This window comes from Anser brachyrhynchus (assembly GCF_964034855.1).
Source record: "Anser brachyrhynchus genome assembly, chromosome: Z".
Taxonomy (NCBI): Eukaryota; Metazoa; Chordata; class Aves; order Anseriformes; family Anatidae; genus Anser; species Anser brachyrhynchus.
In genome coordinates, this window is record NC_137697.1 from 50020628 (window position 1) to 50164806 (window position 144179).

The window sequence follows — 144179 nt, forward strand, 5'->3', positions numbered from 1 at the left end:
ATTGTTGTACATCTGGAATGTCCTGAAAGAGGAGTATGTTTAAAACGGTCCTGTCAAAGTATTAAAAGTTAGAAAAAGTTACTCCTCCAGTTAATAAAACATGGTTTTTGAGTAACAGAGTCAGCCAGCTGTGTACACTCTTTTGATGTGTCATTCAAAAGGAAAAAAAAAAAAGAAGTTTCCTATTAACTAGTATATTGCTCAATATCCATTTTTTTTCCATTTTTCATCCTACATAATAATATTGCTTCAAAATGATTTTCTGCTCTTGGGACTTGTTGGTTCCTGCCAATAAATTAAGATTCTTCCCTCCTCAGTGGGCATAAAGAAAGAATCCAAGACTCTTAAAGTCCATGCCACTATCATCTTAGGCAGAGATCTCAGATTGCTGTGGAGGGAGGCTGCTTTCTTTTCTTTCCTCTGGAAAATTCATGTACAGTAGACAAGAAGGGGGGGCGGGGAGGAACACAGCAATGTCTGTTTTTCTTCCTTCAGAAATAAAATTCCATCACAATTTTCTCAAATTCTGCACTACTCCTGTTCCTTTTCAAGCTGTGATTTCTGTAGGTAGGCTCTAAAGGCAGCTTGGCTCCCCCTGTGCTAGGCATCTGTACTGTACAGCCGTCCCACATCCTCTCGCTAGCAGTGGTGTGCATAGTTCTGCATCAGAATTGTTATTGCTGACTATTTCCCTAGCAGTAGTGTGAACAGTTTTGCAGCAGGATTATTACTGCTGACCTGTTTCCTTGCTTTTTTTTTTTTTTTTTTTTATATATATGAGACGTGACGTAGTTGTGTGCCCAGTTCCACAAGGGACAAAAATGTTTTTTTCCCAGCCTGTTTCTCTTCCAGTTGAACTATTTGGCTCTTTTATGTGAAAATATACAAAGTTTAAAATAAATTGTAATAATGCTACAAATTACTTCTGATACTACTGGGTTGATTTAAATTACAGCTCTGCCAGGTGTCCATTCTTCTGGCAGAAGCTTCTGGGAAGCAGAATTAGAAAGAAATTAGCTCAAATTAGTTGTCCAGTGTCTTAGCACCTTTCTGTCTTCATCATCTGCTAAAATAACATGCCGGTTATTATGAGCCCTTGCCTGATGCAGCCATATGCTGCTGACTTTGCTCCAGGAGCAGCACCTTCTGGCAGAGGAATTATGTTCACAGTCAGAAAGGGGAAAGGAAAGATCTTGAATCTCAGTAGGCATTTGTTGCAGTGCAAGTAAGTCAAATCTCTTTGAAAAGGCAGATAAAGTCTGACTGGCAGACTATTATCACATACCATTTTTTGTCCATACTAGACAGAACCTGGTCAATCTACTAATTTTTGCTTATCTTTATGTTTTTACAGCTTTGTAACATCTTGTTGGCTGCAACAGAGTTTTGAAGCACATTGAATCCAGAGTAATAGTTGTGTGCAACTTTTTTTTTTTTTCTGCTTGGAAGGTTCTTGCTACCCTTGAATAAACAGAATAAATGAACTTCAACACTGCCAAGAGGACACACAGATGCTGTGAAGGAGTCTGAGAGTAAAAAGGCACCAGTGTCTAAACTGCCCTTTTTGTCTTTCATTGCTAACAGTCTGTAGGTTTCTGACAACAATTTTTACATCTTCAGTAAAGAAAATATAGAGCCTTTTCGCAGAACTCAAAATCCAGAGTACCATAAAACCTTTCTGTGGTTTGTCTCCATTTAGGTTTACATATATCTTAGTACCAGTACTACATCAAATATTCGTGGTAGCTTTGGCGTGACCTGAAGAATATTTCTATCCACCAAATAAAAATGAAAACCAAAAAAAGACATCAGTGCTTTTAGATACAGAAATTAAAACATCCATGGAAAAGAACGTTACCAATTTACACATGGGGTATTTTCAACCTAGACAAATATGTTACAGTTTGAAGTCAAACACCTTCTTCAAGGTTACTGGTAGCCATGTAGGGCCAAGCTCATTTGATCATCCCATGAAGAAGTGGTAACTTGATCACTGTAGATCTGACTCAGTGCTAAGCTCAGTATTTCCTTCTTTTCTTTGTAGAACCTCAGTTCTTGCCCGGCTTTCCTGACTTCCTCCAGTTCCCTAAGAGCCACTTGCAGCTCTTGGGAAATAATTCCTGGAGATTCTTGCTCCTTCATAATCCAGTCCAGGGCCATGTGACTTCTCATCTTTTCATCTAAGGAATACTGGGAATAGTAGGAAATTACTTCCTATTATTCAGGAAAGTAACAACAGTTATGGAAGTTAGTTACAATTTTTTATTTTTTTTTCCCAACAGTTTCCTCAAGAACAATTCAGCTGGGCAAAAATTACACAGCAATCCTTTTGTAACATTCTATACATCTTTAATAAGCTGATCACTACAAGGGAATAAAATGTCCATCAAATGTTGAATTACTTTATAAGAGGCTTAAAATGCTAAGATGGAACTAAATTTGCCTATGATTTTTCTTGAAGAGAGGTGACTTTTTAAATGTTAAAAGTAATTTTCTTCCCTTTGGAAAACTCCGAATGCATATTTTTCTGTAGATTGTAGTACAGTACAAAACTTAATTTCAGAAGTTAAAAAATATCTTGAAATTTTTCAATCTAATGCATTTACAAATGTTTTCCCAAAAATGGAAGTCAAACCATGCTGGGGTAACAGTTTTTCTCCAGTCAATTTTCCACCTGTTTCTTGATAGATAAAACTGAAAATAGTCCAGGGCTTCTTGCAGTGATAACAAGGGACAAATACAGAACATGTAAATGTATTTTAAAATTTAGCTTTGTCTGAAGTCCCGCTTATATCAAAATAAAGTAAAAATACATTAATTCAGAACTTCAGAAAGTATATAGATTTACATATTTTAACCTCAGGTAGTTGCCCACTCACACAGCCAACTTTTAGATGTTAGTTATGTCATACCTGCCGGGAGCACTTTGTTTCACGTAGCGCTTTAAGGCTTCCGTTCCAATGTAGAAGCTGAAAGACAATCATCAGCTCCTGCAAAATGGAAGCATACTGATTACAGATTGAAATTTTTGAAAAACACACCTTTTTGCTTAAGAGAAAAAAGAAATAGAGCAGATTCGGTGTTTAAAAGTGATGACATAAAGGAATAATATTAATCCAAATCCCATTAGAAGAATTAGAAAATGAAAGGCTTATAGCCAGGGAGCTGACAGCTAGTATTTCTTCTTTTGATGCAAGTAGAGTACTAAAAATCATGGAATCATAGAGTCATTCAGGTTGGAAAAGACCTCCAAGATCACCTAGTCCAAGCTTTAACCTCGTACTGACAAGTCCACCACTAAACCATGCTACTAAGTTTTAGGCTATCCTCCCAGGCTTGTGGAGGAATCAAACAGGCAGTGCAGCTCAGCACTGAAAAAGCCAAATTTGGTGGTGGGGGTGAGGGATGTAAATACTTAAAACTGAGGGATTTATCTCCCAGGTAGTTAAATCTTTGTGGGGGTCTAGATCTCCTACGTCTGAGCAGGCTGTTACATTTTCACATATATGCAGGATGTGCCGTCAATTAAAAAATGTGACCGCCAAGTGGGTGGCATTTTACATGCAAAGGAATGTTTTGCCTGAGGATTGCCTGAGGATCCTGAATCAAAAAGGGAGACACCTGCTCTTTCCACATTGGAAGCTTTAAACAACTGTGTACATTCAGGGGCCTGCTGTGAAACATGCAAGGTTTCCAGGAATGCAATTACTTGCAGGCACGCACGATGGCCACCCGTAATCATATTCTAAGCAATATAGGTTTAAGAGTGATCTGCAAAGAAGCTCTTACTTGCTTTTAGGTGACCACTACAACCTTGCCTGTGGTCATAGTGCTGTGGTATTTAGAGCTTTAAATTACTTACTTTCTAACCTTCATTGTGATGGAGTGTCATCTGGAAAATTACTGAGGGTGCACTTGATCCAGATCATTGATAAAGGTATTGAAGAGAACTGACACCAATACTGAACCCTGGGGGACACCAATAGTGACTGGCCTCCAAATGGATTTAACTCCATTCACCATGAGTCACTCAAAGCTTCTTGTCTTACTTGTCAAAGTGGTGAGGAACAGACACTAAATTTTAATTAGGATAATTTTGGATTTGGATTTATAAACATATTTTCTTTCACAAAACTCTCTTCTTGTAGGCCACAACATATTACTCCTTTAAATGTGGTTGCATTTTGAGTGTGTTCTTTCTCAAAGCCCGATTTTTTAAAGTCATTTCTCAAATTCCTGTTGGCTTCCACCCCTGCATGAAGTGCATCTTGGGAACAGGAGAAGGGGTAAGACTGGACATCAGAAGGATGTAACTTAAGCCACAGCGACTCTCCTGAAAGTTTACTATTTCCAGTGCAGTATCATTATTTATGATATTAAATAAATAGGGCAGCTTTTCCCTTGATGACATTTTTCACTCTGGGTTAGATATGCCACAATGAGATGTTACTTGTAACTCAGCTTGAATGCATAGGCTTCTGCAAAAATGCAGTTCAAAATGGGCATGCTCTAGGAATATTCATACTGTTTTCCCAAATTTGCTCCCCCTCTCCACTCATTTGAAATTTGTGTGTGGCTGTGTCTTTCTTGCAGCAGTAAGGTGAAGCAGAATGGCCCCCCCATAACATAGCACCTATTTCCAGTTACCTTGTGTTATTTGTTAACCTCAGGCAAAACTTTACAGTATACTGCAGGCTGTTTAAGGTTTATATGACTTCACCCCAATTCATATTTCATCAAATGGAGGAAAAGCAAACATAGAAATATGTACCTACATTGGTACCTATATGAAATAATTGTTTGTGGATGGAGGTTTTACGTACGGTTTGGTTAATTTAGAAAGCTGCAAAAAAGCAACTGGAGATTTTGTTATTGTCCTGATATTTGATATTGATATTTTGATATTGTCTTGATAGTCTTTTCTGAAGTGTTTTTTTTCAGTTCTGAAAGGTTTTTTCAATTTGGTGTAAAATTTTGAAAAGGTTCTGACAGAGGATCAGAAGTGGTCAACATTCCATTGAAATGACCAGAATTACAAGAATATTTGCCCTTAGATGTTACATTAGGCACTGTGTGACAATTCATTCACCCATATTCACAGAATCACAAAATCGTCTAGGTTGGAAGAGACCTCCAAGATCACCCAGTCCAACCTCTGACCTAACACTAACAAGTCCTCCACTAAACCATATCACTAAGCTCAACATCTAAACGTCTCTTAAAGACCTCCAGGGATGGTGACTCAACCACTTCCTACAATATTTCTAGGTTCTCTTTCAAATTCCAGTGCAGGAAGTCAGGTGCTCTCTCACTAGGATGCACCAGTCCAGTATACATCCAGTATAAGTTTAGCGTCCACCGTATTTTCTCAAATTACATATATTTATCTTCATATTTTTCATCAGGATGTGGAATAAAAGAGCGCATTTTATCGTTCTTTTAGATATTAGTAATGAAATTAAGTTGCTTCATTCAGCTGTGAATGATGCAGAAGCCGCACTGTTATCCTGATACCTGAAATTCCAGCATTGTCTTTCCAATGTTTGACTCTAGCATGTAATGATAGGCTCCAATACTAGTACTGGGGTCATCAGCATCCTTTAGGTTACCCTTAGGGAAGAAACAAGAGAATGTGATTAGAATGCAAGTGGTTGCTTTTTGATGTGATGCATATTTTAAAGTTATTAACATGTTTTGTTACTGCAATCCTGAGTCATTTTTAATGCCCTTCCATTCCTTTCCCCAGCAAACTGTTTGGGAGTCTGTTTTTGTAAAACATAGTTACCTTGGATGTTATTGCTTTCACCAACGTTTTGTGTACCATCTGATTACTGTGAAATGACCCTGGCAACTGGTAAACTCTGGTTTCTTTCTCCTTAAACACTGACGAATTTAGCATTAGAGATTTCAGTGCCTTCACATGTTCCTGGGTCTTCCCAGAGTGACAGAAAATCAGAGTGCTAAAGTGCCTAATGACCCGTTGGTCACCGGTAGGAGGAAAGAAGTTGTGGGATTAACCAGAAATGCTTTAATGTTTACTTTGCAGTAAGCATTTAGCACTCCAGAGGCTTCCCTAGCTAGCCTCCAATGCAGCTCCTACTGACCCTTAAATATTTTTTCCGCTGATATATTTATAGTTTATCTGATGTGCCCTTCCTCGTGGGTGTGATTTTCACACTACCTGCTCAAGAGTTCTTTCATTTCTGTCTAGCCAGGCTGCCACTCGTCTGATTATTTCTACTCCCCAAAAAAAGAATGGCATTATTGTAAAGAAGACATATAATTTTGGGAGAAAAAAGGCCATTAGGAAGCTTTAATTTCTCTACAAAAAGAAAAATTGTATAGGTGAAGTAACTGGTCATCCTGAAGCTCCTACAAAGGCTTATACTAGGTGTAAAGACAAAAGGAAATACGAGACTGGGGAAGGAAAAGATGCAGAAAAGAAAGGGAAAAAATCTGCTATTGTTCTGTCCAGACTTGTTTTTCCCTCCTCAGTCAAAAAGATAAAATACTCTCTTGCTTTGACAGCCTTAACATAAATTGACTGTAATGGGACTATAATGAGGGACTAGATTTTTGAAGCAGTTCTTGGTTTTTCTTATAAACCAAAGCAGCATCCCTCCTGAGCACTTCTGAAATAAACTGACAGTGATTGGTGGCTCAGCCGTATATAATATTCTTACATTAATACCCTGCTGCCCTTTAACTGATCTTTGAAGTCCCAGTGCTCTATTGATAGGAGAGGCATCTCCTGGCTCCAGGATTTACTAATCTCTGTGGTACTGTTGCTCATCCATCTAAAGCCTTAAGTATAACTGTTTGAGGCGAGTCAACAAAATGCCCCTTCAATTAAACCAGTTCTGTCTAGATTCAGGCATCTAAGAAATTCTTAGTACCCAAATAGTACCCAAATGCTAATACCCAAATGCTGACTGTGTAGGTTTCGTATCTCATAATGTATGTCTATAGAATGAGTACATTTAATAAAGTATATCTATGACCATACTGATGAAGCATGATGACATGGTCCATAGTCTTACATTTAATTTTTCAATATAATTCAAAAGCTATATGAATTAGCCAGGTAGAGCAAGGGGCTGAGTTTCACTTAAATTCATTCTCTTCCCTCTCTTTTGTAGGGGAAAACCTAGAAAAAGGAATGAGATAATTTTGGACAGATTCCTTTGCATAACCCCAGGTGTTCAATGGCAACTTAAGAAAGTTAAACAGATTTCTACCCAATATGGTTCCACTGAACTGCAAGTAAATTTATGGCTTTTGGATGCTGTAGCGTTAACACACCACTTCTGCAATATTTATGCTGGCTTTTAAATATCCCTAAGGAAATCCAAGCAGAACTCTGTGAAGCATATAACCTTTTACCTCGAAAATTTCCATAAAAAATGATAAATTACTTGAATCAAAACTCCCTTTAAATTGCATACGCAAATAAATCATGCTCTACTTTTCCTAACTTTTATGGATTTTTGTCCCTCTAAAATGTATAAAATTCACAATACTGGGAAAGAAAAACATTCTTTCATCTGTAAAACAGATACAGACCAGACCTCCTTACACTCATCTGTTTCTACATCGTTCCCCAAATACATCTCATGAGGGACTACAACACTTTCTGCTCAGAAGGTGAACACTACAATCATGTCACAAAATACAATAGTGATGCTTCTAAAATTTTAAATATCTCTTCCACACTTACTATCAGAAATATCTTCTGCAAACATATGAGAAAATCAGTTAATCTTTCCTTAATCTATGATACATGCCTTTTAGCAAATCAATATTTTCATTTTAAAAGATTTCTAATACCCTCAGATGATACTTGCTACATTGTAGTGTTCTAAACTGTGAATATTTTTTTTTTTCAACTGTAAATATTTTATCTAGGTATACCAGAGAAAACAAATCATGAGCAGACTTTAAGGACTAACACAGCTTTTCAAAAATGATGTTTTAATACGACTACATTAAACACAAAATTGACTTGGACAATCTTTACTACCACAAAGGTGAAAAAAATCACTAAAACCTTATTTGTTGGCTGGTGAAAAATCCACTAGTTTTGGAGAATAATAATCATGTATATTTCATTCATTAACACTGTTCTCATGTGCTATCTGTTGATCATTGGTAGAGAAAAGATAGTAGGGTATGTGAAGCTTTGATTTGATGATCTACAAGATCATACATACGTTCACTTGCTTTTTCTCTCCTGGTTAATTTTATTATTCTTTTTGTACTTACACTGGTTGAGGAAACAGCCTCCCAAACACTTTCTATGATGAATTCCTTTGTGATCCTGCGACAGGGAAGTTCATTGAAGAGAGAGTTGATGAGTGCCACTTTCGCAGCATCTCGCCTTGCTTCTGCTCTGCTTAAGCAGCTCTGAAAAAGCACATAAATAATTTTGCAGGTCTCAGGTGAAGTCTGTATTTCCCATTGCATTTATGTGTGGTTTTTGTCTTTCAGTACCAGAAAGATAAATTAGATTTAAAAAAAAAAAAAAAATGATTTCTATGACTTATTAATTGATTTTCTCACAAAATCTGACTTCTGAAAACCAACACTTCAAGCAGGAAAGAGCTTTACCATAAATTTTCATAAAGTTTGTTGGCTTGAGTAAATATTAATTTATTTTATCAAAATTCTGTAATTTTTGTAAGCTTTTAATTGAATTTTTAAATAGTTACTGAAATAGTTACTGCATCAATTTACTGCTTATCAAACTTTCTACCAACAGCCATGTTGGGAGTGAATTAAATTTCAAAAAAATATTCCAGTGAAAATGCATCTTAAATTTTTTTGTTTGTTTGTTTTTTCTTCAGAACAAGAGTCTGCTTTGCCATCTGTAAAGTAGAGTGACATTGAATTTCTTGGTGATTCTGTGCTTTGCTTCTTTTAAACCAAATATCCTATGTGAGGAATTTTGAGGAGGTCTGACCACTGGAAAGGGACAACTTTGTAACAAAGTTGTCACCCACTGTTCACTCCACCTTGCTGCAGAGCTCCTTAAACTAGCAGCTGCTTGTGTTACCAGCTGCTGGTAGCTGCTGTCCTTGCACAGCTTACAGGGGGCTACTCACTAATTTAGTCTAATCTTCAGAAGTTCCAGCTCACGTTAAATTTCTTTGGTTTTGTAATATGGTATGAAAAATTCTTAGTTCTTTCAACAAGCAAACAATGTGCTCATAATTTTATTAAGGCTGGGATTTTTTCACTTAGGAGGTATGGGAAATTCTTAAACATGAACTCTGTGGGGTGACCTGGACGAAGTGTCACACTGCTAGTTTTGTGGTCTAAGGTCAGAAGACTTCCCCACTTTATCTTGCCCAACCTCTTGCACTACATATGTCATCAGGACTCTTCCACACACCCTACATCAAGCCCAAGACTTTAATTATGTCACAGCTTTTACAAGACTAAATAGTGTCCATGGACAGCTAAAAGTAAAAATCAAGGTACCAACAATGCCTGAGTCTCAGCAACTACAGGGAATTAAATCCATATGAAACTGCACCCCGGGCTTTCAGGCAGGCTTAAAAATGCCTTCAAAGATTTATGTTAAACTGACCAAAGGGTAAAACCTTTCTGGAATCTCAAATCTGGTAAACAGTATGGACCTGAACAAGCAAGTAAGGCACTCAAGATGGAGAGCAGAGTGCAGATGCTCTGTGCTGTTTTAAGTTACTGCTCTGTCCTGGCTGGTGACATAGTACCAGACAGGGCCCTTCTCTGATGATGCAATGAAAAGCAGTCACTCTCAAAATCTGATTTGTCCATTCTTCCAGCTGCTGCCTCTCCACCCCACCAGTTGCATGTATACACAATAATTCATTTGGGAATGGGCTGAGAAAAATATTATATTTTACTGTAATAATAATAATTATAACAACAATTTCCTAGTATTTCAAAACAACTAATTGACATTTGATTTCAATTGTCTTAATATAGAAATGAAGTATTATGGATATAATTAAGTCAATGTATGACTGTGTTCCTCTACTATATTATGAATGGAGTGAAAGAACAGGGGAAATCAGAACCTGCCATGGTTATCAAGACCAAAGCTGTCTTTGTAAAGATGTCCTGATTACATTTTTGTTAGACACGAAGGAAGGCAATCTTTTAAAAATACCTAAATGTATTTCAGATGGCAAGAAACACTGATAAACACCTTTACAATTCGAGTGTTTAACTTTCTTCATGGCTGGCAAGCTGTGCTGGACTTGGAGATTTTATCTTACTTTAATTAATACATCAACTAGTTATCCATTTTCATTTGCAATGCTTGAAATGATAAACTGCATACTCTTTTTTTTTTTTATTACTAGTATTATTTATTTATTCCTCCAGGCCTTAACATATTCAGTAGCTAAAACTTTTTATTTAATTCTGCTGGATTGCTTCTATCCACTTTAATAAGAGGTGTGAATACACTGTATTGCCTTACTACTGGGAGGCTTCTAATTATGATGTAATCGTTGGTTTCCATCAAACAAACTGCTAATTGTATTATATGCAGTGAAAATGGAAGCATAATACTCTGAAACAAGTAATGGTAAAGTTTAAAATGCTTGTTGTATTTTATGGTAAAATATATTTTTCTTCATTTTAAAGAAAACCACTTTACCATCCCATTTAAAATAATATTTTTTACAAGTTTATTCACAAAAATTTGTTTTCTAGAAGAAAATTGAGTTTTATTTATTTTATTTATTTTATTTTATTTTATTTTATTTTATTTTATTTTATTTTATTTTATTTTATTTTATTTTATTTTATTTTATTTTATTTTATTTTATTTTATTTTATTTTATTTTATTTTATTTTATTTTATATTAATTTTATTCCTATCATGCTGTCTCAGAAGCTGCTGTCTCCTTGAATTTGCAAAATATCTAATGCTTTTATAGCTGTTTAAAGATGCCCAGGTCAAGTCTTTCATCACTGTGTATTTTTCTTTCATTATCCTTAAAGATTCTCTTGCAGGTTGCACATGACTCTGTTTTCCAAAAATCTGAGAACAGAACATGGACTTATGTGATTTCAATAATAAATGTTATAATATAAACCAAGCCAAAGAATTTGGATTTAAACCATCTTTGTGCAGATGAAAACTAGTAAAATGACAGATAAAAGAATACTATTCACTTTTAAGTAAGACCAGAAAAGCAGTCTGCATATATTTATAGGCAAATGGTAAGTCTTGAGAGATCAAGAGATTTACAAATCTGTAAGAAGTGAAACAAAACAAAACAAAACAAACAAACAAAAAAAACACCTTAAGATTTACTAAATTTAATGGGAGATATAAGAACTAAACCAAAAATGGAGATTATATTTTAAAGCGATGACACATGACTTTTCTCCGTGATTTTTTTTTCTTTTAATTTATATATTATTTTCTCAGTCCTAAAAGGATGAAACTGATTAGAGCTCATTTTTGCTGGGGAATAAAATGGTAAAATCTTAACATATTTTCTCAGAGGGCAAAGATTTCAATGACTCTTTGGCTCAGTTTTACAAAGAAGCCTTGCACTATCCAAAGCTGAAGCTTTGGTGGAAAATGCAGCGAAGATCTCACAGCCAGCCATACCAATGATCTAGCTCTTCAGGAGCTTCAGCCTCCAGAAAAGATAGGGTAGGGGACATTTCTTCTGTGACGTTATGCTATAACACATACTGAAATATTGGTAGTCATGCCCACTCTTAACATGCTGTTTTTTAGGACTTTTGATATTTTAACTGAAAAGGGATAAAGAAGCCTTAGCCTCGGTCCCCACAGGGAAAAGATGACGTTGACTGGGCTAATATGGCTGGCAATGAGCAAGACCCAATGAAGCAGGTACATGACAGTACTTCTGAAAAGCAGAAAACGAGGAAAGTAACATTCAGTTTAAAGATGATAGTTTTGTTCTCAGTAGGTGAGTATATTCAAAAAGCATGAATGTTTCATTGTAACCCATTCCTACTTGGATAATTGCTATCTGTCTTAAACAGCAAGTTTACCTCCCATATGCCATGGTGCTGTAAGCATTAATGCTACTGGCCAAACCCTGCGTATGTAAAATGCACTTCTGCTGGTCAATTACCCCCTGCAATGTGAGCACATGCAAAGTGCACAAGTCAGCTCTGGCTTCGTCTAATCCCATGACAGCTCCATGCAGACTGCTGCTGCACTGCTGGGGCACTGTGATAAAACCTGCCTCCTGCTGCCAGTCACAGCAAGACCTGAAATCACCCTAGAGGATCACAGTCAAAGCCAGGTACCTCCTGGCTGTCTCCTCCCCTTCTGCTGGATGCTTGACAGGACTTGAAACACTGAAGCATCATCCCTGTAACCAGTGAAACTAGTTTTGGGACTGCTCAGTCTGGAGAAGAGGAGGCTCAGTGGGGAGGTGGTCTGAGGGTGTAAAGAAGACAGAGCCAGGCTCTTGTCAGTGGTGCCCAGCACCAGGACAAGAGGTAATGGTCACAGTCTGGAACACAAGCACTTCTCAACTGCGCAGGTTTCCAAGTACTGGCATAGGTTTCCCAGACAGGTACAGAGATATTCAAAAGTTGCCTGGACATGGTCCTGGGCAACCTGCTCTTGGTGGGCCTTCTTGAGCAGAAGTTGGATCAGATGGTCCCTTCCAACCTCAACCATTCTGTGATGCAAAGAAGAGGAAAAGGCCTGTAAAGGGAGGTTAAAAAACTGACATTGGACAATAAAGTGTGGGGAGCAATCACTTAGACCAAAACATTGGGCGTAATGTTTCAGACCCAGAAGACTTCCCCTGACCTCTGTGAAGTTTTCTACCTCTGCTTCAATAGTCTTTCTAGTGATTCCTTTGTTTCTAGGGGCTGGCTATCCAGCTGTGTCCACCTGGATGAATAAAAGGAGTCCCACTTGTCCTTAATGGCAAAAAGGAAGTCCCTCCTGCCCTGCTGCTATCTTCCCTAACCCTGACATCCAGGACAGGAACTGCTGCAGCTCCCAAATATTACGTCAGCCATCTTGGACAGCTTGGTAGTTGAGGCAGCTGAAAGCCCACACAAGTATTTGCTGGCACTGTTACGGCAGCAGTGAGGGAAGAATTCATGGCCTCTTTACCTAATCCCCAATATGAGCCAGCGACTTTAGGAAAACTAACATTTTCCTTGTCCATTTGTAGTGCTGTGGTTTCAGAGTTTAGACACTAGCCTTACCTTGGCTTGTGCCTCATGTAATTCTTTTGGACAGCAAGTTGTAACAAACATCAAATTTATATTGCTGCACAGTGAGCGAGCCTAATTGGTCCTTGCTGACTGCAGGCAATACTGGTAACAAACACTATGCTATTTACGCTGTTTCCTCATGCCCCATATTTGCTGTCTTATTTATACACATGTGAAAAAAATATTGAAACATCTACTGAATTATTCAAACCTTTAAGATCAGGGAGACAGTACTTGTTGATTTTAAATGGCTGATTTTTGGCCCTTGTTAAATCCCTTAACAAGAATTGAACTGAGACCTTAACTAGTGACATCACACAGGCTGCACGAAAAGGTGTTTTTATTTTATTTTATTTTATTTTATTTTATTTTATTTTATTTTATTTTATTTTATTTTATTTTATTTTATATTTTATTTTATTTTATTTTTAGTCATAACTTTATGAGGGTAAATTTCAGAAAAAAACTTGTAGCCTGGAGCTGGGGAGGGAAGTAGAGCACTGGAGCTTTATGGATTTACTTGGCTTCTTCATTGCCCTTCTTTTTTTTAATGTCCTTTATCACCATTGCACTCTCTTTTTCTACCTAGAGATGTTCCCATCTTTCACCCTGCTTCATGGTAAAGAGTCAGCCAGAGTATGTGTGGATGAAGGCTGGGTATAGAAGTAAATATTCTGTCCTTTGTAGGAAGATATGGTTCTTCTGGTTTTTGGTTGGTTGTTGTTGTGGTGGTGGTCTTTTAAACTGTTAATTCGGCTATATATCACTTGGGAGTGCTAGTAACATATAACTAACGTCCTTCAGATTGTTAAAGTGCAAAAAAATCATAGAGTACATCAATTCAGGGGGAAAAAAAAATGGTGTTCCTTTTTTCGTATGTCTCCAGATGGAAATGACCAGCATTAAAGTAACTTTACTAGACAGTAGACAGTATTTTAAACAGACCCCTTGTTAAAGCTAAGATCTGCTCAGGCTTTACAAGGAAGGTGTTAGGAATGTTTGAATTAAATATGAAGTCATAATTTATTTAAATTAAGATTATATAATAATATTCAGGCCAGATCACAAACCATGTACTATTCATACAATAAAGACTTTGTTTACTTATAACTCCTTTGAGTTATTTAATTTTATAATTCCAGTTTATTGAGACTTAAAAAGGTTCTAAATTCATTGGCTATTATATAGCTCTTATATTGGCTATATATAGAGTTCATGTCTGTCTTCACACCAGCACTTGCAAAGTGTTCTAGCTCAAATACTAGTTACCAGCCATTTTCACTAGCTGTGCAGCACTTTCTGGGTGTCAATATTTTAATGAGCTTGCAGAAGAATAACGTTTTCCCTATTTTGCAATTCATGTGGTATTTTCAAACCAAAGACAATAATAGATGCATAAAGCTTAAACTTTCACTGATTTTCTACCACAACATTATTCTAAATTTCTGAAGTTAGCAGTTCTTTCATTTTTAAATTCATAAGTGTCTCCATTCTTTTTGACTCTCAACTCTTTTAGAAGTGTCCAACACTTTGCTGATGATAATTTAGATAATTTTTACATTAATAGAAAAGCTAATGGAGCTCTTGTCCTGTAGTCCTTGCTTCACTGAAAAGTAGAGAAAGGATCATCTCTTGTGTGTGGTCATTTGTGGAATAAGACTACTTTACTTTGGTGGTGGGTTAGTCCATTACAGAACTGAAGCTGTGGACCAAGTCGGGGGGACCCAGGAAAGACAAAAGACAATCCTTGGGTGTTATGGGTTCTTAGTAAATGAATAGGTCTTATTTTAAGAGTATGGGGATCTTAGGAAAAGCAATTTTTTTTTGTTTTGTTGTGGTGTTTTTTTTTGTACTGATGAAGGCATAGGAAGCCATGTTCCAGACTCGTATTCTAGTTTCTTTGCAAACTATTTATGTTGTGGCAAAAGTGGATACGAAAATTTAAAAATTTAAAATAATGCAGAGGCATGCATAATGTATCTTGTTGAAGAGTTAGTATTTGAGAAGATAATACAGCCTTGTATTTTCTTTAAAAGATAGATAAATAAAAGGTGACTTTCTTACCCTCCTGGTTGTGAAGCTGAAAAATGTGACACTGTCACAGAGACTTTTGTTTTACTCTGTGGGAAGCTCAAAACAATCTTCAACTTAAAGAATGATGTGTTGTCCCAGATATCTGTCTGGGATGTTTATTCTACATCTCCTACACTGTATTTAGCTATGACCAGTTTCTTCACAAGTTGTTGATGAAGAGTTGAAAGTACCACCATGAATGTCACCAATGACCATTACATACATTTTGAAGCTTGTGTACTTTTTACTTTTAGTGAAAGTAGTGTTTGTAGTACTACTTTAAACTTGTAGTACTACTTTAAACTTGTAGTACTTTTGATAGTATTAATATTGTTGTGAGCAAAATCTATGGATGTAATTGAGGGAATATTCACTAGGTAATGACCTTCTATTTAATCAATTAAACTTCCACTAAAGTGGAAAAAAAAAGGATGAGATTTTAGTTGCATACACCTGTGTGTATTCAAGTCCTCCAGATTCAAGAAGTGCTAATGCACTCAGAATCTTGTAATTTTTATTTTTTGCTCTCAGCTATATTTCCTAGTCTAATAAAAGATATAATCTTTCATTATAAAGCTTATTTTGATTAATAGTAGCAGAGAAATGCCAGCAAGTACATAAGAAAACAATAATTTGATATTTGAATCATCAGTTCAGGGAATGTTTAGTGCTTCTATCCTTGGTGAGCTACAAACCCATTGTTCAAAAGAATTCATTGCTGTAGATGATCTCACTTGCAAAGATGAAAGCTAGGCTTGACTTTCAAACCCTTTTCACTGCATTTATAAAGTCAAAATATTCGACATATTTCCCTTTGGTATTAAAAACAAAAACATATGCTAAAACCATGAGCAGTTTGATGCCTGAGTTCAGCAAGAGGGGAGCCAGAGGCCGATTAGATGGGCCTTAAGTTGGTCCCTTTGTCATAAGTGAAAATTATTGCAGTTTTCAGAGTTAGTCATGGTATATGATTCCTGATATTAAGTACCCAGAACAAAAACGGGAGAGTAAATCTTTAAAATATCTAAGCATATGAACAATTTTGACTGTGAAGTACCACGAAGTATATAATGTAATACATATCTGCTTGTCTTTAGGCAAGATAAGCATTCGGGATAAGGATTCAGAACATTATTATTATAAGGATTATTTAATAAAAGACTTAAGCAGGGACATTTGTATTTTGTCCTGTGTTGTGTTGCTTACCATTATTTAGTGATGTCGTAAATATAACTACAATATTTTTTAAGTGATCTGGACACTGAAATCCTTTATATCTCTAAATTAAGATATTGGCAATTTATTACTAAATTGTTCTAAACCTATTCAGTACATGTCTTTGTTGAGACATTTTCAATGAGACCCCTCTGTATGTTCCTAATATATATATATATATTTTTTTTTTCCTGAAAGCATTAATAGGACCAGTCTCTTAATGTCTGTCTGCAATAGCTTAGCATGGAAACTGCACTGTCAAGCCGGCTTGCCTCGGCTTCTGTGTCAGTCAGATGCTTCTGAACTGTATTCCTGGCTGAATGTAACAGTGCAGCTATATAAGAGAAATACCTGATTCAGCATTTTGTAATGCACAGTGAATATGTGTTTGTTTTTTTTTTTTTTTAAGAAAAAAGAAAGAAAAAGAAAAAAGGAGGGAGCTGGTCTTGATAAAATATTGGCAAAATATGTATAAAGTCAATGACACACAAGGCAGCATAAGATTTTAGCAAAGAGAAAAATTGTAAAAAAAATGCTGTTTTCCTTTCTTACATCACAGTTTAAAGACTATAACGGCAATTATCTTGCTTTGGCGTCATCACATATTCCTGAAATGTTTGGTATTCAGGAAGTTCTAGGAGCAACTCTGTGAACTGTGCTTCCAACAGTTTCATAGTGAGGGCTGAATCATTAGGAAAAATAGGCCTGGAATGTTCAGAAGAGTCCATGAAGAGGCTATTATTTTCCTAGTGAAAAAGGGGAGCTTTGAAGTAGTTTACTAAAATTGTAACTGATGTTCTGGGAAGAATTCTAATTCTGTGTCAAATATTTGGTAGTTGAAGATTATTCTTCAACTGCTATTCTGAGACCTTCTGTGCAGGCCTAATTCCTGCATAGTAAGTAGGTGTTTCATAGTGTCAATACTGATGGAGTGAAAGTTTAAGCTATTGTTATCTACTGAAAGGAAGATAGAGGGTGGAGTGCTTTACAAGACAACCTTCCTCCTCCTGGAGACTGAAGGCGTCAAATTTAGCTTCAATTGTTATTTCACTGAAAGTGAAATTTGATCTGTATCTGGTTAGTTTTTCTCCCTGTTCTGTATATTTTAGCACAGCTTTAGCATGGATCGGATGCTGCATATTACATTATGGTGAGAAATATCTTCCCATTTAATTAAAAAACACACACAAAAAAAAAAAAAAAAAGCTATTTCTCTACCATAAAAGATTTTACTATTTTCTGAAGGAAAGAAACTACACACACTTTGGTCTTAGATTCAACTGACAGAAATGCTTGAGTTACTCATAATGTTTCCCTTTGCTGTAGATATGACTGGAAACCAGAGACAAGACTGGTAAAATCATTCCATACTCAATTTATTCCTAGAACTGTGTGTTGTTTTCCTTCTGGTACCTTGTCTCTCAAATCGGTGAGGGCTGGGACAGAAAGAGATTGGAGAAGTCAAGTGTGGAATTCATTGTTACAGAAGTAGTTGCCCTGTATCTTTTATAGCAAAACAATTTTCATAAATAAATATATAAATAAATAGATAAAATTCCCCCGGCAAAGATTGGAAGCTGACACTTACCTGAAAGTTACCAAAGCAACTTCCTCCCGGCAAGGTAACATAGCTCACAAATGGTGGGCCCAGGGAGCTCAGTGATTCATACACAATGATGCCTTCACTTGGGAATACGGCCTTCTGCTTCTGTTTGCTTTCCCAGAATTCCTGCAATATTGCTACGACATTCACTGTCAAAGACATAAAAATGCTGAATGTAGGATGCACTACAAGTCCTTGATCTTAGTGTTTTCTGTGTTACACAAGAAATGCAGACATATGAGCTTGATGCATTTATACACCATTATCGATAATAAAATGTCTGTGATTGTCTCTGCTGGTGTGAAAATATGATTTTGTTGCAGTTTTGGACTTTCTGGGATTACAGGCTACTGTAGAACATAAATTGCAGGTCAGCAACATTGTACTATTAAGTCAATATGTTGGAACTTTAATATCACAGCAGCCATTGAGCTGCTCACTTTCAAACAAGAGAAAATGTTATACTCAAATTTCTCTTTATCCATTCTCAAAAAAAACCCCACATGGTCATGCAAGGAAAGTAGCTGACTTTTAATGCAAAACTTTATGAAGTAGCTGGGAAAAGGTGTTGTATATTGTGATGATAATAGTTGCAGGCTAATGTGAAAATAGCAATGTGAAAACCAGAAATCCAGTTGACATGACTTATTGAGCCAGGGCTTCAAAGTTTTACACTCTGTGGTGGAGTTTTCTCAACACTTTTTGGTTTGGACTCAAAAAGAATTTAGGTGTAGTTTATCTAGACTCCTTTTACAAAGCCATTTGTAGCTTAGAGATAAGTTACTTTTCTAGGAAATGACTACAGAAGGAAGAGCACTATACATATTTTCATTTTACCTTTGTCAAAGCTACCAGTCTTTCTTTAGATCTTGCCATAGAAACCAGTCTATTGTCCTGGTTTTGGCTAGGATAGAGTTATTTTTCCTCCTAGTAGCTGGTATGGTGCTGTGTTTGGGATTTAGGATGAGAATAATGTTGATACCACACTGATGTTTTAATTGTTGCAGAGCAGTGCTTACCCTAAGCCAAGGACTTTTCAGCTTCTCACACTGTCCTGCCCGTGAGCAGGCTGGGGGTGCAGCAGGAGCTGGGAGGGGACAGGACCAGGACAGCCGACCCAAACTGGCCAAAGGGATGGTCCCATGCCATGTGGTGTCATGCTGAGCAATTAATATGGGGATGCTGGACGGGGTGGGGGGACAGGCTGCTTGGGGATAGGCTGGGCATTGATCAGCAGGTGGTGAGCAATTGCATTGTGCATCACTTGTTTTGTATACATTAGTTGTATTAGTGCTGTTGTCATCATCATTATTATTTTCCTTTTTTTTTTTTTTTCTGTCCAAATAAACTGTCTTTATCTCAACCTACAGGCTTTTTTTTTTTTTTTTTCTGATTCTCTCCCCCATCCCACAGAGGGAGGGAGGAGGGTGAGCAAATGGCTGCATGGTGCTTAGCTGTCTGATAGGTTAAACCACAACACTATGCAAAAAAAAAGAAAAAACAAAACAAAACAAAAACACCAAACAGCTGTGTATGATGTTCATCATTTCTCACTTGAAAATTTAAATTCAGAAGGTAAGAACTATATTTCTTACTTTGGACCTTCCAGTGGAGTATGGAAGCCCTAGGCAACAGTATGTTACTACTTCAGAGTACTGATACTGGTTCAGTATCATGATGCTATCAAGTATTAGTTCATACAGGAATCACTGGCAGAGATAATTTTCCTCGTATAATTTTCTCCTTTCTTCATCTCATCTGAGCTTGTTAGTTGTGGAATAATGGAAAAGTGAATAATTTTGAGACAGTGTCACCCTGGTGGTAGCTCACGTGCAATCTATGGACAAGGCATTGCTCTGTTTGCTGCAGGGTGAGCAATGTGAGCTCCAATATTGTCATCGCCTGTTTCCTTACTTCTGGCAGCCGCACAACAGCTTTTCTTGGCACAACAGCTTTTCTTGGCGTTTAGCCATGACAAGGGCAGACGAACAGAGTGTGGTCATCACCAGTTCCCTTCTTGCTGTGCTCAAGCCATGAGGAAGTGCAGGCAGCGTGGTCTGAGCTCTGGGGAGGCGAGGCAGGGTGGTTGGAGCACACTGCTGTCTGCCACTGGATGGTGTCACAGATGCAGCAGCAGTGTTGGCCCCTACCAGTTCTGGCATTTTGAGCGGTTAAAACTGCAGAACTCTCATGGCATTGGAATATTGTTTCGCCATAAAGAAGAAAGCTACCTGAATAAAAGTATTTGTAACAGGAAACACGTTGGGATAACCACTGTCACGGTGCAGCTGTGAGAAAAACTGAAATATAGAGGAACTCTTAACCACAGAGGAACTCTTAACCACAAAAACTGACTTCTGCTTTTCTAAACGATGATGAATGTGGGAGAAAAACTGGTCTACTAGTCAGGGAAACTGCTACCAGTACAGACTCTAAATGGTAATCCACCTTCAGAAACTGGTCTCTGGCTGAGTACCTCACTGATGTAAACATCTGAGTGTTTTTTTTATGAGACCTTCTGCTCCACAGAGCATGCACACACATATTGGGTAACAACCTAATTTTAAACCCATTGAGTGAAAACTGATATTTGAATATAAAATTAATGAATGTAAAATTTCCAAGTTTAAACATGACAATTCAGTAGACGCTGTTACTTCAGTAAGGGAACAGTATTGGTGACATTCAGTCCTTTACTGGTATTGAAGTAGATAGCAACAGAATGTATCAGCTTTAAGAATACCCCTGGTTTAGGATGTTTCCATAAAGTGCTTTGGTTTTTGAAACAACTGTTGTCCAAGAGTGCAGACTTTAAAAACAATAATGCAAAGTCCACAGGAATAACAAATTTGGTGGTCTAGGTAACCCACAGTACTCTTTCTGGTCTCATCATTCAACCTGTATGCTACAACTTTTGGTAAAATGATTAAAAAATAAATTTTAATAAAGCTTGATTTCTCCCACATCATGATGAGATTGATTATTCTGTAGATAATAAACTGCTGAGTCTTTTAAGAAGATGTACACTGCAATTGGCAAAGCTGCACAGGGAAATCCCAAGCATTATTGATCAATTTTTGTCCAGTCCAAGTCCCTAGATTTTAACATCCTATGCCCCTCATTGATGGAGGGGGGAACTACCCATAAATATCATGCATGCTTTTGCTTACCGAGAGGAAATTATACTGGTATAGTGGTCTATAAAAGAAACAGGTATTTAAACTGTTTAGTACCAATGGTAGCAAGACGTGACCTTCTAAATTGCTGTGTGTCTGACCCTTGCTTCTCTTTTGTTGTTAGTTTTACAGAAATTAAGAGTTCACAGTGTAAAATTTCTGTTTTAATTTCCATTTTTGTTCATGAGTCCTTTCGATGGTAATTCAGCATTTGGACAGCCTGCATCTCTCACTTGGCTGAAAGTTTCCACTCTGAAAACTACTACTCAAAAGACTTTTTTAGTGCTATAGAGAGCTATCTCCTTTCACTGCAGTACACCAGCAAAAATACATTTCCCTCCTTTTGCTGAAATCCTCAAACACGCTTTGAGCTGTCTCAAATTTTACAGATAAAGCAATATTTTACCAGAGGACTACTAAGCAGTGAGTAGCTGCTACAGATTAAATTAATACGACTAACACCGAAACAGTAGCTGAGCAGCATCATTTTTATTCTGGTTAGAATTTCTGTCAAAAGAAAACTATGTGTCTATCCAACATTGCAGTTGGATATCTCTGTAATTAAGTAATTAAAGGTGCCTGGGTTTGTACTGAATTGGATAAACATAAAACCTGGCTTAGCTGTGAGAATGGTAGCAGGAAATACTTGCTGATATATATGTAGTAGCAGCATCAAATTATCACTGCAGTTTTTGCTGTGATTTTTTCAACCCTAGCCAAAGCTAGCACCTCAAAACAATGATGAACATGAAGATGCATTAGGTTAAACTACAAAATGCAGACACGACATCAAAGTCTCAAACTTTTTTTTTTCCAAGAGTTCTTTATGTTTTGATTTAATTAATTTTATTTTATTCAACTGTTTAGCTTGAATCAGTATGTTTATCATCATGAAATTAAAACAGCATATCAATTTCAAATATATAATTAAAACAATTTCAGCTAAACTAGTAAAAATTCTGCGCGTGTGTGAGTATGTAGTTTTCTACTAAAAAAAATCTGATTTTATTTAAGCCTGACAACCACTAATTTGTGTTTTTTTTTTCGTTATATGTCACATAGATTTGTAGTTGTTTAGGAAGATGTGAAAAATGTATACATATGTTCAGATGCACAATCAAATATACTAAGTTACTATTCTAAGATAGTACCATGATTACTAATGTTATATTAAGATCTCTCAATATTCATTTTTCCTGTAATAACATGCATTGTTTGCCTTCATTTCTAAACATTCCAGGCAGAATGTTGTTCAATCTCTATGCTGTATATCAGTATTTTGCATCCAGCTGGCTTTAAGTCTAAAAATGCAGTATGGAAAACAATGAGAATTTTCAGAAATACAAAAATGAAACAGCAAGATTTGCTTTTATCTGAGAAGTTTAATGCAGCAGAATACTGTAATTTACATCTCATTTTGAAAGGCCATTCTCTCATTCTTGTAATTGACTTTTGTATTTTGAAAGATGCCTATGAAGTGGTTGAGTTTTTAAGATAATGCTTACAGTATTTGTATGCACTGACAAACAATTTTCTTCAGGATTAAATCATCCATACTTTCAAACAATTTATTTTGTACACTGTCAGTTGCTGAATTAGTTAACAGTATTGATTTTATTGTAGGCAATGCCAAGACCCCATTCAGACAATATTTTATCCACTTTATACCCCAGATCTTTCTCAATTAGAGTTTCATAGTAGTACGTGCATCACCAAGTTCAAGAGCAAAAATTCCATATAACCTCCTTTAGTACTCTCCCATCTGTGAATATTAAGGGTCCCACAATAGTCTATTTGATGCTGGCTGTAATGCCTAGTTAAGAGGTGAGAAGGTGATTTTTTCTTCTCTACTCTGCTTTTTACTCAGCCGGAAAAGCCTCTTGCCCAGGGGCTGAGCATTGTACCAGGTGAAGCTGTCCTAGAGTGCAAATCCTGGTAGACTGCTTGAAGTTTTCCTAGACTCCAAGGACTTCTTATTTTTTACTTTTTTTTTTTTCCAAATTTTTGAATGTGGGACAGGCTTTAAGTTCTGTGGAACAACAAATATGTGGGTTATTCTGTTGCATTTACCCTAAATGAACCCTGAGCTCTTTACAGAGTTCAGAAATACAGTTTGATGTGAACCGTGTTTGGAAGAGGATTAAATGATAACGCATATTATAACACAGCATTGTTTTCCAGACAATTTCTCAACTTTCAGTAGCAACTGTCTTCCCTCTGCTCAAGGAATTCTGTGGGTCAAATTAAATATCATTCTAAGTGGGAAACAGAACTCTCCAACTTGGATTATGTTAGTAAGTTTGCACTACACTGATGCCAGAAAAAAAAAAAAATAGCTCCAGGTTTCTGTGAATTACTGCTAAAAATACTGGCTAGCCATTCACCTCAACCAAGGCAAACAAACAATGCCGTAAACAGGAGGCTGGCCAACTGGGAGGGGGGAATTTTGGCCAAGACTGCAAGGGCTAATGGGAGTGGGAGCCAAGTGACTCTGCCACTGAAGTGGAATGGAGTCATATACTTGACAACGTCTCACTGCCGAGAGAGTGGAGTATAAAGAACACACACAAGATAACCACCTACTTTGTCATTTTAAAACTTAAAACAGCTGTTTCTAAAAGTCCTTTTAACTGCCTTTGTGGATTTAATTTAATACGTGAATGCAGAGGAAAAATACAAGCTTTTTGAATGAAAGAAATATGTAATATGAAATCTATTAAAGAAGATTCTTCAGTGAGAGGCTAGTAAAGCTGCCTTACATGTCTTAAATCAAGCCGTGGCACATAATCAGTAAAACTATATCGTTTAAACAAAGTTCATAAGTTACAAGTGCACTCTTCCCCAGCTGTAGCCTATTATGGCTTGTAACTTAATGCATACATCTTAGGGAAGCTGTTAAATTGGGCTCAGGCTAGCAAAGAGATACTGTTTAAACCTCTAGAAAAAAAGGACAGCAATTGGAGTGGGATCCAGCTGTTTTGAGGGAAGGTTTTATTGCTTCTCTTTTGATTCATTTTGCATATTTTTAAACATATAAATAATAGCTTTAGGAAGAAGAGGTACAAATGTGAGTAGGCAATATCAATTAATTTTCCCATGATCTTATTATGCATTTATCATACATATTTTGTTATATATTAGCATGTTAGCAGTGATTTCATTAGGATATTCTGGTCCGTATGCTATAATTTCTGTTCTCCATGTATATGTACAAAAATAAAAAGCCCCAAATCCCTACTAAACCAGAATGAAATTAGGCATATTGTTAAATATATATAAAAACATTAACAAATATCACATACTGGGACACCAACAATATGCTGAGAGGACTTTGGGGGCCTTCTTCCTTCTCCATAATGGACTTGGGTGCTAGATGAGTGAGCTGATCTAACAGCAGATTGCTAGATGATCTTGTCTAAAACCCTTAAAAGGCACAAAAAGTAGCAAGATGTTATTTCAGGAAAAGAAGATCTGATTGTGGGGTGAGACTCCATTTGTGAGAAGCAACATCTTTAATTGGTAATGAATCCCTTAAATCCAGCACTGAATGGCGGTTCCTAGACTTCAAGGATTTGGAAAAAGAAAAAAATAAAATTAAATAAATGAACTGGATGGCCTCCTGAGCCATTCTGAACGTGTTACCAAGTAAAGGAAGAAAGAAGGTGTTGGAAGTAAGCAGCTCAGAGAATGGTGTAGGTTTTGTGACATTGGTATGTTCATAGTCACAGCAGATTTAGATGCAGCTAGGGAAAGGAAGGGTAGCGGCTGGGAGGGTTTCACTGACACCACCATTGGACTGAGGCAAAAAGTCAATCCCTGCAGTGTTATGAATTGAGTAAGTAGGTTATCACTTGGAACAGAATAAGTAGGCGTACTAAAATCAGGTGTTTTCAAATTGACAGTCTGAAGACAACTGTTAATCATTGCTGAGCAGCTTAGCTTGGTCGACATTCTTATTTAGCATTACATGGGAAAAATGATAAAAATTTTGACCAATTTATAATTATTTATTGCTATTTTCAGATATTGAAATTATACCAATCTCTTGTGATAATCAGAAGTATAACTGACTTGCACAGGAACAGTATAATAATAATAACAGTAATCTAGAAAGGAAAAGACTGTTGGATAAAACTTTTAATCTTGTAATACTTCTCCAAGGCAACTGACTTACTCTGGCTATGCTGCACTTCAATTTAAAAGCTTGCATCAGAGAGCTAACATGGTACCCACTGACAAATCTATTTCAAAGTTAAATGAAGATAAGTGAGCTGGGCTGATTCTACTAAAAATTATGGACAGATCCCCATAAGTTAACATCCTTTCTTATTAAAACATCTACAGTCTAACCTGTCCGTCTATTGCTGACCTGAAACCTCTGCTGGTAAAACGTGCAAAGGAAACAATTTGTTGCTGCCAGTAAAAAGAAATGGAGAGACAGTGCTGTTCAGCTGATGCAAAATCACTTTGCTAAATGTTCACAAACCAACCAAGTAGCAATCCAGCTAGGAACCATGAATTCAAGTCAGGGGTTAAAAAGACTTTCTGGAAGTACTTAGCTTTTTCCCAAGTTGTATCGTAACTTCTACCTGATACCAGAATATTTTTTGATGTGAAAAAAAAGCCATAATAAGGTCAGCATATGAGTTAGACCAGTGCTGGGGTTAATTAGGGACTGCATGGTAGAAGGCATTATCTTTAGGATTTCTGTTACCTGGGATGGGAGCTACATAAAGAGCACAGTTCAGGGAAATGCACAAAAAAGCAAACACAACTCTTGCAGTAGCACGAGTTGAGCATTGGGTTCCTTCTTCTGGCCTCCTCCTCCTTCATGTCTTTGCCTGTCTCATTCTTGCTGGAGCTGCCAGCCCCTCTGCAGCCTGTTGCTCGCTGTCCCCCATGGGTGGGCTGGTGACAGGCCTGCACCCCAGGGCCTTGGCCAGACCCCTGCTCTCCGCCATTGGCTCCGCGGCCCTGCCCACTGCGTGGTTGTGCAGGGACACGAGGGCCCCTGCAGCCACCGTGCTCCTTCACAGCAGCCCAGAGACACTGCGAGGGCACGGTTCCTCCCTGCAGACAGGCAGTTATCAGGGAAAGGAATTTCACACCTGAGGATTGTCTCCACTCAACACGTGCTAATTGAGATTTTTCCAAAACCAGCAATGTGGTTAACTCACATCCTCTTACAGAAGGTCCCTTGTGCTGGTAAACCACAAGATCTTGTCAAAAATCATGGACTACAGCTCTTCAAAGAGAGATGAATAATTTGTTAAATTGAGGTAATTTTTTTTTTTTTAATCTAGTGCCAGTTGGAAGTTTCAGTGTGAACATGACCAGTTCAAACACTCGGGCTCAGTGCAGACAGTAAGAACAAAATTTTAATAGGCAAGGCAACTGCCTACTCACCTCTCTGTTTTATAGATTGACAGGATAACCTAGGAAAGATGATCAAATTTTTTCAATTTCTCTCTCTCTCTTTTTTTTTTTTTTCTCCCAAAGATTGCCTGTCACTATAAGGATGAAGCATTCTAATGGCATGGAGGACTTGGGAGAAACAAACTGTCCCTGCTGTCTTGTTGCCAAGGCACACAGCCATGGTCTTTCGTCTTTCCCAAATCCCATCATCTCTGCCTCTGCTGGGGAGATGCTAGCCCAGAAGGAGCACTGCTGCAGCAGGCACAGCACCACTCACTGTGTTTGCTCCTGCAAGCTGCATCCAGGAGGACAGGGACTTTTGAACCTCCTGTCTCTCCCTGCTGCTGCTGAAGAAAGCCCTCTGTGGAGGCATTCCCAACAGAACAAAACATTGGGCCAGAGCAAGCAAAGACCCCTTGGCTGGAATGGGAACAAAAAGTGTATGTGGTGCTGAGCAGTGACAAGCAGACTTGCTCTGACATCTTGCCCTAGCAAAATTCAGTCCTATTGACATACTGAGTCAGACCACATTGTGAAAAAGGTAGATGCTGCTGCAGCAAAGTAGATCCTGAATGGCTTTCATTCTTATTTTGTTCTTTCCAATAAGGTCTAAAAGTAATGTGTTTGTAAGAGATGTGGACGTGGTCCCATGGGGAAACATGAGCCTTTATCTTCTTTCCAGTCTAATACTTGCTTGCTTCCTTTAAATCTGATTAAAAGTCAGAGATGGTCACCATCTAAATCTAAAGATGGCTTTTTGCTGAAGATAAAAAGAATGCATGTAAATTCTCATCTGACTTCTAGACAAAGCACTATGAATGTCTGTCACCAGTCAGAATTGGTGGCACATACTCACAGCAACTTCAAGCCTATATAGGCTAAACTTATATTAGAATGCCTTCAAAATTCTTTTCATACCTCAGAAAATCTAAAGGAGAAAAAAAAAATTACTCCAAGCCACTTGCACTTTTGTTTCTATTTAATCATCTCTCCCTCCCTTAGATCTGTGGGTGGTCACAAACACATTGTCCAAGCAGCTTGTACATACACTTTCAATAAAAGCCTTGTCAGTAGATCTGCAGGAACTGGTTACCAGTGGAAACTTATGAAAGGGAATGCCCCTCTACTCCAACCCACCCCCCACACTGCACCCCGATCAAATTCTATGTTCCTGTGATGTGTGTACATTCACAGACTGCACCACGAGGTCCCAAGACTGCAACAGTAATACAAACCTACCCAGCAGCATAAAAACCTCCTGTGGGGTGGCCTGAGAAACAGATGTCAGACTCTTAAACTCTGGGACAGAGCCTTATGCTACAGCCACACAAGAGTAGCATCCTTCTACAATAGTAAATCCAACTTAGTCCCAGGGAACTACTGGGTCAGCCCCTGACTTTTCAGTGTGGCTATGAGCATAAGAATCTGGCAAATGGAGTTGTTTAATGCAGATGTACATGGGTTTTTCCCCTAGGTCCCTCACTAGCCATGTCTTGAAGTCTTTATTCCTTCTATAGCATGTTTAAAAGGGAACAGTTGATTGTATGAGACTGATTTTATTAACTCTAACAGAGCTGTTGACAAATGAATGAAGTGGAGATTAAATAAATGTCTCTGCAGTGTACCTTAGGTCACAGAGCAGATTACAATTAGAAGTGAATGTCAAATAAATAAATAAATAAAACTCCCTCCTAAAAATCTAACATTGCTCCAGCATTGTCTGCATGTTAAATGATTGACTAAGTGATGCAGACTGAAATGGCACCCAGCAAAATACTAATTTTACAATCAAAATGTTTATGTAGTATGGGATTTGGGGGCATGAGATTAAGAGATCTCATTCACCTGTGAAGAAAACTGTGAGAACAATGGAATTTAACTATTGTTTCATTTGATCTGTTGAAGAGTTGGTTTTTTTTTTCCGTTGTATGAAATCTGTGGATGTATTTTCTAAGAAATTGCTGATTAAATAGCACTTCATTCCATGCATAGCCCAACTCAAATCATAAATTCACATTTAAATACTCATATTTCCATGATGTGAGTTGCATTGAACTCTGTTTCAAGGGATACATCAGGCCAGTTTATTATGTGCCACCTACTGAAAAGTACTTCAGAACATTTCACAAGGGACAGTTTTTAAAATGAGAGAGAAAGAGAATAATTAAGTGAGGAGTTTTGGCAAGGTTTAAAAAGTGCATCCATAGTCAAGTCTGGTACAGGGCTGGGAGGTAAATCGCATTTCAAATACTTGCAGGAAAACATCTTATGCTTGAGAAGCAGCATTTTGCACTGTATCTGTGTAAACACAAAGATTGTAATATTTGATGTTTTGCAGTTCTACAGTTAAGAAAGACACTTAAGAAAGATTTATAGGACAAACTAACCACAGAAAAGGAGTTGGCATACAGTTTTCCAAAATTGTCAAGCAGTAAAGTTTTTACCATGTTACTAGAATGTAATTAAATATCCTAAGAAAAGGTTGTGAATCAGTTTTCTGAAATGCAAACTTAAAAAATAAGCAGCAACACTGCCTTCAATAGGCAGGATAAAATAAAGATAGTTCATGGTTTGCACACAAATACAAACAAATTAATTACTTCTCTCTCTTAATATTTTGGCTACAACAGACATTTGAATTAAATAAATTCACTATCAAGGAAGTAAAACAGTTATCTTTAGTACTTACAGTCTTTAAATACCAGGGCAGGGTCTCGATGAGGCAGAACGTGGGCAATTACAAGTTGCAGAGACTCCCAGGTTCTGTCCATCTCTGCTCTGCTTTTCCAGAAAGCAGCCACACGCTGCCCTCATGCCTGAGTCAGGCAAGTCCTGTACCAACTTTCTGCAGCTCATTGATGCGCTGGATTCCTAAGGAATCTCCCCACGTCTCCCAATCAGGCACTGCCCCAACCTCCACGACCCTCCGGAGGGTCCGCCTCCCCGGACTGCTTATCTTTGCTGTATGCTGAGCTAATTAGCTGTAAAGGCAGACTGACAGGCTCTTTCCTACTCCTTCCTTCTGTTAAACACACCCACCTACAGGCCAGGGAGAGAAGCTAATCACGACGAGAAAGAAGTTTGTTTCATCAGGTTATTGACAATGTGCTGCCACAAAGACTGCTCTGGCTCATACCAAGTGAATAAAGAGACTCCTTTGCTCACCAAGACTCTCAAAGTGTACGAAAATATTGCAAATATAAGGAAATACTTCATTAAGATGTAAAGCTGTACTAAACTCGATAGCATGAAGGTAGTGTGCAGACTTGTTTAAAAAAAACAAATTCAATAAAAAGTATGATTTTTTTCTTCCTTTAACTATGTAACAGGAGAAGAACGATATTAACGGCAAATGGAAAATTAATCCAATTAGCAAAGTTAAACTTGTGATGTATTAGGTTAACCCAACTTGAATCTGTTTTACTGAAAAGCACTTTCCCACTCCCTATACAGTAAATGTAATAAAATGCCAGTGAATTAAACTATTTATGTATAAAAGGACCTGTGGGATGTGCAGAGGTCTGAACAGGCACTCCAATCAAGACAGACACAGATGCACTGGCAAAAGCTTGAAGCATGAATGCAAATACACTGCTGTTATACACATTTCTCTTAAGAGGCATAAGCTGTACAAATTAGTTGTTTTGCTCAGATTACTTTTATTTCAATTCCAGTAAAGTCTTCCTGATCTGGAAAAAATCCAAAAGCAAGGATGTGTTCTTTAATTACTGTGCAGTCTTTCCCAAACAGTAATAATAATAATAATAATAATAATAATAATAATAATTTTATAATTACTATTATTTTATAATTATAATTATTATTATTTTTAAGGATGCAGCAGTGGAAAACTGCTACACAACCTTGTACCTCCATCACTTGCAAGTTTCAATACATACTGTTTCATCTATAGAGTGTGCATTGTACAATGTGTATCTGCTCTTTATCTTCAGGTTTTGTTTACAAAATAATGAACTAACAAATAATGAACTAACACTTACTAAAATATGTAAAACCCATTTTGTTATAACCCATACATTCCTTGCTAGGTGAATTTGCTAAGACAGTCAATAATGCTATTGTCTTAACCTCTGCGTTTTCCTAAGTTCACTCTGAAGAGAGCTCTAAAGTTCATTCCATGTGTAAACTTTGTTGCGACCTTTGATGACTTCAGATATTTCAGGAATTCTGCTGCTTTGAAAAAAAAAAAAAGCTTAATAAAGATATATTAAGCTGTAACTCCCTCGCTAACTCTACTCTCTGAAAAGTCTCGTCTGGCAGAATAAATGAAAATGATAACTTACAGCTATCCATTAGAATACCTTTAAAAGAGTTAATGGATGCTTTAAAGGAACATTTTGAAAATAAACAGCATAGATTTCCATCATTCCATCCTTTCTATTCTCATGGAGCACAATCAAATGGGACAGGCTTTGTATATTTTTGGAACCCATTACCAAGACAGACTTAAGGTCATGCACCAGAAAGAATTCACTCACTGTGAAAAGTTCTAAATTAGAAGCCAGAAAGTGCGTGCACATCTTATGCAAAGAGCAGCAACTGAAATCTTGTTAAGCAGTCACTGAAACAACCTCTTAACAGATGAGTGTAGAAACATAAAAAGATGTTTTTTCCCTTAACATTTAAAATGGAAATAAATTCATTTAGGCTGCTTTTCTGCCCGTGCTAAAAAGAGCTATCTGCATCAGGAAACAGCCCTACATACCTTGATAACAATCTCTTACATGTAAGATTTAGTTGGACTTCCTTAATTCTGTCACCAGACTTTCCTGCAGCTTTGATGCTAAAAGAAACACTTACCTATCGCATCTCTGCAGTGGCCTGCCATGCTTTTAAGAATGTATACTGCTGCTAGCTAAGACTAGTTTTTTTACAGTAACAGCAAGAAGACAGAAGTTAAAAACTTTCAAAGCAGAGTATGCTGCAAGACAGGACAGAGGCTGTGACTCCTCAATAGACTAAAAGCTGATTTTCAGTTCGGGCAAAGTAGAATAGATAGTATCAGGTGTAAGTATAAAATCAACCTCAAAATCCAAACTTCCTCATTTCCCCAAGCAAGTAAAAGATTTAAAACGTTGCAAACTATAGACTGATGACAAACTTTACCATGTCACACATCGGTAGGAAGGCTCTTACTTCACCTAAATCACAGACACATCAAGGTACTTGTTTTTCTAGGTCTTCAGAGACCCAGGACATAACATAATAAAATACATGGTGATATTTTTTAAAAGAGTTCAGAATGCTTACCACTTCATGTAAATTGTTAAATGAATTAAATTTATTGGTAACTGCACAGGCAAATTCAAAACCTGAGTGACTGCCAGATCTGTACAGCACTTATTTATTTCTTTTCTTTCTGGACAAGATCTATATGAGATCTTGGAGTGAAAGGAAAAATAACAATTGCTTGGTTCAAAGAATGTGTATTATATTGTTTGATGATCCTCGTACAGGTTCAAAAGAAATTTTATAGGGTACTACAAGCTATCAGTTTGTATTTTCTTGTGATTTTTAATTAAATCAAATATCTGTAACACGAGGGCAGAATTCAAATTTAAATTTCATGTCATTGCAAAAAATAGTTTAAGGAACAAAGGAAAAATTTTAAAGAGGGATCCTCTGCACAGTAGAAGATTCTTAATCTATACAAAAACAGTAAAATTGACTTAAGATACTGTTGGAAATACTGTATTTATATGATCTTACCTAGTGCTACTAATTTATTTTAAATTACAGTCAATAATTTTTAACTAGAAACACAAAACAAAATCATGCAAACAAAATCGGGGGAACCACAGTGATGTTTATTAATTTCCAGAAATACATTGTGTTGTAAAGAACTTTTCCTCCACTGTATAAAAGGATTGTTGGTTATTAAGTAACTGTTTCAGCTGTATGTACTGTGAGTTTTCTCATGTTCTGTGGCAGCTATGATAAATTATCCCCAGAAACTAGCTGCATCCAAGCTTGACTTAATGTTGTGCATATTTTCTCGACGTTGTTTGGTATAAACGTTTGCCTCTCCTTTCTGTAGTCGTCGCCTCAGAGCAGACTTTTGCTGTTTCGTCAGCTGGCGTTTTATCTTCCTTTTCACCAGTTCCTACAAATAAACAAACAATTCAGTATCAGAACTTTTTGAAGATCATTTAGTACTAAGACATATCATAATTACACTGTATCATCAGTACTAACATGAACATGTGGTAGTAGTGAACCTGTCGAGAAGGCCACCATGCACTGAGCAGCTGGTGATCCACACCAGGGTTAACTCAAGTTTGCCCAGGCTTGCCCTGTGCTGTGCTGCTCAGACTGTGTGGCCAGCAGGCCTGTGCTGGGCTGCACAAATCCCTTGGCCTGAAGCAAACTCAGTCAACTCCTTCCAGCTCCTTGTGACAGAGGAGCCTGCAGGCAGCTTCCGCTTGGTACCAGTGATTACCACTGCTCTGTGGTCTTGCCTTTAACAGAGCAGCAAGAAGTTCTCATAAGAACATCACCTCTGCTTGACAGTAGAAGTAGAGTTGTTTCCTTGTAAGAAAATCATATAATTATCTCAACTGAGAGAAAGGGGAGAACCTCTGCTACAGACAAGGTCTGCACTGTTGGTATGCGGTTTGGAGTCATGTTCAGGGCTCCAGCATTTGAAGGGGTTTACGATCATCTGTGCTATTTTCTTTCTTTTAGTGTTAGCTCTAATAAAAAGCATCTTAGGTGATATCTTGCAGGGTTTAAGTGCCTTTCTTACAGGAATCATAATGAACTAGTACTTTTCAGTGCAAAATACATGCCTTCAACAAAAATGATAATGTCCTGTGCTTGAAGATTTGACAAACATCTTGTACGTAGAAAAAGGACCAAGAGAGTATTTTATGCCCTACAATAATTACCAGGTTTGTGGCTACATTTTTTTAGCACCTTGATTTTACAATACTTGGATTACAAATGGTCTGAGTACAATTCTAACCGAAAACAACTCTATCACAAGTGCGGCTAAGAGAGCAGCAGTCAGTGATGTGGAATCCCTCCTCTGCTTTTCACCTGCTGTGAGGCACTCTCCCATTAAGGTCAGGACTGCCCCTGAGCTCAGTGCAGCAGGAGGGCAGGAGGTGCTCCAGACAGGCAGCAGCAGTTCCCCCGCGGCCTGTGCAAGGAGAGGCCCCTGGTGGAGCAGGCTGTCCCCCTGCAGCCCATGGGTCCCACACGGAGCAGATCTCCACGCTGCAGCCCCCCGTGGAGGAGCCCCCGGTGGAGCAGGTGGATGTGGCCTGGAGGAGGCGCCTGCAGCCCATGGAGAGCCCCCGCAGGAGCAGGCCCCGGGCCGGAGCTGCAGCCCGTGGACAGGAGCCCATGCAGGAGCAGGGGGTCTGTGGGGAGCTACCGCCCACCCGTGGGGGACCCGTGCTGGAGCAGTTTGCTCCAGCACAAGGAGTGATCTCCTTGTCCTTATCACAACCCATGAATATTTTTTATGTCGTCATGTTTTCTCCCCCTTTTTCCACCTGAGGATGGGGCTAAGAGAAGCATGGAGGACCTAAGTTACCTACCGGTGCGAAATCACCACACAATCTAGTAACATTTCTTTTGCATTTACCCCAATTTCTGTTGCCTTGTTTTTAGTTTATCATAGTGTCAGCTCAACTTCAGTGCAGCACATGAAGTAGTAGTTTGGTAGTTAAGTCAGGAACCAGAAAGAATTATTTTGGCAAGTTACACTGTTTAAAAATTGCTGTGACTAATACAACTAAATTAAGAAAATGCAAGGTAGTCAATAAATCCAGGTACCCAATCCTGATTTCAGTAGGAATGCTGTAGTAATTACATAGTATTCACCTGAACAGTAGTTTCCTAAGCTTTACCACATGCAGGTTGACTATCAAAAATGTGAATAAAAAGAGTAGTATATGATCTGTCCTTCTTTCCTTGGAAATTTAGCAGAACTCAGTATTTAACCAACAGCATTTTGGAAATTAAATCTGTGAATGCTCTTTAAAAATATTCCTGAAGAAATTCCTGTAGAAAGCTGATAAGAACTGGTTTAAACTGGTCCACTGATGTTTTTCTTCTGTTAGTAAAACAACTGTCATCCTCTGCTTTTTACAGGCAGAGCTCTGAAAGAAGGCTTCTCTACTTCTCCCACTTTGGTGGACAGATGACTTCCTTCACAGTTCATACAAGGCTTGCTAGAAGAAATTTTGCAATACAAATACCAGATATTTTCACTATGTAAAAATGTAAATTCACAAAATGCTACTGCTCAATCACAGCATGCAAGTCTCACTAGTTTCTCCATCATCCTAAGCCTGACTGTAAGCAAAATGAATATACAATTTTTTTTTATTATTTAAATTTTTGCATAATTCGCATTATTTCCTATAATTAAATTACAGCAGTCCCTACAAAGATTTGTACAAGCACAACAAGACATTTCATTTTGTCTGGAATAGCTTATTGTCTGTAACTCGTAAGGCTTTCTTTCTGGCACAGTCACCCAGCTATGACTGCACCTACTGCTATTACTACTATTGTTTATACATGCCCATATGAATTCCTTCTGTGTGTTTAATCTGGAAACCTCCTTATGTTTTAATATGTTTCTCCATTGAGAAAGCTGTATAAACAACAGAGAAGTGCTAGAAGCAATAAGAGGCATTGGCTCTAAGCAGCTCAGTGGGACTTACTGCAGTGCCTTTTGTATTTTTAGTTTTGCAATCACGTTCTTATGTTACAAATAGCTCATCATGCATATCCTTCCTTTAGTTCTAGTATTGAAAACTTCAAATAAGATTTAACAATGGGCAGAAACGTTTTACTTAGCGTAAGAACGTGTAAATGGAAAGATTACACAAAGTAAATTGACACAGGATGTTTATGTGGCTGAATCTCTCAAAAGCCGCTTCTGCTTTTATCTTTCTTTTAGAACAGAATATTAGGTACTTAAATGCCATTTGAATATTTTAACACGTTTGATGTGTCTGCCTACAGAAAAAACACGCATTTGCTAAACAATCAGGAAGGTTTCTACAGTGAGTGACCACTGCTACCACCCCCTGGTGTACAGAAATATAATTTCAAATAGAGATCTATAGGAGATTCCAAAAGAAATCCTACACATTTAGGTTAGCAAACTGAAAGGGAAAAAATATATATTGTGTGGATCAGAAGCCAGGCAATTCCTAGCTGTCATCCTAGCTCTTCTTTACTTCAGTTCATAATTCAAGGCTAATTCTTTTTCTCCTTAAGAAGATACAAGGCCATGTCCTACAGTGAGAACAGGGATGACTAACAAAGTCTCTCTCTTTCCTTCACATGAAGTCCTGTAAAAATGTCTTTCACAACTTGCAAACATGCTGTTCCCTAACACATTTATTTATACATAAAACTGGCCTTTCTTCCATTTAAAATTTAGATACACTTGTTAAAATGTGATAGAGGTAGCCATACTGGATAGTATGCTGAGTAGGGATGAAGAAAGATGTAAAATTCTGCCACAAAGTATTGGTTTATATAATGCTGAAAGTCAAATTCATATTGCCAAAGACACTAGGACTACAATGAATTCATATATATGTTTCAGAAACATGTTAAGAGATGCGTTAAAAAGACAGACGAAAAAAGGCCAAGGTAAATCTTTACTCAAGCATGCACATTTAAAATACAAAAACATTAATTATGGGGAACAGAACTCATTTCTAGCAACAAAAACGAAATTAAAGTTGCTAATGCTGGAGTAGAGCTTTTGTGAAAGAGCAAAGAGCAACACATGAAGTACAGCACTGGATATAATTCACTTGTAAACACTTAGAAAGTATCAGACCTATTTTTCTGTGAGCAAGGAACTACAAACCAAAGAGGTACGCAGTACACAGTTACTGCTAGAAGATATTTTTACAAATACCTACTAACAGCTACACGGCAGGACGGTATCAGAGTAAACTAGGTAATAATTACCGGTGGAATGGTTGAACAGCTCCCAACACTGCTGGCTGACGTACTTTTAGTTCTTGTTCTGTGCTCCGCAATATGAACCATACTGTCTTCATTTCTAAAATACGTAAATTAATGTTTTATTCCATTTAGTGAGATAAACATCATTTCCCTTTATGACCATCATGTTTTAGTCAATTTTTTGAGATATACTCAAAACTGCTAGCAGAACATTTGAGTACTACACAACATTTACATTTGAAATATTAACACTAGTTCAAAAAACACTTATTATGACAGGAAGGATTATAGTGCAATAGCCACATATATAGTACACAAAGTAGTGTAAGAAAAAGAAGCTTCAGAACACTAAAAAGATTAATTCAGATTCTGTACACTGCCTAGGCATAGAATTTCATGAAAAAGGAAAAATGCAAAAAGAAAAGAGGGTGTATGAACTTTGTATATGCATTCAGGTACATGGGGGAGCTTGCTAACTAATAGTTTGAATTTCATATAAAAAGGAGTTAGCCTAAAGGTAAGCAAGAATTTCCAAGTGTGTCAGTAAAGGCATTAAAAGCCAAATGGTATGACATTCAGGAAAATATATTTGAATAATATATTGCAAAGAGTTTGTTCTTGCTATTTTCAGATGAGTGAGGAGCAGAGGCTGAGAAAGAGCATTCTAATTATAAACTTATTCATAGAAGTCACTTAGCAGCAGCAGCATTTTAATATCAACGAATCTTTTACTCACATTATTACCAGAAATAAAGGAAGAAAAATTCACCACACTCCTAGACAGTAAATATAAGTATTTACCTGTAAGGCATCAATTCCTTATTTAAAGTTGACAAGTCAACCAGATCAGGGCATTCATCTTCGTTGTCCTTACCACTGCAGCCCTCTCCTGGACCCATCTGATTTTCAGCAGCATTTTCAGGTATTCTTTTGTGCTCAGAAAATCCAATTGCACAACTCTCTGCATCTTCACTGGACTTCCAAAGCACAGGCTGCCCTTCAACCTTTTCTAAGGCTGAACTCAACTCTGACATACTCAGTCTTCGTGAATTTTCACTACTTTCAGTGGCTTCAGCATCTTTACTGTGATACAAGTCTTCAGAGGTTCTGCTTTCAGAAACCACTTCATATATGAAGTCTGCATTGTTTTCTTTATCTTGGCTGAGGATGCTGGCGTTACTTTCAGCATCTTCTACAAATTCCCTCTCCTCTGTTGTATGATCATCCTCATCAGAACCCACTGGGTAAAGCAGTTCATCATCTTCCTGCATTTCTTTTGTATAACCACTAGCAGCAATCTCTACGTCAAGAGAACTCTCTCTCCTGAGAGAAATAGAAGTGAACTTTCTTTTAACATATCAAATCATTATGCTAGATTTTGGATTAAAAATACTATCAAGTTAGACTATAATTACCATGCTATTAACAAAGACAGTATACTCCATTGGAACATAGGCAACACATTACAGTGCAGGGCTTTGGGTAGTTAGCAGAATGTGGCTTGACAGAACCAAACTTTCATACAAGATGATTCCATCTCCATAATCAGCACTTACTGAAAGTAAACAATTTGATTTTAACAAATATAATACTTAAATTATGCTTGTGCATACAGAACAATGAAGGATACGTTGACACACACACAGACAATTCCCCTTTGAGAAAGGGCTCAGAGTGGTATAAAACCCTTTTAACTGAAGCAGCTTTGCTCTTAAAATACATGAGAATAGTTTGCTTTTCAAAAGGGACAAATGTCATTAGGAAGAGAACTTTGAGGATGATAATATTTGAAGAGGCAGCCACCACATGTACTAGCATTTTGAAAATTAAATTTAAAATTGAAAACTAAATTAATACTTGATACACCAGGACTGTTACATATGGTTTTAAGAGTGAGAGAAACTAATTCTGTGTCACCGTAACATTTACGGCTTTTGGATGGATCTCCTTCACTTAGCTCTAAGAGGTAAGACAAAGGAGACAGCAGAAGATTTTAAGACATGCTTCAGGCTTTGGAAACCACTTTTAGTAACTGCCAATGAAGACATGAAGACAATATGGATCCTTTTAACTGTAAGAATGACAAAAATATTTCAAATTGCATAGTTAGGCTCTTTTTCCCCCTCTTCACTTCTCTTAAAACCATCTCTCAGAGGCATCCATTTGTCTCATAAAACCAACATAACTACCATAACATGGGAGAACTAAGAGTCAGCTGGCATTTTTTACCTGATATCTTGGAATGATGGAAAGAGCTCACTCTCGTAGTTGAAGCGTTTCTTAAAGAACTCCTTAACGCAGTTAACATCTCTGTCAAAATACCTGTTTAAAATATACAGGATTGTACAAATGCAATAATCAAGGTAATTAAGTCTACTGGTATGACAAACTTTTACTCTGCATTTCTTGTCTTTTATTTGAAAATTAACAACCATCAGTGATCCCAAGTGAAAAAGCATACGTATAGGTATACATACATAAATATAGATTATTTCTATTAATTTCTTAACTGAAAGAAATAATTTTATCTGAGAAGCAATTAATTACAAATTTATCCTAAGGAGTTTTCCACTCATTCATAAAAACAAATAGCATTTGTAATGTATGGTGAAAACATTACAATTTGAAGCAGGCGTATGAAATCACATCATGGTTGACTATTTGTTGGTATCAGCACTTAACTGATTTATTTTGCATTTTGCATACATCCTTAACTTTGTACGTACCATTCAGCATTTGGATGCGATGTTGATACCATCTGAGGGAAATCAATCATAGTGACATGATCATCATTATCCAGTATGAGATTAAATTCATTGAAATCCCCATGAATCAAACCATGATTGCCAAGTTTTACAATTAGATCCATTAATTCACTGTAGACAGCAGCAGGGTCTTCTATTTGGTGTACTTGGCATCTGGAAAGTTAAATAAAGAAGAAAATGTCCTGAACCCTGAAGGAATTAATTTAAAAATATAGACAAGGCATATGAGTTACATCTGACAGAATGACAGGGTAATTTGAGTCATAAGGGATCTCCAGAAGTTACTAGTCCAATGCTCTGCTCACAGCTGGGTCAATTCTGAGATTAGACGAGACTAATCAGAGCATTCCCAATGAGGGCTCAAAAGTTTCCAGGGATGGAGACATACTGTGCAACCTCCGCCACACTGCCTCACTGTCCTCATGGGGAGAAACCTTCTCCTATCTCCAGGCTAAATCTCTCATTTTAACTAAAGCCCTTTGTCTCTTGTCCTCCTACCATGCATGATGGTTATGCTGCCTAATTTAAATAATAGATCCACAAATTTTTATGTCTGGATTGTTCTAGGTAACTTAGGTCTTCCTGTATTCAAATACCTCACAAAAAACATATTTTCAAGACTAAGTTGGTGGTGAGGAAAAGCCAAAAAAAAAAAAAAGCTTAAAGCACTCCAGAATATACACCAGTAAAAGCAAAGTATATATTTTGCCCCAGAAGTGGGCAAAATACACATCACCTTATCACACCTACACATCACAAGCAGAGTAAATAGGCAGCTGTCTCATTATACTAGGAACTGTCAAGAAGAAGCCATCATTTATAGCTATTCTGTGGTATGTTTTGGCCTGAATGCAACACTGTAGTGTTATGAGAATATATCAGTTGCACATACTAACAGAAAGCACAAGGGAATTCTAGCAGCTCTGTAATAGGCTGCTGTTGATATTTTCATATTGATAGCAAAATTAATTGGTGACATTTCTTATAGCCAGAGGTCTGTATCATAAACTATATCACTTCTTCTTTGAATTTGGAAGTGATCTAAACTGGTATCTTCTGAGATGTTGATCATCTGAGATAATTCTCATCTAGTACAGCATCTCCTTCAGGTTAAAACTGCAGAACAGGGAGAGCATGGCAAACCTCCCCTGCAGATGCCCACATGTAACTTTAAAGCTTTCTGTCTACAGGACAGATGTGGAACTACTTAACAAACAAAGGTGGGGAAACAGGATAAAGTCTTAAAAGGCACTTCTCCAATGTAACTCTTCAACTGTATACTTTGGGATTAATTACACTGAACCTTTGTTATTGTACATGATATAGAGTATCAAATAGGTATTTTGCATTCTGCTATGGAAACAAAACAAGCCATTCATTCACATATAAAATTCAATGTTTTTTCATGTTTCTGGGTGTTGAACAACTGAAGAAAAGTAATCTTCCTTGAACAAAACACAGAGTGTACATGGTGTTCAATGCACACAAATAAATTAAAAAAAAAAACAACACAGAAGTTCTAGAATTGCAAGTTCTAATCTTTCCTGAATCTTTACCACATCATGGATCATGAACTGCGGTCAGAACATGAAGGATATACAAGTCAATACTGAATATCACCACTAACATATAGAACATACAATGTCTGTGTAGAAAATGGTTGTAGCACTAACCTCTATATCCCATTGCTCTTCTCTACGTATTCGTACTTAAAAAAATTAAGTCTATCTCACCAGTCTCTTTGGACAAAGAAAATATCATTTTAGTTTTCCTTCTCTCACCAGTTTCTCCAAATATAATGAGGCAGAACCCTAGCCATTGTGGGCCTGACAGCTTTACTCAGCATGGTCACAATTGACTCATACGGTAAGGAAAAATGCCATCCCTGCTGCCTTACTGAACCTATCATTGCTAGGGTTTCTGTAAAACAGAGACTTCAAGCTTCTAAACTTACAAAGGGTAGCCATCAAGGAGTTCCATAATAACTGCATGCCTGTTGTAGTCTACAGGTTTTGGAACAGGAAATTCTCTGTCATACAAAGCCTGGAAAAAGACAACATATTGAAAAAATAAAAGATAACCCTTAAGAAAACATTACATACGTGACAAACTACAAATCTAAGATAAGCAGTATCATTGTGGAAGCAGCATCCTACGGATCATTCAAGTGCTAACTGTAAAAATCAAATCATGTGCTTAAGAAGGAAGAGCAATCTGAACTTTCACTACTAAATATGCTTCTGTATTTTCCAGAGTTTAGTTATCCTGCATGTGGCAGGAAAACACAATGGAATAGAAAAACAGCAGAACCATATCTGGTCTGTTAGCTTAAGAAACCACCAGCAGATAACTGGGAATAGGGTGTTAGTAAAAGGTTCCACAGTTCTTGTAAATACAGTTTGGCCTGGTCAGGTAATCCACACTCAGCTTCAGTAAGGCGGAAGTTTCTTCTTAAATATTAATATCCAGTATTACACTACATTAAAGATTAACTAAAGGTAGGCCATAGTATTTTGTAGCTCTGTTAGCTTGCTCTAACCATATTTACCAAATCATTCACTTGATTCATAGAATGGCTCAGGTTGGAAGTAACCTTGAAGACCACCTCGTTCCACCCCTTCTACCATGGGCAGGGACACCTCCCCTAGACCAGGCTGCTTAAAGCCCCATCCAACCTGGCCGTGAACACCTCCAAGGCTGGGGCATCCACAGCTTCTCTGGGCAGCCTGTGCCAGTGCCTCACCACCCTGAGCAAATAATTTCCTCCTAATATCTAATCTAAATCTACCATTATTTTAGTTTAAAACTGTTACTCTTTGTCCTATCACAACACTCCCTGAAAAAGAGTCCCTTCCCCAGCTTTCCAGAAGGCCCCCTTTAAGTACTGCAGGCCGCTATTAGCATTCCCTTAAGCCTTCTCTTCTCCAAGCTAAATAACCCCAACTCTCAGCCTTTTTTCACAGGTGAGGTGCTCCACCTCTCTGATCATCCTTGTAGCCCTCCTCTGGACCTGCTCCAACAGCCCCACGTGCTTCTTGTGCTGGGAGCCCCAGACCTGGATGCAGCACTCCAAGTGGGGCCTCACAAGGGCAGAGCAGAGGGAGACAATCCCCTCCCTCCAACTGCTGGCCACACCTCTGCTGACGCAGCTCAGGATGCAGTTGGCCTTCTGGGCTGCAAGCACACACTGCTGGCTCACGTCGAGCTTCTCATCCACCAGAACTCCCAAGTCCTTCTCTGCAGGGCTGCTCTCAGTGAGCTCTCCTCCCAGTTTGAAACTCACTGCTTACAGCCCTAACAAATACTCTGTAATTATGTTTGTGGAAGTAATCTAAATTGACAAGACTAAAATACCGCTAGATATTTCACGAATTTTCCCTAACATATAGGAATGTTCTTCACTGCTTTTCTAAGACAAGGTTAAGTGAAATGACGCCAGTTTATTCACTGCCTTTATTAAGACTCAGATGACTGGACAGCTTCACCTGAAATTTCATGGAAATTGCTTCAGTTCCCTATGACTTCCATGGCAAAGTTTGATTTTATCACTTGAAAGTATACAAGATACATTAGCACTGTCATTCTCTGAAATGCATAATTTAAGTCCACTAGAAAAAAAAAAAGCATAAATCCTACTAGTGCAAATACGAAGTGATGAGAAGATAATCTGAGAACTACGTTCCAGTCTATCACATCCTTGTTAATATGGTGCAAACAACTACCTACCTTCATGTAGGCAAACTCCTTCATGGCTGCTAGCCGGGATAAATACAGCCATGACATTTTGTGTCTGTGCTTATGGTAGTCACGCTTATTTTTCAGGCTGCGAAAGGAAGTTCTTCCAAGCCTGTGCAGTTTCATTGCAAACTGCTGCTCGTCTTCATTTGCAACAATATAAATATCTACGAGAGAAAACAGCAGCATAGATCTGATAAATAAATGGTATCTGACAGGTATATAATGAAACAGTGCAGTGAGAAATCTTACTTGACTTCTCATAACTGCTATTTCTGGAATGGCAACTACACTTCTTCTAACAGAAAAGACAACTAAACTTGTATATTATACATTAAAGATCCAAACAAGAAGAAATTATTGTTGAAGATATGCTGCTCCATTAGTAGAAATATCAATCCGATCTGAAACGTCTTTCAGACTACGAGATAAGAACTAACTGAAATGAAGAACTGAGATGATTCAAATTCTCCGACTTACCATTCCTATACTCAGGATAGACCGGTATTTCTCCAGACTACCTGTAAAGCCCAGACCAAATAAAAGCTCCCCCAGAAGTGAAACACAGGGCAAATGCTGAACTCCAGTGGTTTTAATAACACACTGGAAAAGACTTCTTTCTTTTGACTGGACAGAAAACTCAAAGGACCTCTTACTTCAAGCAGTGTTAGCAATTAGCTAATGTTTCATTCCTACTATTTGTCCTCAGTAATCCTCTGCTCATTCTTTAATGAGAAAAGACATGCTGTGCCAAATCACAATCAACATATGAGCACGAGAAAACAAGATAGCACTCCAATAGTTTGTACTGCATATTACTTTTTTTTTTTTTGGTGGGATGAAAAATCTGATGTTAATCTTTTTGACGGAAGGCTTCACAATTCTTCGCAAGGCATGAGACAACTGTCACCTGTCTGCAAAATACCTTTTAAGGAATCATCCAAGAATTGTACAAAATAGTCAGAGTAGAACAACACTTGTGGAAAAATTCAAATGCAGTCAAAAGACTCGCACAGAACTCCAAGCGACCCATAAATTTTGGTGTTTGACAGATTAACTGATATGATTATCCAAAGGGAAATTCACCAAGTTTCCAACAAAACATTAGCAAAAATACAGACATGTTTCCTCTAAAAAAATTAAATACTGAAAACATTTTTTTAATTACCTGATTCTTTGCCAACACCCATCTGGTTTCCAACAGAACTGATGACTTGCCGGGAAGACAGAGTTCTCAAGGCAAGGTAATCGTATCCTGCATTAGTTAACCGATAGCCCTGGACTGCTAGATAAAAATAAATGACACAACATTTAATTCCATATTATGGATACATTTCTTTTAAAAGAACTTCTCATCTTGGTCTCTCTTCTTTTTTCTGCTTCTGCTACACAACACCCAAATAGTATTTTTACTGTCGGCTAGTATCAACACAACTTGACAGTAAGTTTAAATTCCTGCATGCCTTACGAAAATTAACTGGATAAAAGGTAGACATTTTGTTAACTCCTTGCTAACGCAAGCAATGACAGTACTTCAAATAGCATGGGATTACTCTGAAGGATGATTACTTCAGAGACACTGCAAGGATTCAGAATTGTTTTAAAGACCTACACCAAGCCTTAATGCTCTGAAAAATGGGGACTAAAAGGAGATGAATCTCATGAACACTCCCACATTATGCTTGCAAAGCCAGATGGAAGTGCAAGACTGAAGGAAATCCAACGCTACTAACACAATGGGACAGAATAAGTACTAATTTAGTGATTGTTTCTGACTGGGTGAAGGTATAAAGCTTTTGCAGTCTGTTCCAGTTTGTCTGCTAGAAGACACATTTGGGTTGATTCCTACATGAACTTGAATATTATATTAGCTAACAATTATTTATTTTTTTCTATTAATTTGTTGACTGAGCAAAAAATCCTTAACTGTTCATTTCTTTTTGGCTTGGCATCTTTATTGGCACCAGCAGTTCAGAAATCAGCAACGCCATTTGTTGCTGAAAGAATTCACATTCCCAAGCTAGGCCCAAGACAAGATGAGGCTAGCAAATGCTCTGGATACTTGAACGTACCAAGATAAGATATAATACCTCCGCCAAGCAACGGTGCTGAAAAACTGGGAGGAACAAGAGAAGGATCCCAACGCAAAAAAACAAACTCACTTTTAGTCCGTTCGTAAGCCAGGAACTTGTGCTTCACTAGCTCTCTCAGAATCTTGTTACAGCCGCCGTGCTTCAGGCTGGCGATGGGCGCAACCAAGCTGGCAGGAACTATCTCGTGGTTCTTCATGCCCATTTCCACCTAGCAGGGCAAGCGAACAACGGATCCGTTACCTCAGGAGGGGAGCTCGCGGGTGGCACAGCGCCAGATCACCCCAGAGACTGAGCTTATCACCTCCCCCCGGGGCCTTCCCTTCCCTTCCCTTCCCTTCCCTTCCCTTCCCTTCCCTTCCCTTCCCTTCCCTTCCCTTCCCTTCCCTTCCCTTCCCTTCCCTTCCCTTCCCGTCCCGTCCCGTCCCGTCCCGTCCCGTCCTCACCGCGGTGAGCACCCTGAAGTGCTGCCCGCTCAGGTACCGCAGCACGGCCACGTTCAGCTTCCCCATGGCGGCCGCACCCGCACCCTCAGCGCAAGCCTGACGGGCCTCACGCGGACACACCGCGCATGCGCATCCCCCTTCCCATTCGCCCTCTGCTCCGCCCGGACGGGCGGAGCCCGTTTTGGGTCCTGGCAGCTGCATATAGACGCGTGTCCTCGGATGGATCTTCGCACACGGAGCTGGTAACGAGGTCACTAGCTGCTCAAAATCGAGAGAGAATAAGCCTCTACCCCTTGGTGATGGCTTAACCCCTCGCTCTATTCTAAAGGAGTTAATTGCGTTGCGTGTGCATCTGCCCAGACCGACTCCAGTGGGAACACCACCCACGGCACGAACCATCGAGAGAACTGCCCCCGGCTGCAACTGCGCCTGCGCGGCGCCCGGCCACAGCCGTGGGGCTGTGTGGGGGGAGGCTTCCAGTGCGCCTGCGCCTGGCAACCCCGCTCAGTGCGCAGGCAGAGGGGAGTGGGTGCGGGCCGTTTCGAGTCCCGGGAGCGGCGTGCTCGAGCTCCAGGAGCCGCCGGTTCGAATCCCGGCGGCGGACACAGGCCGTGAAGTGCGGCCTTTGCTGAGGAATCCTGTTATTGTCATAAGTAATACTGGGACCTAATGAGGTGGAAATACAGCTGCAGCTATTCCATCTGTGTGTTGTTAGGTGGCAATACTTGGAACCAAATCATGTCTAACTTGCAGTGTGACGTTGCTCACAGAGGCTGTTTTTTTGATATATGTTATCAAGGTTAAGTCTGTCTACACCAGTTAATGTGAAAATGCCCAGCAATGTTTCTGAGGGCTCTCAAAATTTGCTTCTTACATTACAGTTCAAATATACCACCTACTGAGGAATCTTTATGTGCTTTCATAAATACGATAACTATGTTTGTATTTCAGAAAGAATCCCATTTACCCCGGATGGTTTAGGGCAGCACCCCAGGCTGTGCAATTTATGGCCCTGAGGCTGGTGACATCTGTCTCTCTCTCTCCACAGACAGCCTCTGGTGTCTTGCCCATCAGTAGTCCCTTCAGATAGGGCACTACGGCTGCCTGGTACTGAGCCACCTTGCTTTCCCCAAGCCTGCCTAGGGAAAGGCAGAGGACCACCTTCTGTCATTTTCAAAGAAGTATATGTGGTTAGCATGCTTAGCAGTGGGCAGTTTGACCTCTGATGGGTCCTCACAACTTCCAGTTCGAAATGTTATGTGTGGTTTTAAATAATACTAAGGAGCCACGGAGGAAGATCACGAAGAATGCTAAATGCACCACCACTTAAGAGTGTCCAAAACCAGCCTAGATGTTATTGTAAATCCTATGTAGCATGATCCCCTAAAAACTGTCATAGTATCAGCAGATGAAGTCTTTGCACATGCGTAAGTGACCTGTACATAAATGAGTCTTCAGACAATAACTACATTAGTTTACTTTATCAAGCTTTTTTTTTTAAAAAAAAAAAAAAAAAAAGACCCGAAAGCTGTTTGCTGGGGGTGATTCTCCCCCTCTGCTCTGCTCTCATGAGACCCCACCTGGAGCACTGTGTTTGTTAGCGTAGCAACCACATAACCACCAAGTGATTATATGAAGGTGCTTTATTCAGCGCTGGAAGCCGGGGCAGGTGCCCAAATCTGGCTTCAAGTCCCGTTACTTCCCAGCCATTATTTATACATTCAACATTACGTAAGGCATACATATTCATTACAGGTTGCAACATCAGCCTCGCATTCCATTCTAATTAGCTCTCCTCCCATTTGCACATGCGTGGTGCTCTCTGGTGGTCGTCCAGGTGGTCGTCCAGATGAAGTAAGGAGTCTTCCTCTCTGCTAAACTTTTCACCTTTCTCACTCGACACATGCTCCCTCCGCTCCTTGGTTCTACTTCAACTCATTTCAGCACTTCCAGGCCCTTATCCAAGGTCAGGTTGTATCTGTTCCCTCCCAGGGTTCCCCTTCAAAGATTCATTTGACTGTTCAGTATACTCCCTAAGTTTCCCAGTATACATAGATTATTTGATAATATACTCCCTAAACTTCCCAGTATACATAAATTAATTGATAATGTAAGTACATTTGGCAATGCTTAATTATACTGTATGACCCATCACATAAGAGACATTAATAAAACATCCATTCGATTCTCCCCAACACTAACATTTCCCCCCTTTGAAAATACTTCACTCATACCAAGAGCAAGTATTTTCATTACTATTAGGTTGAATCAGGTTAGTAGAGGTTAGTGAGTATAACTTGATATAGAGATTAGTAAGTATAATCTTAACGCATCTTCGTTAGTCTACTATCTTATTGATTCCTCTATGCCTGCTTGTTAACGCTAGTACTATAGGATGGGGGTGGAGTAAGTGGGATAGGGTGTTCTGGGTGATTCCCAGTAAGGACTCTTATTATTCGGCGATTCCATGCACTACTCCTAACTATTTCTCCTTTCACACACGAGAACATTACTCCCATTGCAGCGAATACAATTAGCAGCAGCACAATGCTTTGTAGGAGGGACTTGAGCCATCCTTCCAGATGAAGGCCTAGTCCCTCAAAAGTTGCTCCCAACCAATTTTGCTCAGCTTCTTGCTTTTCTTCCTCTAGCTCACGTTCCACATGAGCTAGTTGGGATATGTCATTTTCCACATCTGTAGTTACATTTGGAATATGTACACAGCAATGATCAAGTCTGCCTTTCAGATATCCACACACCCCATGCTCTTTTAACAAAAGCATGTCCAGAGCCATTCTGTTTTGCAGGGTCATTTTGGTTGTGGCCTGTAATTGTAAGTTTAAATCTTTGAACCCCTTCTTGGTTACCTTTGCCAACCTGTTTACTTGGCCCATTAAGCTATATATTATTTCCCTATTCTGGTATGTTGCTATTGGGGCAAATAGTGATTCTATCACCCATCCTATCCTGATTGCAGTTGAGGGGTCTTGCCAGTCATCATCTTGGTCTACCTCCCTTCTTATTCTAGTTCGCAAGTTTGTCGAACTCCCTTTAAAAGGAGATTTCTTCCAGAGCGGACACAAGGTGGGCAAGCCTAGTGTTATTTCTTTCGCTGGACCATCTAGTTCCAGGTGTGTTGTCCAAGTTCCATCATTAGCAGCCCATACGAAGTGTCCCATACTCCGTATTGTTGAATATTTGCAATTTACCTTGATTCTCTTGTTGCTCTTCTGACTGGTTATATTTCCGTTGACTCGCAGTCCCCTACATGCACATCCGGTCGCTAAAGCTATTTTTACTGGGAGTAAAGGTATGGTTTTCAGGTCCGTATCGCAATTCAGGATCTGGGTGCAGTTCCACCATGGGACTGCCTTCACTTGTTCTCGACTACTAGTTTCCCTCTGATCTGCCATATATTCTTGGTCCCTTTGGCTATCATTTGTCTTACCAGTCCACTGTATGCACCAGGGAGTATTTCCTCCATATTGATATCTCTGCAGTATGCTCATGGTCCATGCGCTATCCCAGCCTTCTAATTCTCCTGATTCACTTACTTCCTCGCATTCCCATTTAACTTTCTCCCGTGATTTTGTACGTTGCTCATCATACTCACACCATCCTAGTCGTCTGCTCATGGTGTTTAAATTCGTGAATTGATAGTTTCTTTTCTTTTCGCATTGTGAGTAGTAGGCAATTATCTTTTCCCTATAATATCCCTCGATCTTTTCCGTTTCCACAGTCTTTTCTGCTTTACATTGAATTGTTTTATTCCGCTCAATTTGGGGCAATGAAGATGTTATTATGCCCCGTGGTATAGGGTCCCCTGCTGACTTGGGTATAGGTAAACAAGCAGTTACTTGATTCACATTCTGCATTTTTGCAAAATCCCTAATCAAACCTATCATCAGATTTTCTTCTCGATTCTTTACTACCCATTGCATTCCTGGTGTTGTAGGCTGAATTGATCTTTTCCTTCTGGTTTTGGAGACTGTAATCTTACTAAATCCTCCAGCAGTTCCGTTATTATACGAACATTGATATTCTTCTAAGTTCTCCCTGGTAACTCCTCTAATTGTTAGGGTCATCTGGCCTCCCAATCCTGTATCTGTCTTGTGTTTCTCATCCTCCTCAACTGGATCGTTGTTCCTTGTCCAGCTGGTATTGGCTCTACTGTTACCCTGTAACCTACAACAATGACCAGGCCTAATTCCATAGCCCTCTTTTCCTCTCAAATTCTCGCCAGTTCTTACCAAGCACCTATACTTTCCTTGGTCTTCGAGAGTCAGGTTCCGGGGGTGCAGCTCTACACTTCCTTCTTTCCCTTGACATTTTTCATTTACCCACCTTTTCTTTTTCCAGCGTTCCCATAATCCCTCATGCCCGCCCTTGTTGTTGTAAATTGTATTGGGGTCTTGCGGGGGGTCTCGAATCTTTTCCTGTACAATCCGGGCTTTCGACAGATCTATCGGGGAATCACTTTTGACCCTGCAGATCAGAGTGGCATTATTTCCGACATATACGGTCTTATACTCTTTCTTCTGAGGTATTTTCAGAGAAGCAGCATTTGTCTCACTATAATACGATAGTACCCACCAACCCCAAAACACTCCCAAAATTTGATAAACAATCATATCAAATACTCTGGATCTTTAATTTCGTAGGGCCCAGTGGCTGTGCCTCCCAAAGTCTCGGTACTCGTTTCACCCGAGTATAATGTATCCAAGCATCTACCCCTTCTACCTTAACAGCGGTGAAGGTTACCAGTAGAACTTGGTAAGGTCCATCCCACCATTCCTTCAAGGGTTCCTCATTCCAATTTTTGATGTAGACTCTGTCTCCTGGCTGTATATCATGCACTGGATTCTCCAAGGCCAGGGGTCGGTGCCACACCAGAACGCCGCGTAGCTGAGCTAAAGTCTTACCAAGGGATAAAACATAATTATATACATCCTGTTTACCGATAACATGCATATTCGGGTTCGGTTCAGGAGACTCATAAGGTTTTCCATACATGATTTCATAGGGACTTACTGACATCCCACTTCTTGGCTTTATTCTAATTCTTAGCAAGGCTATTGGTAAGGCCTGTGGCCACTGTATCTTAGCTTCCTGACAGATTTTGCTTAATTGTCCTTTTAAAGTTTGGTTCATCCTCTCTACCTGACCACTAGATTGAGGCCTCCATGGGGTATGTAAGTTCCAGGTAATTCCCAGTAACCTACTAACCTCCTTAACCACATTGGCAATGAAATGTGGTCCCCTGTCTGAAGAAATACCCAATGGTACACCAAATCTAGGGATTATTTCCCGTAGTAACCATTTTACCGTTTCCTTTGCTTGGTTGGTGCGACAGTGAAGGGCCTCCGGCCATCCTGAAAAAGTATCAACCCCTACCAATAGGTATTTATAACCTCTTGCTTTAGGCAGTTCCACGAAGTCTGTTTGCCAGTAATCTCCAGGCTCTATACCAGCCCTAGTTCTTCCCATCTCAGCATGTTTCCTCGCTACTGGATTATTCTTTAAGCAAAGCTCACATTTTGACATTACTGACTTTGCCATTGTTAACATGTGTACCGAGATGACACCTCGTTTCAAATAGGTCACCGTTGCTCCTGCACCCCAGTGACATTCATTATGTTTTATTTGTAAGATTTCTCGCATTACTATAGGAGGCACTATGAGTTGTCCTGTCGTAGTCACATACCATCTGTCAGGATTCTTCTGGGCCTTCATCAAATTTGCAAGTCTCTCATCTTCTGCCGAATACTTTGGGTCTTTAGGTAATTTAAAACAAGAGAGGCCTACCTTTGATGGAATTAGAGCCATTACTTTCCATACTTCACGCGCAACCTTCCGGGCCGTCAAATCTGCCAGTCTGTTACCTTCTGCAATCTCTGACACCCCTCCTTGATGGGCTTTACAATGCATTATGGTCACCTGTTGGGGTTTCTGTACAGCTGTTATTAATTTCAATATTTCTTCCTGGTATTTTATATTAGTCCCTTGTGAGGATAGCATTCCCCTTTCTTTCCATAATGCCCCATGTACATGAACTACCCCGAATGCATATTTTGAATCTGTCCAAATATTCACGTTCTTACCCTCGCTTAGTTCCAGGGCTCGTGTCAGGGCAATTATTTCTGCTCGTTGGGCTGAAGTTCCCGGAGGTAGGGAATTTGCCTCAATCACTACCTTTGATTTAGTTACCGCGTATCCTGCATAACGAGTCCCATTTTCCACAAAGCTGCTTCCATCCGTGAAAAGTTCCCAATCCGGTCTCTCCAGAGGCTGATCCTTTAAGTCTGTTCTGCTGGCATAGGTATGTTCGATGATCTCCACGCAATCATGACTGAGGTCTCCTTCCTCCGTAGTTGTTCCTAGAAACACTGCTGGGTTCAATAAGTTAGTAGTTCTTAAGATTACATCATCTTGCTCAGTTAGTATAGCTTGATATTTCATCATTCGGCTGGGCGATAGCCAATGGCCCCCCTTTTGCTCCAATACCGTAGTCACCATATGTGGCACGAACACCTCAATTTGTTTCCCTAATGTGAGCTTCCTGGCTTCCTGTATTAAAAGGACTGTGGCTGCCACGGCCCTTAAACACGAGGGCCATCCAGCGCTTACCGCATCCAATTGTTTAGAAAAATACCCCACAGGTCTTTTCCAGCTCCCAAGTCGCTGGGTCAGTACTCCTAATGCCAATTGTTGTCTCTCATGCACAAACAGCTGGAAGTCCTTTGATAAGTCCGGCAAGCCCAAGGCAGGCACCTTTATCAGGGCTTCCTTTAATTTCTTAAAGGCCTCTTGTTGTGGCTTTCCCCAGGTAAATGTACAGGCCTTTTGGGTTTCATAGAGGGGCTTTGCTATGAGTCCATAGTCCATTACCCACAGTCTGCACCACCCGGCCATACCTAGGAAAGCCCGTAGTTCATGCAAATTTCGCGGCTCGGGGATTTCACAAATAGCTTGTATTCGGTTAACTCCCAATTTTCTTTGTCCTTGAGAAATTTCACATCCCAAATAAATTACTGTTGTGCACGCGATTTGTGCCTTTTGTTTAGAAACCTTGTACCCATTTAGTCCTAATTGATTCAAAATATCAATAGTTACCTGAATACATTCTGACTCTCCTTCGGTAGCTATTAATATATCGTCCACATATTGTAACAGCAGATATCGATCCTTTGGTACCTGAATCTGTCCTTGGTTAATCCAATCTTCTATTTCTTTAGCTAGTTGACCGCCGAAGAGGGTCGGGCTATTCTTGAATCCTTGAGGCAATCTTGTCCAGGTCAGTTGCATCTTTCGTCCGTTCCGTGGATTTTCCATTCAAAAGCAAAGAGTTTTCTACTATCCTTGTCAATGGGTATGCAGAAGAAGGCATCTTTTAAATCAATTACCGTAAACCACTTATATTTCTCTTTTACAGATGTTAACAATGTATAAGGATTAGCCACCACTGGGTGAATATCTTTTGTTATTTCGTTTATTGCCCTAAGGTCCTGCACTAGCCTGTATTCCCCATTAGGTTTCTTTACTGGGAAAATTGGGGTATTATATTCAGATTTGCATTCCTCCAGAATGTGGTAGCTAAGAAATTTATTTATAATCTTTACTATTCCTAGCCTAGCTTCTAGCTTCAATGGGTACTGTTTAATCCGTACCGGTCGGGCCCCTTCCTTAAGTTCAATTTTTACTGGCTGGGCTACTTTTGATTTTCCGGGCACGTCCGTTTCCCAAATCGTAGGCATTACTGCATTTTCTACCTCTTTTGGTATATGAGGAACAGCCTTCTCTTTAATCATTAATATTTGTCCCACTTTTGATTCCGGGACTCTCATGATCAATTCTCCATCTTCAAACGTTATGGTAGCGTTTAGTTTAGTTAACAAATCCCGTCCCAAAAGAGGAATAGGGCATTCTGGTACATATAAAAATTCATGCGTAATTTCTTTACCTCCAAACCGTAAATCAAGGGGTTGTAAGAACGGCCGTATTTCCTCCTTCCCGGTGGCACCTACAATAGTAGTTTTCCTTTCCCCTATCTTACCACTTAATCTATTGAGTACTGAATATGTGGCCCCTGTATCAATTAAAAATTTTACTTCCTTATTTCCTATTTGAATTTTTACTAAGGGCTCTTTAGTTTCTGCTACCGGATCTCCTAGTCAGCTACTATATTCCCCCAGAACCATCGCCTTAGCTGCTTCTTGGTTTCGGAACGAATTTCCCCCACCAACAATCATCTGTCCACGGAGAGGGCACTCGTTTTGCCAATGACCCTCCCCCTTACAATGGGCACATTGGTTAAGACCCAGCCGGTTTCCCCCTGAGCTCGGGTAGCCTCTCCCTGTTCCTCTACCTCGACCATTAATATTTCCTCTTCCCCTGCCCCTTAATCCTGCATGTTCTCTCCCTTGAATTACTGCTAATAAGTTCTGTTGTTGCCTTTTTGTCGTTTCCTTTTCTCTGTTATTATACACTTTCCAGGCTATTTCCAACAGCCTATCCAAATTTCTCAAATCTGCACCTTCCAACTTTTGCAATTTCTTCCTAATATCCTCTTGGGCTTGTCCCAGGAAAATGAGTGCTAATTGAGCTTTAGCTTGCTCAGTCTCTACGTCTAAATCTGTATATTTCTTAGCAGTTTCTTTCAATCTCTCTAAAAAGGCAGAAGGTGATTCCGCTTTTTCTTGCCTGACATTATACAATTTTGACCAATTTATGGTCCGGGGCATGGCATTCTGTACCCCGACTTGTACCCAATCTTGATATCTCTTCAGCCTCCTTATTCCATCCCCTGTGTTATAATCCCATTGGGGATCCTCAGTGGGGAAGTTTTGATCTAGATTTCCAAGCACTAATCCATTTCATATATCTTCTCGGGCTCTCTCTCTGGCTGCCCGCAATACCATGTCTTTTTCTGTTGAGTCCATCAAAGTATCCAGGATCACCTGGAGATCATCCCAATCGGGATTTTGGGTTTTAATTATCATTTTCATTACCCTGGCTACTTTATCTGGGTTTTCCCTGTAGGTGCCGGCTGCTTGTTTCCATATCATTAAGTCCCCAGCTGAAAAAGGCACCATAACATATACCGGTCCTTCTGTCCCCACTCCTTGCCTGAGGGGAGCGATTATTTTCGCTCTCTGTTCATTTATAGTTTCTCCTGCCCTTCGCTGTTGCCGAGTCCTATGTGACACAGGGAAGACTAAAGTCGGGGATTCTCCATCACTACTGCTATCTTCATTCTCCCTTTTCCCTCCCTGTCCTGGCTCTTCCGGTGGAGCCGACGGCGCAACTTCCAAATCAATATTTCCATTATTCATTTCCCCATAATACTTATTATTCTCTATTGCCTGATGCTGTATACAGCATCCCTCCTTAGTACATGCACAACAACGTTCCTCAGTTGAAACTTCAAGCACCATTATTCCACAAGCATGCTGCCATTCAGGCTTTCGGCGCAAATAAAAGAATAATTCCACATACGGCAGTTCATCATATTTTCCTTCCCGCTTGCAAAATAGCATTAATTGTAAAATTGTATTATATTGCAATGTTCCATTCTCAGGCCAAGTTTCTTGGTCCTCTAGTTTATACTGTGGCCACCAAATATTACAATAATCAATCAGCTTTCCTTTCCGCATTTCTTGACCAAAACCTCCCTCTTTCCAATGTGCTAGCAAACACCCTATTGGGGATGTTCGCGGGATAGGTACATCTTTTCCCAGAATTCCTTTAATCTTTTTCATTTTGAGCTTATGATACAAACCCAAAAGCTGCCGGAGCAGCAGCACACTCCCCCAGAAGCTGCCGGAGCAGCAGCACGCTCTCCCAGAAGCTGCCAGAGCAGCAGCGTGCTTACCACATACCAATAATACCAGGTGCTGACCCTTCAGCACAAACCAATACAATTACCAATACCAAACCACCAATGCCGAACCTGCAGAGCTTTCGCTCTGTCTAACGGACGGCGCCTAGGCTTACCCCAGGAGCTCCCTGCCCAATCGAGCGTGGCTTTCGCCGCGTCTGACCGGCAGGCTTTCCCAACCAAATCGGTACCGAATACCCAAAGTTGAAAGCACCTTTGCTTATCGCTCCAGTGGTACGTCGTGAGCAGCGGAGGTCGGTCGCGGTCGACTGCTCCCCGAGAATCCCTCAGTGCCGGCTGGAGCGAAACCGAGACACGATCCGCCTCAGCAGTGCCCACGCCGTCCCATCTGGGTCGCCAAAATGTTAGCGTAGCAACCACATAACCACCAAGTGATTATATGAAGGTGCTTTATTCAGCGCTGGAAGCTGGGGCAGGTGCCCAAATCTGGCTTCAAGTCCCGTTACTTCCCAGCCATTATTTATACATTCAACATTACGTAAGGCATACATATTCATTACAGGTTGCAACATCAGCCTCGCATTCCATTCTAATTAGTTCTCCTCCCATTTGCACATGCGTGGTGCTCTCTGGTGGTCGTCCAGGTGGTCGTCCAGATGAAGTAAGGAGTCTTCCTCTCTGCTAAACTTTTCACCTTTCTCACTCGACGCATGCTCTCTCCGCTCCTTGGTTCTGGTTCAACTCATTTCAGCATTTTCAGGTTCTTATCAAAGGTCAGGTTGTACCTGTTCCCTCCCAAGGCTCCCCTTCAAAGATTCATTTGACTGTTCAGTATACTCCCTAAATTTCCCAGTATACATAGATTAATTGATAATGTAAGTACATTTGGCAATGCTTGATTATACTTTATGACCCACCACCTAAGAGATATTAATAAAACATCCATTCGATTCTCCCTAACACTAACAGCAAGAGGACGTGTCCAAGGCAGGGTGGAATTGAAAGTCACCTGTCTGAGCCACAGAAAGAAGTCAGCGGTTCCCAGTTTGAGACTCTTGCTTGACTAGTGACCCAGCAGCTGCAACGCTTATGATTACCGCTGATGGATTGCCATGAATCAGCCAGTGATATAAGCTACGAGAATGACTGAAGCGATTTGAAGTGATGGTTCTCCCTCTCCGGTATTCAAGTTTGCGAAAGCAAGGAGAAGAGAGGAGAAGAGAGGAGAGGAGGAGAAGAGAGGACAAGAGGGGAGGGAAGGGGAGGGGAGGGGAAGGGAAGGGGAGGGGAGGGGAAGGGGAGGGGAGGGGAAGGGAAGGGAAGGGAAGGGAAGGAAAGGGAAGGGAAGGGAAGGGAAGGGAAGGGAAGGGAAGGGAAGGGAAGGGAAGGGAAGGGAAGGGAAGGGAAGGGAAGGGAAGGGAAGGGAATGGAAGGGAAGGGAAGGGAAGGGAAGGGAAGGGAAGGGAAGGGAAGGGAAGGGAAGGGAAGGGAAGGGAAGGGAAGGGAAGGGAAGGGAAGGGAAGGGAAGGGAAGGGAAGGGAAGGGAAGGGAAGGGAAGGGAAGGGAAGGGAAGGGAAGGGAAGGGAAGGGAAGGGAAGGGAAGGGAAGGGAAGGGAAGGGAAGGGAAGGGAAGGGAAGGGAAGGGAAGGGAAGGGAAGGGAAGGGAAGGGAAGGGAAGGGAAGGGAAGGGAAGGGAAGGGAGGGGAGGGGAAGGGAGGGGAAGGGAAGGGAGGGGAAGGGAAGGGAAGGGAAGGGAAGGGAAGGGAAGGGAAGGGAAGGGAAGGGAAGGGAAGGGAAGGGAAGGGAAGGGAAGGGAAGGGAAGGGAAGGGAAGGGAAGGGAAGGGAAGGGAAGGGAAGGGAAGGGAAGGGAAGGGAAGGGAAGGGAAGGGAAGGGAAGGGAAGGGAAGGGAAGGGAAGGGAAGGGAAGGGAAGGGAAGGGAAGGGAAGGGAAGGGAAGGGAAGGGAAGGGAGGGAGGGGAAGGGAAGGGAGGGGAAGGGAAGGGAGGGGAAGGGAAGGGAAGGGAGGGGAAGGGAGGGGAAGGGAGGGGAAGGGAGGGGAAGGGAGGGGAAGGGAGGGGAAGGGAGGGGAAGGGAGGGGAAGGGAGGGGAAGGGAGGGGAAGGGAGGGGAAGGGAAGGGAAGGGAAGGGAAGGGAAGGGAAGGGAGGGGAAGGGAAGGGAAGGGAAGGGAAGGGAAGGGAAGGGAAGGGAAGGGAAGGGAAGGGAAGGGAAGGGAAGGGAAGGGAAGGGAAGGGAAGGGAAGGGAAGGGAAGGGAAGGGAAGGGAAGGGAAGGGAAGGGAAGGGAAGGGAAGGGAAGGGAAGGGAAGGGAAGGGAAGGGAAGGGAAGGGAAGGGAAGGGAAGGGAAGGGAAGGGAAGGGAAGGGAAGGGAAGAGAAGGGAAGGGAAGGGAAGGGAAGGGAGGGGAGGGAAGGGAGGGGAGGGGAAGGGAAGGGGAAGGGAAGGGAAGGGAAGGGGAAGGGAAGGGGAAGGGAGGGGACGGGAGGGCAGGGAAGGAGAGGACAGGGCAGGGGAGGGCTGGGCAGGGCAGGGGAGGGGAGGGCCGTGTAGGGGAGTATAGGGGAGTGTAGGGGAGTGTAGGGGAGGGGAGTGTAGGGGGGGTAGTTTGAGGGAATATAGGGGAGTGTAGGGGAGGGGAGTGTGGGGGAGAGGAGTGTAGGGGAGGGGAGCGTAGGGGAGTTTTGGGGAGTGTAAGGGAGGGGAGTGTAGGGCAGGGGAGTGTAAGGGAGGGGAGGGGAGGGGAGGGGTGGGGAGGGGAGGGAAGGGAGGTGGAGGGAATGGGAGGGGGAGGGAATGGGAGGGGCGGGGAGTGCTACCCTAAATAAAATGGCCAAATAAATGACATTTTGGATCTGGAGCCAACTATTTATGTTGCCATTCATTCCACAACCTGATTTATCACTGCAATGTGCCTGTTGCACGGTGCCATTAAAGGTTTGGCATGCACAGAGGGGGCTGAGTATTTTCAGAAATAACTTTTCTTAATAACGGAATCAAGACTTCTGCTGTAATGCAAAAGATCAGGTAATTGATTAACATAGGGATGGCAGCTCAGCAGGGGAAACATCTTCAAAACTTCCAAACATTTCCTTTATACAGAACTACAGCTCCTTCTTCTCTGCTCACCGGTTATGAGAGTTTCTCTCACCTGCTTAGTAAGCAGAAGCAGTAAAATGGGATTTAGAGGATCCAGCTAGAGCAGAAGTGCCACTTAGAGGAAGCAATCAATTTATAGGTAGTGCAGTGTTTGAAGAGAGTTTAAGCGGCTTTCCAAGGAACATATACTAGTGCAAAGCAACCGATTTATCTGACTCTCCAATGAAAGAAAAGGAAGTGCAAAGCAGCAAATGCTTGGGAGAGGGAAAAAGAGGTGCATCTCAGCTGTCTGGGGGGAAGAAGGCAGTCAGCTCTTAACAGATTATTTGCCATCTAATTTGTTTCTCAAAGGCGTAACATTTAGTTAAGACAGTGGCAGTTCACTACCTGTGGTGCTGATAGAGGTTAAATAAAAGACACAAGGGCAGCAAAATCCCTCACTTGCTTCTCACACAAGGACAAAACTGTTATGGGAGAGAAATGCAGGTTATTTTCTCAAATCTCACAGCACTTTTTGACACCATTGGCTACGGGTTACCTCTTAAGTATTTGAAGATTTCAGTAGGGCTGACTGATTTAGATGCGGATAGGTTTAAATCACACTTGTCAATGTGCTATTAATGTTGAACCACAGCCATTTTTTCCCTAGACCTTTTAATATGCTAGGCAGTCCCAGGAAGCGTAAAACTTTGACCCGTGCTCTCCAGCATTTGCGTACTGCACTTTCTGTAGGTTCCTTATTCTCTAATCAGAATTCTGACAATCTCCTCAACAGCATACAGATAGAAAATCCACAGACCCAGATAAAACAGGCTCCCATCCGCTTGTATGATTGTCAGACATGCATTCTTTTATATTAACTGCTCTTGTCTTACTCCCTTCAGATGAAACATAAATAACTTCAGCTGACTTCTAAACTCTGGTGTTGCTGTGTGATGGAATATGATTTTTCCTTACAAGCCACCAATTATTTCCATGTCTTTTCTGGACCTTGGGATCTCTTTTGGGAGCTACATTACTCAGACAAATACAAGAAGGCTGAGATCACCACTGCCTCAACATAATGCAACGTTTAAGGCCTTTATGACAGCCAGTTTGCAGATGAATGCAGCCCCGTCTTCTCAGCATTTTGAGACAGATGACTACCCAACACTGAACTGTCTCAAGGTTTCAAACTGAGACAGCTTTGTAGAAATAATAGAAAAATTTCATTACAATTGGCCTAGCATGGAATTTATTCTTAGAAAGTTTGCTAGAATATACTTGTAGACTTCAAAACTAGTACAGCATCATTTGAGCACTCCTTCGTCTACACGATATTCTCCAGAAATACCAAACTTTTAGTCCTGGTAGTTAGAGCTAATCAGTCGTATTAGCTAATCAAATTCCCTGATCAGTCACATGAAGTCTGTTGATGACATCTGTTCTGAGCTCTACAGCATTGGTCAGCTACTGACTTGCGGAAATCAGCCTCTATCTAGAACCTCAGGATGGTTATAAAGCAGGTCTGTTTATTCGGCGCTGCGCACCCACGCCGGGCACAAGGGGGATAGCTCCACCTAACTTGCGCACCAACAGTTGCAGGGAGTCCTATCTGGAGCTTTCTCTGGACTCGCCACGGATACATAGACTTCAGAGCTTAAGGTGTTACTTTGATTTCCATTTTCCCTTGTTCCAAAGAAACTTTTGCATCCAATTTTTCCAGCACGTCCCTTCCTAAGAAGAGCCTAAGCAAATTGGGTAAGTAGAAAAACGGATGGATTCCCATCATTTTTTCCCCAATTCCAATCTTGAGCACTGCAAAAAAAAAAAAAAAAAAAAAAGCCTTTTCCTTTTGGCCAGTTGCTCTGGTAGAACTAAGCATTAGTATACATTCTCTGTAGAACTAAGCATTTATCCCGGGATATTCAGTTTTTCGACATTGTATAAGCCTTCCTGCTCTCACTTCCCTCCGTTTTTCATTTCTTTTCTTCCTAAGACACCCGTGAAAAACTTAAGAAACCTCCTGGTCAATAACTTTCTTCAGACAGCGTCAATGATATCACAGCAACCCAGACTTATTTAACTTTTTCTTTAAAATAGCTAACACAGATTCTGTATCATTCTCACGCAGACCAGTCCCCAGCTTGATCATCTGAATTGAATTTGTTTTATAGTAAACAGATTTTCTTATCATTTTTATTACAGCAGATGAAAAAAGCTCTCGCTCTTTTGCTGGCTTTCCATCACATCTGATTGACTGAGGCACCCTGATTCCCTGTCTTTATTTGCTTTCTGCAGAATTCTCCCACCTCTTTTGGTTCAAGTTCGACTGGCAAAAAGCTTTTCACTGGTTACTACACTTAGCTGCTATACATTTTTGTTTCTTAAGATAACTGTTGTCATATTTTTCAATAGAACGTTGCCACGATCTATTTTGTAAGGTCTAGAAAAAAAGACCCCCCTCCCCACACCACACACAAAAAAAAAAAAAAGATGCTTAGTCCTTTAACATAAAATACTTCTTCATTTGGCTGGATGGAGGAAGTTAAACACGCTTTATATTCTATCCATGTAGACTGCACTCAGGAGAAGTTTATGGAAAATTCTGCTGACAAATGCAGAATCCAGCTTGACTGCTCTAGGAAGTGGAACAGACCCACAGTGGACACGAGAACGTACTGTCAGAACAATTAGGAAATAAAATCTATCGTGATCTAAGTTACTGACAACCGTTAAATTAATTCACTTTGTTCTTATTCAGCTTGGAGGAAACGGGCACAGAAAATACTCATTTACCCTAAGTACATCTCTGTCACCTTCTTCTCATCTCCAACATGATTCTCATTTTCAGATTGACCTCAGTGTAAACTGTGAGTCTATGTCAAGTGTCATGCACCAAGTGTCAGAGGCAACTGTGCTCTGACCAACACTACCTGTGCTGGACAAGCTATGGAGAGCAGAAATATTTCTGTAGTGGTCCTAGGAGAACCCCAGTTCCTTTGGATGCAGCTCTTCTTAGAACACTATGGAAAATCTATTCCTCAAAGGCTGCATCTCTATTAGATGCTGGGATGGAGCAAGAATGTAGTTTTGCAATAAAACTCCAGTAATCACATTTACTCCATCCAGTTGCAGTTTCACAGAGGATTAGTGCTACATGAATGAACGTTCTCTCTAAAGAAACAGAAATTAAAGATCTGTTTCAGGTGCAAGATCAATGTATTGCAACCCTGAAAGGGGATATAAAAACCCAAACTAATCACCTGTTCTTCCGATAGAGTTGAATCAAAGTTTGCAGGCATTTTTGTCCAATGGCTCCAAATGAATCTAGTCCAAAGCTCCTAGATGCTGGAACCACATGATGAATATGTAAGGCCTTTAGCCTTAGCTGCTTTGATCTACTGATCTTCTCCAACTGGACTACATTGCTTGTTGCTATACCTCCAAGCGAACACAACACAGTTTGGATAAATTCACAGTCTAGAAAGAGCTCCAGCAGGAACATGGGTCTCCCTTGCTACCATCATCACAGAAGGTGTGGCAGCCACAGGGCCACTTCATTCATTCACTCACAGAGCACCAATAACAAATACTCCTTGCTGTAATATTCCTTTGTTGCAAAACTACATTATTGCTCCATCTCCACACCTAATATAGATGCGGCCTTCGATGAATAGACTTTCTTCAGTGTTCCAGTAAAGGTCATTGCTTATTAAGTTTAACTGCCTTTGAAAAAATAATACTAGGAGGTCTGTACAATTGGCAGCACAGGGGTTGACCCATATATCATCGAGGGTCTGTCTGGAACGGTACGAGCTGGTAATAGTTTTGTTTCAGATGTGTTTCAGCTATGCCCATTGCCTACCACAGAAGCAGGAGAAAATGCCTCTTTACTGTTCTACATGTCCAACACTCAATTTTAATTCTTCTTGAAGTTAGGGGTTCCAACAATCCAAACCAGATGCCCAGCCTCCCAATCTAATGCATGAGCAGAGGGGCTCTCTGAAACACCAGTATAGACTAGGTGAGAAATACCTTGAAAGCAGCCCTGTGGAGAAGGACTTGGGGGTACTGGTCGATGAGAAGCTCAACAGGAGCCAGCAATATGCACTTGCAACCCAGAAATCCAACTGTATCCTGGGCTGCATCAAAAGCAGAGTGGCCAGCAGGGCGAGAGAGGTGATTGTCCCCCTCTGCTCTGCCCTCCAGAGTCCGGGGCATGGAGTAGCAGGGCTCCCAGCACAAGAGAGACCTGGACCTGCAGTTGGTCCAGAGCAGAGCCACAAAAATGATCATCAGAGGTATGGAGTACCTCTCCTGTGAAGACAGGCTGAGGATAGACTCAGGTAAGGAAGAGATTTTTACTATGAGGGTGAGGAGACACTGGAAGAGGTCGCCCAAAGAAGCTGTGGATGCCCCATTCCTGGAAGTGTCCAAGGCTAGGACAGATGGGGCATTGAGCAACCTCGTCTGGTGGGAGGTGTTCCTGCCCATGGCAGGGGGGTTGGAACTTGATGATCTTTAAGATTCCTTCCATCCTAAACCGGTCTATGATTCTATATGGTAGGGAATATCCCTTTGGCCAGTTTGGCTCAGATGTCCTGGCTGTGTTGCCTCCCAGCTTTTTTGCAACCACAGCCTCCACACTGGTAGGGCAATGTGAAAAAAAAAATAAAAAAAAAAATGGAAAAGGCCTTAAAACTGTGCAAGCCCTTCTCAGCAATAACTACAACAATGGAGTGAAGCCAGGTTTGCTCTGATAGCATTCTTCATGATCCAGCACAAGTGACTGCTCTCGCAAGATCAGGTTCATTTCTTCTGAACCAGTCGGTATTTTGGAGGCTCCCGTTTCCTCAAAAATCTCCAAATTCTAACAAAATACATCATTCATGCTTCTGTCAAGCACACACGGATTTCTTCTGTTTTATTATGGACAGCGAGCTTAGGGAGACTGAATCTATACCTCAGTAATGGTCATTACAGCCACAAGGGAAGATGGAGCTCAGGGACACTCTCAGCTGAGGAAACAGTTTTACGTGCAAGAGTCAGTTGTGTTGTTTCACAGTTAGCTTATTGTCTTGGTGAAGACCTCACTTCTTCAGCTTCTCCCACGTTAGACAAATTACTGAGTGGGAAAGCAATTAGTACTTAATGCTATAATACACCAACTGTTCCAAATCCAACAACTGAGATCTTCTCAGACACTGAGAAATAACATAAAGAAAAACAATGTAGTATGAACGGTAGTTTGCATTGCTATGGTTATTATTACCATTACCATTATTATTGTTACCGTATGTAAAAAAAAAAAAAAAAGGTATACGTATACTGTTAATATTTTATTTTATTTTAACTGGCAAAAATGTACTTCTGGTGTAACGCAGCGAGATTTTCTGTTATTCTATTCCAAGAATTTCAGCTGAGACTTTATTTTGCTCTACAGGAACCTTAAAGGAGGCTCCGGGGAGGTGGGAATCGTTCTCTTCTCCCAAGCCCCACGTGACAAGACAAGAGCAAAAACCCTTAAGTTGCGCCAGGGGAGGTTTAGGTTGGTTATTAGGAAAAATTTCTTCACCAAAAGGGTTGCTCTGGTGGGTTTATGTGGCAAGGTTTTAGTAGCAGGGGGCCATAGGGGTGGCTTCTGTAAGAAGAATCTAGAAGCTGCCCCATGTCACATAAGGGCCCTGCTGCTGACCAGAGCCGAGCCAATAACCTATGTTGTTTGCACCTCTGTGAGAGCATTATTTAAGGAAGTGGGAAAAAAAATAACAAAAAAGGCTGCTTCACAGGGAGAGAGAGAGGAGTGAGAAACAGCCTTGCAGGCACTTACATCAGCGAAGAAGGAGGGGGACAGGTGCTCCGGGTGCCAGAGCAGAAGTCCCCTGCAGCATGTGAAGAGGCCCCTGGTGGAGCAGGCTGTCCCCCTGCAGCCCATGGGTCCCACACGGAGCAGATCTCCACGCTGCAGCCCCCCCGTGGAGGAGCCCCCGCTGGAGCAGGTAGCTGTGGCCTGGAGGAGGCGCCTGCGGCCCATGGAGAGCCCCCGCAGGAGCAGGCCCCGGGCCGGAGCTGCAGCCCGTGGACAGGAGCCCATGCAGGAGCAGGGGGTCTGTGGGGAGCTGCCGCCCACCCTGGGGGGACCCGTGCTGGAGCAGTTTGCTCCTGGGGGATGGATGGATCCCGTGGTACGGAGCCATGTGGGAGCAGTTCTTGAAGAGCTGCTGCCTGCGGGCAGCCCCCGCAGGCTCAGTTCGGGAAGGACGGCACCCCGTGGGAGGGACCCCACGTGGAGCAGGGGCAGGGGGCTATCGCCCCGTCCTTATCTCAACCCTTGAGCCCTTTGCATCGCATTTTCTCCCCCTTTCTCTTTGAGGAGGGGGAGTGAGAGAGTGGCTGTGGTGGAACTCGGCTGCCCACCCGATTAAAACCACCGCAGCTGCAAAGTACTGGAAAATTTTTCAGAAGAAACAAGGTGTTTAACAAGGAAAAATATAGTTTCCTTTTTAAGGCTTCCTGGATAATTGGGCTTATTTCATATTCCCAACTCGGAGGAAGAGAATTGTTGATTTCACCTTCTTTTTTCTTACACGGAAATAAAAAGTCAACAGCTCTGGAAGTAAGGGGAACGTATCGCAATCAAGCTCCTTTTGTCTGTAATCCTTGCTGAAGGACAAGATTTATCCCACACCTTCCACGGATGTATGGTAGCAGAGAATAATTTTGGAACTACTCTAATTAAAGTCAGCTTGGGGATAGTGGCACTTCTCTAATTGTTTCTGAGACATACGCATTAGCAACAGGGAGTGTTCTGTTGTCATTGCAAGGCGCCTACGGTGATGACTTCAGAAACAGAACTGAGTGATGTCACCATGGCAATTTGGGAGCAGCTGCCTCTGTGCAAGTTTAGCTAGGAGGGACAGAGAAGCGTGCTGGATGTGATGAAACCACGTGAGGATTTGTGGATCCCACCTTGAGGTGCATAGAGAGGGCCCATGCCCTTCTGTAAGTGGTTTGATGCTTGGCTGAGGCAAAAAATGTGTTTTTATTGTGAACGCTTCGTTTTAGTATTCTGTAGTTTGTGTAAAGTCCTTTCTCAAGCGTTAAGTTTGGTACTTTTGCTCAGTGATGTAGCTGCACAGAGTGACAGATGCAATGTATGGGTGAGGGCCTCTGCACGTTCTCTTTTTCCTACACACGATCAACAAATAAGGGTGGACAAATAAGAGTGTGCTGTGCTCCTGCCATACGCCTCAAGTACTAAAGCATAAACAAGAGACTTAAAAGTACCCCTGTCACATTAAAATTCAGGACAGCAATGTACTTCATCAAATGGGCTGACCTGTTGAGTGTCTCAGGATGTTGTGTATGAAGATGCACTCTGTAAGAAATGGTCCAGCAATTCGTGCCACTAAGGGGTTTTGAAGGGTTAACATTGAGGCCTGGGTTTAGGCGCGAAAAGAACAAGGGATTTCTTCGGAGAAGGACTACTGACTTTGCACGGATGTGCAGTAACTTCTGATAGCCGGCCAAGAGACCACCAGATAAGGAGGAAGAATGAGAGCCTTCCTGTCTTCCTGTCTCCCTGGACCACCAGATAAGGAGGAAGAATGAGGGCCTTCCTGTCTCCCTGTTCGAGCAGCCCCTGAGAAAGTAACAGAGACTGATAAGCAGGCGACATCGGATTCGGGAAACCAATTATAATAACCTTGCCTCTTTTTAGAAGTAGTAATAAATATGTATTAACCTAGGAGTATAAAAAAGTAGATGCCTTACGTAACGGGTGTGCGTCCCGGTGGAGCAGAGACTCCCGGCGCACCCAGCGCTGTTTGCTTGCCTCTATTCGTTTAATAAATTGTAAACTCTGATTGTAATCCTATTTGGGACTCAGTCATTTATAACAATTGGGGGCTCGTCCGGGATGGTCTTGGTTCCTGAATTCTGACTTGATCTAGGAGGGGCGCCCCCACCATTTGGTGGCTCCTGTTCGAGTCAGGTCGGGGCTAACACCATCCTGAACCTGAATAAGGGCAAGCAAAGATTTAGATTTTTTTTATGAGCTCCCTTTGCCGGCTGCAGCACGATATTTTGCCCGTAATTCTGCGCGCGAAGATCCGAACGAAGACGACGGAGTCGTAAGTATTTAATGTGTATACCGTTCGGTTGGGTGGGTTTCGGTTGCCTGTGTGTGTGAGAGTGTGACTGAGACGGAACGTAGTTCCGAAGCGATTGTGGAGGTCTTCTAACCGCGGTTCCAATCTCCCGCGAGGGACTTGGCCGGTGAAGGACCGAAGCGATTCCTATAGGATTCGTGGGTGGGTGATAGGTCCTAAGCCCCCTGCAAGACACTCTCACTAAGGCAACCAAGGGCTGTAGGAATTGCCACAGTAAAATTCCTAGATGGGTCAGATTAAGTCGAAGACCCGGGACCAGAGAAAAGGGAGCAAATTACCAGACATACCACCAGAAAGTCCATTAGGGATAATGATTAGAAATTGGAACGATAGGGGCCCCAGAAAAGGAAAAAGCAAAGTAAAAATGATTCAGTATTGTATGATAGAATGGCCAAAGGAGCCTTTAAGACCACATGTCTTTTGGCCTATTTTCGGATCTTTTGAAGACTGGGTTTGCCAGGCTTTAAATCTACATGTTAACTCAAAGGAACCTTTTAGTCAGGAGGAAAGTGATTATGCAAGATTATGGATCAGGACTTCACGTCCTTTTCCAGCCTCAGTATTTACACTAAAAACAGAGGAGGAGTTTGAAGAAGGAGAAGAAAAACGGGAAAAAGAAAAAGAGGATAAATGGGAGCCATTAGATAATCTACCACCTCTATATTCTAACAATCCACCTCTGGCAGTGGCCCCACCTCCGGCAGCTGTGGTATCTCCACCGCCGACAGCACCGGAATCAGACCGACCCCCGGCTGCATGTACGAGAAGTAGGACTGCCACATTTGAGGGAGCCTCTCTATATCCCTTAAGAGAGGTACCCCTGGGAGGCAATCAGGGAGGCATTGGGTTTGTGGCAGTCCCCTTAAATACCACAGATGTAAGGAATTTCAAGAAAGAAATGGGGGTCTTATTAGATGACCCCCTCGGAGTAGCTGAAAGACTGGACCAATTCCTAGGTCCCAATACTTATACCTGGGAAGAAATACAGTCCATTTTAGGGATCTTATTTACTGTCGAGGAAAAAGGAATGATTAGGCAAGCTGGAATGAGAATGTGGGAGAGACAGAATCAGGCAGGACCCCCAGGAGACCAAAAATGGCCAAACGTGGATCCCCACTGGGATCATCAACAACCCCAAGGAAGGCAGAATATGAGGGATTTGAGAACATTAATCATACAGGGAATAAGGGAAGCTGTTCCCCGAGGGCAAAACATTAATAAAGCATTTAATGAGCAACAAGGGAAAGACGAATCTCCAACAGAATGGTTGGAGAGATTAAGGAGAAGTTTACAAATGTATTCTGGAATTGACCCGAATACAGTGGCTGGAACTGCACTCCTTAGAACGCAATTTGTAGCTAAATCCTGGGGGGACATAAGGAGGAAATTAGAGAAGCTGGAAGATTGGCAAGAGAGGGGATTAGAAGAGTTACTTAGGGAAGCACAGAAAGTATATGTTAGGAGAGATGAGGAAAAACAAAAAGCAAAAGCTAAGATTTTTGTAGCAGCAGTAAGAGAAAGTCAGAGAAATAAGACTCTGTCCGGAGAAAGGAGGGAGAAGGAAATAGAGAAAGCCCCTAGGGGGCAGTCTTGTCGAGAGAAATACACCATTCCCGCTTGTTACTATTGCAACAAGAAGGGACACATTCAGAGGAACTGTCGTAAGCGGGAACAAGATGAGAAAACATTCAAAGAAGAATAGGGGTGTCAGGGGCTATATCTTCTGGGGACGTCAACATCAACGGAGCCCTTGATAAAACTACTAATTGGTCCCCATAAAGAGGAAGTTTTGTTTTTAGTGGACACAGGAGCTGAAAAATCTACTATTCGAAAACTTCCAAAAGGAGTAGAGGAAGGGAACAATTATATGTCAGTGATAGGGGCAAAAGGAGAGCCTTTTAGAGTGCCTGTCTTGAAAAATGTAAAAGTAGGAACTGGGAAGAAAACTTATGTTAATGATTTTCTTTTGCTCCCTGAAGCGGAGTACAATTTACTGGGGAGAGATTTGATTTTAAGATTGAATTTGAGCATTCAGAGTCAAGGGGACGAATTGCAGATTAAATTATACACTTTGACACAAAAAGATGAAGAAGTCATTAACCCTTTAGTATGGTATAAGGAGGGGGAGACTGGAAGGATAGAAATGGACCCCATAAATATTCAAATAATGGATCCCCATCGTCCAATCCGAGTCAAACAATACCCTATACCAATGGAGGGTCGAAAGGGGTTAAAACCTGTGGTTGACAGACTTCTGGAAAAAGGAACTTTAGAACCGTGCATGTCGCCTCATAATACACCCATCCTCCCCGTAAAAAAATCGGATGGGTCATACAGGATGGTGCAAGACCTGAGAGCTGTAAATCAGCGAACACTCGCTAAATTCCCTGTGGTGGCAAATCCTTATACTTTATTGAGTCGCATATCTCCCAAACATACCTGGTATAGTGTAATAGATCTGAAAGATGCATTTTGGGCCTGCCCTCTGGATGAGAGATCCAGAGATTATTTTGCCTTCGAGTGGGAGGACCCCGAAACGGGACGAAAACAACAATTAAGATGGACTGTGCTACCACAGGGGTTTACAGAGTCACCAAATCTATTTGGACAAACTTTAGAAAAAATTTTACAAGATTTCACGTTACCTAGGGGGGTTAAATTATTGCAATATGTAGATGATCTATTAATAGCAGGAGAAACTGAAGAGGGAACCCGAGAAGCTACTATTAAATTGCTAAACTTTTTAGGGGAAAGGAGATTAAAGGTGTCTCGATCGAAATTACAGTTTGTGGAACAGGAAGTAAAATACTTGGGGCACTGGCTGAGTAAGGGAAAAAAGAAATTAGATCCTGACAGGGTATTAGGGATTCTATCTTTAAGACCCCCACAAACTAAAAAGGAAATTCGGCAAGTATTGGGATTATTAGGATATTGTAGACCGTGGCTTGAAGGCTACAGTGAAAAGGTCAAATTCTTATATGAGAAATTAACTAATAACCAGCTTAAGTGGTTCACAGAGGATGATCAGAAATTCGAGGAAATAAAAAGGGCTCTAATACAGGCACCTGTACTGAGCCTTCCGGATCTGGAAAAACCTTTCTATCTCTTTGTAAATACATCGAACCAAACAGCATATGGAGTTCTCACTCAAGATTGGGCAGGGATTAAGAAACCTGTAGGGTATTGCTCTAGGTTGCTTGATCCAGTAAGTAGAGGGTGGCCTGCTTGTCTTCAAGCTCTGGTCGCTACAGCATTACTAATAGAAGAAGTTAGGAAGATTACCTTTAGTGCTCCTTTAAAGGTGTATACTCCACATAATGTTAGAAGTGTCTTACAGCAAAAAGCAGAAAAATGGTTAACGGATAGTCGGATCCTAAAGTATGAAGCAATACTAATTGACTCACCTGACTTAGAACTGAGGGTAACCTCTGCTCAGAGCCCAGCACAATTTTTGTTCGGAGAACCACAGGAGGGAGTACAACATAACTGTTTAGAGGTAATTGAGACTCAGACAACAGTGAGGCCGGATTTAAAGGATGCTGAGTTGGAGAAAGGAGAGGCACTGTTTGTAGATGGCTCCTCCCGAGTAGTGGAAGGAAAAAGAAAATCAGGATATGCAATAATTAATAAGAACTTAGAACCTGTGGAATCCGGACCTTTGAGCCCATCATGGTCAGCTCAGGCTTGTGAGCTGTATGCCCTATGTAGGGCCCTGGAACTATTAAAAGGGAAAAGTGGGACGATATACACAGACTCTAAATATGCATATGGGGTGGTCCATACTTTTGGAAAAATTTGGGAAGAAAGAGGTCTAATTAATACTCAAGGGAGGAATCTTATACATCAAGAGTTAATAATAAAAATTTTAAGGGCATTAAGAGAACCAAAGGAGATAGCAGTGGTACATGTAAGAGGACACCAAAAGGGATTGGATTATCGAATCAGAGGAAACAATCTAGCAGATAAGGAGGCCCAGGAGGCAGCCCTGAGGACTCAGGTTGTTAAAATCAATGTGATACGAGAGGAAGAAAGGCGAGAAAGAGAAGAAAAGAAATTTACCCCTGAAGAACAAGCAAAATTGGAGAAAATAGGGGCTAAGTTAGAACAAGGAGAATGGACACTGCCTGACGGGCGAGAGATATTGCCAAAAGCCTATGCGAGGCAAATACTGGAACGTTTACATGCACAAACACATTGGGGTATGAAGGCATTAAGCGATCATTTCCTTAAACAATTTGGTTGCATTGGAATTTTTGAAATAGCGAAACAAATTACACAAGGTTGTTTAACTTGTCAGAAAATAAATAAGAAAGTGTTTCGACAAGCAGCTATGGGAGGGAGAAAAACAGCTTATAGGCCTTTCGAGAAAGTACAAGTTGATTTCACTGAATTGCCCAAGGTAGGGAGAATGAAATATCTATTGGTAATCGTAGATCATTTAACACAATGGGTAGAAGCTTATCCTGTAGCACGAGCTACTGCACAGACAGTGGTAAAAATTTTATTGGAACATTTAATACCAAGGTATGGGATAATCCAGTACATTGATTCTGATCAGGGCACACACTTTACTTCTAAAATAATAAAATTGTTGTGTCAATCATTAGGTATTCAGTGGGAATACCACACTCCCTGGCACCCACAGAGCTCAGGGAAAGTAGAAAGGATGAATCAAACAATAAAACAACAATTGACTAAGTTAATGATCGAGACACAGCTGCCCTGGACGAAATGCTTACCATTGGCACTTTTAAACATAAGAACTAAACCACACAGTGAGACTGGATTATCACCATATGAAATGTTATATGGTATGCCTTATTCTCAAGGGATGCCCCTAGGGAACAATGTAATTGAGGATCATAGTATCCAGAAATACATAATTACCATTGGAAGGAGATTACAGGAGCTAAGAGAAATTGGGATGATGACTCAGACACCACCTTTAGGATTTGCTATTCATAAAATACAACCAGGAGACAAGGTCTTAATAAAAACCTGGAGAGAAGAATCATTGAACCCCCGATGGGAGGGACCGTACCTTGTTTTACTTACTACTGAAACAGCTGTGAGAACGGCAGAAAGGGGTTGGACCCACGCATCCAGAATAAAAGGACCAATAACTACCGAAGCCTGGAGGGTTGAGTCCACTCCTGGGGAACTGAAACTGAGATTAAAGAGGAACTGATATCCCAGCAATAAGGTTCTGCATGAATTAAGGGCACTGGATAAAGAGGACAAGTCTGAAGGGAGGAAAGGGAGAAGGCAAGACCGGGGTAGGACCCTCCACTGCGGTGTGTATGGTCTACCGAGGGAGGCAACCCCTATGGGTATTGACTGCCGAGTGAGAGGGCCTCGACCGGACTTCTCCCGCGCTAAGATCAGGTTGTCCTGAGAAAAGTAACATGAGAATCTCTTAAACCCATAATGAAATTGTGATTAGTTTTTCCAGGAGCTGGATCACCCCGAAGGGCTGAATGGTAACACAAGCTCTGAAAGCGGGCCCAACCTCATGATTGAAGGCGTTTCCCACACTCTCAAGATTGGACGACGAAAAAGGATAAGAAATGCTATACTTTCTGGTATTGTTTCTACAGGGGCAATTGGGCCATGGGCAAGAATGGAAGAATAACTTTTTCACTTTGGGGGAGGAAGTGGCTAGGGCCTTTAACCTTAGTAACTGCTGGATTTGTGGAGGACCGGGGGGAACTGAAAGTTGGCCCTGGGTAGCAGGCCCAGTTGAACCCAAGTGGTGGGTCAGTAATCTGAGCGAAGTTCATAATGGGACGCAATTTTGGAAAGAGGAAGGAGGCCCATGGCAGTTACACTCGTCAGCTCGGGGTGTATACTGCTTGAACAGAACAGGAACAGTGGCGGTGGGAAAAAGCATTTGCAATTGGACTCTGTCACCTGGATATGATTGTATCGATCCTGGATGTAGTCCTATAAACTGTACAGCACGTAGTGGGAAATGGAACACCACACATGTTCAGCTGAGAAATGGGACTTGGCTGAAATGCTCATACAGAGAATTTTTTTGGATCCGGATGTGAAACTGTGGCAAGAGCCCAAGCGGGGGGACAATTCGATAGTCGAATCTTAGACTGTCAACATGATAACACAACTAAGGAACAGCATGTGGTGCGGGTCTATCGCTGGAGATGGCAGAATGAAAATGGGAGGCGAGTGTTCTTTAAGCATTTCTGGTCAGCTTATAATATAACTGGCCACCAAGGAGAACTGAATTGTGACTGTAAGTGGAAACCCGATGCGGGAGCTTGGAAGTGCGCATATACGAGTACGAACGGGGCAGACATTGTAACAGGACCACTCGGTAACAAGGACACTCTGTATTATCACGCCCCAAGGGCTGAAAAGGGATGGAATGGTCCTTTTCCAAATGGGACATGGGCCCTAAAGGGACATTATTGGGTGTGTGGCAAACATGCTTACAAGAGGCTACCTGAAAATTGGTCGGGAGTATGCTATGTGGGGTACATAAGACCCTTGTTCTTTTTATTGTCACAAACACAAGGAGATCATTTAGGAATAAGATTATATGATGACCTGAACAGAGTGAAACGATCCATAGATACTTCCTTAACCGGGGGTAGTGCCCAAAAATGGGGAAAGGATGAATGGCCTCCTGAAAGAATCATACAGCATTATGGGCCAGCCACCTGGAACCCAAATGAGTTGATATCAGGAGCCCGAGAACCTATTTATAATTTGAACCGAATAATTAGGTTGCAAGCTATCCTCGAGGTAGTAACAAATCAAACAGCGACAGCCTTGGATCTTTTGGCTGACCAATCCACTCAAATGAGAAATGCTATATTCCAACATAGAATGGTCTTAGACTATTTACTAGCAGAAGAAGGGGGAGTATGTGGAAAACTGAACGATTCTAATTGTTGTCTACAGATTGATGATAATGGAAAAGTGGTCAAGCAGATAACAAAGGAAATTAGAAAGTTAGCCCACGTCCCAGTACAAACTTGGAAGGGTATGGATTGGGATTTCTTTTCATGGTTGCCTGGTGAACCATGGGTTAAAAGGATGCTGTTTTTATTTTTATGTGGTGTAATGACATTATTGTTTATACCTTGTATGATACCTTGCTTTACGTTGTTGATACGGCGAGTAATAAATAGCACCCAATTTGTGATGACTTCAGTGGAGAGAAAAGGTGACGTGTCGATAATGATGCTTAAGAAGTGGACACCCCGAGAACTGACTGATGAAATCCAATTGTTACTGACAAAGGTTGAAGGAGAGCCACGAATTGATGATTAAAAAAAAAAAAAAAGGGAGGAATTGTAAGAAATGGTCCAGCAATTCGTGCCACTAAGGGGTTTTGAAGGGTTAACATTGAGGCCTGGGTTTAGGCGCGAAAAGAACAAGGGATTTCTTCGGAGAAGGACTACTGACTTTGCACGGATGTGCAGTAACTTCTGATAGCCGGCCAAGAGACCACCAGATAAGGAGGAAGAATGAGAGCCTTCCTGTCTTCCTGTCTCCCTGGACCACCAGATAAGGAGGAAGAATGAGGGCCTTCCTGTCTCCCTGTTCGAGCAGCCCCTGAGAAAGTAACAGAGACTGATAAGCAGGCGACATCGGATTCGGGAAACCAATTATAATAACCTTGCCTCTTTTTAGAAGTAGTAATAAATATGTATTAACCTAGGAGTATAAAAAAGTAGATGCCTTACGTAACGGGTGTGCGTCCCGGTGGAGCAGAGACTCCCGGCGCACCCAGCGCTGTTTGCTTGCCTCTATTCGTTTAATAAATTGTAAACTCTGATTGTAATCCTATTTGGGACTCAGTCATTTATAACACACTCCATCTGCTTCCAGATTAGCACTTGCAGTAGTGAGCAAGCTGCCTGACCTTAACATTTTTCATTTAATTTTTCACCTCAGTTTTGCTGGTTCTCCGTGATTCATTCTTGGTCTAGAAAGAAAAAAACAAAAAAACAACAAACAAAAAAGTGACCTCAGATCAAAATAAAAGGATTTCCTTCTCCTTAATTACATGCTCTTAACTTGACAGATTTGGTTATTGACTAAGAAGGCAAATATCTGGCCAGATATGGCCAAATATCTGGCCAAATGAAACAAGCAGCTAGCTTGCTGGAGACATTGTCTGGGAAACAGTGAAAACACTTGCAGACAAAAACATATCAAAGGACTAACGCTTTGAGCTTAATTCTAAACAAACATCATAAACTCAAAACTCTTGTTTGTCTTCCTAACAGGCTGGTATAGTAACATGTCACATTGGATGACTTTGCAGCATAGATGTCAGGAATGCAGCTTGGGATCACCAACTTCTACTTAGAGTTTAGTTTGAAGGGATGAGCAAGTAATTTTTCCTGGGTTGATGGAAATCTGCTCTAAAGTCTGTTTTCTAACACTCTCATAGATACTTCTCTGTCCATCGCTCTGTCCTGCCAACTCTGCTGTGAGTGTGAAGTTGCGGCAAGAGGGATTTCCTCTTCCTAATTTGACCTGGTGGACATCAACTTTCCTACTAAATTGCCGACGTTGCTGAGGAGGCAGCAGTATCAAAGCCCTGTTGATGAAGATAGAACAAGCTTGGGGAGGCTTTGGCATTTCTGTACAATGCTGCTCCCTGATTGTGACCCAAGACTCAGATTCTGAATGAAGCAAAGCAAGCTAGAAGAAAACTGTATGTCCTGGTAATTTTTTGTTTTATTGTATATTTTCATTCTTCACCTATAAGAAAATCTAAATCTTTAAACCATTTGTTTGAAAACACGGTTTTATGGAAATGATTTTGGGTGTGCTCCTTCACCTTCTTTGGAACCTGTTTAACCTCGCTTCACTTATAGGAGACCTATGCTCAAATTTATGCTTACCGTGATAAAGCGGTATTCTTTTGGTATTCTTTTCTTTGATGATTGCACGTGAGGCTGAAAAGAGTTTTCAGGATGATTCTTCTTTTCCTTTGCAGTCTCCAAAACGCCATATTATAGCTGATCTTCATCTCTGATCTGAAGAGCTTCACAGGCCAGAAGAGAATTGAGATGAAGAAGGAAATAGAGAATGCTGATGAATATTTCCAATTACCACCCGTAAGTTTTGTGAAAGACTCAGGTGCATTTCTGTAGCAGTAGAAAGTTAATAAAATAATGATCATGCACTTGAAGGCAAGTAATGGTATAAAAATGAAGAATGCAAGGCCCTGGTTAAAGACAATCTTTAGGCTGCTTCCAGATCAACACTTTATTTGCTTATTCCACAACCTCATCTCCACTTGCTTAGAAGCTGTGAAGATTGGAAGTACACTTAGTGTTTTTCATCCACTCTGTGTAAAATTAGAAGAATTTTCACTGGCTATAAAAGCAGAAAAGACAAACAGACCCTCCTCTGGGGCTTCAGAATGCTCCTAAGATCACCCAGACTGGATAAGCAGAGATGCTCCAGTATAGGTGCATATAGATGCACTACAGATGGTGGCAGAGATGCCCTAGCATAGACGTGACGCACTTTGACAGCATCTTTTCTCTGACAGCAACTTACGTCTTGGTTCTTCACATCAAACCAGAGCAGTTTCTTTGCCTTCACAACCTGCAGACTGACCTCTCGTGTGTACCTGTGGTGGATTGAAGGTAATGCTTGTAATGTTTGTAACACACCCTGATGCTGTATTCACTTTAACTTGTAGAAAAGAGAGCAAGAAGCTTCACAGCAGTTTCTTAGGTGCCTGTCTGTCTGTCTATCTATCTGTCAATCTATCTACCTATATGCATAGTTATTTATTTATTTATTTACTTATTTAAAGACATCTTTTGTTCACTAACATGAATCTCTGACTGTTACTAATGTATGGGACATACCGTGACAGTATAATAGTGTATAAATACCTTTCGTCTCATCCTTGCTATTGTTACTGTATTTTAAAAATAATTGTGCACATAATTACCCGCTTTTACTCTGTTTTAAAAAAATACCTACTTACTCGATTATAAAATCCTATAAAAAGGGGTGAACTCAAAAGGAAAGAGAAGCTAATTTTCATTACATTTCTAAACTAAACAGCTAATCCTGATAGATTCACTCCCTTTCAAATAGAACACTCAAGAAATAAAACAGTAAAAATTCACTTAATACTTCTTTTATAACAAGATTGCATTGCACAATAGTTCTTTGCCTAACCCTGCAGTTACCCCACAGGCACTGCAATTGCTTACTTGGTCTTCTCCTTTACTTGTTTTCAAGGTTTACTTTTCTAACCAATCCTGAATGTTACAACATTGGATTTATTTACCTCCTTAGATATCAAGAGAATAAAGCATTTGCTTCATAGGACAGCACTTTGATGCTTTATGGGGCTAATGACCAAAGTTCTCAAAGCACTTTTCATGCGTGATTTAGATATTTCTCCATCTTTCCATCTTCCTTTAGAACTCTTAATTGAAGTATTAGGTGAAGAAGAACACTGAAACCAGCTGAAGCTAGAGCAGACACAGTAAGGACAGGCTTCTGTTAGGAAGTAATTCAGAGTGATTCCATGGTGTACTTTAGACAGATTTACTCTGGTCCTCTGGACTAAGCATCCCCAAGGGCTATTTCAAAGCTCTCTGAATGATCTGTCATTATCTCTTACACTGTAAACAGCTCCTTTTTCTCTGCTCACCAGTTATGAAAGTTTCTCTCACCTGCTTAGTAAGCAGAAGCAGTAAAATGGGATTTAGAGGATCCAGCTAGAGCAGAAGTGCCACTTAGAGGAAGCAATCAATTTATAGGTAGTGCAGTGTTTGAAAAGAGTTTAAGCGGCTTTCCAAGGAACATATACTAGTGCAAAGCAACCGATTTATCTGACTCTCCAATGAAAGAAAAGGAAGTGCAAAGCAGCAAATGCTTGGGAGAGGGAAAAAGAGGTGCATCTCAGCTGTCTGGGGGGAAGAAGGCAGTCAGCTCTTAACAGATTATTTGCCATCTAATTTGTTTCTCAAAGATGTAACATTTAGTTAAGACAGTAGCAGTTCACTACCTGTGGTGCTGATAGAGGTTAAACAAAAGACACAAGGGCAGCAAAATCCCTCACTTGCTTCTCACACAAGGACAAAACTGTTATGGGAGAGAAATGCAGGTTACTTTCTCAAATCTCACAGCACTTTTTGACACCATTGGCTACGGGTTACCTCTTAAGTATTTGAAGATTTCAGTAGGGCTGACTGATTTAGATGTGGATAGGTTTAAATCACACTTGTCAATGTGCTATTAATGTTGAACCACAGCCATTTTTTCCCTAGACCTCTTAATATGCTAGGCAGTCCCAGGAAGCGTAAAACTTTGACCCGTGCTCTCCAGCATTTGCGTACTGCACTTTCTGTAGGTTCCTTATTCTCTAATCAGAATTCTGACAATCTCCTCAACAGCATACAGATAGAAAATCCACAGACCCAGATAAAACAGGCTCCCATCCGCTTGTATGATTGTCAGACATGCATTCTTTTATATTAACTGCTCTTGTCTTACTCCCTTCAGATGAAACATAAATAACTTCAGCTGACTTCTAAACTCTACAGACAGCTCTGGTGTTGCTGTGTGATGGAATATGATTTTTCCTTACAAGCCACCAATTATTTCCATGTCTTTTCTGGACCTTGGGATCTCTTTTGGGAGCTACATTACTCAGACAAATACAAGAAGGCTGAGATCACCACTGCCTCAACATAATGCAAAGTTTAAGGCCTTTATGACAGCCAGTTTGCAAATGAATGCAGCCCCGTCTTCTCAGCATTTTGAGACAGATGACTACCCAACACTGAACTGTCTCAAGGTTTCAAACTGAGACAGCTTTGTAGAAATAATAGAAAAATTTCATTACAATTGGCCTAGCATGGAATTTATTCTTAAAAAGTTTGCTAGAATATACTTGTAGACTTCAAAACTAGTACATCATCATTTGAGCACTCCTTCGTCTACACGATATTCTCCAGAAATACCAAACTTTTAGTCCTGGTAGTTAGAGCTAATCAGTCGTATTAGCTAATCAAATTCCCTGATCAGTCACATGAAGTCTGTTGGTGACATCTGTTCTGAGCTCTACAGCACTGGTCAGCTACTGACTTGCGGAAATCAGACTCTATCTAGAACCTCAGAATGGTTATAAAGCAGGTCTGTTTATTCGGCGCTGCGCACCCACGCCGGGCACAAGGGGGATAGCTCCACCTAACTTGCGCACCAACAGTTGCAGGGAGTCCTATCTGGAGCTTTCTCTGGACTCGCCACGGATACATAGACTTCAGAGCTTAAGATGTTACTTTGATTTCCATTTTCCCTTGTTCCAAAGAAACTTTTGCATCCAATTTTTCCAGCACGTCCCTTCCTAAGAAGAGCCTAAGCAAATTGGGTAAGTAGAAAAACGGATGGATTCCCATCATTTTTTCCCCAATTCCAATCTTGAGCACTGCAAAAAAAAAAAAAAAAAAAAAAGCCTTTTCCTTTTGGCCAGTTGCTCTGGTAGAACTAAGCATTAGTATACATTCTCTGTAGAACTAAGCATTTATCACAGGATATTCAGTTTTTCGACATTGTATAAGCCTTCCTGCTCTCACTTCCCTCCGTTTTTCATTTCTTTTCTTCCTAAGACACCCGTGAAAAGCTTAAGAAACCTCCTGGTCAATAACTTTCTTCAGACAGCGTCAATGATATCACAGCAACCCAGACTTATTTAACTTTTTCTTTAAAATAGCTAACACAGATTCTGTATCATTCTCACACAGACCAGTCCCCAGCTTGATCATCTGAATTGAATTTGTTTTATATTAAACAGATTTTCTTATCATTTTTATTACAGCAGATGAAAAAAGCTCTCGCTCTTTTGCTGGCTTTCCATCACATCTGATTGACTGAGACACCCTGATTCCCTGTCTTTATTTGCTTTCTGCAGAATTCTCCCACCTCTTTTGGTTCAAGTTCGACTGGCAAAAAGCTTTTCACTGGTTACTACACTTAGCTGCTATACGTTTTTGTTTCTTAAGATAACTGTTGTCATATTTTTCAATAGAACGTTGCCATGATCTATTTTGTAAGGTCTAGAAAAAAAGAACCCACCACCCCCAAGCCCCACCCCCACCCCACCCAGAAAAAAAAAAAAAAAAAAAAAAGATGCTTAGTCCTTTAACATAAAATACTTCTTCATTTGGCTGGATGGAGGAAGTTAAACACGCTTTATATTCTATCCATGTAGACTGCACTCAGGAGAAGTTTATGGAAAATTCTGCTGACAAATGCAGAATCCAGCTTGACTGCTCTAGGAAGTGGAACAGACCCACAGTGGACACGAGAACGTACTGTCAGAACAATTAGGAAATAAAATCTATCGTGATCTAAGTTACTGACAACTGTTAAATTAATTCACTTTGTTCTTATTCAGCTTGGAGGAAATGGGCACAGAAATTACTCATTTACCCTAAGTACATCTCTGTCACCTTCTTCTCATCTCCAACATGATTCTCATTTTCAGATTGACCTCAGTGTAAACTGTGAGTCTATGTCAAGTGTCATGCACCAAGTGTCAGAGGCAACTGTGCTCTGACCAACACTACCTGTGCTGGACAAGCTATGGAGAGCAGAAATATTTCTGTAGTGGTCCTAGGAGAACCCCAGTTCCTTTGGATGCAGCTCTTCTTAGAACACTAAGGAAAATCTATTCCTCAAAGGCTGCATCTCTATTAGATGCTGGGATGGAGCAAGAATGTAGTTTTGCAATAAAACTCCAGTAATCACATTTACTCCATCCGGTTGCAGTTTCACAGAGGATTAGTGCTACATGAATGAACGTTCTCTCTAAAGAAACAGAAATTAAAGATCTGTTTCAGGTGCAAGATCAATGTATTGCAACCCCGAAAGGGGATATAAAAACCCAAACTAATCACCTGTTCTTCCGATAGAGTTGAATCAAAGTTTGCAGGCATTTTTGTCCAATGGCTCCAAATGAATCTAGTCCAAAGCTCCTAGATGCTGGAACCACATGATGAATATGTAAGGCCTTTAGCCTTAGCTGCTTTGATCTACTGATCTTCTCCAACTGGACTACATTGCTTGTTGCTATACCTCCAAGGGAACACAACACAGTTTGGATAAATTCACAGTCTAGAAAGAGCTCCAGCAGGAACATGGGTCTCCCTTGCTACCATCATCACAGAAGGTGTGGCAGCCACAGGGCCACTTCATTCATTCACTCACAGAGCACCAATAACAAATACTCCTTGCTGTAATACTCCTTTGTTGCAAAACTACATTATTGCTCCATCTCCACACCTAATATAGATGTGGCCTTCGATGAATAGACTTTCTTCAGTGTTCCAGTAAAGGTCATTGCTTATTAAGTTTAACTGCCTTTGAAAAAATAATACTAGGAGGTCTGCACAATTGGCAGCACAGGGGTTGACCCATATATCATCGAGGGTCTGTCTGGAACGGTACGAGCTGGTAATAGTTTTGTTTCAGATGTGTTTCAGCTATGCCCATTGCCTACCACAGAAGCAGGAGAAAATGCCTATTTACTGTTCTAGATGTCCAACACTCAATTTTAATTCTTCTTCAAGTTAGCGGTTCCAACAATCCAAACCAGATGCCCAGCCTCCCAGTCTAATGCATGAGCAGAGGGGCTCTCTGAAACACCAGTACAGACTAGGTGAGAAATACCTTGAAAGCAGCCCTGTGGAGAAGGACTTGGGGGTACTGGTCGATGAGAAGCTCAACAGGAGCCAGCAATATGCACTTGCAACCCAGAAATCCAACTGTATCCTGGGCTGCATCAAAAGCAGAGTGGCCAGCAGGGCGAGAGAGGTGATTGTCCCCCTCTGCTCCGCCCTCCAGAGTCCGGGGCATGGAGTAGCAGGGCTCCCAGCACAAGAGAGACCTGGACCTGCAGTTGGTCCAGAGCAGAGCCACAAAAATGATCATCAGAGGTATGGAGTACCTCTCCTGTGAAGACAGGCTGAGGATAGACTCAGGTAAGGAAGAGATTTTTACTATGAGGGTGAGGAGACACTGGAAGAGGTCGCCCAAAGAAGCTGTGGATGCCCCATTCCTGGAAGTGTCCAAGGCTAGGACAGATGGGGCATTGAGCAACCTCGTCTGGTGGGAGGTGTTCCTGCCCATGGCAGGGGGGTTGGAACTTGATGATCTTTAAGATTCCTTCCATCCTAAACCGGTCTATGATTCTATATGGTAGGGAATATCCCTTTGGCCAGTTTGGCTCAGATGTCCTGGCTGTGTTGCCTCCCAGCTTTTTTGCAACCACAGCCTCCTCACTGGCAGGGCAATGTGAAAAAAAAAATTTAAAAAAAATGGAAAAGGCCTTAAAACTGTGCAAGCCCTTCTCAGCAATAACTAAAACAATGGAGTGAAGCCAGGTTTGCTCTGATAGCATTCTTCATGATCCAGCACAAGTGACTGCTCTCGCAAGATCAGGTTCATTTCTTCTGAACCAGTCGGTATTTTGGAGGCTCCCATTTCCTCAAAAATCTCTAAATTCTAACAAAATACATCATTCGTGCTTCTGTCAAGCACACACGGATTTCTTCTGTTTTATTATGGACAGCGGGCTTAGGGAGACTGAATCTATACCTCAGTAATGGTCATTACAGCCACAAGGGAAGCCACAAGGGAGATCAGGGACACTCTCAGCTGAGGAAACAGTTTTATCACACGTGCAAGAGTCAGTTGTGTTGTTTCACAGTTAGCTTATTGTCTTGGTGAAGACCTCACTTCTTCAGCTTCTCCCACGTTAGACAAATTACTGAGTGGGAAAGCAATTAGTACTTAATGCTATAATACACCAACTGTTCCAAATCCAACAATTGAGATCTTCTCAGACACTGAGAAATAACATAAAGAAAAACAATGTAGTATGAACGGTAGTTTGCATTGCTATGGTTATTATTACCATTACCATTATTATTGTTACCGTATGTAAAAAAAAAAAAAAAAAGGTATACGTATACTGTTAATATTTTATTTTATTTTAACTGGCAAAAACGTACTTCTGGTGTAACGCAGCGAGATTTTCTGTTATTCTATTCCAAGAATTTTAGCTGAGACTTTATTTTGCTCTACAGGAACCTTAAAGGAGGCTCCGGGGAGGTGGGAATCGTTCTCTTCTCCCAAGCCCCACGTGACAAGACAAGAGCAAAAACCCTTAAGTTGCGCCAGGGGAGGTTTAGGTTGGTTATTAGGAAAAATTTCTTCACCAAAAGGGTTGCTCTGGTGGGTTTATGTGGCAAGGTTTTAGTAGCAGGGGGCCATAGGGGTGGCTTCTGTAAGAAGAATCTAGAAGCTGCCCCATGTCACATAAGGGCCCTGCTGCTGACCAGAGCCGAGCCAATAACCTATGTTGTTTGCACCTCTGTGAGAGCATTATTTAAGGAAGTGGGAAAAAAAATAACAAAAAAGGCTGCTTCACAGGGAGAGAGAGAGGAGTGAGAAACAGCCTTGCAGGCACTTACATCAGCGAAGAAGGAGGGGGACAGGTGCTCCGGGTGCCAGAGCAGAAGTCCCCTGCAGCATGTGAAGAGGCCCCTGGTGGAGCAGGCTGTCCCCCTGCAGCCCATGGGTCCCACACGGAGCAGATCTCCACGCTGCAGCCCCCCCGTGGAGGAGCCCCCGGTGGAGCAGGTGGATGTGGCCTGGAGGAGGCGCCTGCGGCCCATGGAGAGCCCCCGCAGGAGCAGGCCCCGGGCCGGAGCTGCAGCCCGTGGAGAGGAGCCCACGGAGGAGCAGGGGGTCTGAGGGGGGAGCTGCCGCCCACCCGGGGGGGACCCGTGCTGGAGCAGTTTGCTCCTGGGGGATGGATGGACCCCGTGGTATGGAGCCGTGTGGGAGCTGTTCTTGAAGGACTGCTGCCTGCGGGCAGCCCCCGCAGGCTCAGTTCGGGAAGGACGGCACCCCGTGGGAGGGACCCCACGTGGAGCAGGGGGAGGGGGCTATCGCCCCGTCCTTATCTCAACCCTTGAGCCCTTTGCATCGCATTTTCTCCCCCTTTCTCTTTGAGGAGGGGGAGTGAGAGAGTGGCCGTGGTGGAACTCGGCTGCCCACCCGATTAAAACCACCGCAGCCGCAAAGTACTGGAAAATTTTTCAGAAGAAACAAGGTGTTTAACAAGGAAAAATATAGTTTCCTTTTTAAGGCTTCCTGGATAATTGGGCTTATTTCATATTCCCAACTCGGAGGAAGAGAATTGTTGATTTCACCTTCTTTTTTCTTACACGGAAATAAAAAGTCAACAGCTCTGGAAGTAAGGGGAACGTATCACAATCAAGCTCCTTTTGTCTGTAATCCTTGCTGAAGGACAAGATTTATCCCACACCTTCCACGGATGTATGGTAGCAGAGAATAATTTTGGAACTACTCTAATTAAAGTCAACTTGGGGATAGTGGCACTTCTCTAATTGTTTCTGAGACATACGCATTAGCAACAGAGAGTGTTCTGTTGTCATCGCAAGGCGCCTACGGTGATGACTTCAGAAACAGAACTGAGTGATGTCACCATGGCAATTTGGGAGCAGCTGCCTCTGTGCAAGTTTAGCTAGGAGGGACAGAGAAGCGTGCTGGATGTGATGAAACCACGTGAGGATTTGTGGATCGCACCTTGAGGTGCATAGAGAGGGCCCATGCCCTTCTGTAAGTGGTTTGATGCTTGGCTGAGGCAAAAAATGTGTTTTTATTGTGAATGCTTCGTTTTAGTATTCTGTAGTTTGTGTAAAGTCCTTTCTCAAGCGTTAAGTTTGGTACTTGTGCTCAGTGATGTAGCTGCACAGAGTGACAGATGCAATGTATGGGTGAGGGCCTCTGCACGTTCTCTTTTTCCTACACACGATCAACAAATAAGGGTGGACAAATAAGAGTGTGCTGTGCTCCTGCCATACGCCTCAAGTACTAAAGCATAAACAAGAGACTTAAAAGTACCCCTGTCACATTAAAATTCAGGACAGCAATGTACTTCATCAAATGGGCTGACCTGTTGAGTGTCTCAGGATGTTGTGTATGAAGATGCACTCCATCTGCTTCCAGATTAGCACTTGCAGTGAGCAAGCTGCCTGACCTTAACATTTTTCATTTAATTTTTCACCTCAGTTTTGCTGGTTCTCCGTGATTCATTCTTGGTCTAGAAAGAAAAAAACAAAAAAACAACAAACAAAAAAGTGACCTCAGATCAAAATAAAAGGATTTCCTTCTCCTTAATTACATGCTCTTAACTTGACAGATTTGGTTATTGACTAAGAAGGCAAATATCTGGCCAGATATGGCCAAATATCTGGCCAAATGAAACAAGCAGCTAGCTTGCTGGAGACATTGTCTGGGAAACAGTGAAAACACTTGCAGACAAAAACATATCAAAGGACTAACGCTTTGAGCTTAATTCTAAACAAACATCATAAACTCAAAACTCTTGTTTGTCTTCCTAACAGGCTGGTATAGTAACATGTCACATTGGATGACTTTGCAGCATAGATGTCAGGAATGCAGCTTGGGATCACCAACTTCTACTTAGAGTTTAGTTTGAAGGGATGAGCAAGTAATTTTTCCTGGGTTGATGGAAATCTGCTCTAAAGTCTGTTTTCTAACACTCTCATAGATACTTCTCTGTCCATCGCTCTGTCCTGCCAACTCTGCTGTGAGTGTGAAGTTGCAGCAAGAGGGATTTCCTCTTCCTAATTTGACCTGGTGGACACCAACTTTCCTACTAAATTGCCGACGTTGCTGAGGAGGCAGCAGTATCAAAGCCCTGTTGATGAAGATAGAACAAGCTTGGGGAGGCTTTGGCATTTCTGTATAATGCTGCTCCCTGACTGTGACCCAAGACTCAGATTCTGAATGAAGCAAAGCAAGCTAGAAGAAAACTGTATGTCCTGGTAATTTTTTGTTTTATTGTATATTTTCATTCTTCACCTATAAGAAAATCTAAATCTTTAAACCATTTGTTTGAAAACACGGTTTTATGGAAATGATTTTGGGTGTGCTCCTTCACCTTCTTTGGAACCTGTTTAACCTCGCTTCACTTATAGGAGACCTATGCTCAAATTTATGCTTACCGTGATAAAGCGGTATTCTTTTGGTATTCTTTTCTTTGATGATTGCACGTGAGGCTGAAAAGAGTTTTCAGGATGATTCTTCTTTTCCTTTGCAGTCTCCAAAACGCCATATTATAGCTGATCTTCATCTCTGATCTGAAGAGCTTCACAGGCCAGAAGAGAATAGAGATGAAGAAGGAAATAGAGAATGCTGATGAATATTTCCAATTACCACCCGTAAGTTTTGTGAAAGACTCAGGTGCATTTCTGTAGCGGTAGAAAGTTAATAAAATAATGATCATGCACTTGAAGGCAAGTAATGGTATAAAAATGAAGAATGCAAGGCCCTGGTTAAAGACAATCTTTAGGCTGCTTCCAGATCAACACTTTATTTGCTTATTCCACAACCTCATCTCCACTTGCTTAGAAGCTGTGAAGATTGGAAGTACACTTAGTGTTTTTCATCCACTCTGTGTAAAATTAGAAGAATTTTCACTGGCTATAAAAGCAGAAAAGACAAACAGACCCTCCTCTGGGGCTTCAGAATGCTCCTAAGATCACCCAGACTGGATAAGCAGAGATGCTCCAGTATAGGTGCATATAGATGCACTACAGATGGTGGCAGAGATGCCCTAGCATAGACGTGACGCACTTTGACAGCATCTTTTCTCTGACAGCAACTTACGTCTTGGTTCTTCACATCAAACCAGAGCAGTTTCTTTGCCTTCACAACCTGCAGACTGACCTCTCGTGTGTACCTGTGGTGGATTGAAGGTAATGCTTGTAATGTTTGTAACACACCCTGATGCTGTATTCACTTTAACTTGTAGAAAAGAGAGCAAGAAGCTTCACAGCAGTTTCTTAGGTGCCTGTCTGTCTGTCTATCTATCTGTCAATCTATCTACCTATATGCATAGTTATTTATTTATTTATTTACTTATTTAAAGACATCTTTTGTTCACTAACATGAATCTCTGACTGTTACTAATGTATGGGACATACCGTGACAGTATAATAGTGTATAAATACCTTTCGTCTCATCCTTGCTATTGTTACTGTATTTTAAAAATAATTGTGCACATAATTACCCGCTTTTACTCTGTTTTAAAAAAATACCTACTTACTCGATTATAAAATCCTATAAAAAGGGGTGAACTCAAAAGGAAAGAGAAGCTAATTTTCATTACATTTCTAAACTAAACAGCTAATCCTGATAGATTCACTCCCTTTCAAATAGAACACTCAAGAAATAAAACAGTAAAAATTCACTTAATACTTCTTTTATAACAAGATTGCATTGCACAATAGTTCTTTGCCTAACCCTGCAGTTACCCCACAGGCACTGCAATTGCTTACTTGGTCTTCTCCTTTACTTGTTTTCAAGGTTTACTTTTCTAACCAATCCTGAATGTTACAACATTGGATTTATTTACCTCCTTAGATATCAAGAGAATAAAGCATTTGCTTCATAGGACAGCACTTTGATGCTTTATGGGGCTAATGACCAAAGTTCTCAAAGCACTTTTCATGCGTGATTTAGATATTTCTCCATCTTTCCATCTTCCTTTAGAACTCTTAATTGAAGTATTAGGTGAAGAAGAACACTGAAACCAGCTGAAGCTAGAGCAGACACAGTAAGGACAGGCTTCTGTTAGGAAGTAATTCAGAGTGATTCCATGGTGTACTTTAGACAGATTTACTCTGGTCCTCTGGACTAAGCATCCCCAAGGGCTATTTCAAAGCTCTCTGAATGATCTGTCATTATCTCTTACACTGTAAACAGCTCCTTTTTCTCTGCTCACCAGTTATGAAAGTTTCTCTCACCTGCTTAGTAAGCAGAAGCAGTAAAATGGGATTTAGAGGATCCAGCTAGAGCAGAAGTGCCACTTAGAGGAAGCAATCAATTTATAGGTAGTGCAGTGTTTGAAAAGAGTTTAAGCGGCTTTCCAAGGAACATATACTAGTGCAAAGCAACCGATTTATCTGACTCTCCAATGAAAGAAAAGGAAGTGCAAAGCAGCAAATGCTTGGGAGAGGGAAAAAGAGGTGCATCTCAGCTGTCTGGGGGGAAGAAGGCAGTCAGCTCTTAACAGATTATTTGCCATCTAATTTGTTTCTCAAAGATGTAACATTTAGTTAAGACAGTAGCAGTTCACTACCTGTGGTGCTGATAGAGGTTAAACAAAAGACACAAGGGCAGCAAAATCCCTCACTTGCTTCTCACACAAGGACAAAACTGTTATGGGAGAGAAATGCAGGTTACTTTCTCAAATCTCACAGCACTTTTTGACACCATTGGCTACGGGTTACCTCTTAAGTATTTGAAGATTTCAGTAGGGCTGACTGATTTAGATGTGGATAGGTTTAAATCACACTTGTCAATGTGCTATTAATGTTGAACCACAGCCATTTTTTCCCTAGACCTCTTAATATGCTAGGCAGTCCCAGGAAGCGTAAAACTTTGACCCGTGCTCTCCAGCATTTGCGTACTGCACTTTCTGTAGGTTCCTTATTCTCTAATCAGAATTCTGACAATCTCCTCAACAGCATACAGATAGAAAATCCACAGACCCAGATAAAACAGGCTCCCATCCGCTTGTATGATTGTCAGACATGCATTCTTTTATATTAACTGCTCTTGTCTTACTCCCTTCAGATGAAACATAAATAACTTCAGCTGACTTCTAAACTCTACAGACAGCTCTGGTGTTGCTGTGTGATGGAATATGATTTTTCCTTACAAGCCACCAATTATTTCCATGTCTTTTCTGGACCTTGGGATCTCTTTTGGGAGCTACATTACTCAGACAAATACAAGAAGGCTGAGATCACCACTGCCTCAACATAATGCAAAGTTTAAGGCCTTTATGACAGCCAGTTTGCAAATGAATGCAGCCCCATCTTCTCAGCGTTTTGAGACAGATGACTACCCAACACTGAACTGTCTCAAGGTTTCAAACTGAGACAGCTTTGTAGAAATAATAGAAAAATTTCATTACAATTGGCCTAGCATGGAATTTATTCTTAAAAAGTTTGCTAGAATATACTTGTAGACTTCAAAACTAGTACATCATCATTTGAGCACTCCTTCGTCTACACGATATTCTCCAGAAATACCAAACTTTTAGTCCTGGTAGTTAGAGCTAATCAGTCGTATTAGCTAATCAAATTCCCTGATCAGTCACATGAAGTCTGTTGGTGACATCTGTTCTGAGCTCTACAGCACTGGTCAGCTACTGACTTGCGGAAATCAGACTCTATCTAGAACCTCAGAATGGTTATAAAGCAGGTCTGTTTATTCGGCGCTGCGCACCCACGCCGGGCACAAGGGGGATAGCTCCACCTAACTTGCGCACCAACAGTTGCAGGGAGTCCTATCTGGAGCTTTCTCTGGACTCGCCACGGATACATAGACTTCAGAGCTTAAGATGTTACTTTGATTTCCATTTTCCCTTGTTCCAAAGAAACTTTTGCATCCAATTTTTCCAGCACGTCCCTTCCTAAGAAGAGCCTAAGCAAATTGGGTAAGTAGAAAAACGGATGGATTCCCATCATTTTTTCCCCAATTCCAATCTTGAGCACTGCAAAAAAAAAAAAAAAAAAAAAAGCCTTTTCCTTTTGGCCAGTTGCTCTGGTAGAACTAAGCATTAGTATACATTCTCTGTAGAACTAAGCATTTATCCCAGGATATTCAGTTTTTCGACATTGTATAAGCCTTCCTGCTCTCACTTCCCTCCGTTTTTCATTTCTTTTCTTCCTAAGACACCCGTGAAAAGCTTAAGAAACCTCCTGGTCAATAACTTTCTTCAGACAGCGTCAATGATATCACAGCAACCCAGACTTATTTAACTTTTTCTTTAAAATAGCTAACACAGATTCTGTATCATTCTCACACAGACCAGTCCCCAGCTTGATCATCTGAATTGAATTTGTTTTATATTAAACAGATTTTCTTATCATTTTTATTACAGCAGATGAAAAAAGCTCTCGCTCTTTTGCTGGCTTTCCATCACATCTGATTGACTGAGACACCCTGATTCCCTGTCTTTATTTGCTTTCTGCAGAATTCTCCCACCTCTTTTGGTTCAAGTTCGACTGGCAAAAAGCTTTTCACTGGTTACTACACTTAGCTGCTATACGTTTTTGTTTCTTAAGATAACTGTTGTCATATTTTTCAATAGAACGTTGCCATGATCTATTTTGTAAGGTCTAGAAAAAAAGAACCCACCACCCCCAAGCCCCACCCCCACCCCACCCAGAAAAAAAAAAAAAAAAAAAAAAGATGCTTAGTCCTTTAACATAAAATACTTCTTCATTTGGCTGGATGGAGGAAGTTAAACACGCTTTATATTCTATCCATGTAGACTGCACTCAGGAGAAGTTTATGGAAAATTCTGCTGACAAATGCAGAATCCAGCTTGACTGCTCTAGGAAGTGGAACAGACCCACAGTGGACACGAGAACGTACTGTCAGAACAATTAGGAAATAAAATCTATCGTGATCTAAGTTACTGACAACTGTTAAATTAATTCACTTTGTTCTTATTCAGCTTGGAGGAAATGGGCACAGAAATTACTCATTTACCCTAAGTACATCTCTGTCACCTTCTTCTCATCTCCAACATGATTCTCATTTTCAGATTGACCTCAGTGTAAACTGTGAGTCTATGTCAAGTGTCATGCACCAAGTGTCAGAGGCAACTGTGCTCTGACCAACACTACCTGTGCTGGACAAGCTATGGAGAGCAGAAATATTTCTGTAGTGGTCCTAGGAGAACCCCAGTTCCTTTGGATGCAGCTCTTCTTAGAACACTAAGGAAAATCTATTCCTCAAAGGCTGCATCTCTATTAGATGCTGGGATGGAGCAAGAATGTAGTTTTGCAATAAAACTCCAGTAATCACATTTACTCCATCCGGTTGCAGTTTCACAGAGGATTAGTGCTACATGAATGAACGTTCTCTCTAAAGAAACAGAAATTAAAGATCTGTTTCAGGTGCAAGATCAATGTATTGCAACCCCGAAAGGGGATATAAAAACCCAAACTAATCACCTGTTCTTCCGATAGAGTTGAATCAAAGTTTGCAGGCATTTTTGTCCAATGGCTCCAAATGAATCTAGTCCAAAGCTCCTAGATGCTGGAACCACATGATGAATATGTAAGGCCTTTAGCCTTAGCTGCTTTGATCTACTGATCTTCTCCAACTGGACTACATTGCTTGTTGCTATACCTCCAAGGGAACACAACACAGTTTGGATAAATTCACAGTCTAGAAAGAGCTCCAGCAGGAACATGGGTCTCCCTTGCTACCATCATCACAGAAGGTGTGGCAGCCACAGGGCCACTTCATTCATTCACTCACAGAGCACCAATAACAAATACTCCTTGCTGTAATACTCCTTTGTTGCAAAACTACATTATTGCTCCATCTCCACACCTAATATAGATGTGGCCTTCGATGAATAGACTTTCTTCAGTGTTCCAGTAAAGGTCATTGCTTATTAAGTTTAACTGCCTTTGAAAAAATAATACTAGGAGGTCTGCACAATTGGCAGCACAGGGGTTGACCCATATATCATCGAGGGTCTGTCTGGAACGGTACGAGCTGGTAATAGTTTTGTTTCAGATGTGTTTCAGCTATGCCCATTGCCTACCACAGAAGCAGGAGAAAATGCCTATTTACTGTTCTAGATGTCCAACACTCAATTTTAATTCTTCTTCAAGTTAGCGGTTCCAACAATCCAAACCAGATGCCCAGCCTCCCAGTCTAATGCATGAGCAGAGGGGCTCTCTGAAACACCAGTACAGACTAGGTGAGAAATACCTTGAAAGCAGCCCTGTGGAGAAGGACTTGGGGGTACTGGTCGATGAGAAGCTCAACAGGAGCCAGCAATATGCACTTGCAACCCAGAAATCCAACTGTATCCTGGGCTGCATCAAAAGCAGAGTGGCCAGCAGGGCGAGAGAGGTGATTGTCCCCCTCTGCTCCGCCCTCCAGAGTCCGGGGCATGGAGTAGCAGGGCTCCCAGCACAAGAGAGACCTGGACCTGCAGTTGGTCCAGAGCAGAGCCACAAAAATGATCATCAGAGGTATGGAGTACCTCTCCTGTGAAGACAGGCTGAGGATAGACTCAGGTAAGGAAGAGATTTTTACTATGAGGGTGAGGAGACACTGGAAGAGGTCGCCCAAAGAAGCTGTGGATGCCCCATTCCTGGAAGTGTCCAAGGCTAGGACAGATGGGGCATTGAGCAACCTCGTCTGGTGGGAGGTGTTCCTGCCCATGGCAGGGGGGTTGGAACTTGATGATCTTTAAGATTCCTTCCATCCTAAACCGGTCTATGATTCTATATGGTAGGGAATATCCCTTTGGCCAGTTTGGCTCAGATGTCCTGGCTGTGTTGCCTCCCAGCTTTTTTGCAACCACAGCCTCCTCACTGGCAGGGCAATGTGAAAAAAAAAATTTAAAAAAAATGGAAAAGGCCTTAAAACTGTGCAAGCCCTTCTCAGCAATAACTAAAACAATGGAGTGAAGCCAGGTTTGCTCTGATAGCATTCTTCATGATCCAGCACAAGTGACTGCTCTCGCAAGATCAGGTTCATTTCTTCTGAACCAGTCGGTATTTTGGAGGCTCCCATTTCCTCAAAAATCTCTAAATTCTAACAAAATACATCATTCGTGCTTCTGTCAAGCACACACGGATTTCTTCTGTTTTATTATGGACAGCGGGCTTAGGGAGACTGAATCTATACCTCAGTAATGGTCATTACAGCCACAAGGGAAGCCACAAGGGAGATCAGGGACACTCTCAGCTGAGGAAACAGTTTTATCACACGTGCAAGAGTCAGTTGTGTTGTTTCACAGTTAGCTTATTGTCTTGGTGAAGACCTCACTTCTTCAGCTTCTCCCACGTTAGACAAATTACTGAGTGGGAAAGCAATTAGTACTTAATGCTATAATACACCAACTGTTCCAAATCCAACAATTGAGATCTTCTCAGACACTGAGAAATAACATAAAGAAAAACAATGTAGTATGAACGGTAGTTTGCATTGCTATGGTTATTATTACCATTACCATTATTATTGTTACCGTATGTAAAAAAAAAAAAAAAAAGGTATACGTATACTGTTAATATTTTATTTTATTTTAACTGGCAAAAACGTACTTCTGGTGTAACGCAGCGAGATTTTCTGTTATTCTATTCCAAGAATTTTAGCTGAGACTTTATTTTGCTCTACAGGAACCTTAAAGGAGGCTCCGGGGAGGTGGGAATCGTTCTCTTCTCCCAAGCCCCACGTGACAAGACAAGAGCAAAAACCCTTAAGTTGCGCCAGGGGAGGTTTAGGTTGGTTATTAGGAAAAATTTCTTCACCAAAAGGGTTGCTCTGGTGGGTTTATGTGGCAAGGTTTTAGTAGCAGGGGGCCATAGGGGTGGCTTCTGTAAGAAGAATCTAGAAGCTGCCCCATGTCACATAAGGGCCCTGCTGCTGACCAGAGCCGAGCCAATAACCTATGTTGTTTGCACCTCTGTGAGAGCATTATTTAAGGAAGTGGGAAAAAAAATAACAAAAAAGGCTGCTTCACAGGGAGAGAGAGAGGAGTGAGAAACAGCCTTGCAGGCACTTACATCAGCGAAGAAGGAGGGGGACAGGTGCTCCGGGTGCCAGAGCAGAAGTCCCCTGCAGCATGTGAAGAGGCCCCTGGTGGAGCAGGCTGTCCCCCTGCAGCCCATGGGTCCCACACGGAGCAGATCTCCACGCTGCAGCCCCCCCGTGGAGGAGCCCCCGGTGGAGCAGGTGGATGTGGCCTGGAGGAGGCGCCTGCGGCCCATGGAGAGCCCCCGCAGGAGCAGGCCCCGGGCCGGAGCTGCAGCCCGTGGAGAGGAGCCCACGGAGGAGCAGGGGGTCTGAGGGGGGAGCTGCCGCCCACCCGGGGGGGACCCGTGCTGGAGCAGTTTGCTCCTGGGGGATGGATGGACCCCGTGGTATGGAGCCGTGTGGGAGCTGTTCTTGAAGAGCTGCTGCCTGCGGGCAGCCCCCGCAGGCTCAGTTCGGGAAGGACGGCACCCCGTGGGAGGGACCCCACGTGGAGCAGGGGGAGGGGGCTATCGCCCCGTCCTTATCTCAACCCTTGAGCCCTTTGCATCGCATTTTCTCCCCCTTTCTCTTTGAGGAGGGGGAGTGAGAGAGTGGCCGTGGTGGAACTCGGCTGCCCACCCGATTAAAACCACCGCAGCCGCAAAGTACTGGAAAATTTTTCAGAAGAAACAAGGTGTTTAACAAGGAAAAATATAGTTTCCTTTTTAAGGCTTCCTGGATAATTGGGCTTATTTCATATTCCCAACTCGGAGGAAGAGAATTGTTGATTTCACCTTCTTTTTTCTTACACGGAAATAAAAAGTCAACAGCTCTGGAAGTAAGGGGAACGTATCACAATCAAGCTCCTTTTGTCTGTAATCCTTGCTGAAGGACAAGATTTATCCCACACCTTCCACGGATGTATGGTAGCAGAGAATAATTTTGGAACTACTCTAATTAAAGTCAACTTGGGGATAGTGGCACTTCTCTAATTGTTTCTGAGACATACGCATTAGCAACAGAGAGTGTTCTGTTGTCATCGCAAGGCGCCTACGGTGATGACTTCAGAAACAGAACTGAGTGATGTCACCATGGCAATTTGGGAGCAGCTGCCTCTGTGCAAGTTTAGCTAGGAGGGACAGAGAAGCGTGCTGGATGTGATGAAACCACGTGAGGATTTGTGGATCGCACCTTGAGGTGCATAGAGAGGGCCCATGCCCTTCTGTAAGTGGTTTGATGCTTGGCTGAGGCAAAAAATGTGTTTTTATTGTGAATGCTTCGTTTTAGTATTCTGTAGTTTGTGTAAAGTCCTTTCTCAAGCGTTAAGTTTGGTACTTGTGCTCAGTGATGTAGCTGCACAGAGTGACAGATGCAATGTATGGGTGAGGGCCTCTGCACGTTCTCTTTTTCCTACACACGATCAACAAATAAGGGTGGACAAATAAGAGTGTGCTGTGCTCCTGCCATACGCCTCAAGTACTAAAGCATAAACAAGAGACTTAAAAGTACCCCTGTCACATTAAAATTCAGGACAGCAATGTACTTCATCAAATGGGCTGACCTGTTGAGTGTCTCAGGATGTTGTGTATGAAGATGCACTCCATCTGCTTCCAGATTAGCACTTGCAGTGAGCAAGCTGCCTGACCTTAACATTTTTCATTTAATTTTTCACCTCAGTTTTGCTGGTTCTCCGTGATTCATTCTTGGTCTAGAAAGAAAAAAACAAAAAAACAACAAACAAAAAAGTGACCTCAGATCAAAATAAAAGGATTTCCTTCTCCTTAATTACATGCTCTTAACTTGACAGATTTGGTTATTGACTAAGAAGGCAAATATCTGGCCAGATATGGCCAAATATCTGGCCAAATGAAACAAGCAGCTAGCTTGCTGGAGACATTGTCTGGGAAACAGTGAAAACACTTGCAGACAAAAACATATCAAAGGACTAACGCTTTGAGCTTAATTCTAAACAAACATCATAAACTCAAAACTCTTGTTTGTCTTCCTAACAGGCTGGTATAGTAACATGTCACATTGGATGACTTTGCAGCATAGATGTCAGGAATGCAGCTTGGGATCACCAACTTCTACTTAGAGTTTAGTTTGAAGGGATGAGCAAGTAATTTTTCCTGGGTTGATGGAAATCTGCTCTAAAGTCTGTTTTCTAACACTCTCATAGATACTTCTCTGTCCATCGCTCTGTCCTGCCAACTCTGCTGTGAGTGTGAAGTTGCAGCAAGAGGGATTTCCTCTTCCTAATTTGACCTGGTGGACACCAACTTTCCTACTAAATTGCCGACGTTGCTGAGGAGGCAGCAGTATCAAAGCCCTGTTGATGAAGATAGAACAAGCTTGGGGAGGCTTTGGCATTTCTGTATAATGCTGCTCCCTGACTGTGACCCAAGACTCAGATTCTGAATGAAGCAAAGCAAGCTAGAAGAAAACTGTATGTCCTGGTAATTTTTTGTTTTATTGTATATTTTCATTCTTCACCTATAAGAAAATCTAAATCTTTAAACCATTTGTTTGAAAACACGGTTTTATGGAAATGATTTTGGGTGTGCTCCTTCACCTTCTTTGGAACCTGTTTAACCTCGCTTCACTTATAGGAGACCTATGCTCAAATTTATGCTTACCGTGATAAAGCGGTATTCTTTTGGTATTCTTTTCTTTGATGATTGCACGTGAGGCTGAAAAGAGTTTTCAGGATGATTCTTCTTTTCCTTTGCAGTCTCCAAAACGCCATATTATAGCTGATCTTCATCTCTGATCTGAAGAGCTTCACAGGCCAGAAGAGAATAGAGATGAAGAAGGAAATAGAGAATGCTGATGAATATTTCCAATTACCACCCGTAAGTTTTGTGAAAGACTCAGGTGCATTTCTGTAGCGGTAGAAAGTTAATAAAATAATGATCATGCACTTGAAGGCAAGTAATGGTATAAAAATGAAGAATGCAAGGCCCTGGTTAAAGACAATCTTTAGGCTGCTTCCAGATCAACACTTTATTTGCTTATTCCACAACCTCATCTCCACTTGCTTAGAAGCTGTGAAGATTGGAAGTACACTTAGTGTTTTTCATCCACTCTGTGTAAAATTAGAAGAATTTTCACTGGCTATAAAAGCAGAAAAGACAAACAGACCCTCCTCTGGGGCTTCAGAATGCTCCTAAGATCACCCAGACTGGATAAGCAGAGATGCTCCAGTATAGGTGCATATAGATGCACTACAGATGGTGGCAGAGATGCCCTAGCATAGACGTGACGCACTTTGACAGCATCTTTTCTCTGACAGCAACTTACGTCTTGGTTCTTCACATCAAACCAGAGCAGTTTCTTTGCCTTCACAACCTGCAGACTGACCTCTCGTGTGTACCTGTGGTGGATTGAAGGTAATGCTTGTAATGTTTGTAACACACCCTGATGCTGTATTCACTTTAACTTGTAGAAAAGAGAGCAAGAAGCTTCACAGCAGTTTCTTAGGTGCCTGTCTGTCTGTCTATCTATCTGTCAATCTATCTACCTATATGCATAGTTATTTATTTATTTATTTACTTATTTAAAGACATCTTTTGTTCACTAACATGAATCTCTGACTGTTACTAATGTATGGGACATACCGTGACAGTATAATAGTGTATAAATACCTTTCGTCTCATCCTTGCTATTGTTACTGTATTTTAAAAATAATTGTGCACATAATTACCCGCTTTTACTCTGTTTTAAAAAAATACCTACTTACTCGATTATAAAATCCTATAAAAAGGGGTGAACTCAAAAGGAAAGAGAAGCTAATTTTCATTACATTTCTAAACTAAACAGCTAATCCTGATAGATTCACTCCCTTTCAAATAGAACACTCAAGAAATAAAACAGTAAAAATTCACTTAATACTTCTTTTATAACAAGATTGCATTGCACAATAGTTCTTTGCCTAGCCCTGCAGTTACCCCACAGGCACTGCAATTGCTTACTTGGTCTTCTCCTTTACCTGTTTTCAAGGTTTACTTTTCTAACCAATCCTGAATGTTACAACATTGGATTTATTTACCTCCTTAGATATCAAGAGAATAAAGCATTTGCTTCATAGGACAGCACTTTGATGCTTTATGGGGCTAATGACCAAAGTTCTCAAAGCACTTTTCATGCGTGATTTAGATATTTCTCCATCTTTCCATCTTCCTTTAGAACTCTTAATTGAAGTATTAGGTGAAGAAGAACACTGAAACCAGCTGAAGCTAGAGCAGACACAGTAAGGACAGGCTTCTGTTAGGAAGTAATTCAGAGTGATTCCATGGTGTACTTTAGACAGATTTACTCTGGTCCTCTGGACTAAGCATCCCCAAGGGCTATTTCAAAGCTCTCTGAATGATCTGTCATTATCTCTTACACTGTAAACAGCTCCTTTTTCTCTGCTCACCAGTTATGAAAGTTTCTCTCACCTGCTTAGTAAGCAGAAGCAGTAAAATGGGATTTAGAGGATCCAGCTAGAGCAGAAGTGCCACTTAGAGGAAGCAATCAATTTATAGGTAGTGCAGTGTTTGAAAAGAGTTTAAGCGGCTTTCCAAGGAACATATACTAGTGCAAAGCAACCGATTTATCTGACTCTCCAATGAAAGAAAAGGAAGTGCAAAGCAGCAAATGCTTGGGAGAGGGAAAAAGAGGTGCATCTCAGCTGTCTGGGGGGAAGAAGGCAGTCAGCTCTTAACAGATTATTTGCCATCTAATTTGTTTCTCAAAGATGTAACATTTAGTTAAGACAGTAGCAGTTCACTACCTGTGGTGCTGATAGAGGTTAAACAAAAGACACAAGGGCAGCAAAATCCCTCACTTGCTTCTCACACAAGGACAAAACTGTTATGGGAGAGAAATGCAGGTTACTTTCTCAAATCTCACAGCACTTTTTGACACCATTGGCTACGGGTTACCTCTTAAGTATTTGAAGATTTCAGTAGGGCTGACTGATTTAGATGTGGATAGGTTTAAATCACACTTGTCAATGTGCTATTAATGTTGAACCACAGCCATTTTTTCCCTAGACCTCTTAATATGCTAGGCAGTCCCAGGAAGCGTAAAACTTTGACCCGTGCTCTCCAGCATTTGCGTACTGCACTTTCTGTAGGTTCCTTATTCTCTAATCAGAATTCTGACAATCTCCTCAACAGCATACAGATAGAAAATCCACAGACCCAGATAAAACAGGCTCCCATCCGCTTGTATGATTGTCAGACATGCATTCTTTTATATTAACTGCTCTTGTCTTACTCCCTTCAGATGAAACATAAATAACTTCAGCTGACTTCTAAACTCTACAGACAGCTCTGGTGTTGCTGTGTGATGGAATATGATTTTTCCTTACAAGCCACCAATTATTTCCATGTCTTTTCTGGACCTTGGGATCTCTTTTGGGAGCTACATTACTCAGACAAATACAAGAAGGCTGAGATCACCACTGCCTCAACATAATGCAAAGTTTAAGGCCTTTATGACAGCCAGTTTGCAAATGAATGCAGCCCCATCTTCTCAGCGTTTTGAGACAGATGACTACCCAACACTGAACTGTCTCAAGGTTTCAAACTGAGACAGCTTTGTAGAAATAATAGAAAAATTTCATTACAATTGGCCTAGCATGGAATTTATTCTTAAAAAGTTTGCTAGAATATACTTGTAGACTTCAAAACTAGTACATCATCATTTGAGCACTCCTTCGTCTACACGATATTCTCCAGAAATACCAAACTTTTAGTCCTGGTAGTTAGAGCTAATCAGTCGTATTAGCTAATCAAATTCCCTGATCAGTCACATGAAGTCTGTTGGTGACATCTGTTCTGAGCTCTACAGCACTGGTCAGCTACTGACTTGCGGAAATCAGACTCTATCTAGAACCTCAGAATGGTTATAAAGCAGGTCTGTTTATTCGGCGCTGCGCACCCACGCCGGGCACAACGGGGATAGCTCCACCTAACTTGCGCACCAACAGTTGCTGGCAGTGTGCTTCTGCTAGTGGCACAAATCCACCTTCATTTGATTTCCCCCATAAGTCTCTTGTGTACTCATCAGGTCTTAAATGCCTGTCGATCTCAGAATCTTCTACTTCATTTTCTAAGACTTTCGTTAATGCCCGCGTTTCTCTTTCTGGTACTAGTGCCAAAATTTGACTCTCAGATGCCCATTCTGCTTCCCCTTTGGCTTCTGCGTCAGCCATTCTATTTCCCCTTTCAATAGCGGTAGCCCCTGTTTGATGTCCTTTACAGGGCAAAACAGCAACTTTAGCTCTTCTGCATGTTTAATTGAGGATGACAAGAGTCCTCTCTCCTCCCAAATTGCCCCATGTGCATGCACCACACCAAAGGCATATTTCTAATCTGTCCAAATGTTAATTCTTTTCCCTTTTGCCAGCTCAAGAGCTCTTACCAAGGCGATGATTTCAGCCTTTTGGGCTGATGGTTGTTACCGCATATCCTGGGAGGTACCGCATATCCCTGGCGGACGAAGGTGCTGCCGTCTACGTACCAATCCTCTGCACCCTGCAGGGGTGGTTGGCTGCAGTATATCGCGTCCATGGTCTTGATGCAGTAAACTCTGTTTCTAAGGAAAGAGGCTGGTTTCACAGAATTAATGCCAAAAAAAGTTAGGAAACTAATAGTCCATTCTACACATTCCTTTTCTTCTTGAGGAGCTATCAACAGGTCATTTACGTATTGAAAGTGTCCCCTTTCCCTGAAGGGCTTTTCCAAGCTTCAAGATTCCAGGCTAGTTGGTTTCTGAATATGGTGGGGCTAGTTTTGAACCCCTGTGCTAACACAGTACAAGTAAGCTGCTGAGTTTTTCATCTTCTATTAGGATTTTCCCATTCAATGGCAAAGAGTTGCTGGCTTTCAGGTGCCACGGGAGGAAGAAAAGGCATACTTTAAATCTGGTACCGTGAACCAAACTGGACTCTTTTCTAATTTTGCCAAACGGCTGTAGGGGTTGGCCACTACAGGGTATAAATCTTTTGTGATCCTATCTATGGCCCTTAAATCCTGAACTATACGGTAGGTTACATCTGCCTTTCTAAACGGGCCTATATGGAGTGTTATATTCTGACTCACATTCTACGGAGTAGATTACTCCATAATTAAGCAAGTTATTGATTATTCCTTCCATTCCCCTTCTGTCTTTCACCTTTAGTGTGTATTGCTTTTAGCATACCTTCGGAGCATTTTCCTTTAAATCAACTTTTTTTACATGTACTACATTCTTTGCTCCCCCAGCTAGTCCTGTAGCCCAAACTCCCAGGCACACTTGCTTCATAATAACACCTGTTATAAATTAATTTTGGTAGAAATCATTCCCGACACATCATGAGTAAAGTATATCCAATTTCAACTTATTTGAGCAATTCAGCAAGCAGCTATATGTAAAACAGTGCTGGGCGGCCGGGGAGTCTCCTGCTCCGCCAATGGCACACACCTAAGCCCGCCAGAGTCTCGATTTATAGCCTAGTAGTTCCGGGTTTAGTAGCACCTCCTCGTGTCTTCTATGACTGCGCGGCCTCTTGCTAGTGGGTCTTCATCATTCCGCAGGTGGTCGTGGGGATGAAGATCGTCGTCTTCCTCTGCGTTGCGGTCGTGACTTTGCTGCGGTGTCTGTGTTCCCATGCAAGGAGGAATGCCATTTTGCCCTTATTTGGAGCTGGTTTCTATTGCAATTGTTAACAGGAAGCTCCCATACTTGTTTTTTCCTTCAACAGGTTATTGGGGTGTATAAGCAGCCTTATGTATGGGGTGTATAAGGTAGCCTTTGCATTGGAAGCCCCCCAGAAGTATCGTCTCAGGGGACTACACAGGTGGTGTTCCGTTTTTCCTCCGTATCCTAGTACTGTCCCGAGTAATTCACAATTGGTTATGTTGAAAGAAGGTGCACCTGCCGTAATATTAGTTTTGAGGATCTTCGAGTCATCCCAGCTACCCAGGGTCCACTTAAAGGGCTGGTGCGAATATCCCCCGTCGGCCCCAGCTGGACAGGGGATATTCAGTAGGAGAGGTAGCGCCAACATACACCAGAAGGGCAACATCCATTTATAATTCTGGGGAGGTTGTTTCAAGCCACGGTGGGTACCAGGGCAGTTTATTCGGCCGGATCCCATTATCCAAAATAGGGGTGGGTACCACATAATCCGCCCCACCGTTGTACCCCTCTGCCTCGCCCACCTACTTGGTTGCCTCAAGCAGCGGGGTTTACTTTCTTCACGGCAGCAAGAGTAATCTTCAGGGGCCTAGGTACCGATTTTCCTGTTCCAGCCACTCCCAGTCCCAGTTGCTCACTCCTCCTTAGGCGCGTTACCCTTCTGATGTATGGGGTTAGGCACATTAAGGAATTTCCCCTCTTTCCCCCCACTTCCCAGTTCCTGTTTACAATGGACCTGTTGATTTCTTAGAGAGGGCTATGAGTCATACGATCACGAATTCACTCCTCAATCCCTTTTCGCAGGGTCAGTTTCAAGTCTCCAGGTCGGCTGGCCACTCTCCACCGTTCCTCCGGTATTGGTCCTTTAACTCGGCTGGCATGAGTCCATCCTTTCTCGGCTGTCCGGACAGCTGTGTCCGGTAAGTGGTAAGTAAAACAAGGTAGGGTCCTTCCCAACGAGGAGTTAAAGAGGTCTCTCTCCCTGGTCTCCTGGTTTGATCCTGTGTATGGCCACCTCGGGGGGGGGGGGGGGGGGGGGGGGGGAGGGGGGGGGGCGTTGTACCACTAATCCCTTTTCACGCAGCTGCCTCCTCCTAATCATAAGCGATACTATATATGATTGTATTTGCGACTCTTCCAACTGAGGATGATCAGTTGGGAGCTCTAAATCATACGGCATCCCGTATAACATCTCAAAAGGGGATATTCCTACATCTGTTCGAGGCTGGGTTCTTATGTTTAGTAAAGCCAATGGGAGACATTTTACCCATGAGGTTTTTGTTTCTATCATTAACTTGGTTAATTGTTTTTTTATTTCCCCATTCATCCTTTCTACCTTTCCCGAGCTTTGTGGATGCCACGGGGTATGATATTCCCATTTGGTCCCCAGGGAGGAGAGAGTGTCTCTGGCTAACTTTGAGACAAAATGCGGCCCTCTGTCGGAGTCTATTGCCTCGATCGATCCGTATCTGGGGATTATATTTTCCAACAGTATCTTTACCACCGTCTGGGCCGTAGCTCGGGCTACTGGAAAGGCTTCCACAAAATGAGTTAGGTGGTCAACCATTACCAGTAAGTATCTATGTCGTCCCACCTTTGGTAGCTCTGTGAAACCTATTTGAATTCTAGCAAATGGTCTGTGGGCTAATTCTCTTCCCCCTAAAGGTCTCTCTCTTAGTTGTTGCTTATTTACTCTTAAGCAGATCATACATTCATTAACTATTCTCTTAGCGATATTGTATATACCAATACACATATACTTCGTAGCAAATTGGTCCACCAACGCTTGAGTTCCCCAGTGAGTTTTTTCATGGAATTTCTGCATAACCCTCAGGGCCAAAGATTTCGGGAGACCCCCTCGACCATCAGGGAGTTCCCATTTACCTTCAGTTAGTTCCTTCACACCCATTTGAGTTACTTTGTCTTTCTCTTGCACAGTGAAGCTGAGGATGAAATGTTGCTCCCCATGGAGACGGCAGTAGCTATATCGGGGGTTGTTATATCTACAGTGCACTGCCTCTATTCCATAATCCTTCCAACAATCATAACAGGGGAACTCGGTTAAATTCTTCCCACAGGATGGGCAATCTTTCCGATTCTCCTTGGTATATATCACCATCAGCACTGCCCTTTTAGCTTCATGATCAGCTAGGTTATTTCCCCTAACTAATGGGTTCAGTCCCTTTTGGTGTCCTCTCAAATGTACTACTGCTATTCCTATTGGCCCTCTCAAAGCCTGCAAAATTTCACTGATCAATTCCTGATGAATCAATCCCTTACCTTGAGAGTTTATTCGGCCCCTGTCTTCCCAAATTTTTCCAAAAGTATGCACTACCCTGAAGGCATACTTGGAATCAGGCTATATGGTTCCAATTTTACCTTTTACCATTTGTAGGGCCCTTAATACTGCATATCGTTCACATGCTTGGGCCGACCAACTGGGACTCAGAGGTCCTGACTCTATTACAGAGAAGTTTTCTCCATTGATAATTGCATATCCTGACCTCCTTTTCCCCTCGACCACCCTCGACGAGCCATCCACAAAGAGCTTCTCCCCTTCGGCCAGTTCCTCCTCCTCTAGGTCTGGCCTAATTTTTGTCTGTTCTTCTATATTACGCAAGCAGTCGTGGGATATGTCCCCTTTTGGTTCCCCACATAAGAATTGCGCCGGGTTTTGCAGAGCTGTCGTTTCAAGCTCCAGTTTAGGTGAGGAGATTAAGATGCCTTCATATTTCAGGAGCCGCACATCAGTTATCCATTTATCAGCCTTTTGCTGCAGGATCCCCCTTATATTGTGAGGTGACAATACTCTTAATTCACCCCCAAAAGTAATTTTATGCCTTTCTTCCACCAAGAGCGCAGCCGCGACCACTGCCTGGAGACAGGTGGGCCATCCCCTACTCAAGGGGTCCAAAAGTTTAGACAGATATCCCACGGGTTTCTTTTTCCCTGCCCAGTCTTGAGTTAAGACCCCGACCGCTGTCCCCTCCTCTGTGTTAATAAATAGATAAAAGGGTCTCTTCACCTCGGGTAAGTTTAACACGGGAGCGTTCACTAAATCCATTTTTAAGTCTATCAGACTTTGCTCATCGCTTTGGTTCCATTTCATTAGTCCTTCCCCGACCAGTTTCTGGTACAAAAACTTCACCTTACTACTATAATTTTCAATCCATTGCCGACAATATCCTAACAATCCCAGCAACTGCCTAACTTGTCTTTTGCTTTTTGGCGCTTGTAGTGACACAATCCCATTTACTCGTTCGGGGTCTAGTTTCTTAGTGCCCTTACTGAGCCAATGTCCTAAATATTTCACCTCTTCCTCCGTAAACTGTAGTTTTGACTTTGATACTTTTAGTCCCTTTAAGCTCAAGAAGTTTAGTAGCTTGATACTTTCTGTCCTGACTGCCTCCTGACTCTCTCCTGCTAACAACAAATCATCCACATATTGGACTAAAGTTACGACAGGATTCGGTTCATAATTCTCTAATACTTGTTCTAATGCCTGACCAAATAGATTTGGTGATTCCGTGAATCCTTGGGGAAGCACGGTCCATCTTAATTGTTGTTTCCGATGGGTTGCAGGGTCTTCCCACTCGAAGGCGAAATAATCCCTGCATTCCCTTTTTAGAGGACATGCCCAAAACACATCTTTTAGGTCTATGACACTATACCATCTCTGCGCTGGGGACAGCTGACTTAGCAAAGTATGTGGGTTAGCTACTACAGGAAATCTGGTTATTGTTCTTTTGTTGACTTCCCTCAAGTCTTGGACTAGCCGATAAGAGCCATCAGGTTTCTTGATAGGTAATAAAGGAGTGTTATGAGGTGACATGCAAGGCTCCAGTAATCCCTGTTGTAGTAACCTCTTGATTACTGGGTGCAGCCCCTTCCTGCCTTCTTGAGACATTGGGTATTGTTTTACCCTGATGGGAATCTCAGGATTCCTGATAGTGACTTCAAAGGGACTAATATTTAAGCGGCTTACTGATTCGGGAGAATACCACACCTCGGGATTTATTTTTTGCCTCATCCTCTACCGTGAGGGCGTATAATTTAACTTCAATCCCTTTATTTTTCACCTCCAAATTAATTTTTAGCTTAATCATTAAGTCTCTTCCCAACAGGTTATATTCAGCTTCTGGTACTAATAAAAAGGATCCTGTGCAACTTTGGGCTGGGGTCTCTATTTCCACGCCTTTTATTACTGAGACCCTATCACCTGCAATTTCTCCGAGGAAGGTTGACATCCCCGGGGTACCATTTGGACAGTCGATCTTTCTGCCCCAGAGTCCACAAGGAACTCCACTTCTTGATGCTGGGGACCTAACTTCAATTTTATCAAGGGCTCCGTTATACCAGAAGTCCCCAGAAGACGGAGCCCCTGACTCCCCGAATCTTCTTTAAACATTCGCTCGCCTTGTAAGCGTTTTCTGCAGTCCTTTTTCACGTGTCCCTTCTTTTGGCAATAAAAACATTCTACCTGTCTTAGATCCCTCTGATCACTCTGGCTCCTCGAGGGTCTTTTTCGTGGTAGCGGAACACCCATCGGGCGAGGGGGGGGGGAGGAGCCCTTTTTGTCCTTCCCGGACCGCTGCCACTAGAATCCTGGTCTGCCTTTTCTGAGTCTCTTCTTCTCTGCGCACATATACACATATAGGTTTTCTCAGCAGTTCATCCATCCCTCTATCCTGCCAAGCCTCTAATTTTTCTAATTTCCGCCTGATATCCCCCCATGATTTTGCCACAAATTGCGTTTTTAACACGGCCTGTCCCACCGGTGTACCGGGGTCCAGTCCCGAACAAAGCTGGAGGTTCTTCCTTAATCTCTCCAGCCATTCGGTGGGCGTTTCATCCTTCTCCTGATATTCACTAAAGGCCTTATTTATATTTTGTCCTCTAGGGACTGACTCTCTTATACCTTGTACAATAATAGTCCTTAAATCCTGCATATGAACCCTATCTTGTTCATTTTGGTTATGCCAGTTAGGCCTCTGTAGGGGCCATTTAAGGTCTCCCGCAGGACCCTGCTGGTGTTGCTGGTCCCATATTCGCATTCCAGCCCTCCGGATCATGTTCCTCTCTTCTGCAGTGAATAATATACCTAAAATGTCCTGGAGGTCTTCCCAGCTGTAACCATTAGGCCCCAAGAACTGGTCTACTCGCTCAGAGACTCCAAGAGGATCTTCTAATAGATTTCCCATTTCCTTCTTGAATTCTCTGTCGTCTCCCGTATTTAGGGGGATGGAGGCGTATCCCATGCTGGGTTGGGGCCCTCCCGTTGCAACCTCTCTTAGGGGATATAGTTTACCCCCGTCTTCTCGATTTCTAGTTTGGCTCCGAGTTACCCGTCTAGTCCTCCGAGGGGTGTCCGTGGTCAAATCGGAATCAGTATGGTAATTCGGAGCCGTAGGGGGAGCTGGAGGTAGAGAACGGGACAAATAAGGGGGGGGGGGTGAAAGCGGGACTTCCTCCTCATTTCGTTCATTCCTTTTCCTCCCCCCTTTTTCTCTTAACGGGTACAAGTTGGCTCGGGTCTCAGATTCTATCCGTAAGTGTGCATACTCACTCTCCCCTAGGCTGAAAGGCTCCTTCGAATTCACATAAATATTTAGAGCCTGACAGGTCCAATCCTCAAGGGATCCAAACACTGGCCAATAATGTATCATCTTAACTTTGTCCTTACCCCGCCTAGAGGGGTAATCATTCCAATGTTTAATCATTAACCCTAACGTGCTTTCCGATGGTATCGGGGGCAACCTAACCTTAGGTTCTGACCCACCCATGGGACCAGAAGACTTGCTCTTCTTCTGTCCCATCTTCCAGAGTGCCTTCACACGCACACACGGGCTTCGCCTCCCGTTCGTGGCCCAGTCCCTCGCGGGAGGTTGGAACCGCACTACCAGGGAGTCCGCACTCGCTTCGTCCTTGATTGGACGTCTCACACAGGCACACTCTGGGATTCCCAACCCCAACCGAACTGATAAGCGGCCTACACTTACTCACTCCTGAGTCTTCGTTCGGAGCTTCGTGCACAAAGATTAAGGCGTTACTGGTTGTTTATTTACTTATCGCTGGAACTTTAGGTTCGTCGGTAGGGGTGCCTTGGCTTGGGGACCTCCAGACAGGGACCGCAGAATCAGCCGGGCGTGCCCCCCTGGGAGGGTTCCAGCCAAGCTACCACTTTCCGAGTCACGGCACCAATTTATTATAAATTAATTTTGGTAGAAATCATTCCCGACACATCGTGGGTAAGGTATATCCAATTTCAATTTATTTGAGCAATTCAGCAAGCAGCGATAAGTAAAACAGCTCTGGGCGCTCGGGGAGTCTCCTGCTCCGCCAACGGCACACACCTAAGCCCGCCAGAGTCTCGATTTATAGCCTAGTAGTTCCGGGTTTAGTAGCACCTCCTCGTGTCTTCTATGACTGCGCGGCCTGTTGCTAGTGGGTCTTCATCAGGCCTCTGGTGGTCGTGGGGTTGAAGATCGTCGTCGTCCTCTGCGTTGCGGTTGTGACTTTGCTGCTGATATGTGTGTTCCCATGCGAGGGTGAATGCCATTTTTGCCCTTTTTTGGAGCTGGTTTCTACTGCAATTGTTAACTGAACAGAAAATTCCTATACTTGTTTTTTTCCTTCAACAGGATATTGGGGGGTATAAGCAGTCAACCGTTGAAACCCCCCTATGAGCAACATTTAATGAACAAACAAGGCTTTACCCGTTACAATCGCCCCTTTTTCTCTGTATCATTTTGTTCATTAAATCTATTTAGCTCTAATTGACTCAGGATTAATGTTTCCTCTAGCATGGGTCTTTCATTTATAGATTCGTACTTTGTCCTCATAAGCCTCAGATGAGCAGCCTCCAGTCTACCTTTAACAATAGCTATGACTTTGTTAAGGATACAAGGACCGAACGTCAGTCCTAGGGTTAATAAAATCAGCGGGCCAACTATTGTTGACAAGAGAGTGGTGAGCCACGGCGAGTGATTATGCCAGGACTCGTACCAGCTTTGCTGGGCCTCCCGCTCTCTTTTTCTCTTTTCCAATCCTTCTCTAAGTTTGGTCATGGTATCTCTCACAATTCCAGTATGGTCAGCATATACACAACATTCCTCCCTGAGTGCGGTGCACAACCCTCCTTGTTGTAAGTACAATAAATCTAGTCCTCTCCGATTCTGTAATACTACTTCGGATAACGAAGCAGTCGTGGGATATGTCCCCTTTTGGTTCCCCACATAAGAATTGCGCCGGGTTTTGCAGAGCTGTCGTTTCAAGCTCCAGTTTAGGTGAGGAGATTAAGATGCCTTCATATTTCAGGAGCCGCACATCAGTTATCCATTTATCAGCCTTTTGCTGCAGGATCCCCCTTATATTGTGAGGTGACAATACTCTTAATTCACCCCCAAAAGTAATTTTATGCCTTTCTTCCACCAAGAGCGCAGCCGCGACCACTGCCTGGAGACAGGTGGGCCATCCCCTACTCAAGGGGTCCAAAAGTTTAGACAGATATCCCACGGGTTTCTTTTTCCCTGCCCAGTCTTGAGTTAAGACCCCGACCGCTGTCCCCTCCTCTGTGTTAATAAGTAGATAAAAGGGGCTCTTCACCTCGGGTAAGTTTAACACGGGAGCGTTCACTAAATCCATTTTTAAGTCTATCAGACTTTGCTCATCGCTTTGGTTCCATTTCATTAGTCCTTCCCCGACCAGTTTCTGGTACAAAAACTTCACCTTACTACTATAATTTTCAATCCATTGCCGACAATATCCTAACAATCCCAGCAACTGCCTAACTTGTCTTTTGCTTTTTGGCGCTTGTAGTGACAAAATCCCATTTACTCGTTCGGGGTCTAGTTTCTTAGTGCCCTTACTGAGCCAATGTCCTAAATATTTCACCTCTTCCTCCGTAAACTGTAGTTTTGACTTTGATACTTTTAGTCCCTTTAAGCTCAAGAAGTTTAGTAGCTTGATACATTCTGTCCTGACTGCCTCCTGACTCTCTCCTGCTAACAACAAATCACCCACATATTGGACTAAGGTTACGTCAGGATTCGGTTCATAATTCTCTAATACTTGTTCTAATGCCTGACCAAATAGATTTGGTGATTCCGTGAATCCTTGGGGAAGCACGGTCCATCTTAATTGTTGTTTCCGATGGGTTGCAGGGTCTTCCCACTCGAAGGCGAAATAATCCCTGCATTCCCTTTTTAGAGGACATGCCCAAAACACATCTTTTAGGTCTATGACACTATACCATCTCTGCGCTGGGGACAGCTGACTTAGCAAAGTATGTGGGTTAGCTACTACAGGAAATCTGGTTATTGTTCTTTTGTTGACTTCCCTCAAGTCTTGGACTAGCCGATAAGAGCCATCAGGTTTCTTGATAGGTAATAAAGGAGTGTTATGAGGTGACATGCAAGGCTCCAGTAATCCCTGTTGTAGTAACCTCTTGATTACTGGGTGCAGCCCCTTCCTGCCTTCTTGAGACATTGGGTATTGTTTTACCCTGATGGGAATCTCAGGATTCCTGATAGTGACTTCAAAGGGACTAATATTTAAGCGGCTTACTGATTCGGGAGAATACCACACCTCGGGATTTATTTTTTGCCTCATCCTCTACCGTGAGGGCGTATAATTTAACTTCAATCCCTTTATTTTTCACCTCCAAATTAATTTTTAGCTTAATCATTAAGTCTCTTCCCAACAGGTTATATTCAGCTTCTGGTACTAATAAAAAGGATCCTGTGCAACTTTGGGCTGGGGTCTCTATTTCCACGCCTTTTATTACTGAGACCCTATCACCTGCAATTTCTCTGAGGAAGGTTGACATCCCCGGGGTACCATTTGGACAGTCGATCTTTCTGCCCCAGAGTCCACAAGGAACTCCACTTCTTGATGCTGGGGACCTAACTTCAATTTTATCAAGGGCTCCGTTATACCAGAAGTCCCCAGAAGACGGAGCCCCTGACTCCCCGAATCTTCTTTAAACATTCGCTCGCCTTGTAAGCGTTTTCTGCAGTCCTTTTTCACGTGTCCCTTCTTTTGGCAATAAAAACATTCTACCTGTCTTAGATCCCTCTGATCACTCTGGCTCCTCGAGGGTCTTTTTCGTGGTAGCGGAACACCCATCGGGCGAGGGGGGGGGAGGAGCCCTTTTTGTCCTTCCCGGACCGCTGCCACTAGAATCCTGGTCTGCCTTTTCTGAGTCTCTTCTTCTCTGCGCACATATACACATACAGGTTTTCTCAGCAGTTCATCCATCCCTCTATCCTGCCAAGCCTCTAATTTTTCTAATTTCCGCCTGATATCCCCCCATGATTTTGCCACAAATTGCGTTTTTAACACGGCCTGTCCCACCGGTGTACCGGGGTCCAGTCCCGAACAGAGCTGGAGGTTCTTCCTTAATCTCTTCAGCCATTCGGTGGGCGTTTCATCCTTCTCCTGATATTCACTAAAGGCCTTATTTATATTTTGTCCTCTAGGGACTGACTCTCTTATACCTTGTACAATAATAGTCCTTAAATCCTGCATATGAACCCTATCTTGTTCATTTTGGTTATGCCAGTTAGGCCTCTGTAGGGGCCATTTAAGGTCTCCCGCAGGACCCTGCTGGTGTTGCTGGTCCCATATTCGCATTCCAGCCCTCCGGATCATGTTCCTCTCTTCTGCAGTGAATAATATACCTAAAATGTCCTGGAGGTCTTCCCAGCTGTAACCATTAGGCCCCAAGAACTGGTCTACTCGCTCAGAGACTCCAAGAGGATCTTCTAATAGATTTCCCATTTCCTTCTTGAATTCTCTGTCGTCTCCCGTATTTAGGGGGATGGAGGCGTATCCCATGCTGGGTTGGGGCCCTCCCGTTGCAACCTCTCTTAGGGGATATAGTTTACCCCCGTCTTCTCGATTTCTAGTTTGGCTCCGAGTTACCCGTCTAGTCCTCCGAGGGGTGTCCGTGGTCAAATCGGAATCAGTATGGTAATTCGGAGCCGTAGGGGGAGCTGGAGGTAGAGAACGGGACAAATAAGGGGGGGGTGAAAGCGGGACTTCCTCCTCATTTCGTTCATTCCTTTTCCTCCCTCCTTTTTCTCTTAACGGGTACAAGTTGGCTCGGGTCTCAGATTCTATCCGTAAGTGTGCATACTCACTCTCCCCTAGGCTGAAAGGCTCCTTCGAATTCACATAAATATTTAGAGCCTGACAGGTCCAATCCTCAAGGGATCCAAACACTGGCCAATAATGTATCATCTTAACTTTGTCCTTACCCCGCCTAGAGGGGTAATCATTCCAATGTTTAATCATTAACCCTAACGTGCTTTCCGATGGTATCGGGGGCAACCTAACCTTAGGTTCTGACCCACCCATGGGACCAGAAGACTTGCTCTTCTTCTGTCCCATCTTCCAGAGTGCCTTCACACGCACACACGGGCTTCGCCTCCCGTTCGTGGCCCAGTCCCTCGCGGGAGGTTGGAACCGCACTACCAGGGAGTCCGCACTCGCTTCGTCCTTGATTGGACGTCTCACACAGGCACACTCTGGGATTCCCAACCCCAACCGAACTGATAAGCGGCCTACACTTACTCACTCCTGAGTCTTCGTTCGGAGCTTCGTGCACAAAGATTAAGGTGTTACTGGTTGTTTATTTACTTATCGCTGGAACTTTAGGTTCGTCGGTAGGGGTGCCTTGGCTTGGGGACCTCCAGACAGGGACCGCAGAATCAGCCGGGCGTGCCCCCCTGGGAGGGTTCCAGCCAAGCTACCACTTTCCGAGTCACGGCACCAATTTATTATAAATTAATTTTGGTAGAAATCATTCCCGACACATCGTGAGTAAGGTATATCCAATTTCAATTTATTTGAGCAATTCAGCAAGCAGCGATAAGTAAAACAGCTCTGGGCGCTCGGGGAGTCTCCTGCTCCGCCAACGGCACACACCTAAGCCCGCCAGAGTCTCGATTTATAGCCTAGTAGTTCCGGGTTTAGTAGCACCTCCTCGTGTCTTCTATGACTGCGCGGCCTGTTGCTAGTGGGTCTTCATCAGGCCTCTGGTGGTCGTGGGGTTGAAGATCGTCGTCGTCCTCTGCGTTGCGGTTGTGACTTTGCTGCTGATATGTGTGTTCCCATGCGAGGGTGAATGCCATTTTTGCCCTTTTTTGGAGCTGGTTTCTACTGCAATTGTTAACTGAACAGAAAATTCCTATACTTGTTTTTTTCCTTCAACAGGATATTGGGGGGTATAAGCAGTCAACCGTTGAAACCCCCCTATGAGCAACATTTAATGAACAAACAAGGCTTTACCCGTTACAATCCCCCCTTTTTCTCTGTATCATTTTGTTCATTAAATCTATTTAGCTCTAATTGACTCAGGATTAATGTTTCCTCTAGCATGGGTCTTTCATTTATAGATTCGTACTTTGTCCTCATAAGCCTCAGATGAGCAGCCTCCAGTCTACCTTTAACAATAGCTATGACTTTGTTAAGGATACAAGGACCGAACGTCAGTCCTAGGGTTAATAAAATCAGCGGGCCAACTATTGTTGACAAGAGAGTGGTGAGCCACGGCGAGTGATTATGCCAGGACTCGTACCAGCTTTGCTGGGCCTCCCGCTCTCTTTTTCTCTTTTCCAATCCTTCTCTAAGTTTGGTCATGGTATCTCTCACAATTCCAGTATGGTCAGCATATACACAACATTCCTCCCTGAGTGCGGTGCACAACCCTCCTTGTTGTAAGTACAATAAATCTAGTCCTCTCCGATTCTGTAATACTACTTCGGATAACGAAGCAGTCGTGGGATATGTCCCCTTTTGGTTCCCCACATAAGAATTGCGCCGGGTTTTGCAGAGCTGTCGTTTCAAGCTCCAGTTTAGGTGAGGAGATTAAGATGCCTTCATATTTCAGGAGCCGCACATCAGTTATCCATTTATCAGCCTTTTGCTGCAGGATCCCCCTTATATTGTGAGGTGACAATACTCTTAATTCACCCCCAAAAGTAATTTTATGCCTTTCTTCCACCAAGAGCGCAGCCGCGACCACTGCCTGGAGACAGGTGGGCCATCCCCTACTCAAGGGGTCCAAAAGTTTAGACAGATATCCCACGGGTTTCTTTTTCCCTGCCCAGTCTTGAGTTAAGACCCCGACCGCTGTCCCCTCCTCTGTGTTAATAAGTAGATAAAAGGGGCTCTTCACCTCGGGTAAGTTTAACACGGGAGCGTTCACTAAATCCATTTTTAAGTCTATCAGACTTTGCTCATCGCTTTGGTTCCATTTCATTAGTCCTTCCCCGACCAGTTTCTGGTACAAAAACTTCACCTTACTACTATAATTTTCAATCCATTGCCGACAATATCCTAACAATCCCAGCAACTGCCTAACTTGTCTTTTGCTTTTTGGCGCTTGTAGTGACAAAATCCCATTTACTCGTTCGGGGTCTAGTTTCTTAGTGCCCTTACTGAGCCAATGTCCTAAATATTTCACCCCTTCCTCCGTAAACTGTAGTTTTGACTTTGATACTTTTAGTCCCTTTAAGCTCAAGAAGTTTAGTAGCTTGATACATTCTGTCCTGACTGCCTCCTGACTCTCTCCTGCTAACAACAAATCACCCACATATTGGACTAAGGTTACGTCAGGATTCGGTTCATAATTCTCTAATACTTGTTCTAATGCCTGACCAAATAGATTTGGTGATTCCGTGAATCCTTGGGGAAGCACGGTCCATCTTAATTGTTGTTTCCGATGGGTTGCAGGGTCTTCCCACTCGAAGGCGAAATAATCCCTGCATTCCCTTTTTAGAGGACATGCCCAAAACACATCTTTTAGGTCTATGACACTATACCATCTCTGCGCTGGGGACAGCTGACTTAGCAAAGTATGTGGGTTAGCTACTACAGGAAATCTGGTTATTGTTCTTTTGTTGACTTCCCTCAAGTCTTGGACTAGCCGATAAGAGCCATCAGGTTTCTTGATAGGTAATAAAGGAGTGTTATGAGGTGACATGCAAGGCTCCAGTAATCCCTGTTGTAGTAACCTCTTGATTACTGGGTGCAGCCCCTTCCTGCCTTCTTGAGACATTGGGTATTGTTTTACCCTGATGGGAATCTCAGGATTCCTGATAGTGACTTCAAAGGGACTAATATTTAAGCGGCTTACTGATTCGGGAGAATACCACACCTCGGGATTTATTTTTTGCCTCATCCTCTACCGTGAGGGCGTATAATTTAACTTCAATCCCTTTATTTTTCACCTCCAAATTAATTTTTAGCTTAATCATTAAGTCTCTTCCCAACAGGTTATATTCAGCTTCTGGTACTAATAAAAAGGATCCTGTGCAACTTTGGGCTGGGGTCTCTATTTCCACGCCTTTTATTACTGAGACCCTATCACCTGCAATTTCTCCGAGGAAGGTTGACATCCCCGGGGTACCATTTGGACAGTCGATCTTTCTGCCCCAGAGTCCACAAGGAACTCCACTTCTTGATGCTGGGGACCTAACTTCAATTTTATCAAGGGCTCCGTTATACCAGAAGTCCCCAGAAGACGGAGCCCCTGACTCCCCGAATCTTCTTTAAACATTCGCTCGCCTTGTAAGCGTTTTCTGCAGTCCTTTTTCACGTGTCCCTTCTTTTGGCAATAAAAACATTCTACCTGTCTTAGATCCCTCTGATCACTCTGGCTCCTCGAGGGTCTTTTTCGTGGTAGCGGAACACCCATCGGGCGAGGGGGGGGGGAGGAGCCCTTTTTGTCCTTCCCGGACCGCTGCCACTAGAATCCTGGTCTGCCTTTTCTGAGTCTCTTCTTCTCTGCGCACATATACACATACAGGTTTTCTCAGCAGTTCATCCATCCCTCTATCCTGCCAAGCCTCTAATTTTTCTAATTTCCGCCTGATATCCCCCCATGATTTTGCCACAAATTGCGTTTTTAACACGGCCTGTCCCACCGGTGTACCGGGGTCCAGTCCCGAACAGAGCTGGAGGTTCTTCCTTAATCTCTTCAGCCATTCGGTGGGCGTTTCATCCTTCTCCTGATATTCACTAAAGGCCTTATTTATATTTTGTCCTCTAGGGACTGACTCTCTTATACCTTGTACAATAATAGTCCTTAAATCCTGCATATGAACCCTATCTTGTTCATTTTGGTTATGCCAGTTAGGCCTCTGTAGGGGCCATTTAAGGTCTCCCGCAGGACCCTGCTGGTGTTGCTGGTCCCATATTCGCATTCCAGCCCTCCGGATCATGTTCCTCTCTTCTGCAGTGAATAATATACCTAAAATGTCCTGGAGGTCTTCCCAGCTGTAACCATTAGGCCCCAAGAACTGGTCTACTCGCTCAGAGACTCCAAGAGGATCTTCTAATAGATTTCCCATTTCCTTCTTGAATTCTCTGTCGTCTCCCGTATTTAGGGGGATGGAGGCGTATCCCATGCTGGGTTGGGGCCCTCCCGTTGCAACCTCTCTTAGGGGATATAGTTTACCCCCGTCTTCTCGATTTCTAGTTTGGCTCCGAGTTACCCGTCTAGTCCTCCGAGGGGTGTCCGTGGTCAAATCGGAATCAGTATGGTAATTCGGAGCCGTAGGGGGAGCTGGAGGTAGAGAACGGGACAAATAAGGGGGGGGGGGGTGAAAGCGGGACTTCCTCCTCATTTCGTTCATTCCTTTTCCTCCCCCCTTTTTCTCTTAACGGGTACAAGTTGGCTCGGGTCTCAGATTCTATCCGTAAGTGTGCATACTCACTCTCCCCTAGGCTGAAAGGCTCCTTCGAATTCACATAAATATTTAGAGCCTGACAGGTCCAATCCTCAAGGGATCCAAACACTGGCCAATAATGTATCATCTTAACTTTGTCCTTACCCCGCCTAGAGGGGTAATCATTCCAATGTTTAATCATTAACCCTAACGTGCTTTCCGATGGTATCGGGGGCAACCTAACCTTAGGTTCTGACCCACCCATGGGACCAGAAGACTTGCTCTTCTTCTGTCCCATCTTCCAGAGTGCCTTCACACGCACACACGGGCTTCGCCTCCCGTTCGTGGCCCAGTCCCTCGCGGGAGGTTGGAACCGCACTACCAGGGAGTCCGCACTCGCTTCGTCCTTGATTGGACGTCTCACACAGGCACACTCTGGGATTCCCAACCCCAACCGAACTGATAAGCGGCCTACACTTACTCACTCCTGAGTCTTCGTTCGGAGCTTCGTGCACAAAGATTAAGGCGTTACTGGTTGTTTATTTACTTATCGCTGGAACTTTAGGTTCGTCGGTAGGGGTGCCTTGGCTTGGGGACCTCCAGACAGGGACCGCAGAATCAGCCGGGCGTGCCCCCCTGGGAGGGTTCCAGCCAAGCTACCACTTTCCGAGTCACGGCACCAATTTATTATAAATTAATTTTGGTAGAAATCATTCCCGACACATCGTGGGTAAGGTATATCCAATTTCAATTTATTTGAGCAATTCAGCAAGCAGCGATAAGTAAAACAGCTCTGGGCGCTCGGGGAGTCTCCTGCTCCGCCAACGGCACACACCTAAGCCCGCCAGAGTCTCGATTTATAGCCTAGTAGTTCCGGGTTTAGTAGCACCTCCTCGTGTCTTCTATGACTGCGCGGCCTGTTGCTAGTGGGTCTTCATCAGGCCTCTGGTGGTCGTGGGGTTGAAGATCGTCGTCGTCCTCTGCGTTGCGGTTGTGACTTTGCTGCTGATATGTGTGTTCCCATGCGAGGGTGAATGCCATTTTTGCCCTTTTTTGGAGCTGGTTTCTACTGCAATTGTTAACTGAACAGAAAATTCCTATACTTGTTTTTTTCCTTCAACAGGATATTGGGGGGTATAAGCAGTCAACCGTTGAAACCCCCCTATGAGCAACATTTAATGAACAAACAAGGCTTTACCCGTTACAATCGCCCCTTTTTCTCTGTATCATTTTGTTCATTAAATCTATTTAGCTCTAATTGACTCAGGATTAATGTTTCCTCTAGCATGGGTCTTTCATTTATAGATTCGTACTTTGTCCTCATAAGCCTCAGATGAGCAGCCTCCAGTCTACCTTTAACAATAGCTATGACTTTGTTAAGGATACAAGGACCGAACGTCAGTCCTAGGGTTAATAAAATCAGCGGGCCAACTATTGTTGACAAGAGAGTGGTGAGCCACGGCGAGTGATTATGCCAGGACTCGTACCAGCTTTGCTGGGCCTCCCGCTCTCTTTTTCTCTTTTCCAATCCTTCTCTAAGTTTGGTCATGGTATCTCTCACAATTCCAGTATGGTCAGCATATACACAACATTCCTCCCTGAGTGCGGTGCACAACCCTCCTTGTTGTAAGTACAATAAATCTAGTCCTCTCCGATTCTGTAATACTACTTCGGATAACGAAGCAGTCGTGGGATATGTCCCCTTTTGGTTCCCCACATAAGAATTGCGCCGGGTTTTGCAGAGCTGTCGTTTCAAGCTCCAGTTTAGGTGAGGAGATTAAGATGCCTTCATATTTCAGGAGCCGCACATCAGTTATCCATTTATCAGCCTTTTGCTGCAGGATCCCCCTTATATTGTGAGGTGACAATACTCTTAATTCACCCCCAAAAGTAATTTTATGCCTTTCTTCCACCAAGAGCGCAGCCGCGACCACTGCCTGGAGACAGGTGGGCCATCCCCTACTCAAGGGGTCCAAAAGTTTAGACAGATATCCCACGGGTTTCTTTTTCCCTGCCCAGTCTTGAGTTAAGACCCCGACCGCTGTCCCCTCCTCTGTGTTAATAAGTAGATAAAAGGGGCTCTTCACCTCGGGTAAGTTTAACACGGGAGCGTTCACTAAATCCATTTTTAAGTCTATCAGACTTTGCTCATCGCTTTGATTCCATTTCATTAGTCCTTCCCCGACCAGTTTCTGGTACAAAAACTTCACCTTACTACTATAATTTTCAATCCATTGCCGACAATATCCTAACAATCCCAGCAACTGCCTAACTTGTCTTTTGCTTTTTGGCGCTTGTAGTGACAAAATCCCATTTACTCGTTCGGGGTCTAGTTTCTTAGTGCCCTTACTGAGCCAATGTCCTAAATATTTCACCCCTTCCTCCGTAAACTGTAGTTTTGACTTTGATACTTTTAGTCCCTTTAAGCTCAAGAAGTTTAGTAGCTTGATACATTCTGTCCTGACTGCCTCCTGACTCTCTCCTGCTAACAACAAATCACCCACATATTGGACTAAGGTTACGTCAGGATTCGGTTCATAATTCTCTAATACTTGTTCTAATGCCTGACCAAATAGATTTGGTGATTCCGTGAATCCTTGGGGAAGCACGGTCCATCTTAATTGTTGTTTCCGATGGGTTGCAGGGTCTTCCCACTCGAAGGCGAAATAATCCCTGCATTCCCTTTTTAGAGGACATGCCCAAAACACATCTTTTAGGTCTATGACACTATACCATCTCTGCGCTGGGGACAGCTGACTTAGCAAAGTATGTGGGTTAGCTACTACAGGAAATCTGGTTATTGTTCTTTTGTTGACTTCCCTCAAGTCTTGGACTAGCCGATAAGAGCCATCAGGTTTCTTGATAGGTAATAAAGGAGTGTTATGAGGTGACATGCAAGGCTCCAGTAATCCCTGAGTAATCCCTGCACTGCATCCCCAGTGGTGCCAGTGCACTCTCTGGACTCACTGCACTGCATCCCCAGTGGTGCCCGAGCACTCTCTGGACTCACTGCACTGCATCCCCAGTGGTGCCAGTGCACTCTCTGGACTCACTGCACTGCATCCCCAGTGGTGCCAGTGCACTCTGTGGACTCACTGCAGTGCATCCCCAGTGGTGCCAGTGCACTCTCTGGACTCACTGCAGTTCAACACCAGTGGTGCCAGTGCAATCTCTGGACTCACTGAAGTGCATCCCCAGTGGTGCCAGTGCACTCTCTGGACTCACTGCAGTGCATCCCCAGTGGTGCCAGTGCAATCTCTGGACTCACTGCAGAGCATCCCTAGTCTTGCCAGTGTACTCTCTGGACTCACTGCACTGCATCCCCAGTGGTGCCAGTGCACTCTCTGCACTCACTGCACTGCATCCCCAGTGGTGCCAGTGCACTCTCTGGACTCACTGCACTGCATCCCCAGTGGTGCCAGTGCACTCTCTGGACTCACTGCAGTGCATCCCCAGTGGTGCCAGTGCACTCTCTGGACTCACTGCAGTGCATCACCAGTGGTGCCAGTGCACTCTCTGGACTCACTGAGGTGCATCCCCAGTGGTGCCAGTGCAATCTCTGGACTCACTGCACTGCATCCCCAGTGGTGCCAGTGCAATCCCTGGACTCACTGCAGAGCATCCCTAGTCTTGCCAGTGCACTCTCTGCACTCACTGCACTGCACCCCCAGTGGTGCCAGTGCGCTCTCTGGAGTCACAGCACTGCATCCCCATTGGTGCCAGTGCACTCTCTGGACTCACTGCACTGCATCCCCAGTGGTGCCAGTGCACTCTCTGGACTCACTGCAGTGCATCCCCAGTGGTGCCAGTGCAATCTCTGGACTCACTGCAGAGCATCCCTAGTCTTGCCAGTGCACTCTCTGGACTCACTGCACTGCATCCCCAGTGGTGCCAGTGCACTCTCTGGACTCACTGCACTGCATCCCCAGTGGTGCCAGTGCACTCTCTGGACTCACTGCACTGCATCCCCAGTGGTGCCAGTGCACTCTCTGGACTCACTGCAGTGCATCCCCAGTGGTGCCAGTGCACTCTCTGGACTCACTGCAGTGCATCACCAGTGGTGCCAGTGCACTCTCTGGACTCACTGAGGTGCATCCCCAGTGGTGCCAGTGCAATCTCTGGACTCACTGCAGAGCATCCCTAGTCTTGCCAGTGCACTCTCTGGAGTCACTGCACTGCATCCCCAGTGGTGCCAGTGCACTCTCTGGACTCACTGCACTGCATCCCCAGTGGTGCCAGTGCACTCTCTGGACTCACTGCAGTGCATCCCCAGTGGTGCCAGTGCACTCTCTGGACTCACTGCAGTGCATCACCAGTGGTGCCAGTGCACTCTCTGGACTCACTGAGGTGCATCCCCAGTGGTGCCAGTGCAATCTCTGGACTCACTGCACTGCATCCCCTGTGGTGCCAGTGCACTCTCTGGACTCACTGCAGTGCATTCCCAGTGGTAACAGTGAAGTCTTTGAACTCACTGCAGTGCATCCCCAGTGGTGCCAGTGCACTCTCTGGACTCACTGCACTGCATCCCCAGTGGTGCCAGTGCACTCTGTGGACTCACTGTACTGCATCCCCAGTGGTGCCAGTGCATTCTCTGGACTCACTGCAGTGCATCCCCAGTGGTGCCAGTGCACTCTCTGGACTCACTGCAGTGCATCCCCAGTGGTGCCAGTGCACTCTCTGGGCTCACTGCACTGCATCCCCAGTGGTGCCAGTGCACCCTCTGGACTCACTGCACTGCATCCCCAGGTTGCCAGTGCACTCTCTGGAGTCACTGAAGTGCATCACCAGTGGTGCCAGTGCACTCTCTGGACTCACTGCAGTGCATCGCCAGTGGTGCCAGTGCACTCTCTGGACTCACTGCACTGCATCCCCAGTGGTGCCAGTGCACTCTCTGGACTCACTGCACTGCATCCCCAGTGGTGCCAGTGCACTCTCTGGACTCACTGCACTGCATCCCCAGTGGTGCCAGTGCGCTCTCTGGACTCACTGCAGTGCATCCCCAGTGGTGCCAGTGTACTCACTGGACTCACTGTACTGCATCACAGGTGGTGCCAGTGCACTCTCTGGACTCACTGCAGTGAATCCCCGGTGGTGCCAGTGCACTCTCTGTACTCACTGCCTTGCATCCCCTGTGGTGCCAGTGCACTCACTGGACTCACTGCAGTGCATCCCCAGTGGTGCCAGTGCACTCTCTGGACTCACTGCAGTGCATCCCCCGTGGTGCCAGTGCACTCTCTGGACTCACTGCACTGCATCCCAAGTGCTGCCAGTGCACTCTCTGGACTCACTGCAGTTCAACAACAGTGGTGCCAGTGCAATCTCTGGACTCACTGCACTGCATCCCCAGTGGTGCCAGTGCACTCTCTGGACTCACTGCAGTGCATCCCCAGTGGTGCCAGTGCACTCTCTGGACTCACTGCAGTGCATCCCCAGTGGTGCCAGTGCAGTCTCTGGACTCACTGCACTGCATCCCCAGTGGTGCCAGTGCACTCACTGGATTCACTGCACTGCATCCACAGTGGTGCTAGTGCACTCTCTGGACTCACTGCAGTGCATCCCCAGTGGTGCCAGTGCACTCTCTGGACTAACTGCACTGCATCCGCAGTGGTGCCAGTGTACTCTCTGGACTCACTGTAGTGCATCCCCAGTGGTGCCAGTGCACTCTCTGGACTCACTGCACTGCATCCCCAGTGGTGCCAGTGCACTCTGTGGACTCACTGCAGTGCATCCCCAGTGGTGCCAGTGCACTCTCTGGACTCACTGCAGTGCATCACCAGTGGTGCCAGTGTACTCTCTGCACTCACTGCACTGCATCCCGAGTGGTGCCAGTGCACTCTCTCGAGTCACTGCACTACATCCCCAGTAGTGCCAGTGCACTCACTGTACTCACTGTACTGCATCATCAGTGGTGCCAGTGCACTCTCTGGAGTCACTGAAGTGCATCCCCAGTGGTGCCAGTGCACTCTCTGGACTCACTGCACTGCATCCCCAGTGGTGCCAGTGCACTCTCTGGACTCACTGCACTGCATCCCCAGTGGTGCCAGTGCACTCACTGGATTCACTGCACTGCATCCCCAGTGGTACTAGTGCACTCTCTGGACTCACTGCAGTGCATCCCCAGTGGTGCCAGTGCACTCTCTGGACTCACTGTACTGCATCCCCAGTGGTGCCAGTACACTCACTGGACTCACTGCAGTGCATTCCCAGTGGTGCCAGTGCACTCTCTGGACTCACTGCACTGCATCCCCAGTGGTGCCAGTGCACTCTCTGCACTCAGTGCACTGCATCCCCAGTGGTGCCAGTGCAATCTCTGGACTCACTGCAGAGCTTCCCTAGTCTTGCCAGTGCACTCTCTGGACTCACTGCACTGCATCCCCAGTGGTGCCAGTGCACTCTCTGCACTCACTGCACTGCATCCCCAGTGGTGCCAGTGCACTCTCTGGACTCACTGCACTGCATCCCCAGTGGTGCCAGTGCACTCTCTGGACTCACTGCAGTGCATCCCCAGTGGTGCCAGTGCACTCTCTGGACTCACTGCAGTGCATCCCCAGTGGTGCCAGTGCACTCTCTGGACTCACTGAGGTGCATCCCCAGTGGTGCCAGTGCAATCTCTGGACTCACTGCACTGCATCCCCTGTGGTGCCAGTGCACTCTCTGGACTCACTGCAGTGCATTCCCAGTGGTAACAGTGAAGTCTTTGAACTCACTGCACTGCATCCCCAGTGGTGCCAGTGCAATATCTGGACTCACTGCAGTGCATCCCCAGTGGTGCCAGTGCACTCTCTGGACTCACTGCAGTGCATCCCCAGTGGTGCCAGTGCACTCTCTGGACTCACTGCACTGCATCCGCAGTGGTGCCAGTGCACTCTGTGGACTCACTGTACTGCATCCCCAGTGGTGCCAGTGCATTCTCTGGACTCACTGCAGTGCATCCCCAGTGGTGCCAGTGCACTCTCTGGACTCACTGCAGTGCATCCCCAGTGGTGCCAGTGCACTCTCTGGGCTCACTGCACTGCATCCCCAGTGGTGCCAGTGCACCCTCTGGACTCACTGCACTGCATCCCCAGGTTGCCAGTGCACTCTCTGGAGTCACTGAAGTGCATCACCAGTGGTGCCAGTGCACTCTCTGGACTCACTGCAGTGCATCGCCAGTGGTGCCAGTGCACTCTCTGGACTAACTGCAGTGCATCCCCAGTGGTTCCAGTGCACTCTCTGGACTCACTGCAGTGCATCCCCAGTGGTGCCAGTGCACTCTCTGGACTCACTGTACTGCATCCCCAGTGGTGCCAGTGCGCTCTCTGGACTCACTGCAGTGCATCCCCAGTGGTGCCAGTGTACTCACTGGACTCACTGTACTGCATCACAGGTGGTGCCAGTGCACTCTCTGGACTCACTGCAGTGCATCCCCAGTGGTGCCAGTGCAATCTCTGGACTCACTGCAGAGCATCCCTAGTCTTGCCAGTGCACTCTCTGGACTCACTGCACTGCATCCCCAGTGGTGCCAGTGCACTCTCTGCACTCACTGCACTGCATCCCCAGTGGTGCCAGTGCACTCTCTGGACTCACTGCAGTGAATCCCCGGTGGTGCCAGTGCACTCTCTGGACTCACTGCCTTGCATCCCCTGTGGTGCCAGTGCACTCACTGGACTCACTGCAGTGCATCCCCAGTGGTGCCAGTGCACTCTCTGGACTCACTGCAGTGCATCCCCAGTGGTGCCAGTGCACTCTCTGGACTCACTGCAGTGCATCCCCAGTGGTGCCAGTGCACTCTCTGGACTCACTGCAGTGCATCCCCAGTGGTGCCAGTGCACTCTCTGCACTCACTGCACTGCACCCCCAGTGGTGCCAGTGCGCTCTCTGGAGTCACAGCACTGCATCCCCATTGGTGCCAGTGCACTCTCTGGACTCACTGCACTGCATCCCCAGTGGTGCCAGTGCACTCTCTGGACTCACTGCACTGCATCCCCAGTGGTGCCAGTGCAATCTCTGGACTCACTGCAGAGCATCCCTAGTCTTGCCAGTGCACTCTCTGGACTCACTGCACTGCATCCCCAGTGGTGCCAGTGCACTCTCTGGACTCACTGCACTGCATCCCCAGTGGTGCCAGTGCACTCTCTGGACTCACTGCACTGCATCCCCAGTGGTGCCAGTGCACTCTCTGGACTCACTGCAGTGCATCCCCAGTGGTGCCAGTGCACTCTCTGGACTCACTGCAGTGCATCACCAGTGGTGCCAGTGCACTCTCTGGACTCACTGAGGTGCATCCCCAGTGGTGCCAGTGCAATCTCTGGACTCACTGCACTGCATCCCCAGTGGTGCCAGTGCAATCTCTGGACTCACTGCAGAGCATCCCTAGTCTTGCCAGTGCACTCTCTGGACTCACGGCACTGCATCCCCAGTGGTGCCAGTGCACTCTCTGCACTCACTGCACTGCATCCCCAGTGGTGCCAGTGCACTCTCTGGACTCACTGCACTGCATCCCCAGTGGTGCCAGTGCACTCTCTGGACTCACTGCAGTGCATCACCAGTGGTGCCAGTGCACTCTCTGGACTCACTGCAGTGCATCACCAGTGGTGCCAGTGCACTCTCTGGACTCACTGAGGTGCATCCCCAGTGGTGCCAGTGCAATCTCTGGACTCACTGCAGTGCATCCCCAGTGGTGCCAGTGCACTCTCTGGACTCACTGCAGTGCATTCCCAGTGGTAACAGTGAAGTCTTTGGACTCACTGCACTGCATCACCAGTGGTGCCAGTGCAATATCTGGACTCACTGCAGTGCATCCCCAGTGGTGCCAGTGCACTCTCTGGACTCACTGCACTGCATCCCCAGTGGTGCCAGTGCACTCTCTGGACTCACTGCACTGCATCCCCAGTGGTGCCAGTGCACTCTGTGTACTCACTGTACTGCATCCCCAGTGGTGCCAGTGCATTCTCTGGACTCACTGCAGTGCATCCCCAGTGGTGCCAGTGCACTCTCTGGACTCACTGCAGTGCATCCCCAGTGGTGCCAGTGCACTCTCTGGGCTCACTGCACTGCATCCCCAGTGGTGCCAGTGCACCCTCTGGACTCACTGCACTGCATCCCCAGGTTGCCAGTGCACTCTCTGGAGTCACTGAAGTGCATCACCAGTGGTGCCAGTGCACTCTCTGGACTCACTGCAGTGCATCGCCAGTGGTGCCAGTGCACTCTCTGGACTAACTGCAGTGCATCCCCAGTGGTGCCAGTGCACTCTCTGGACTCACTGCAGTGCATCCCCAGTGGTGCCAGTGCACTCTCTGGACTCACTGCACTGCATCCCCAGTGGTGCCAGTGCGCTCTCTGGACTCACTGCAGTGCATCCCCAGTGGTGCCAGTGTACTCACTGGACTCACTGTACTGCATCACAGGTGGTGCCAGTGCACTCTCTGGACTCACTGCAGTGAATCCCCGGTGGTGCCAGTGCACTCTCTGGACTCACTGCCTTGCATCCCCTGTGGTGCCAGTGCACTCACTGGACTCACTGCAGTGCATCCCCAGTGGTGCCAGTGCACTCTCTGGACTCACTGCAGTGCATCCCCCGTGGTGCCAGTGCACTCTCTGGACTCACTGCACTGCATCCCAAGTGCTGCCAGTGCACTCTCTGGACTCACTGCAGTTCAACAACAGTGGTGCCAGTGCAATCTCTGGACTCACTGCACTGCATCCCCAGTGGTGCCAGTGCACTCTCTGGACTCACTGCAGTGCATCCCCAGTGGTGCCAGTGCACTCTCTGGACTCACTGCAGTGCATCCCCAGTGGTGCCAGTGCAGTCTCTGGACTCACTGCACTGCATCCCCAGTGGTGCCAGTGCACTCACTGGATTCACTGCACTGCATCCACAGTGGTGCTAGTGCACTCTCTGGACTCACTGCAGTGCATCCCCAGTGGTGCCAGTGCACTCTCTGGACTAACTGCACTGCATCCGCAGTGGTGCCAGTGTACTCTCTGGACTCACTGTAGTGCATCCCCAGTGGTGCCAGTGCACTCTCTGGACTCACTGCACTGCATCCCCAGTGGTGCCAGTGCACTCTGTGGACTCACTGCAGTGCATCCCCAGTGGTGCCAGTGCACTCTCTGGACTCACTGTACTGCATCCCCAGTGGTGCCAGTACACTCACTGGACTCACTGCAGTGCATTCCCAGTGGTGCCAGTGCACTCTCTGGACTCACTGCAGTGCATCCACAGTGGTGCCAGTGCACTCTCTGCACTCAGTGCACTGCATTCCATGTGGTGCCAGTGCACTCTCTGGACTCACTGCACTGCATCCCCAGTGGTGCCAGTACACTCTGTGGACTCACTGCACTGCATCCCCAGTGGTGCCAGTGCACTCTCTGGACTCACTGCACTGCATCCCCAGTGGTGCCAGTGCACTCTCTGGACTCACTGCAGTGCATCCCCAGTGGTGCCAGTGCACTCTCTGGACTCACTGAAGTGCATTCTCAGTGGTGCCAGTGCACTCTCTGGACTCACTGCAGTGCATCCCCTGTGGTGCCAGTACACTCACTGGACTGACTGCACTGCATCCCCAGTGGTGCCAGTGCACTCTCTGGACTCACTGCAGTGCATCCCCAGTGGTGCCAGTGTACTCACTGGACTCACTGTACTGCATCACAGGTGGTGCCAGTGCACTCTCTGGACTCACTGCAGTGAATCCCCGGTGGTGCCAGTGCACTCTCTGGACTCACTGCCTTGCATCCCCTGTGGTGCCAGTGCACTCACTGGACTCACTGCAGTGCATCCCCAGTGGTGCCAGTGCACTCTCTGGACTCACTGCAGTGCATCCCCCGTGGTGCCAGTGCACTCTCTGGACTCACTGCACTGCATCCCAAGTGCTGCCAGTGCACTCTCTGGACTCACTGCAGTTCAACAACAGTGGTGCCAGTGCAATCTCTGGACTCACTGCACTGCATCCCCAGTGGTGCCAGTGCACTCTCTGGACTCACTGCAGTGCATCCCCAGTGGTGCCAGTGCACTCTCTGGACTCACTGCAGTGCATCCCCAGTGGTGCCAGTGCAGTCTCTGGACTCACTGCACTGCATCCCCAGTGGTGCCAGTGCACTCACTGGATTCACTGCACTGCATCCACAGTGGTGCTAGTGCACTCTCTGGACTCACTGCAGTGCATCCCCAGTGGTGCCAGTGCACTCTCTGGACTAACTGCACTGCATCCGCAGTGGTGCCAGTGTACTCTCTGGACTCACTGTAGTGCATCCCCAGTGGTGCCAGTGCACTCTCTGGACTCACTGCACTGCATCCCCAGTGGTGCCAGTGCACTCTGTGGACTCACTGCAGTGCATCCCCAGTGGTGCCAGTGCACTCTCTGGACTCACTGCAGTGCATCACCAGTGGTGCCAGTGTACTCTCTGCACTCACTGCACTGCATCCCGAGTGGTGCCAGTGCACTCTCTCGAGTCACTGCACTACATCCCCAGTAGTGCCAGTGCACTCACTGTACTCACTGTACTGCATCATCAGTGGTGCCAGTGCACTCTCTGGAGTCACTGAAGTGCATCCCCAGTGGTGCCAGTGCACTCTCTGGACTCACTGCACTGCATCCCCAGTGGTGCCAGTGCACTCTCTGGACTCACTGCACTGCATCCCCAGTGGTGCCAGTGCACTCACTGGATTCACTGCACTGCATCCCCAGTGGTACTAGTGCACTCTCTGGACTCACTGCAGTGCATCCCCAGTGGTGCCAGTGCACTCTCTGGACTCACTGTACTGCATCCCCAGTGGTGCCAGTACACTCACTGGACTCACTGCAGTGCATTCCCAGTGGTGCCAGTGCACTCTCTGGACTCACTGCACTGCATCCCCAGTGGTGCCAGTGCACTCTCTGCACTCAGTGCACTGCATTCCATGTGGTGCCAGTGCACTCTCTGGACTCACTGCACTGCATCCCCAGTGGTGCCAGTACACTCTGTGGACTCACTGCACTGCATCCCCAGTGGTGCCAGTGCACTCTCTGGACTCACTGCACTGCATCCCCAGTGGTGCCAGTGCACTCTCTGGACTCACTGCAGTGCATCCCCAGTGGTGCCAGTGCACTCTCTGGACTCACTGAAGTGCATTCTCAGTGGTGCCAGTGCACTCTCTGGACTCACTGCAGTGCATCCCCTGTGGTGCCAGTACACTCACTGGACTGACTGCACTGCATCCCCAGTGGTGCCAGTGCACTCTCTGGACTGACTGCACTGCATCCCCAGTGGTGCCAGTGCACTGTCTGGACTCACTGCACTGCAGCCCCAGCGGTGCCAGAGCACTCTCTGGACTCACTGCACTGCATCCCCAGTGGTGCCAGTGCACTCTCTGGACTCACTGAAGTGCATCCCCAGTGGTGCCAGTGCACTCTGTGGACTCACTGCATTGCATCCCCAGTGGTGCCAGTGCACTCTCTGGACTCACTGCAGTGCATTCTCAGTGGTGCCAGTACTCTCTCTGGACTCACTGCACTGCATCCCCAGTGGTGCCAGTGCACTCTCTGGACTCACTGTACTGCATCCCTATGGGAGCCCGTACAATCTCTGGACTCACGGCACTGCATCCCCAGTGGTGCCAGTGCACTCTCTGGAGTCACTGAAGTGCATCCCCAGTGGTGCCAGTGCACTCTCTGGACTCACTGCACTGCATCCCCAGTGGTGCCCGAGCACTCTCTGGACTCACTGCACTGCATTCCCAGTGGTGCCAGTGCACTCTCTGGACTCACTGCACTGCATCCCCAGTGGTTTCAGTGCACTCTCTGGACTCACTGCAGTGCATCCCCAGTGGTGCCAGTGCACTCTGTGGACTCACTGCAGTGCATCCCCAGTGGTGCCAGTGCACTCTCTGGACTCACTGCAGTACTTCCCCTGTGGTGCCAGTGCACTCTCTGGACTCACTGCACTGCATCCCCAGTGGTGCCAGTGCACTCTCTGGACTCACTGCACTGCATCCCCAGTGGTGCCAGTGCACTCTCTGGACTCACTGCAGTGCATCCCCAGTGGTGCCAGTGCACTCTCTGGACTCACTGCAGTGCATCCCCAGTGGTGCCAGTGCACTCTCTGGACTCACTGCACTGCATCCCCAGTGGTGCCAGTGCACTCTCTGGACTCACTGCACTGCATCCCCAGTGGTGCCAGTGCACTCTCTGGACTCACTGCACTGCATCCCCAGTGGTGCCAGTACACTCTCTGGACTCACTGTAGTGCATCCCCAGTGGTGCCAGTGCACTCTCTGGACTCACTGCACTGCATCCCCAGTGGTGCCAGTGCACTCTCTGGACTCACTGCACTGCATCACCAGTGGTGCCAGTGCACTCTCTGGACTCACTGCAGTGCATCCCCAGTGGTGCCAGTGTACTCTCTGGACTCACTGCACTGCATCCCGAGTGGTGCCAGTGTACTCTCTCGAGTCACTGCACTACATCCCCAGTGGTGCCAGTGCACTCACTGTACTCACTGTACTGCATCATCATTAGTGCCAGTGCACTCTGGAGTCACTGAAGTGCATCCCCAGTGGTGCCAGTGCACTCTCTGGACTCACTGCACTGCATCCCCAGTGGTGCCAGTGCACTCACTAGACTCACTGTACTGCATCACCAGTGGTGCCAGTGCACTCTCTGGACTCACTGCACTGCATCCCCAGTGGTTCCAGTGCATTCACTGGACTCACTGTACTGCATCTCCAGTGGTGCCAGTGCACTCTCTGGGCTCACTGCAGTGCATCCCCAGTGGTGCCAGTGCACTCTCTGGACTCACTGTACTGCATCCCCAGTGGTGCCAGTGCACTCTCTGGACTCACTGCACTGCATCCCCAGTGGTGCCAAAGCACTCTCTGGACTCACTGCAGTGCATCCCCAGTGGTGCCAGTGCATTCTCTGGACTCACTGCACTGCATCCCCAGTGGTGCCAGTGCACTCTCTGGACTCACTGCACTGCATCCCCAGTGGTGCCAGTGCACTCTCTGGACTCACTGCAGTGCATCCCCAGTGGTGCCAGTGCACTCTCTGGACTCACTGCAGTGCATCCCCAGTGGTGCCACTGCACTCTCTGGACTCACTGCAGTGCATCCCCAGTGGTGCCAGTGCAATCTCTGGACTCACTGAAGTGCATTCTCAGTGGTGCCAGTACACTCTCTGGACTCACTGCAGTGCATCCCCAGTGGTGCCAGTACACTCACTGGACTCACTGCAGTGCATCCCCACTGGTGCCAGTGCACTCTCTGGACTCACTGCACTGCATCCCCAGTGGTGCCAGTGCACTCTCTGGGCTCACTATACTGCATTCCCAGTGGTGCCAGTGCACTCTCTGGACTCACTGCACTGCATCCCCAGTGCTGCCAGTGCATTCACTGGACTCACTGGACTGCGTCTCCAGTGGTGCCAGTGCACTCTCTGGGCTCACTGCACTGCATCCCCAGTGGTGCCAGTGCACTCTCTGGGCTCCCTATACTGCATTCCCAGTGGTGCCAGTGCACTCTCTGGACTCACTGCACTGCATCCCCAGTGGTGCCAGTGCATTCACTGGACTCACTGCACTGCATCCCCAGTGGTGCCAGTGCACTCTCTGGGCTCACTATACTGCATTCCCAGTGGTGCCAGTGCACTCTCTGGACTCACTGCACTGCATCCCCAGTGCTGCCAGTGCATTCACTGGACTCACTGGACTGCGTCTCCAGTGGTGCCACTGCACTCTCTGGACTCACTGCACTGCATCCCCAGTGCTGCCAGTGCATTCACTGGACGCACTGGACTGCGTCTCCAGTGGTGCCAGTGCACTCTCTGGGCTCACTGCACTGCATCCCCAGTGGTGCCAGTGCACTCTCTGGGCTCCCTATACTGCATTCCCAGTGGTGCCAGTGCACTCTCTGGACTCACTGCACTGCATCCCCAGTGCTGCCAGTGCATTCACTGGACTCACTGCACTGCATCCCCAGTGGTGCCAGTGCACTCTCTGGGCTCACTATACTGCATTCCCAGTGGTGCCAGTGCACTCTCTGGACTCACTGCACTGCATCCCCAGTGGTGCCAGTGCACTCTCTGGACTCACTGCAGTGCATCCCCAGTGGTGCCACTGCACTCTCTGGACTCACTGCAGTGCATCCCCAGTGGTGCCAGTGCAATCTCTGGACTCACTGAAGTGCATTCTCAGTGGTGCCAGTACACTCTCTGGACTCACTGCAGTGCATCCCCAGTGGTGCCAGTACACTCACTGGACTCACTGCAGTGCATCCCCACTGGTGCCAGTGCACTCTCTGGACTCACTGCACTGCATCCCCAGTGGTGCCAGTGCACTCTCTGGACTCACTGCACCGCATCCCCAGTGGTGCCAGTGCTCTCTCTGGACTCACTGCAGTGCATCCCCAGTGGTGCCAGTGCACTCTCTGGTCTCACTGCACTGCATCCCCAGTGGTGCTAGTGCAATGTGTGCACTCACTGTACTGCATCCCCAGTGGTGCCAGTGCACTCTCTGGACTCACTGCAGTGTATCCCCAGTGGTGCCAGAGCACTCTCTGGACTCACTGCAGTGCATCCCCAGTGGTGCCAGTGCACTCTCTGGACTCACTGCACTGCATCCCCAGTGGTGACAGTGCACTCTCTGGACTCACTGCAGTGCATCCCCAGTGGTGCCAGTGCACTCTCTGGACTCACTGCAGTGCATCCCCAGTGGTGCCAGTGCACTCTCTGGACTCACTGAAGTGCATTCTCAGTGGTGCCAGTGCACTCTCTGGACTCACTGCAGTGCATCCCCAGTGGTGGCAAACCACTCTCTGGACTCCCGGCACCGCATCCCCAGTGGTGCCAGTGCACTCTCTGGACTCACTGCACTGCATCCCCAGTGGTGCCAAAGCACTCTCTGGACTCCCGGCACCGCATCCCCAGTGGTGCCAGTGCACTCTGTGGACTCACTGCAGTGCATCCCCAGTGGTGCCAGTGCACTCTCTGGACTCACTGCAGGGCATCCCCAGTGGAGCCAGTGCACTCTCTGGACTCACTGCACTGCATCCCCAGTGGTGCCAGTGCACTCACTGGACTCACTGTACTGCATCCACAGTGGTGCCAGTGCACTCTCTGGACTCACTGCACTGCATCCCCAGTGGTGCCAGTGCACTCTCTGGACTCACTGCACTGCATCCCCAGTGGTGCCAGTGCACTCTCTGGACTCACTATACTGCATCACCAGTGGTGCCAGTGCACTCTCTGGACTCACTGCACTGCATCCCCAGTGCTGCCAGTGCATTCACTGGACTCACTGGACTGCATCCCCAGTGCTGCCAGTGCACTCTCTGGGCTCACTGCAGTGCATCCTCAGTGGTGCCAGTGCACTCTCTGGACTCACTGCACTGCATCCCCAGTGGTGCCAGTGCACTCTCTGGACTCACTGCACTGCATCCCCAGTGGTGCCAAAGCACTCTCTGGACTCCCGGCACCGCATCCACAGTGGTGCCAGTGCACTCTCTGGACTCACTGCACTGCATCATCTGTGGTGCCAGTGCACTCTCTGGACTCACTGCAGTGCATCCCCAGTGGTGCCAGTGCACTCTCTGGACTCACTGCACTGCATCCCCAGTGGTGCCAGTGCACTCTCAGGGCTCACTATACTGCATCCCCAGTGGTGCCAGTGCACTCTCTGGACTCACTGCACTGCATCCCCAGTGCTGCCAGTGCATTCACTGGACTCACTGGACTGCATCTCCAGTGGTGCCAGTGCACTCTCAGGGCTCACTGCACTGCATCCCCAGTGGTGCCAGTGCACTCTCTGGACTCACTGCACTGCATCCCCAGTGGTGCCAGTGCACTCACTGGATTCACTGCACTGCATCCCCAGTGGTGCCAGTGCACTCTCTGGACACACTGCACTGCATCCCCAGTGGTGCCAGTGCACTCTCTGGACTCACTGCACTGCATCCCCAGTGGTGCCAAAGCACTCTCTGGACTCACTGCAGTGCATCCCCAGTGGTGCCAGTGCATTCTCTGGACTCACTGCACTGCATCCCCAGTGGTGCCAGTGCACTCTCTGGACTCACTGCACTGCATCCCCAGTGGTGCCAGTGCACTCTCTGGACTCACTGCAGTGCATCCCCAGTGGTGCCAGTGCAATCTCTGGACTCACTGAAGTGCATTCTCAGTGGTGCCAGTACACTCTCTGGACTCACTGCAGTGCATCCCCACTGGTGCCAGTGCACTCTCTGGACTCACTGCACTGCATCCCCAGTGGTGCCAGTGCACTCTCTGGACTCACTGCACCGCATCCCCAGTGGTGCCAGTGCTCTCTCTGGACTCACTGCAGTGCATCCCCAGTGGTGCCAGTGCACTCTCTGGTCTCACTGCACTGCATCCCCAGTGGTGCTAGTGCACTGTGTGCACTCACTGTACTGCATCCCCAGTGGTGCCAGTGCACTCTCTGGACTCACTGCAGTGCACCCCCAGTGGTGCCAGAGCACTCTCTGGACTCACTGCACTGCATCCCCAGTGGTGCCAGTGCACTCTCTGGACTCACTGCACTGCATCCCCAGTGGTGACAGTGCACTCTCTGGACTCACTGCACTGCATCCCCAGTGGTGCCAGTGCACTCTCTGGACTCCCGGCACTGCATCACCAGTGGTGCCAGTGCACTCTCTGGACTCACTGCACTGCATCCCCAGTGGTGCCAAAGCACTCTCTGGACTCCCGGCACCGCATCCCCAGTGGTGCCAGTGCACTCTCTGGACTCACTGCAGTGCATCCCCAGTGGTGCCAGTGCACTCTCTGGACTCACTGCAGGGCATCCCCAGTGGAGCCAGTGCACTCTCTGGACTCACTGCACTGCATCCCCAGTGGTGCCAGTGCACTCACTGGACTCACTGTACTGCATCATCTGTGGTGCCAGTGCACTCTCTGGACTCACTGCACTGCATCCCCAGTGGTGCCAGTGCACTCTCTGGACTCACTGCACTGCATCCCCAGTGGTGCCAGTGCACTCTCTGGACTCACTATACTGCATCACCAGTGGTGCCAGTGCACTCTCTGGACTCACTGCACTGCATCCCCAGTGCTGCCAGTGCATTCACTGGACTCACTGGACTGCATCTCCAGTGGTGCCAGTGCACTCTCTGGGCTCACTGCAGTGCATCCTCAGTGGTGCCAGTGCACTCTCTGGACTCACTGCACTGCATCCCCAGTGGTGCCAGTGCACTCTCTGGACTCACTGCACTGCATCCCAAGTGGTGCCAAAGCACTCTCTGGACTCCCGGCACCGCATCCACAGTGGTGCCAGTGCACTCTCTGGACTCACTGCACTGCATCCCCAGTGGTGCCAGTGCACTCTCTGGACTCACTGCAGTGTATCCCCAGTGGTGCCAGTGCACTCTCTGGACTCACTGCACTGCATCCCCAGTGGTGCCAGTGCACTCTCTGGACTCACTGCAGTGCATCCCCAGTGGTGCCAGTGCACTCTCTGGACTCACTGCAGTGCATCCCCAGTGGTGCCAGTGCACTCTCTGCACTCACTGAAGTACATTCTCAGTGGTGCCAGTGCACTCTCTGGACTCACTGCACTGCATCCCCAGTGGTGCCAGTACACTCACTGGACTCACTGCACTGCATCCCCAGTGGTGCCAGTGCACTCTCTGGACTCACTAAACTGCATCACCAGTGGTGCCAGTGCACTCTCTGGACTCACTGCAGTGCATCCCCAGTGGTGCCAGTGCACTCTCTGGACTCACTGTACTGCATCCCCAGTGGTGCCAGTGCACTCTGTGGACTCACTGTACTGCAACCCCAGTGGTGCCACTGCACTCTCTGGACTCACTGCAGTGCATCCCCGGTGGTGCCAGTGCACTCTCTGGACTCACTGAAGTGCATCCCCAGTGGTGCCAGTGCACTCTCTGGACTCACTGCACTGAAGCCCCAGTGGTGCCAGTGCACTCTCTGGACTCACTGCAGTGCATCCCCAGTGGTGCCAGTGCACTCTCTGGACTCACTGCACTGCATCCGCAGTGGTGCCAGTGCACTCTCTGGACTCACTGCACTGCATCCCCAGTGGTGCCAGTGCACTCTCTGGACTCACTGCACTGCATCCCCAGTGGTGCCAGTGCACTCTCTGGACTCACTGCACTGCATCCCCAGTGGTGCCAGTGCACTCTCTGGACTCACTGCAGTGCATCCCCAGTGGTGCCACTGCACTCTCTGGACTCACTGCAGTGCATCCCCAGTGGTGCCAGTGCAATCTCTGGACTCACTGAAGTGCGTTCTCAGTGGTGCCAGTACACTCTCTGGACTCACTGCAGTGCATCCCCAGTGGTGCCAGTACACTCACTGGACTCACTGCAGTGCATCCCCACTGGTGCCAGTGCACTCTCTGGACTCACTGCACTGCATCCCCAGTGGTGCCAGTGCACTCTCTGGACTCACTGCACCGCATCCCCAGTGGTGCCAGTGCTCTCTCTGGACTCACTGCAGTGCATCCCCAGTGGTGCCAGTGCACTCTCTGGTCTCACTGCACTGCATCCCCAGTGGTGCTAGTGCACTGTGTGCACTCACTGTACTGCATCCCCAGTGGTGCCAGTGCACTCTCTGGACTCACTGCAGTGCATCCCCAGTGGTGCGAGAGCACTCTCTGGACTCACTGCAGTGCATCCCCAGTGGTGCCAGTGCACTCTCTGGACTCACTGCACTGCATCCCCAGTGGTGACAGTGCACTCTCTGGACTCACTGCACTGCATCCCCAGTGGTGCCAGTGCACTCTCTGGACTCACTGAAGTGCATTCTCAGTGGTGCCAGTGCACTCTCTGGACTCACTGCAGTGCATCCCCAGTGGTGGAAAAGCACTCTCTGGACTCCCGGCACCGCATCCCCAGTGGTGCCAGTGCACTCTCTGGACTCACTGCACTGCATCCCCAGTGGTGCCAAAGCACTCTCTGGACTCACTGCAGTGCATCCCCAGTGGTGCCAGTGCACTCTCTGGACTCACTGCAGGGCATCCCCAGTGGTGCCAGTGCAATCTCTGGACTCATTGCACTGCATCCCCAGTGGTGCCAGCGCACTCACTGGACTCACTGTACTGCATCATCTGTGGTGCCAGTGCACTCTCTGGACTCACTGCACTGCATCCCCAGTGGTGCCAGTGCACTCTCTGGACTCACTGCACTGCATCCCCAGTGGTGCCAGTGCACTCTCTGGACTCACTATACTGCATCACCAGTGGTGCCAGTGCACTCTCTGGACTCACTGCACTGCATCCCCAGTGCTGCCAGTGCATTCACTGGACTCACTGCACTGCATCTCCAGTGGTGCCAGTGAACTCTCTGGGCTCACTGCAGTGCATCCTCAGTGGTGCCAGTGCACTCTCTGGACTCACTGCACTGCATCCCCAGTGGTGCCAGTGCACTCTCTGGACTCACTGCACTGCATCCCAAGTGGTGCCAAAGCACTCTCTGGACTCCAGGCACCGCATCCACAGTGGTGCCAGTGCACTCTCTGGACTCACTGCACTGCATCCCCAGTGGTGCCAGTGCACTCTGTGGACTCACTGCAGTGTATCCCCAGTGGTGCCAGTGCACTCTCTGGACTCACTGCACTGCATCCCCAGTGGTGCCAGTGCACTCTCTGGACTCACTGCACTGCATCCCCAGTGGTGCCAGTGCACTCTCTGGACTCACTGCAGTGCATCCCCAGTGGTGCCAGTGCACTCTCTGCACTCACTGAAGTACATTCTCAGTGGTGCCAGTGCACTCTCTGGACTCACTGCAGTGCATCCCCAGTGGTGCCAGTACACTCACTGGACTCACTGCACTGCATCTCCAGTGGTGCCAGTGCACTCTCTGGACTCACTAAACTCCATCACCAGTGGTGCCAGTGCACTCTCTGGACTCACTGCACTGCATCCCCAGTGGTGCCAGTGCACTCTCTGGACTCACTGTACTGCATCCCCAGTGGTGCCAGTGCACTCTGTGGACTCACTGTACTGCAACCCCAGTGGTGCCACTGCACTCTCTGGACTCACTGCAGTGCATCCCCGGTGGTGCCAGTGCACTCTCTGGACTCACTGAAGTGCATCCCCAGTGGTGCCAGTGCACTCTCTGGACTAACTGCAGTGCATCCCCAGTGGTGCCAGAGCACTCTCTGGACTCACTGCACTGCATCCCCAGTGCTGCCAGTGCACTCTCTGGACTCACTGCAGTGCATCCCCAGTGGTGCCAGTGCACTCTCTGGACTCAGTGCAGGGCATCCCCAGTGGTGCCAGTGCACTCTCTGGACTCACTGCAGTGCATCACCAGTGGTGCCAGTGCACTCTCTGGACTCACTGCACTGCATCCCCAGAGGTGCCAGTGCACTATCTCGAGTCACTGCACTGCATCCCCAGTGGTGCCAGTGCACTCACTGGACTCACTGTACTGCATCATCTGTGGTGCCAGTGCACTCTCTGGACTCACTGCAGTGCATCCCCAGTGGTGCCAGTGCACTCTCTGGACTCACTGCACTGCATCCCCAGTGGTGCCAGTGCACTCTCAGGGCTCACTATACTGCATCCCCAGTGGTGCCAGTGCACTCTCTGGACTCACTGCACTGCATCCCCAGTGCTGCCAGTGCATTCACTGGACTCACTGGACTGCATCTCCAGTTGTGCCAGTGCACTCTCAGGGCTCACTGCACTGCATCCCCAGTGGTGCCAGTGCACTCTCTGGACTCACTGCACTGCATCCCCAGTGGTGCCAGTGCACTCACTGGATTCACTGCACTGCATCCCCAGTGGTGCCAGTGCACTCTCTGGACACACTGCACTGCATCCCCAGTGGTGCCAGTGCACTCTCTGGACTCACTGCACTGCATCCCCAGTGGTGCCAGTGCACTCTCTGGACTCACTGCAGTGCATCCCCAGTGGTGCCAGTGCATTCTCTGGACTCACTGCACTGCATCCCCAGTGGTGCCAGTGCACTCTCTGCACTCACTGCACTGCATCCCCAGTGGTGCCAGTGCACTCTCTGGACTCACTGCACTGCATCCCCAGTGGTGCCAGTGCACTCTCTGGACTCACTGCAGTGCATCCCCAGTGGTGCCACTGCACTCTCTGGACTCACTGCAGTGCATCCCCAGTGGTGCCAGTGCAATCTCTGGACTCACTGAAGTGCATTCTCAGTGGTGCCAGTACACTCTCTGGACTCACTGCAGTGCATCCCCACTGGTGCCAGTGCACTCTCTGGACTCACTGCACTGCATCCCCAGTGGTGCCAGTGCACTCTCTGGACTCACTGCAGTGCATCCCCAGTGGTGCCAGAGCACTCTCTGGACTCACTGCAGTGCATCCCCAGTGGTGCCAGAGCACTCTTTGGACTCACTGCAGTGCATCCCCAGTGGTGCCAGTGCACTCTCTGGACTCACTGCACTGCATCCCCAGTGGTGACAGTGCACTCTCTGGACTCACTGCACTGCATCCCCAGTGGTGCCAGTGCACTCTCTGGACTCACTGAAGTGCATTCTCAGTGGTGCCAGTGCACTCTCTGGACTCACTGCACTGCATCCCCAGTGGTGGAAAAGCACTCTCTGGACTCCCGGCACCGCATCCCCAGTGGTGCCAGTGCACTCTCTGGACTCACTGCACTGCATCCCCAGTGGTGCCAAAGCACTCTCTGGACTCACTGCAGTGCATCCCCAGTGGTGCCAGTGCACTCTCTGGACTCACTGCACTGCATCCCCAGTGGAGCCAGTGCACTCTCTGGACTCACTGCACTGCATCCCCAGTGGTGCCAGCGCACTCACTGGACTCACTGTACTGCATCATCTGTGGTGCCAGTGCACTCTCTGGACTCACTGCACTGCATCCCCAGTGGTGCCAGTGCACTCTCTGGACTCACTGCACTGCATCCCCAGTGGTGCCAGTGCACTCTCTGGACTCACTATACTGCATCCCCAGTGGTGCCAGTGCACTCTCTGGACTCACTGCACTGCATCCCCAGTGGTGCCAGTGCATTCACTGGACTCACTGGACTGCATCTCCAGTGGTGCCAGTGCACTCTCTGGGCTCACTGCAGTGCATCCTCAGTGGTGCCAGTGCACTCTCTGGACTCACTGCACTGCATCCCCAGTGGTGCCAGTGCACTCTCTGGACTCACTGCACTGCATCCCAAGTGGTGCCAAAGCACTCTCTGGACTCCCGGCACCGCATCCACAGTGGTGCCAGTGCACTCTCTGGACTCACTGCACTGCATCCCCAGTGGTGCCAGTGCACTCTGTGGACTCACTGCAGTGTATCCCCAGTGGTGCCAGTGCACTCTCTGGACTCACTGCACTGCATCCCCAGTGGTGCCAGTGCACTCTCTGGACTCACTGCACTGCATCCCCAGTGGTGCCAGTGCACTCTCTGGACTCACTGCAGTGCATCCCCAGTGGTGCCAGTGCACTCTCTGCACTCACTGAAGTACATTCTCAGTGGTGCCAGTGCACTCTCTGGACTCACTGCAGTGCATCCCCAGTGGTGCCAGTACACTCACTGGACTCACTGCACTGCATCTCCAGTGGTGCCAGTGCACTCTCTGGACTCACTAAACTCCATCACCAGTGGTGCCAGTGCACTCTCTGGACTCACTGCACTGCATCCCCAGTGGTGGCAGTGCACTCTCTGGACTCACTGTACTGCATCCCCAGTGGTGCCAGTGCACTCTCTGGACTCACTGTACTGCAACCCCAGTGGTGCCACTGCACTCTCTGGACTCACTGCAGTGCATCCCCGGTGGTGCCAGTGCACTCTCTGGACTCACTGAAGTGCATCCCCAGTGGTGCCAGTGCACTCTCTGGACTCACTGCACTGAAGCCCCAGTGGTGCCAGAGCACTCTCTGGACTCACTGCACTGCATCCCCAGTGCTGCCAGTGCACTCTCTGGACTCACTGCAGTGCATCCCCAGTGGTGCCAGTGCACTCTCTGGACTCAGTGCAGGGCATCCCCAGTGGTGCCAGTGCACTCTCTGGACTCACTGCAGTGCATCACCAGTGGTGCCAGTGCACTCTCTGGACTCACTGCACTGCATCCCCAGAGGTGCAAGTGCACTATCTCGAGTCACTGCACTGCATCCCCAGTGGTGCCAGTGCACTCACTGGACTCACTGTACTGCATCATCTGTGGTGCCAGTGCACTCTCTGGACTCACTGCAGTGCATCCCCAGTGGTGCCAGTGCACTCTCTGGACTCACTGCACTGCATCCCCAGTGGTGCCAGTGCACTCTCAGGGCTCACTATACTGCATCCCCAGTGGTGCCAGTGCACTCTCTGGACTCACTGCACTGCATCCCCAGTGCTGCCAGTGCATTCACTGGACTCACTGGACTGCATCTCCAGTGGTGCCAGTGCACTCTCAGGGCTCACTGCACTGCATCCCCAGTGGTGCCAGTGCACTCTCTGGACTCACTGCACTGCATCCCCAGTGGTGCCAGTGCACTCACTGGATTCACTGCACTGCATCCCCAGTGGTGCCAGTGCACTCTCTGGACACACTGCACTGCATCCCCAGTGGTGCCAGTGCACTCTCTGGACTCACTGCACTGCATCCCCAGTGGTGCCAGTGCACTCTCTGGACTCACTGCAGTGCATCCCCAGTGGTGCCAGTGCATTCTCTGGACTCACTGCACTGCATCCCCAGTGGTGCCAGTGCACTCTCTGCACTCACTGCACTGCATCCCCAGTGGTGCCAGTGCACTCTCTGGACTCACTGCACTGCATCCCCAGTGGTGCCAGTGCACTCTCTGGACTCACTGCAGTGCATCCCCAGTGGTGCCACTGCACTCTCTGGACTCACTGCAGTGCATCCCCAGTGGTGCCAGTGCAATCTCTGGACTCACTGAAGTGCATTCTCAGTGGTGCCAGTACACTCTCTGGACTCACTGCAGTGCATCCCCAGTGGTGCCAGTACACTCACTGGACTCACTGCAGTGCATCCCCAGTGGTGCCAGTGCACTCTCTGGACTCACTGCACTGCATCCCCAGTGGTGCCAGTGCACTCTCTGGACTCACTGCACCGCATCCCCAGTGGTGCCAGTGCTCTCTCTGGACTCACTGCAGTGCATCCCCAGTGGTGCCAGTGCACTCTCTGGTCTCACTGCACTGCATCCCCAGTGGTGCTAATGCACTGTGTGCACTCACTGTACTGCATCCCCAGTGGTGCCAGTGCACTCTCTGGACTCACTGCAGTGCATCGCCAGTGGTGCCAGAGCACTCTCTGGACTCACTGCACTGCATCCCCAGTGGTGCCAGTGCACTCTCTGGACTCACTGCACTGCATCCCCAGTGGTGACAGTGCACTCTCTGGACTCACTGCACTGCATCCCCAGTGGTGCCAGTGCACTCTCTGGACTCACTGCAGTGCATCCCCAGTGGTGCCAGTGCACTCTCTGGACTCACTGAAGTGCATTCTCAGTGGTGCCAGTGCACTCTCTGGACTCACTGCAGTGCATCCCCAGTGGTGGAAAAGCACTCTCTGGACTCCCGGCACCGCATCCCCAGTGGTGCCAGTGCACTCTCTGGACTCACTGCACTGCATCCCCAGTGGTGCCAAAGCACTCTCTGGACTCCCGGCACCGCATCCCCAGTGGTGCCAGTGCACTCTCTGGACTCACTGCAGGGCATCCCCAGTGGAGCCAGTGCACTCTCTGGACTCACTGCACTGCATCCCCAGTGGTGCCAGTGCACTCACTGGACTCACTGTACTGCATCATCTGTGGTGCCAGTGCACTCCCTGGACTCACTGCACTGCATCCCCAGTGGTGCCAGTGCACTCTCTGGACTCACTGCACTGCATCCCCAGTGGTGCCAGTGCACTCTCTGGACTCACTATACTGCATCACCAGTGGTGCCAGTGCACTCTCTGGACTCACTGCACTGCATCACCAGTGCTGCCAGTGCATTCACTGGACTCACTGGACTGCATCTCCAGTGGTGCCAGTGCACTCTCTGGGCTCACTGCAGTGCATCCTCAGTGGTGCCAGTGCACTCTCTGGACTCACTGCACTGCATCCCCAGTGGTGCCAGTGCACTCTCTGGACTCACTGCACTGCATCCCAAGTGGTGCCATAGCACTCTCTGGACTCCCGGCACCGCATCCACAGTGGTGCCAGTGCACTCTCTGGACTCACTGCACTGCATCCCCAGTGGTGCCAGTGCACTCTCTGGACTCACTGCAGTGTATCCCCAGTGGTGCCAGTGCACTCTCTGGACTCACTGCACTGCATCCCCAGTGGTGCCAGTGCACTCTCTGGACTCACTGCAGTGCATCCCCAGTGGTGCCAGTGCACTCTCTGGACTCACTGCAGTGCATCCCCAGTGGTGCCAGTGCACTCTCTGCACTCACTGAAGTACATTCTCAGTGGTGCCAGTGCACTCTCTGGACTCACTGCAGTGCATCCCCAGTGGTGCCAGTACACTCACTGGACTCACTGCACTGCATCTCCAGTGGTGCCAGTGCACTCTCTGGACTCACTAAACTGCATAACCAGTGGTGCCAGTGCACTCTCTGGACTCACTGCAGTGCATCCCCAGTGGTGCCAGTGCACTCTCTGGACTCACTGTACTGCATCCCCAGTGGTGCCAGTGCACGCTGTGGACTCACTGTACTGCAACCCCAGTGGTGCCACTGCACTCTCTGGACTCACTGCAGTGCATCCCCGGTGGTGCCAGTGCACTCTCTGGACTCACTGAAGTGCATCCCCAGTGGTGCCAGTGCACTCTCTGGACTCACTGCACTGAAGCCCCAGTGGTGCCAGTGCACTCTCTGGACTCACTGCACTGCATCCCCAGTGGTGCCAGTGCACTCTCTGGACTCACTGCACTGCATCCCCAGTGGTGCCAGTGCACTCTCTGGACTCACTGCACTGCATCCCCAGTGGTGCCAGTGCACTCTCTGGACTCACTGCACTGCATCCCCAGTGGTGCCAGTGCACTCTCTGGACTCACTGCACTGCATCCCCAGTGGTGCCAGTGCACTCTCTGGACTCACTGCAGTGCATCCCCACTGGTGCCACTGCACTCTCTGGACTCACTGCAGTGCATCCCCAGTGGTGCCAGTGCAATCGCTGGACTCACTGCAGTGCATTCTCAGTGGTGCCAGTACACTCTCTGGACTCACTGCAGTGCATCCCCAGTGGTGCCAGTACACTCACTGGACTCACTGCAGTGCATCCCCACTGGTGCCAGTGCACTCTCTGGACTCACTGCACTGCATCCCCAGTGGTGCCAGTGCACTCTCTGGACTCACTGCACCGCATCCCCAGTGGTGCCAGTGCTCTCTCTGGACTCACTGCAGTGCATCCCCAGTGGTGCCAGTGCACTCTCTGGTCTCACTGCACTGCATCCCCAGTGGTGCTAGTGCACTGTTTGCACTCACTGTACTGCATCCCCAGTGGTGCCAGTGCACTCTCTGGACTCACTGCAGTGCATCCCCAGTGGTGCCAGTGCACTCTCTGGACTCACTGGAGGGCATCCCCAGTGGAGCCAGTGCACTCTCTGGACTCACTGCACTGCATCCCCAGTGGTGCCAGCGCACTCACTGGACTCACTGTACTGCATCATCTGTGGTGCCAGTGCACTCTCTGGACTCACTGCACTGCATCCCCAGTGGTGCCAGTGCACTCTCTGGACTCACTGCACTGCATCCCCAGTGGTGCCAGTGCACTCTCTGGACTCACTATACTGCATCCCCAGTGGTGCCAGTGCACTCTCTGGACTCACTGCACTGCATCCCCAGTGCTGCCAGTGCATTCACTGGACTCACTGGACTGCATCTCCAGTGGTGCCAGTGCACTCTCTGGGCTCACTGCAGTGCATCCTCAGTGGTGTCAGTGCACTCTCTGGACTCACTGCACTGCATCCCCAGTGGTGCCAGTGCACTCTCTGGACTCACTGCACTGCATCCCAAGTGGTGCCAAAGCACTCTCTGGACTCCCGGCACCGCATCCACAGTGGTGCCAGTGCACTCTCTGAACTCACTGCACTGCATCCCCAGTGGTGCCAGTGCACTCTCTGGACTCACTGCAGTGTATCCCCAGTGGTGCCAGTGCACTCTCTGGACTCACTGCACTGCATCCCCAGTGGTGCCAGTGCACTCTCTGGACTCACTGCAGTGCATCCCCAGTGGTGCCAGTGCACTCTCTGGACTCACTGCAGTGCATCCCCAGTGGTGCCAGTGCACTCTCTGCACTCACTGAAGTACATTCTCAGTGGTGCCAGTGCACTCTCTGGACTCACTGCAGTGCATCCCCAGTGGTGCCAGTACACTCAATGGACTCACTGGACTGCATCCCCAGTGGTGCCAGTGCACTCTCTGGACTCACTAAACTGCATCACCAGTGGTGCCAGTGCACTCTCTGGACTCACTGCAGTGCATCCCCAGTGGTGCCAGTGCACTCTCTGGACTCTTTGTACTGCATCCCCAGTGGT

General features: G+C 44.9%; 4 protein-coding genes and 1 long non-coding RNA gene across 9 annotated transcripts; 1 reads left to right on the forward strand and 4 right to left on the reverse strand.

Moving 5' to 3' along the window:
• Positions 1–706: 706 nt before the first annotated feature.
• On the reverse strand, positions 707–29661 carry LIX1 (limb and CNS expressed 1). Of its 2 annotated transcripts, none has more exons than XM_080574871.1 (6): positions 29390–29661; positions 18095–18258; positions 8263–8403; positions 5515–5610; positions 2913–2990; positions 707–2190 (listed from the first exon to the last, which is right to left on the reverse strand). In XM_080574871.1, the coding sequence occupies exons 1-6, from the start codon at positions 29469–29471 to the stop codon at positions 1930–1932; spliced, it is 822 nt and encodes a 273-aa protein (XP_080430997.1). In that variant the 5' UTR covers positions 29472–29661; the 3' UTR covers positions 707–1929. The 2 variants fall into 2 exon arrangements, with proteins under 2 accessions (XP_080430997.1, XP_080430996.1); XM_080574870.1 differs by having other exon boundaries at positions 707–2214; positions 29390–29660.
• Positions 29662–32510: 2849 nt separating this feature from the next.
• Positions 32511–45859, reverse strand: LOC308186027 (serine/threonine-protein kinase RIO2-like). Of its 2 annotated transcripts, none has more exons than XM_080574859.1 (10): positions 45703–45859; positions 45329–45467; positions 44335–44448; positions 43158–43333; positions 41386–41474; positions 39393–39584; positions 38896–38988; positions 37468–37989; positions 36670–36763; positions 32511–32824 (listed from the first exon to the last, which is right to left on the reverse strand). In XM_080574859.1, the coding sequence occupies exons 1-10, from the start codon at positions 45766–45768 to the stop codon at positions 32663–32665; spliced, it is 1647 nt and encodes a 548-aa protein (XP_080430985.1). In that variant the 5' UTR covers positions 45769–45859; the 3' UTR covers positions 32511–32662. The 2 variants fall into 2 exon arrangements, with proteins under 2 accessions (XP_080430985.1, XP_080430984.1); XM_080574858.1 differs by having other exon boundaries at positions 44335–44451.
• A 248-nt stretch (positions 45860–46107) lies between these two features.
• Positions 46108–64741, reverse strand: LOC308186025 (uncharacterized protein). The gene is made up of 3 exons (XM_080574855.1): positions 64467–64741; positions 48053–50619; positions 46108–47982 (listed from the first exon to the last, which is right to left on the reverse strand). The coding sequence occupies exon 2, from the start codon at positions 50331–50333 to the stop codon at positions 48066–48068; it is 2268 nt and encodes a 755-aa protein (XP_080430981.1). The 5' UTR covers positions 50334–50619; positions 64467–64741; the 3' UTR covers positions 46108–47982; positions 48053–48065.
• Positions 64742–74682: 9941 nt separating this feature from the next.
• LOC308186035 (uncharacterized protein) lies at positions 74683–97306 on the reverse strand. Of its 2 annotated transcripts, none has more exons than XR_013943873.1 (7): positions 96742–97306; positions 96078–96220; positions 95003–95149; positions 85884–86026; positions 84809–84955; positions 75690–75832; positions 74683–74761 (listed from the first exon to the last, which is right to left on the reverse strand). XR_013943873.1 is itself a non-coding variant. In XM_080574877.1 (7 exons), the coding sequence occupies exons 4-7, from the start codon at positions 84898–84900 to the stop codon at positions 74722–74724; spliced, it is 348 nt and encodes a 115-aa protein (XP_080431003.1). In that variant the 5' UTR covers positions 84901–84955; positions 85884–86026; positions 95003–95149; positions 96078–96195; the 3' UTR covers positions 74683–74721. The 2 variants fall into 2 exon arrangements, 1 of the variants encoding a protein (XP_080431003.1); XM_080574877.1 differs by lacking the exon at positions 96742–97306 and adding an exon at positions 76354–76426 and having other exon boundaries at positions 96078–96195.
• On the forward strand, positions 74702–102085 carry LOC308186036. 2 transcript variants are annotated; one of them, XR_013943874.1, is made up of 10 exons: positions 74702–75509; positions 75785–75905; positions 76346–76442; positions 85427–85703; positions 85979–86099; positions 86540–86636; positions 95621–95897; positions 96173–96293; positions 96734–96830; positions 98713–100695. It is a non-coding gene; the product is annotated as an uncharacterized lncRNA (long non-coding RNA). The 2 variants fall into 2 exon arrangements; XR_013943875.1 differs by lacking the exon at positions 98713–100695 and adding an exon at positions 101914–102085 and having other exon boundaries at positions 74703–75509.
• Positions 102086–144179: the final 42094 nt, after the last annotated feature.

Coding starts and splice junctions, on each gene's coding strand:
- LIX1 (XM_080574870.1), bottom strand. CDS start 29,471: ATGGACAGAACCTGGGAGTCTCTGCAACTTGTAATTGCCCACGTTCTG. Junction 5,611..8,262: donor AGGCTGTTTCCTCAACCAGT/GTAAGTACAAAA, acceptor TTCTTCCCTAAG/GGTAACCTAAAGGATGCTGA. Junction 2,215..2,912: donor AAACAAAGTGCTCCCGGCAG/GTATGACATAAC, acceptor CCTGAATAATAG/GAAGTAATTTCCTACTATTC.
- LOC308186027 (XM_080574858.1), bottom strand. CDS start 45,768: ATGGGGAAGCTGAACGTGGCCGTGCTGCGGTACCTGAGCGGGCAGCAC. Junction 38,989..39,392: donor TCGCATCCAAATGCTGAATG/GTACGTACAAAG, acceptor TATTTTAAACAG/GTATTTTGACAGAGATGTTA. Junction 32,825..36,669: donor GCTGTTCAACCATTCCACCG/GTAATTATTACC, acceptor GTTTATTTGTAG/GAACTGGTGAAAAGGAAGAT.
- LOC308186025 (XM_080574855.1), bottom strand. CDS start 50,333: ATGATTGTTTATCAAATTTTGGGAGTGTTTTGGGGTTGGTGGGTACTA.
- LOC308186035 (XM_080574877.1), bottom strand. CDS start 84,900: ATGTTAAGGTCAGGCAGCTTGCTCACTGCAAGTGCTAATCTGGAAGCA. Junction 76,427..84,808: donor CATCCTGAGACACTCAACAG/GTCAGCCCATTT, acceptor AATCCACCACAG/GTACACACGAGAGGTCAGTC. Junction 75,833..76,353: donor TTGATGTGAAGAACCAAGAC/GTAAGTTGCTGT, acceptor TGGCCTGTGAAG/CTCTTCAGATCAGAGATGAA.